General features: G+C 40.7%; 5 protein-coding genes across 5 annotated transcripts in view; 4 read left to right on the top strand and 1 right to left on the bottom strand.

The window, feature by feature from the left end:
• Positions 1-36593, bottom strand: part of kdm6a (lysine (K)-specific demethylase 6A) — a 46087-nt gene extending 9494 nt beyond the window's left edge. Inside the window, exons 1-16 of the mRNA XM_063498728.1 lie at positions 35938-36593; positions 35727-35790; positions 31047-31155; positions 30710-30759; positions 26416-26474; positions 18950-19070; positions 13427-13481; positions 12920-12954; positions 11307-11400; positions 8671-8797; positions 5028-5126; positions 4535-4754; positions 3375-3515; positions 1570-1662; positions 1435-1488; positions 170-274 (exon numbers count right to left, since the gene is read on the bottom strand). Coding sequence (XP_063354798.1) covers positions 170-274; positions 1435-1488; positions 1570-1662; positions 3375-3515; positions 4535-4754; positions 5028-5126; positions 8671-8797; positions 11307-11400; positions 12920-12954; positions 13427-13481; positions 18950-19070; positions 26416-26474; positions 30710-30759; positions 31047-31155; positions 35727-35790; positions 35938-36107 — 1596 coding nt within the window. The 5' untranslated portion in view covers positions 36108-36593. The remainder of the gene's footprint in view (positions 1-169; positions 275-1434; positions 1489-1569; positions 1663-3374; positions 3516-4534; positions 4755-5027; positions 5127-8670; positions 8798-11306; positions 11401-12919; positions 12955-13426; positions 13482-18949; positions 19071-26415; positions 26475-30709; positions 30760-31046; positions 31156-35726; positions 35791-35937) is intronic.
• A 916-nt stretch (positions 36594-37509) lies between these two features.
• Positions 37510-40899, top strand: fundc1 (FUN14 domain containing 1). The gene is made up of 5 exons (XM_063498741.1): positions 37510-37635; positions 38106-38256; positions 39758-39833; positions 39920-40048; positions 40153-40899. The coding sequence occupies exons 1-5, from the start codon at positions 37566-37568 to the stop codon at positions 40228-40230; spliced, it is 504 nt and encodes a 167-aa protein (XP_063354811.1). The 5' UTR covers positions 37510-37565; the 3' UTR covers positions 40231-40899.
• Positions 40900-41678: 779 nt separating this feature from the next.
• On the top strand, positions 41679-52204 carry efhc2 (EF-hand domain (C-terminal) containing 2). Its single transcript, XM_063498731.1, has 15 exons — positions 41679-41720; positions 41978-42166; positions 42396-42546; positions 43591-43814; positions 43955-44206; positions 44875-44982; positions 46503-46641; positions 47342-47507; positions 47629-47771; positions 47907-48103; positions 48221-48354; positions 49127-49321; positions 50174-50266; positions 51363-51462; positions 52012-52204. Exons 1-15 carry the CDS (start codon positions 41679-41681, stop codon positions 52138-52140), a joined length of 2262 nt encoding a protein of 753 aa, XP_063354801.1. The 3' UTR covers positions 52141-52204.
• An 11091-nt stretch (positions 52205-63295) lies between these two features.
• On the top strand, positions 63296-85673 carry ndp (norrin cystine knot growth factor NDP). Its single transcript, XM_063498743.1, has 3 exons — positions 63296-63468; positions 74504-74949; positions 84927-85673. Exons 2-3 carry the CDS (start codon positions 74740-74742, stop codon positions 85149-85151), a joined length of 435 nt encoding a protein of 144 aa, XP_063354813.1. The 5' UTR covers positions 63296-63468; positions 74504-74739; the 3' UTR covers positions 85152-85673.
• A 6957-nt stretch (positions 85674-92630) lies between these two features.
• On the top strand, positions 92631-138554 carry LOC134645332 (amine oxidase [flavin-containing]-like). The gene is made up of 15 exons (XM_063498732.1): positions 92631-92753; positions 111753-111847; positions 112117-112254; positions 121003-121107; positions 121228-121319; positions 122340-122481; positions 123593-123742; positions 125434-125593; positions 131100-131196; positions 131643-131696; positions 131782-131839; positions 131928-132025; positions 133919-134030; positions 134793-134855; positions 135292-138554. Exons 1-15 carry the CDS (start codon positions 92699-92701, stop codon positions 135445-135447), a joined length of 1575 nt encoding a protein of 524 aa, XP_063354802.1. The 5' UTR covers positions 92631-92698; the 3' UTR covers positions 135448-138554.
• Positions 138555-144179: the final 5625 nt, after the last annotated feature.

Below are 144179 nucleotides of genomic sequence, written 5' to 3'. Positions count from 1 at the left end.
TTATGCCAAAACTTATTCATGAAGACCAAACCAAGAGGTTGAGAAATCACTGAAAGCCCAACAATGCCTTGACATTCATGTCCATCATAACTGTATGTAAAATATAAACCTCCTATACATTAGCCAGTAGAAACTCACGTCACTAATAACCAAGGTAGCATGTGTGTACCTGCTGATGATGCTGCATGAGAGAGAACTGCTTCTCCAGCTGCTCCAGCATCTGCAACTGGTGGGGGTTGAGGTTTGCTCGGTTGGTCCGCAAGTGTTCCAGGTGCTGTACATTTCACAACAGTGTTGCATTAAAATTAGCAGATCACTTATTAAAGCTTACTACCAAATGCACAGGTAGCATTCCTCACACATATCTATTACTTGAGCAAGACACACATGTAGTTTTAATTAACACCCAAATATATTTGGTTTATTAACTTTAGCATTTTTTGTGTATTATTTTCATCTATTTTGTCATCAATTTTCCTTTTCTTATTTCTAAACTTCAGTCACGATGACAAGCTAGCCCTATCCCTTTCTGTGTTTTTGTGGTGGCAGTCTCTGACACCATTCGACCTTGTCTCATTGTACAATCTTTAATCCCACCACCTCGGACAACAGGTAGCAACGCCCTCAGCAATGACGCTGAGCAGAATTAACACTACATCTGCAGCTGTAGTTCAAGACAATGGACTCAAAAGTCTATCCAATCAGAGATCCAGCTGATTACATTATGCCAATATAAATTTGTCACTGAGTTTTGGCAATTAAAGTACCTGCAGAGAAACACAACCTAATGGTATTTTTGTCATTTTTACCCATACTATATGGGGATTCCGAGATTATTATTCTTAACGACAACTAACCTAAAAAGTAAAACAAAAAACATATGTTAAAATTTTAAATGACTGCTTCAGTTATTTTCATATAAAAGTGTTAGAATCTTAAAGAGTTTCTAGGTTTACACTTGAGTTCCATGTAAATAAATAAATAAATGAGTAATTGGAATTTATAAATGAAACTGATGTCCAAGTACAATCCATGATCAGCTTTATGAATGTGATACAGATGGGAAGCATGGAGAATATAAAGAAAAATGACAAGACAGGATAAAAATGTTAAACATACAATATCATGAGCTGATATAAATGGTTCTGTGAAATGCATATAAACCCCCAAAGCAAACTATTTCAGTATGTCTCATTTTAGCTAATAAAAGTCAGATGTCAGATCAGACTTTACATTTTCTTCTAAATCAGAATCATGTGTAACAGTAATAAAGTTTGATTTGGCAATTTTTTTTGTTTTGTTTTGTCTGTCTTGCATCCCCTATTGGGCTCCAACCTTGGTTCTTTTGCATATTATGCAAATGTAAACCACTAAAATGTGAAGCCTCTGTGAAAAATAGTAATAATTACAAAATTAAGAAATGCATGTTCCTACCTGAAGCTTGATTTGCTGTTGATTGGTGGTGTTTCCCCACGAGTCTGCAGCACCCTGTAAAAGAGACACAAATATGTACCATGCCCCATATTTTTAACTCTCCACCATCACACACAGTAGCATCCCTGGCTGTACCTTGGCTGGGCTGGCAGTGCGTTTCTTCTTAGCAGGACTGGCCTGTGGATCTGCATGATTGCTGGCAGACTGGCCTCCCTCCCCTTTACAGGCCTAAAAATGCATCACAGACAGTTTGTGACTACACACTGGACTATCAATAACAGTAAAGCTGCCGTGGCCCCCCCCCCCCCCCAAAGTGAGCTAAAATTTAAAAAATGAGCCCTTAAACAAAAATATCCAAACTTTCCCCACACTGAGATCAAAGGACAGGGTCCATACTACACAATTACATGCAAAAACATTGAGCATTTAAACAATGCTTGTATGGCAATACTCTGATATTAAATATGGTTTACCTTAATCTAAATAACTGAGATGGATTAAGGTGGTAATCAGAGTATTCATACTGTGATTATTATGTGAAACAATGTGCTATTTGTTGCATTTAGGGCTGTAACTGGATATTTGATAATGAAACAGTTTTTGTTGGGTAGGTATTCAGGATTCAGATATGAGGAAATAAAAAGCCTTATTTTCTGTGCCTGACTTCCCACTCTCTCTCAGCAGTGATGATCATGTTTCACTTAACCCCAATGTTGCCAACACAGCGACTGCCACTAGAGTTCTGTGACTTTCAGATCTCTTTAGCCTTTTCCTTCCAAAAAATGCCTGGCAAACAGTCTATAGCCAGCAGCCGAGTGCTTTGCATCGGCCTCTTGTTCACCTGGCACTGACACAGCTCTCTCTCCCTCTCTTTCAGAATCCAAAAAGTAAAGCAAGCTTGAAGTGGCTTAAATCTGTATTCTTTGTAATGGCGACGAGGGGTGATACCTGTGGTTGTGAAATGACTAGTCTATGGATAAACGGCCCTCGATCCTGACGGGTTTAAACGCTTTTCCCACGAGCTTATGGGCTTAGTCACTCATTTCAGGTCACACTGAGTAAAACAATTTTGGTCGTTTGACTAAAATAAGATTGCAGCCACTGTCTTTAATTCATGTGAATCTTTGATTATTCACAGTCTGTTACTAAAATCGTATTGAGAGCAACCCTAGTTGCTTTACAGGAAAGTAGTTTGAACATCTCATATTCTGTTTGTTAACTCGATAACACGCTGTAAAGTCACTAATGCAGACAGGATATCACTTGGTTCACTCTGATCAATACTTAGAATCACTAAAAATGACCTCATTATTGTTGTGGCACAGATGAAGCATGATGCAAATATGGTGATTTGAAGCCAAAATGAGGACTTAAGGATTTTACTAACAGACAAACAGAAAAAACAAGAAAGGTTAAAACTGATGTGACAGTGGTGGAGTTGAGCCTCAGTCTTTTTTTCTAAGTCAGTTGTGGCAATCAAAACTCGCGTATGCCATTCATGACAAACACAGGTCAAATCCATGCATTCGTACTACTCGATATGCTACGCTCATTAGACATGCATTTTCAGCATTTTCTGTTGCAATGTCTGCATAAGATTTGTGCATTTTTGTAAAAAAGATAAAAGTAGTGTGGCATGATGAGTTCTTTGTAGAAATCCTTAGTAATTCTAACACGTGCCTTTTGATGAGAGAGAGGCTATGAAGGGAAACTGCACTTTAGCAATTAAGATTATTGCAAAATGGGCCTCACTCCAGTTCTTTCATGCTGTTTATCTTTGGATCCATATTGAACACTGATGCAAGCCAGAATTTTGGAAAATGACTATGATGTAGTTAAATCCTCTAAAAGTATGAGGGCAAGGCTTAAACAATCCTCTTCAATTTACAGTTTAACTAGTTTATAAGAGACTGGAGTTTCCTTTATAAGCTGGATCTCACCTGCTGTGTCTGTGCAGTGTTCAGGGTCCCCTGCCTGGACGTGAGCTCAGCAGGAATGGGTAGGCTCCATGCCTCCTCAATACTAGGAAGCATTTTACTCTTATTCTGCAGACTACCTGGTTGTAGGTTACACAACTGAGCCTAGGAGAAATTGTGTAAGACACAAACTTTAGTGCTGAACTTGGGTTGGACAAAAAAAAAAAGGCACTAGAAAAGTTACTGCTCATGTACGTGCTGTGATCAAAAAATCTTCAAAGGAGCCCATTTAAAAAAATATAAGAAGATAAAAACACTTTGGCTGGTTTTAATTTGGCTGATCTCTGCTCCAAAGTCACCTTTTGGTGGATGTCTGAAAAGCTTGTAGCTATTTGTAGGTAAGTGGAAGTCCCATTTTGACCACTTGCACTTGCTAGTAGGGTAGATTGTGACACAAGACTGTTTTCTGTAGCCAAAAAAAGTATTTTAATTTGTATCTGCACACAGCCAGATACATTTTTCTGGTGTTATAGTAGAACTCCACACCGAGAGTCTGACTCTGGTGGCCAAACTCAGGGGAACTTACTCAATATTAAAAAAAACTCACACGCCCGCTCTGGTTTTACCTCTCCTGAGCTTTTGACATGTTGTGAATTTTCAAGTGAAAACTGAATATGACCCAGCACTCAAAACCACAGTTAGATCAGTTTAAAACTTGATTGGTTGATGTTTGCCGTCTTTGCTTGAAGATCGCAGACGTGCAAGTGTAAGATGGGACTTCCAGAGAGCAATATTACAAATGCAGCCATGCTGAAAACATTCTGAACTCCAGAAAAAGATGACCTTAAAGGAAAAATTACAAATTTGGTAAAGTTAAATTTTCTTGGGGCAATTCTCAGATGTTTTTGATCACACCTTATATAGGTGATATACTAAAATGTTCAATGCCATGAAGGAATGCTTTACAATAAAGTGAGGGGAAAACACCAAAACAAAATACCAATATGAATTATTATTCATATCTCTGTTACCAGAAATCAAAAGGACAAACACGCAGCCTGCAATTCAAAAAGCTGATTGCTTTGGCAATGTTTGGCACTTAACACATCACTTTAATACACGCACACACCAAAATACACAACACGTAACAAAGTGCGTTGGGTTTATGTAAAGGCCAGCTCTACCTGCAGCAGCTTGATACGTTGTGTGAGTGCAGCAGTGTTGAGGCAGGCCTTGCTGCGAGTAGCGTTGATGTAGCACTTGATAGCGTCGTGCGGCTGGCCGCAGGATTCGTAGAGAGTGCCCAGATCCATCCAGGCGGCAGCGTGGCTGTGGTCCAGTTGAACAGCACAGATGTAAGCCTGCAGTGCATCCATAGGCTGGTTCTGCTGCTGGTAAAGCACCCTGGACGCAGAGGCAAAGATAGGAAATTATTCTCTTGCCATCTTCCAGGATTTAGGTCATTATCCTCTTACAAACTCACAGTTCTCAGGAGACATAATCTGTTCTTCATAATTCTAACAATAGATCCTTTCACACTTCTTCCATGTCCTCTATGCAGCTGCTGCTGCTTCTCCACCAGCCATTTTGAGTCAGACCTAAAGATCTTCACCTTCTTCGTTGTGACCTTAATCATACTTCTCAGCATAGCCAACACATGACAAATTTTGCTCTTACCCTATAGAGCACCAGGTGTCAGCACTGGCCTCCGATTTATCAATGGACTGCCGGTAAGAGATGAAGGCATCCTGCACCTTCCCAATACTGGAGTAGCACCTTGAGGAGAGGAGACAAAGAAAGAAATAAGGACCAAAGAACAGTTGAACTATAAAAATATGACTGGTACCATTCTGGTGACCAATTTCTACCCTAAAGCAGACAATTCAGGGTTTAGTCTGATGTCTGTTTTTAGGAACAAATTGACTGATGTGAAAACATTCAGAAGACAGTTGGGCATCTACTGGTTATGTGTCAGTTTATGCTTACACAGCCTACATACAACAGTTTATGTTGTAGTTTAAAATACAACACTACACTACAAAACTTCAATACTGCACTAATACAGTGGTTTGCAATGCTACCTTACTTTCCATCTCATCCATCTGCAACATTGTATAATGGAGAGGAGGGTTGCTAGACGGGACATGTAAATGCCTTTGTGCATTAAATTTAGTTTAACCAACTAGTTTTTCTGTTGCCAACTAGCAAAGGGAGCAACATTTAGCTATCTAGTAGATGTTGCTGAGGAAAAATCTGCACTGAACTTTGTTCCAAACCATTTTCGCTTTCTATCTTTCTTCATGCATCTTAGCCCGCTTTTAAGACACCTTTATACACCAAGCCCCTTGATGTGCAATCGACCGAGTCAAGTTACTTAAATCAACCAAAAACTGTCCTGTAGAATTTCCTGGGCTGTGAAAACCACACAAAACAGTTTTAATCATTCCTGTTTGCCCATGCATAAATGTAAGAACTGAAGCTATTTGCTACTCATGACAGAGACAGATACATTTTCCATGCTTTTAGGTACTTTTTAACTAACATGCACACGTCTGTGAAGGTTCTCAGTCATCCAGGTCATCGTAGTCTAAGGTGCTAAGAAAGAAAAGTGTCTGGAATTCTTTACGTTTCCTTGAAGACGTTTCACCTCTCATCTCTGAAAAGTTTTGAGATCCCTTCCCATACACCTTAAAGCCCACTCACATCCTGGGCCATTTGACCTTAATAAATCACATGATAGGGTGGAGGTAGGTTTATGGGCTCAAAATGTGGTCATAAATATTTTGTACTTGTAAATCAGTTTTGTACTTGTAAATCAGGATTTGTATGTGTAAAAAAGATTTGTGTGTGTGTAAAAAAGATTTGTGTGTGGACTTAGCCAAAAAAAACCCTACAAGTTACAAGTACGAATTTTGACCCTATTTTTCTTCCTTTCATCTGATTGGTCAATGTCATGTCAATCACAAATGTAATAATCCAATCAGAGAACAGATGGGTTTGGCTGTCGGAGGGGCACTTTTTTGAACTGCAGGTCCTTGAAGGGTAATACAGTTTGAAGCTGGAGGATCTCTATATAAATATCCGATAGCAGCTAGGTCCCCTAACTTTCAGCAGCTGTTGAAAGGATAAAGTTGTGGTATTTCAGTGGTTAGAAATACCATTATTACTTTAGGATTAGTTTAACACAAAGTCAGGGCTGACCCGGGACCATTGCTGTGAGTCACAGTGCGCAGCATAAAAGTCCTTTCACATCGGACGCAGGATGTGCTGCTAATGCTAACTAAAATCAAAGGATCCAGAATTTGTTGCGCTGGCTGCTGGGCTCTGTGGGTTTTTGCAGCAGCTCTACCTGTACTAGATGCACCTGCTCCTTGTCGTTTCTATCTCTGACTTTATGTCCTCTACAAGAGTTTCAGTTTTTTTTGCTAGTTCTTCAAATGTTCAATAAAAACATGTATCGCTAATTCATAACGAACAAAGCTTTGTAATGAAGACTGTCATTTCCAAAACACTGCCCCGCCCCCCGCGGTCCGCAGCGCTGTTGAAAAGGCTGTGGAAGTCCCTGTATTAAGCACGTAAACCTGTGACACAAAAATCACCAAACTCGGACAACCACAGACTGTTTTCCTTCGTGGTGATGAAGGGAAACGCTGGGTTGGCATGTAAAAGGGCATTTATTCCCTTCAAAGACCTGCAGTTCAAAAAAGCGCCCCTCCGACAGCCAAACCCATCTGTTCTCTGATTGGATTGTTACATTTGTGATTGACATGACATTGACCAATCAGATGAAAGGAAGAAAAATAGGGTCAAAATTCGTACTTGTAACTTGCAGGGTTTTTTTTGGCTAAGTCCACACACAAATCTTTTTTACGCACACACAAATTCTTTTTACACATACAAATCCTGATTTACAAGTACAAAACTAATTTACAAGTACAAAATATTTATGACCACATTTTGAGCCCATATAGGTTTCATAATGGGTTCACCCGAAACCGTGGCTGATTGTGACCCACACACACACGTTTTCACACCTTGGCTCGTGTGATTAGGCAGAGGATCAATAGGGGGTCCATGACCATCTTGGGGACACTCCCAATAGGGCTTAAATCTGGGACTCTCCACCAATTGCACTTAGAACTGAAAAAGCTTCTTGGATGAGAGGTGAAACGTCTTCAAGGAAACTCCAGGCGCTTTTCTTTCCAAGCTCCTTAGACTACCATGCACATGGTCTCACTCAGATGGCTATATCAAGAGCAAGAGCAGCTTTCAGCTTCCAAGCAGTAGAAAACCTTTTCTACCTCCACAGCTACTTGCCCTAATGAAAGACCAATAATTGGTCACGTAGGCTTGTAAGGCTTTGAATAATTGGCAAAATATTAAGAATACCTGCTGTTTGCCCAGATCTGGTGAGTGAAATTCTGGTATTTATTAGTCTGCTGGTTAGCACTAATTACCAGACATGTGTGTTGCTAATCTATACAGTTTACACATGCAGCCTGCTAAGCAAGCTGGTAACGCTACACACTGTCCACATATGATCAACTGTTTTAAAGTTGAGGCTTCAAAACACAGAGTCAAAAAACCAATGCAGATGGTGTTTTATGGTGAAGTGATTTTACAGTGTTGAATGCTGACTATTTTGCAGCAAGTTTCAACTTATTTTCCTGAATAACTAGAAACTCTTTCAGCCGGTGAACTGAACAGCACCCTGATCCAGAGGAAGGTCCATTTATGTGGGTCATCGGGCAAGGCCGATTCTAGTGCACCAACATAGTGACTCAAGTAAAGACTGCTTAGTCTAAAACGAATATTATGCAAAGACCAATAACCCAGTTAAGGGATGCCTTTTTTTGTTTTTTCACTGCTTAGGCTGTAACCTCAAGGACAGCATTGGCCCCATGGTCAAGACTGGGCATCTACTACATTCAACCGAAACAGCAGCACAGGAGCATGCATTTTAACATCCTGAAGCTTTAGCTAGATTTTAAGGTTGCTAAAAAAAACAAACAAATTATCTTGTGATGCCTTCTAACAGTGTTATGTCATGTTTTTGGCAACAAGTGTTTTTTTTTTGTGATGAAAAGAAGATGACAACTAAATAAAAACTAATGAATTTGAAGAGATGAGATCCAATTAAGTTGTGCAGAAAGGTGAGACGAGTTTGGAAGTGATCCAATCAGAAGTAATCTTCATATACAGTAAGGTCAGCCAAAAGACTACGACTAAAACTAAATCATAATTTGCTGTCAAATGCCGTCTAAATTTCACAACACAAGACAAGATAATACGCAAACAGCCGCGTCCTTTGCTTTCGTACCTGCCAAGAAAGTACCAAGACTGGCCAGAGTTTGGGTCTGCCTCTAAAGACTTTTGCAGACACTGGATGGCATAGCTGTCCTTGGTGCCTTTATCCCCCAACTGTTCCACTGTGTGATGCATCCAGCCTGAGAAGAGCAAAACAAAACATCAGCCTTCACGATTCAACTGTAACAAACCTCCTGGCTTTGTTTTTTTATTTAGTGGTGATTACATGCCAAAGGAGAATACGAGTGTTATAAATCAAAATCCACTTTTTTTTTTTTAAAAAAAAAAGTGTAATGAAAAAGGCAAGATTTTTGATAAGATTAAGTTCTGTCTGCCAAAGGAGAAAAAAAAACAGAGATCGAATAAATAAAAACTTGTTACTTCCTGAAACTTTAACAAGAGTAACAGTGGAAAAAGTCAAAGAAGCAGTTATATTCAAAACGCTTAAACACCTGATATGAACCAGCCTTTACAAACAGCTCCTCCCTGTTTTCAAGCACACACACGCACAAGTACATGTGCGCGCACACACATAAATTGGGCAATTTCAAGCAAACACAGAGGTTCAGGAAGACTGTAATGAGCAATGACAAACCTCCCACAGCCCTTCTCCTATACACCTGCGGCAAGCTTCACAGGTCACCATGACAACCCCAGGAGGCTAGGTTAGTAATGGGGCCTGTCTCAATATGCGTACTTATGTGTACTTGCGTTCCCGTGTACTCGTGATACGTCATCAGTCGGAGACCAAGTACTGTTCCAATTCAAAGTACGCATCAAGCCGAGAACGCGAAAAATTCCCGGATGTGTTCTCGCTCCGCCTGTTTTATCAAGCATGCATCGGTGGTGACTTGGTACAGCTAAATATCCCAGAATGCATTTCGTCAAAAACTCAAACGCGGCAATGTGATCCAACTGAGGTGGATCGAGCATCTGATGAGGCAAAGTGGTCCAAGAGCTATGCTAATGACAGCACAGCGCGCTGGAACAGAATGAAACTAAGTCAGGATAGCCATGGCTGTCTAAGATCTCAGAGTTCGTGTGGACTGCTGTGTCTGAAGCTTTTCAGTGGAACCAGGTTTCAGTTATCATCAAGACCAAGGAGTCACAGGCATAGTGGTTTCCAGCAATTAGTAATTCTGTGAAATTTTCTGGTCAGTCCAGCATCCCTGCTTCTGCTCTTGCTCTCTATGACATCTGTCAGACTTGACAGCAATCTATGGCAATTCCTAGTGGTCTCACTAGGTTGGCAGGGCTATTGCAAGCATCATAAATCATCTGTAATGGGAAGTTTTAGCCAAAAACCAATTTCCAGCAAGTCCTGATAGGTACAACAGTGGTTACCACAACTATATACAAACATACTAAGCCAAACACACCAAACAAACTAATCTGTGCGCCTCACTACCTTGGTTATCTTGGTATTTTGGTGAGCCTGCGCAAAGTATACTGTCAGTTTCTGCTGTGGTCTTCTGCTGCTGTAGCCCATCTGCTTCAAGGTTCAACATGTTGTGCATTCCTGCCTTGGTTGTAACCGGTGCTTATCCCGAGTTACTGCTGTCTTTCTATTAATTCAAAACATTCTGGCCATTCTTCTCTGACTTCTGGCATGAACATAGATAACTGTTGCTCACTGGATAGTTCCTACCAGACCAGTCCTCCTGGCACCAACAACCATGCCATGTTCAAAATCACTAAAATCATCTTCCTTCCCCATTCTGATGCTCAGTTTGGACTACAATAAGTCATCTTGTTCTTGTCTATATACCCAAATACAACGAGTTGCTATCCTGTGACTCACTGATCAGACATCTGCATTAACAAGCAGTTAAATAGGTATAGGTAATACAGCAAGTGTATATAAAAAACACAATTTACCAACATCATCACAGCGTGTGTGGTCCTTTCAATTTTTTTTTTAATATAAATGTATGAATTTTTTGATTAATACTGACACACACACAAACACACACACACAGAGAAAGAGAGAAACCAATGCCTGAGTAAATAAAGCCAGAATTATTCAAACTAGATAAAAATCCACTTATTACAACATTTGATGTAAAAATACAACGATTATAGCATTCGCTGGTTGCAGATGTTTTTTTTCCCCATTCTTTGCAGGATGGTAAATGGGCATGCAGACTAGGGGAAGCCAGGAATCGAACCACCAACCTTCCGATCAGTAGATGACCTGCTATACCTGAGCCTGAGCTATAGCCAGGAACACTAAAAACACTAATATCTAAAAAAAAAAAAAATCATTAGTCAAAAAAGTAATTAACTGAATATCCAATTACAGGCAGATGACCAGAACAAGACTGACTCTAGGATTTAATATCTAAAAAAAGGAGTATTAGCCCACAAGATAATGCAAGTCATCACTTAATCAATGTTGATTTGTAGGGGGGAAAGTGTGCAGCAAGAACCAATCCCACACAGCGCAATATTTACCAATCTAAGCTCATTTGCAATACATGTCTCTAGCTCTGTCTGAATATGTTATGGGCCTATCTGAAAACCACTTCACTGCATGCAAAGCAGTTTGTGATCTGAGTGCCAAAACCTGAAGATACTTTCAGCCAGTTTAATCCGGTACGTTTCACATGTGGACATGAGCATCGGCCTACATCAGCAAAGGTCACTCACCAAGTTGTTGCAGTGTGGTCGCCTTCACTTGTGCAGGAAGATTTTCCGTCTGCAACAGACTTTCATACGCTTCCTTCGCTGCTCTGTATTTCTTCTGCGGGGAGAACAGGAAGAGGAGGACAAGCAAGAGAAGTAGACATGGGGGTTGTTTAAGCCAGACAGGAAAGCCAGTGTTTTATGGTTCTATCTAGACAGACAAAGACTTTAAAGACCTCCTCACACTCATATTGTCCTTCCATACACAGACACACACACGGGGGAGGGTCAGTGTGAAAGAGCACAAGCCTGCCAGACTCAACAAGTCTGGCAGGTGTGTGTGTCTGCACTAAAATGTTTGTGTGCTTTAACAAAAAGGAACGCTTTGTATTTTTGGGAAATCTGAGCTGCCTGCTGGTGAACCAAGGGTTTGTTTTAACTTAGTGAGCTTACTGACCTTTTGTCTAGATCATCAGGTAATGTCAGTGCATGCACAGAATCTTCTCTTATCAGGTCTAAAATAGCCTTTTAAAAACCAACCCACCAGACTGTGTATGTGCAGACCTTGCACATACACAGTCTGGCTCTAGACTCCTCCTGTCTGCACACAATAAAAACACCTCTGGGAAAACACTGACACTTGGGCACACAAGCGAGAGAGATTCTTTAATGTTCCTTCCTGTGTCTACTAATGATTGTCATTGAACCTGAAGGCAAATACAACCAAATGAACAGCTGCATTTGGAACTACTACAACTGAAGAATTGCAATCGGGGGGGGGGGGGGGATTGTTGGTAATGAAGCCCTGCCATTACCTACAAGATCTGACATTTAGAGTCATTTAGTTTTAGATAATACTTGAACAAAACACTGTTCTGTAGTTAAATGACACATTTTCCAACAGGTCCTGATCATGTTACATGATAGTAACAGTAATGGTTCTTATATAGCGCTTTTCTACTCTACCTGAGCACCCAAAGCGCTTTGTACAACATGCCTCATTTACCCATTCAAAAAAGCACTTTTTTTCTATGCCTAAGTGCTTTCTACCTAACATACACACTCTGATGGATGCATCAACTTGGGATCTGTGACTGGAGCAGCCAGGGATCGATCCAACAACTTTCCACTTAGTAAATAACCTGCTCTACCCCCAGTGCAGCATATTTTCATAATGGCATACTGAGGAGTGCATTAACATATTCAAACTTGGTCTAAACAAGGCAAAGGGACAGATACATGTAAATAAAAACAGTACCTAGATATAGTAACTCATCTACACCAGTGGTCTAGTACAAAGTAGGGGTGTAATGTACCTATATATGCCCTGAATCATTCCCAGCAGCCTTTGAGCCAAACAATAATAGTTAGAAGTTAAAGCTTTATATTACTGGTGTTGTTCATCATAATGGGCTTTTTTTTTTTTTAAATAATTGAATTATTTTATACTTATGAATAAACAGTACAGTTGTTCTTATAAGCCGCAGTATCTGAGTTCTTAAAAAGGCTGGATTACACTGAAGGTCTTCCCTTGTCAGAGAAATTGTTAAATTAATATAAAGTTATAGCAGGTGCATAGTGCTATATTAATTGAGTACAACATGAAATTGTTTGGCCCACATTTATCAATTGCTTACCTGGATCTCATATAAATGAGCAATGTGGAACTGAACTGTGGGGGTAAAAAAGAAGAGAAAATTAGAAATTCAGTTCATTTGTGAAATAAACAAAAAAAAAAAAAACCCAAACAAAGAGAGAAATTAAGATAGATAATGGATCCATGAAGCTCAGTGGGTACAGACTGCTAGCACTATGGAGCACAGATGGGAGGGGGAGTAGGACACTTTCCCCAGAGTGTACATGTAATCTGAAATCACAGTGTGTATCTGCAATGTGCTTGAAAGCACTTCCAGCTCGCTCTCTCTCCTTGTGCTGTCTCCTAGGCAACCCCAGTCTTGGGCAGAGACAGCAGGGAAACAGCAACAGAGAGAGAGAGAGAGAAAAAAATCTGCTCTGTAGAAATATTCCTATGCCCTTTCAATATGTGTGACATACCACTAGCAACACGGCACATCATATGTGATCATACTTTACGTTGTAGCGTGTGACTGGTTGGCTGGAACAATTATAGCACCTATACTTACTTTCAGCTTTGGACAAAGTGCAGAGTTTGGAGTCGATCAAAGCCAGCTGAAAATGCTGCAGAGAGGGAAAAAATTAAATCATTTTAGTGTGAATGCAAATTCACACAAATCAAACATCTCTGTGACAAGATTAAAAATAAACAAACAAACAAAAACTATTTAACCTAGTTTTTTCCGAGAGCACAGAGCACAGAGCACTGGAGTGATACTTTTAAGGAAATCGTGGAGAAATTTCTATTCTTCTCCAACTAATGTGCATTACCCAAATCCCCAGCATTCCTAATAAACCATAAATGAACTCCTGCCACTGCAACAAGAGAGGACACTGATAGCTGGAAAAGCTAAGGCACAAATCTCACCCCTCCTTTCTCCTGTCCAACTTGTCCTCAAAATGAGATGCTGATATCCAGTGGCAGGCTATTAATGGCATCCAATTCCATCATCTGAACTAGGGTTTCTGGGTAAGGCAGATGTCTGCAGAGGCCAAGGCGTGGCACAGTACCAGGAAATGCCTTCTATATGGGGTCACTGAACTGATTAGCCCAAGTCACACAGCTCTTCTGGCCTTCTCGGACTCCCTTTAGTTCTTCCACAAAATGCCCAGATGTTGCTGACACATTGCTGTAATTTTAACTGTATTCAAGTTCATTATACGAGAAAGTGAAATGTAAATTCCAGCAAGATGTCCTGTCTATAAGTGGCTTCAAGGTGACAGTTTTCATTGCAGTTTATTTCGGTAGTTAACTAATCTGCCAATTTTTCTTCAATTAGTCAACGATCATTTCACTTATTCTTATCTCCACTTCCAGTGGGTAAATCTCCTCTTCTAGGCTCCAGTGTTTCACCTAGTCAAGTCTTCCCACCTGTGAATATCACTGTGTTGTCTCGGCCCACAGCAAAATAAAATAATGACCCAGAAACTTGTACTAATTACTATTCGGAATAAACGCTAATAATAATGTGAGAAAAAAACAAAAAACAAACAAACTAGCATACAGGAGTAGCTACAATATCGCATTTCACTCTTTAGCTAACAAAACTGAAATGGTGTTCGCTTAGCAAGCATCATGCATGAGAAGGTTCCGATAGGTAATCTAACATAAACATTACTGGACAAATTTGAACATAAAGTATTAACGCGATGCACTGAAGCATTCAGAGCTGACGTCACAGCTCCAGGGTGCCGGCGTTTAAAAATGCTCGTGCACAGCAGTAGTCCTGTCGTGGAAGTAAAGTGCCAGTTTGCACACTCTGAAATAACTTTTGTTTAAAATCTCAGTTTCCATTTTCTTCCGTCCTCCTGTTTTGCCGTTCGCGCTACGTTCTTCTTCGTTAGTATTGTCTGCAGTCTTGGCAGACGATATAGGCGATACTGCCCTATAGCTTCCTGTAGTGTATTGCAGTTACAAAAATAAATTTACTATATGATGCATCGACAATAAAATTCCCCCATCAATGAATTTTTATAGTTGATGTCATCGATTATTTGGACGAATCACTGGAGCCCTTTTTCAGTCCCTAGGGCTGCTGCACTGTAACCCTATGCAGTCCCAAATGATGCTTTGTGCATTTAAAAAGGCACCACTAGAGTCTGGGTCAGTAAAACCTGTCAGCACCTGAGCACGAGAAAAATCCCAAAACCGGGAACTTCTTTCAATGGCACGCACACTTTTGGAACAAACTGTACTGCTGCTGTTGCTGAACTGGTCAAATCGAAGAGGATTTCTTGCTTTAACCTTAAAGGCAAGCACCGGTATCAGCGGTCCATGCTGGGGAAAAAGACAGCTATAAGCACAGGCACACACATAAAAAGGAGGCGCCCGCTGTCTTGGAGCGACAGCAGCCGCACAGACGGTCAATGTCAGCCAGATAAAAATCAAGAGCCGTCCAGCTGGATCTTTCTTTGCATGCTTCACCCTGGGCCAGTGGAGCTTCACACACACTTACACATGCATGCGCACGCACGCAGACACACACAGAGGACCCTGCTTAGGACAAACTCCCTTTTAAACAGCGCTACGAGCCACTAAACACCAGACACTCTTACTGCATCCACATGCTTTAATGTCAAAGTCAAGCAACAGAGGCAAAGACAAATGCTTTTACCTAGATCGCTTTCACATCACACTCCTCATGGAACCCCACAGCATCCTCCAGTAGATCTCCGCCTCAGCCTCTTCTATCCTTTCCCTCCTTCCCTTTCACACTTGCTCTACCATCAGGCAGATAATGCAGCAGGATTGTCAGCTTGGCATTCCACCTCCCTCCCCATGTCTTGCTTTCCTCACTCTCTCTCTGTCTCTTCGCAATCTTTCTTTTTGTCTCTCTCCCTCCCTCTCTCACGCCACCTCCTTCCCCCTCTTCTATCCTGGTGTCACTGATTACTATTCAGCAGACGGCTGCGGTGGAGAGTGCCGAGAGATGACACACAATACCTCAAAGCTGGAACAGGCAGGGAAACACCACCTCTACATCCCCCCTCCCTCACCCAACCCAAATCTCACCTCTCTTTCTCAGCTCAAAGCTCTTCTCTATGGCTACGCAAGCTCTACAGACGCAGCCAACTCATATAACCTCAATTTAAAGCACACTGGGGCCAAATCATTTCCTCTTCTCTCATTAACCACATTAGCAGACACTAATGGGATGAAACTGTCTGCGCTTTATGTGAAATCCAAGTTTGGTGCAGTTACATGCAGTGATTCACATTGCAATGTGTTCTTAGAAACTCAAGGCATCTCAGTCACTTGATGCTCTGCGCCTTGAAACATGCATCCTTCATGAAAGTCCATTTCTACATTCCCTCCCTCTCCCTCCCGCATGCATCTACTACAGAAAACAGTTTCTGATTCCTTTCTCATTTCTCTTTCTTACATTTATTCAATCTCAGCTCCTCTGCGTGAGAGACCACCCCTCCCTTTAGATAAGTGGAGCAGTTGTGTGTGTATATGTGTTGGCAGCGAGCCAGAACAAACAGGGAGGGGTGGCCTCCAACACCGAGTGAAGACGTGCAACGCGTGCAGCCTAGTTAGCTCCACAGAGCACCATGTGTATAAACTCTTAAAACCTTTGGTAATAAACTGTAAACTGAAAATGTCAAGCTTTAGGAAATACTTCTTTCACCATTAACCAAAACAGAATATTTGCTTGATATAGTTAAGACACGTGTCATGCATCTTAAATTCCGAGTGTTGCACACTTCGTTTCTTGCACATATACAGGACTGTCGGTATTGTTCTGGAAATGTAATTCACCCTGCTGAGTACATGCACATATTTACATCACTTCCTCTTGTGTCATCTTATCTGTTAATCTGATGTCAGTGTGTTTTCTTTGGAGAGAGAATTGTTTAAATGTGTATGCTGCAGCTTTTTCTATCAATGACAAATTTATTTGAATTCATAGACCTCTGAACCATACAGCTTAAACGTGTTTCGGCAGGATTTCTACTCAAATTCAAACTAGGTTACTTAGTCTGACTGAAAAAAAGAAAGTCAGGCAGATCAGGCAACACTAACTCACAACTTACTTCTAAGACTTTGTTTTTAAGAAAAAGTGACCACCTCGACCTTTTTCCTTCTAGATCCTCCATGGGCATCAGAGGAGAGGAGCAGCTCCTGTGCTGCTGACTGAGATCACAGCGATATGTTTCTGAGTTTGTGTGTCTGGCACTTATTATACCTTCCCCAAAAGATTTAGTAATGTATGAACTTCATATTCTGTAAGTCTGGAAGAATATTACTGCAGTGTTTCCTCTGCTATTTTCTGACTGTGGTCATTCAGAGTGTTAAATACTGATTATACACTGATGCACCTATTGCTGCAATATTGACACTTACTGTAACTTATTGGAATTTAATCTTTTCTTAGTTAGTTTTCTATTCTTAGTTCTGGTTATTTTAACTTTATTTCATAAATAATCACCATGAATAAAATCCTCTGCGATGGCAGTGTAATAAATATTACTTTTGTATAACTAGTAATATCCAGTTTGCTTGTCTCAACTTTTGTAGTGCACTGACATAAGTATGCTAGTGCATACTACTGCTTATTACAAACTCCTGTGACAGAGCGTCTGAAACAGGACAAAGCCTAGGATCAGATAGCAATCAATCCCCAAAGGGATCCCCGACAACAGATCGGCAGCTTAAAGTCAGAATGCCTTTTTCCTTTTGTTACTGTCTCGACAACTCACAAGTGTCTGAGGATTACAGACACACGGGACAGATGATCCTGCAGCCTGTGTTGATCCAAAGGACTAGGGAGGTCAGAATTATCTAAAAAGTTAAAAGGCTCTTATCTGTGACTGTACATCGGAATTCATGAAACTTAAGTGGCATGAATGCAAAATGATTCAATTGTTCCAGCACTCTCATCAGGCAAGGACACTCTGCTGATGACTCGAGTCAAAATGTATATATTTGTTCTAGCTGCACTTCTATCAGCTGTGGGTGCAGAACCTTTAGATGTGCAAGGAACAAAGTAAGACTGTATAATACACTTCATAACCACCCACAATAGCAAATGCTTCCAGTATCCCTCCAATATTAGCTGATATGACAACCATGCAAAGGTTGTTATGACAACATTACAAGATAAGATAGCTCGCCTGCTTCCCTATGGCTTTACTTCTGACTACATTTATAAAATCACGTCAGACCACAGCCAGAGTTGTCGCCCCAAGTCCTTTGTGATGGATAGTTCAATATATTTAGAATATTCCAACTGAAATCAGTAACTTCATTATTAAAATGTGTGAGACAACATCTGTTCAGTAGTCCTCTACAGTGCATCCTATTAAGTTGGACATTGTTCTGCAGCCTCAGTATAGCAACCTCAGATCACCCATTTTATCTGTGCATGCATGCTTCAGTTCAGTCCAACATATTTTACCATCTCAGTGAAAATACATAAAACAAGACAAGGTGGAAGATATGACACCACTGAAATAAAATCCTTAAAAAACAGACTGGATTCTGTCTCAAACTTCATATCTATTTAGATTTACAGACACTATCTCTACTTTTAAGATTAGGCTTCAAACATTCCTTTTTGCTAAAGCATATAGTTAGGGCTGGACCAGGTGACCCTGAATCCTCCCTTAGTTATGCTGCAATAGGCATAGGCTGCTGGGGAACTCCCATGATGCACTGAGTTTTTCCTTTTCAGTCACCTTTCTCACTCACTATGTGTTAATAGACCTCTCTGCATTGAATCGTACTTGTTATTAATCTCTGTCTCTCTTCCACAGCATGTCTTCTATCCTGTCTTCCTTCTCTCACCCCAACCGGTCGCATCAGTTGGGTGCTCCTCCTTGAGCCTGGTTCTGCTGGAGGTTTCTTCCTGTTAAAAGGGAGTTTTTCCTTCCCACTGTCGCCAAAGAGCTTGCTCATTTGATTGTTGGGTTTTTCTCTGTATCTATTATTGTACGGTGTACCTTACAATATAAAGCACCTTGAGGCGACTGTTGTTGTGATTTGGCGCTATATAAATAAAACTGAATTGAAATTGAATTGAATTTACCTTTAAGCTTGACTCGTAGTCTGTGTTGACTTTAAACATGAATCCCAGTCTCAGATGAATCTCTTTAGCTCTTGAGAAACTGGGATCGATGTAAAGCACCTCCTGGAATGCCTTGATTGCCCTGGAAAAAGACCACGAAAATAGGAGGATTAATAAGAACAGAAATGAATACAAACAGTTAACCTAATAAAATATGCCAATATAGCCCATGTGGACACTTTACTACACTACCGATCAATAATAATAATAATAATAATAATAATAATAATAATAATGATAATAATAATAAGGTAATAATATGGAGTATAAAAATCTCCAAGGTAACCAGATAAGTGTAAATGCTACTTTGAAAAGAAAAAAGAAAAAAAACTTGGAAAATTAGTGAAATCCCATTTGTAAAACCATCTCGGAAATTAGGTTGAGATAAGGGATGAGGACCTAATATTAGCCATTTAAGGCAGCAAGATGCAACTGTGCAACTTAACCCATACATAACATAACAGCTGCTAAGCTGTAATCTATTCTAGTGTTGCGAAACATTATCCAGGTTGAGGTAGCCCGGATAAGGCTTGATGCTACTTTTACAAAAATAAAAAAAAATCTTAATCATTTCACTGTACAAACAGCTGCAGGCAATTTGTTTACTTCAATTAAATAAAATGGCTTCAGCAATGTATCAGTATATTGTACTGTAGCCTTTATGGTCAGTGGACAGTGTCTTCCCTAGTATCTTCCCATTATTCTTCCAGGTGCTGCAGACACTACTGTATATTGGTATCTACCAGCCCAAATATATGATACACATGGTTCCATGTGGGCTTCACGCATGTGTCTTTTCCCAAAAGTATATTTTTTTCCTCTTTGCTTGCTTGCAAAGTTCACAACAGGGTCAACTATGTGGAGGCACTCATCACTACAGTAAAGATGTAGTTATGTGCACTTTGTTAGCTTAGTATATTCATAAGATGATTTTTCATGGCAAGTGGTCTAGTGGGAGCCAGAGACATCTCACTTGAGCTGTTACATGTTTGCATACGTATAGAAGCATAACTTGTAGGTAAAGAAACCATTTCAGGGCTACAACATTTCATTGAGTAATTCCAAGAACTCGATTATTAAAAAAATTTCTCAACACGAACTTTGCTTCGATGCTTCGGTTAACGCATGGCTCTGTATTGCGCCGATGTGTTAAATGATGTAAACATGAGGGTTTCACGCGCATGTGCGACTAAAAATGGACCTTCAGTATAAATGTGTTTAGGAGCAGCGTGTGAATAAAAAGTCTGACAACATTAAGCCCACACAGGCCCCAGTTTTAAACAAAAACACTGATAACATAACAGCAGCAGTAGTGATAATGCTGGCACAGTTTAACGTGGACCCAGAGTCTGTTTACACACCACAAAGAGCAAAGAGGCGGAGCCATTACCGAGCTGGTGAGCTCGGGCAGAGTGAAAGAAAAACGTGTTTCTAGTGTCGTAAACAGCAGTGCTGTTCCTGTGATCACCATTAATGCCTTTAGTGGAAAAAGGCAAGTCCTTCATCAAAACACCTGATCAACAAACTCTGATGTAAAGAAAAGCAAAACTTTGTAGCTGCTCCATCCACCGCTGTTTGTTTTTACACAGATAAAAATCTGCAGTAAATCTCAAGAAATTGTATAAAAATGTGCAGATGAACAGTTAACGTAGTCTGGCACCATGTTTAAATTGTACATTGTGGCTTCAAAGTCAGGGACCAGGGTCTGAGACCACTTGTAGTCAACTTGCCCGTCTTCAAATCAACACTGGTGTGTCAATATGACGGTAGAATGGGGATAAAACAGCAATAAGACCGAGTCGGTCGGCTACCACTGTTTTTTGGGGGTGGTTTTTCTCTGAATCAGTTCAGGAACAAGTTGGCACTTATGACATGTGGTTTAACACATTTGTTAAGCACTCTACATGCAACCTGTTTGTGATAATACTGCAATCTCAAATCTGTTCCCGCCTACATCCGACCTGCAGAGCTGTACCCTGGGCCAGGGACAGACTTGCCAGCACTGGACCGTGCAGAATCAACTCCCTCAGGCTGGGCCAGATCTAAACAGGGCAAACTTTGAAGTTATTTATTTCTAAACAAGTAAAGATGCAGCAAACTACAAGCATTTCACCAAGAGCAAAAGTCAGGGAGCAGGTAACAAGGCTGAGGAGGAATCGGTAAATATGATACAAGTGTGAACACTTCTGTTTGAAATTGTCGGTAACTGTGTGAAGGCTTGAGGACTGAGACTCGAGTGGAGCGCAGGATTTGACCTTAGAGTTGCTCTATTGCAAACTGTTCCTCCATATGAGCCTGAAATCCATGTGTAACACCTGACATATACGATGTTTAGAAGAACAAAACATTATTTATTGTCAGTTCCAAGCTGTCCGCATGTTAATGAAGATGCTCTTACTGTGCCGGGTGTACAAATATGATTGATCAGGGGTTTTCTACAGTGTGCGAAACCTAACTGATGCTATGCACCGGGGCTGCAGTCTCACATCCTACAGTTAGAAAGCCTTGCTGTGAGAGGATCTCTGAAAAAATGTCATGCAAAGTTTATTGGCTTTGCAAATGATGATGCAACTGTTGTGACGGGCCAAGAAGAGCAGCTGAGTGAAAAAAACTCAACCCTAACCCAACCATCATTCACTGCACACTTAGAACTTGCAGTCCATGGTGATGGTGTGAAACATGCTACAGATGCAGAGTAATTATACATATTTATTAACTCTCAAGGTAACTGCAGACTTACAAAATAAAATAAATAAATCCTCCATCAAAGTAGAGTGCTTTCTTAGGAATCTACTGCGGTGTAACATTAACTCTTTCTTTCTTTAAACTAACAACATCTTGCCATTACTTCATATTAAACATCGAAGTTGAGTGGCACAGCTGGCTAAGTGGAGAGGGCGTTTAACTCTTACAGATTATACTTTTGTATCGTTGCGTCTGACTTCGAGTGTCTGAAGAGGAAAGCACACGACTTGGAATATTCTGCATATTAATTTAACTAACACTGACCCTTTTGTAAAATTCAGACACACTGGAACCTGCTCTGCTCACTATTAAAAAAAAAAGAGAGAAAGTAAGCTGAATCCTTGTATGTGTCTTGCATTAGAATTCTCCTCCTTCCATTAAGTTGAGTTTACTTCTACTGTTTCAGTAAAATACCAGCATCATTGTGGAGCAGGAACATGTGGGACTCGGCTATAAACACTGAAGAAAGAGCGACAGAAGAGAGCTAAAGCTTTAAGCCATCCAGCCGTGCCAATTACACACTTGTTCTGGTAACATCTTTCCCTCTCATTCCAAATAAACAGTCCAAGAGGCAACTATAACACACATTGGCACAAAATAAGACATGCTTTTCAGTGCCCAAACAGTAACTCAGGTTTGTGCTATTCCATATGTGATGGAGCAAACCACTGATTAAAATTTGTTGGCAACTTGTCTGCATTTATAGATTAGACGGCAATTAACAGCAAACCTTCATCAATCTATTGAAGAGGGACTGGAGTCTGCCCGCCTTGGACTTCCCACCCAGAGGCTGAGCAGTTGCCTTGCGACCAAAGTTGGGTGCCCAGAGCAGAGGGCACTCAGCCTCTGGCCTCCCAGAGGGTAACTGCATTGACTTGCAACTGTTCCCAGACAGAAAAAACAAACAAACAAACAAACACACCCAAAAGCCAAGCTTATTTACCAGTGGTTTTTCCTGGTTGCACAGTTTGCCATCCTACTTTTTTTTTTACTCTAGTCTGAAACAGGTTTCAGTTCACATAAACTTGACGTGACAATGGTATAATGTTCCATTAAAGCTAACAAGAGGACTTCATATCTTGGTCCCTAGTTGCCAGCAAAATGCTGAACTAATTTCTCAGTTCAGCCCAGAAAAATGCAAACAGACTTTCCGCTGTACCATTTTTTGTTTTTTTTATCTGTAAAATAAAAGCAAAGTGCACATGCAATCCCTCCCTCCTTTTTTTAAACAAATCCGTCCTTGTAATGTCAAATATAGCACAGCCAGCAGAAAATGGAGAGCGATTATTTAAGGATGACAGTATGCTCAGCAGTTTAAAAAATTCAAGTCCCCAAATTTCTCTTCAACACTTGTCATTTTGCTGCAAGCTAAAAATCTGTCATTCAGTAACAGTATCTGCAAAGTGGATCTGGTCTATATCGGCGGGTCTGGCTTCACAAGTGTAGTGTATGTCAGAGCAATCGTAAATTTGCTAGCATGACAGCAGCCTTTCAACATTTCAGCACCGATCTCTCAGCAATATTGAAATAAACTAACCTACAGAGACGAGAGCACATTAAAACACAGACAAATACTAGTTTCCAGTTGAAGCCACTCACTGTGTAGCTATGACAACAATAGCAACTGCATATCAGCACGAAGCCCTTCTCCTGTATGGCAGGGCACTCAGCTCACTGCTGACTGTGTGCAACACACAGATACACGCACACACAAACGGCAGCCTGACTGAACTCATTGCCCTCATTCCCTCCTCCCTGTTTATCTGGGCCCTCCCTCTCTCCCTCCCCTCTGTGTTCACCCTCCCCTCCCTAAATGGCACAATCCAAAGTGAAGCTGCTCTACCAAATAGGTTGTGACACACAGCATAAGGCAGACTCGAGCCAAAGGATGAACAGAGGGCGACCCAGGCCTTTAGAAAAGACCATTCAACAACAAAAAGGTGCACATCTGGAATATGGCTACTAGTTGGTGACCATTTGAAATTGAATGTCCAACATTATTTCAACATCAAAATTAGCAAGGCATTTATGACCTAATATCTTATCCTTCCATTGTGGCTTTCTTTTTCTTTCTTTCTTTCTTTTTTTTAATAAGCACTAAGAATCACAGGATTGTGATTCATAGTGCTTTCTCTTAAACATTGGGTGTTTAGGAGAAGGCTAAACACCCAGGCTAGCATCCCTCTCTGGATATGCAAAACTACAGCGTTGTGAAGTAACATTCACTGTTTGACAGCTCAGCATTCCTTTGGGCCTCCCGCTCAAGTTGACGTAATCTGACCTTGAGGGCCCAACATGACATGCTCCCCTCCCCCATTAACATCCCCCAACACTCACAGCTGTTTTGCGCAAACAGATTCAAAAACCTGTCAAAACCATGGTTTCATCTTAGTGTGAATGAAACATGACTGTACAGCTCTACATGACTGTACACCACTGTTTGCACCGAGAGACTCAGAAAGCACTTAGGAAAGGAATTACAAAGGATGAATATGCAGGCTCTGCAGACAAAGATTTCTCTGCAATTCAGCAAACTCAGACATAGTTTATCACTTGAAACATGCAAGCAATCTTAGATTAACCATTTAGAACTTCACGTAAAAATCTTTTTCCTCTTTATTGTACACAGACTTTTTCTGCGTGGTTCTCTCGGCTACACTAATAGCCCTTTCCAATAGTACCTTACAAGCTCGGCCCAATCCCCTTTTTGGTCGTTTTTCCATTAAAATTGAGTACCACCTAATGCAGGTGAAGCCCTTTCCCTAGTTGCCCGGTGTTAAAAATTAGAGTTTTGAATTTTGTGAAAGAGATGTGCTCATGTGACTCATCGAGTGATGCCACAGACTAGCCAAACAGTGGAATGCAGTCTGTTGACGTCACATTTTCAGATCGCTTGGAATCCCAGTACTAAAAAATGGAGTACTGGGTACCAGATACTAGCACCTAATGGAATACCCTCGAGTCGAGCCGAGCTGACCCAAGTTTGTATTAGTAGGAAAATACTGTAATAGCCACCCAATCATATTTTTCTATTCCTTTGCATTTTTTCACACATCCAAAGACAACTACTGATTTGCTGTTGAGCCATTCCCTCAGCTTTGAGAGTTAGGGACTACTAAGCAGCCCACTTATGTTTCCCAACAGGAAGGCTTGTCATGCTGCTGAGTCTCACTCCCCACCAGTAGACTCCAACTATACCGGTGTGGACTGCAGTTATTGACAATAGTATTTTTTGTGCTCTGGAGATACACTAAGTAAGAGGGCTAATCCAACCTGAACCTGAAACTGATGGAGCACAGACAAGTAGTAATTTCTGATCCTGAAGCCTGACAGGTGCATATGTAGCCGGTGTACTGTAATGTATAACGTAATTTTAAATTTGATAGGAAATATCTGCCTTTGTCTAATGACCAACCAATGATAATACACTGGTTGGTCATTAGACAAAAATGCTGGACATTACTTAAAAGTATTTGATCTTAAATCAAAGTAAAAGTTCTACAATAGGGATTCAGTGAAATAGACCCAGGAACAAGGTGGTCCCTTACAGGGCAAAAAGCACTAATGTAGTAAAAGACTTACTAAAGAAGGTTTTCAAGCTTTAAAAGCTTGTCTTAGGCTAAGGGAAAAAAATAAGATGTTCTGCTGGTGTAGCTTATGAAAGCAATAAAATCAACAGGCCCACAGGTAACAGGCACAGACACAGCAGCAGGTCAGCCTCTACAGCCTGGTATATAAGAAAGCTACACCCCTGGTTTCCATAAGTCTGGTTACAAGATTTGTTTGATGGGACTTCAGTCGGTGCAGCAAAATGACTACACTCACATCACAGACTTATCTACTACATTCTAATGCAATAAGTGTCAACGCTCATCGCGTCTTTGCACATCAACACCAGCACAGGCGGCAGCAGAACAAAACAATCTGAATACAGTCTTAGCCTCCAAGATTTTATACAATCCTGATACACAAGTGGAAAGTCTGTTGTGCCATCAAACATATAGGTTAAAAGGATTTAAGAAAGCAAAAAAAGAGTCAAGAATATTTTTACCAGCATGTGTAATTTTTAAAAAATTAAATGGCAGAGGTGGTGATAACTTTCACCAATTCCACAACCTTGAGGGTCTGCCAGTGCCTCTTGGCTTACTGGGAATACTTAATGGAATACAAAGACATCACTACACACAAAGTTTCTCTAGTGCAACAGATGTAAACATTTAATGACAAAAAGTGCCTGTTAACAGCATATAAATCACATAAACACAGAAAAGTGTACTTCCAATAGCTGGGAAAGCAATACTTCAACAAACACACACACACTACTAATGCCTGACAATAATATGTCAAGTGCCTATTGAGCACTGGGAATTCAAAAAAGGATTTCTCTTACTCTTATCTGCATATTAGCTTGATACACGAAGGCAGCCTTCAGTCCAGAGGGGAACCTTGCCTTACAACTGTTCTGTCTTTCCCTGAAACCGTTCTGGTTTTATCAAGTTTCTTGGTCTTCACACAAAGTTGGGGTGACATAGCGTGCGTTTATTTACCACAAGGTCAGACCGTTACACAGCAAAGGAAAAGGATTTTTTTTAATCCCCACTTGGTTCATGGAGAAACCAATTATAAAACTGGCAGAGATCACACATGCAATGAGAAACATTTTTTTTTCCAAAAGTACTTACCACTGAAATGCATTATAATGGAAGTAAACCATGCCAAGGCCATATAAAAAGGCAGCATTCTGTGGAGAAAACCAAAGGTTGGAAAATTGTTGTTAAGAGCAAAACAGACGTTTTTCAGCTCATTGTTTACTGTACAGAATTTAGCATTAAAGTAAGAGCTAGCAAGGATAACCTTGATGGCACAAAAACATGTTTATACACTGTACATTCAATACTAGTTAAATGTATGACTTTTCAAGGCCTTTAATACCACTTTAAATTAATTCTTCCCTGAGGTGAAACAGAGAGCAAGATAGAAGAGAGAAAGTAGCACCACACTAAACAATAGCCAAAAAAAGAAAAAAGGTTTCTGTTTTCAATTTTGGGGCCCTGAATCCTTCTTCTTATTTGTTTTTTAAATGTCAAAATGCGAATCATCTCTGCTGTCTACCTGATTAAAAGCAGTGATCGCCATGCTTCAGTTCACCTCACTGTTGATAATTTTCATACCCTGATAGCTGATTTGATTTATTCATTTTTAATGGCAGAGCCAAAACTCTGTGGACAGTAGTAATGGTGCCTTGCTCTCCTGGCACAATGCTCTGTCACTTGCCATCTCAGTTATGTTTGTGACCAAACAGTGAAGCTTTAAGAAGTGGAAGACAGCAGCTGTGTAGAGCAGGACAAAGAACTAAACAACAGTATGAATGGTAGATATAACAACTGTGATGTTGTCCGTTGTTTTGTGAGGTCCTATTTTGAAGCAATAAGATAAACATTTTCGCAGTCAGGATCTTGGCGTGCCAAATGACTGATATCACTGCAAAACCACACTCTAATTTGCTAACAAGATGTCAATTACAAACTGTTAACCTATAAACATATCCTGGGTAATCCTCCTTTCTGACACTTAGGATGATTAAAATTTGCATTATTATTATTATTGCAACCACAACTATCAGCCCCTGGTGACCATTGAAAGAATGACAACTGAAGGCACTTCTGCCTTGGCTTCACTTCTCAGGTCCACCGTTTTTTGTTTTGTTTTTTACCATCTATAGCAACCCCATGTTGCTTCTAACTTTCTATCTCAGTGATCCTTTTATATGGAAATCTGGTTCAGGTTTTGTGTTTAACTCATGTCCAAAATCAGTCATGAGTCATTGTCTCCCTTCCCCCATATTAGTGCAGTAATCTATACATGGCACACAAACGATGCATTGTTACATAAATAAAACACTGTCTTTCTGTTACAGTATTAATTTTTTATTTTTGCTTTGTTAAAGGGAGGCAGTCTCGTTGGGACTGGCACTGAGTGGGGGAAATCGAGACTACGAGCTTACATTATCACTTCACTGTGGTGAGCTGTAAGCAGGGAGCTGTCAGGTCTGATCACAATCGAACTCTCAACACCTCTGTTTAACCGGCCTGCTGAAGCACATGAAGAGCACGGGCTGGAAACCATCATAACATAGATGACTGGACAATTTGACTAAAGTTCAAATAATGCTGTAAGGAAAAAAAACTACTGATCTGGGGTTTAAACTAACAAATTACACAATGGGGGACTATGATTATGGATGAGGTAATTGTGGAGGGGTAGACAGAAACAGAGCACTCCTTCCCCTGAAGTGCTTTTGTGATCCTCTTTCTCACCATATTAAGTTTGCTTTTCCCCTCACAATATTGTCTGTGATCCTCCTGAACCATACAAATAAGTTAATGTGCTAGTTCATGCCAGGCATGATACACTTGTAATTTAGCAGGACAATCTACACATTGTCCTGCTAAATTAGAGGATGTGCGACACTTCACTTAACCTTATTGCTTTTAGTTTAGACAGAATACAGGTGCAAACTCTCAGCACAGCCGCTCCACTTTCCAAAAATCTTGGGATTACTAAAAAACTGCACAAAGACAACAAATCATATGACCACACTGAAGAAAAACAAGCTTAAAACTGTCATGCTATGAACTTGCTTCAAAGCAGTTAGAAACAAAATACTGAAAAAGTTGTGATGATAGGAGAAAACAAAATCATAACAAACATAGTTCATTTGTAGCATAGCAGTGTAAAAAAAATAAAAACAAACGAGCATCCCCAAAAGGGGATTCATTACACAGTGAAAGACTAATGTTCAACTGGGCATGTACTGATCCAGTAGCTGGGCTGGATATCAGTCCAATCCGGACTTCAAAAACTGGCTCTGATACCAATCGATCTCTAAAGTCTATTCATTCAGTTCTACACTGCACATTAGCAACAGAGCAATGGCCGCTAATGGGACCACTAAGATAGCACAGAGGAAGCTTGTTTTGCAGGCATATCTTGATGCATGCTCAGTCATCCAGGTAAGTAAATCCCAAAAGGTTGATTCTGTTCATCTGGACTCCAGGAGGAGGCCTAAGGGTACATCTTTCGCTGTCTTACACTGTGGTGATTGCAGCCATTCCCCAACTCTCTGTGAATGGTACTCATGGCCATTAATCAGTGGTCTTTCATCAATGGTTTGCATATTAATGACCAAGGAACTGACCTTACAGCCCATTGTTCATTCAGTGGGCTGGTTTCAGTTATTGTGCAAATGTACTGTTGGGGAAACCTGCAGTCAGCTGAGACTGAAGAAGTCACTTGGATGAGTGACGAAATGTTTCTCCCACTGAAAATGCTACGTCCAGATGAACAGAATCAACCTTTTGGGCTTTAAAGACATAGTTTTTCTTTAACCAAAAACTGTGATTAAGTGAGTTGATATGACTTAAAGGCTCCAGCGAACATGCTTACACCATCTCTCTCTAGCTTGGTCGCTTTCAGTGCTGAGGTGAAACCAAACACCAGCATCTCTCTCTCTCACTTGTTGTGGTTATAGGAAGTTTGAAACTAGCTAAACGTAAAGTAATCCAGATGATTCCCTGCTAGCCACTGATTCTGCATTACTTTGCTCCGTTAATGAATGGTTTTGTGTAGACTTTGTCAAAATAAACCGACATATGAACCAGAACACTAAATAACCACATTGTGGGCAAGAAGGCTGCTAGTGCTACCTGCAGCATCATGTGTCCAGTGTTAGGCACAGCACAATGAGAAAGACATTACAGCAACATTTAAGACAGAATTTCTTTCCTGAATTATGTGACTAATGGTTTAAGGTGGCAAAACACACATGCTAGATCTGGGACACTGTTTAACCTCGGTTAAATCAGTTATCTTGTTGATTAAATTGTAACTGTTTTCTGACTTATAGACTAGCTGACTAGCCTTATTTCTTTATTTTATTCCATCCAGTAGTAAATTAGTTACTGCTGTAAAGCCATGGTTATTCTTGATGCAAATTGGATGTCACTGGAACTGCAATTTAGGCAGGTTGTCATCCTGCTACAGTCTCTTCCTAAGTAATAAGCGACTACAGTGAAAAATCCCAAGTTAGAGGTGGAATAAAGCCTCCCACCAATGCACGTTTAAACCTTTGACACAGCACAGAATAACAAAATCCCCTGACCTCTTAAAGGCTATGAAAAGCGGAATTGCGATAGTTCAAAACAAACAGTAGAAAGGAGCCTTTAACCTTCATGCCACAGCATTTCCAAAGTGACTCTGGTCTCTGCACAGATATAAAAAACACAAACTAGCTGGCAACATTTGGCAAACTTCAGCTTTCAAAACGGTTACATAATACTGCTGACTAAATGACCTGTAATCAAGCCAGTTTATATGAAATCATGTTTGCTGCTGTCTTTGCAAGACTGTTACATTTAGTTAACTGTATGCTTCCATCCATCCACCCATCTTCCTGGTATTGTATCCAATTCAGAGAATGCACTTCAAGTTTCAGCAGGATAACTAAACGGCAAAAAAGAATATCCACGCTATATTCACACTGACATGACTACCAAGCTCCAAGCTCTATAAACTAATATCAAACTGTCAATCACAGTATCTACTCCAGCAGTGGCTCTGGACTAGGAGTGAATAATCTAAAGCAGGTTGCTGAGGCGCATTTTACAGGCTAACTGTCAACCAGTCAAGCATTGTTTGGTATGTGCACACTGTTTAAGGACAATGACATGCTGAACATTCTTGCATCTGAGCAGTTGTTAGCCTCTACCGCCCCTCAGTACCTGCAGTGCATTTAAGGCACAGTTTCTGATGCTGACCTGTACCTTTCTGCCAGCTCAAAAACAAAAGCAGTAGAAAAATCGGTAATAGGGGATGTTGTGTATCCCAGAAAAAAATCAGTCCTAGCAAATTAAAAAATAAATAAATGAATACAGCTTTTTAATGGCTGTGTTACCTATAAGAGTCATGAAAGCTTACCTTCCAGTAGTCCGACTGTAAACTGAAGTACCTCTGGTATGCAGATAATGCTAAATATAAGAACATAAAACAGAGAGAGGGAAAGACTCAACAGGATGTAAACAATTAGTGACAATGTTAAAAGCTAAAGATATTTACTTCTGTTACACTTCAATGCTTCCCAGCAGGAAAGCACAAATGACCTAATCTGAATATTTTATCATCAGCATTTTTTCAAGCAGAGTAAAGAAACAAGAGTGAAGTCAAATTTTTATTGGGAAAAAAAAAAGATGTCTTAGTGGATCCTAAGAAGCAGATTTGAGAGGAACAGGGAGCCATCTACACTCTGGTCTCTCACCTTTTGAATAGTCCTCCAGCAGAAGGTTGAAGTGTCCGAGCTGGCAGAAAATGTCAGGGTCCACTTTCCCCTCTGCTTTCAGGATGAGGGCATCATAGCAGCTAACAGCCTAAATAAAAGGGTGATAGCAGCGAAGAGTTTAAAAGGGTGCGACTGACAACAGTAAGGTAGATGTTCAGTTTGTCCTGTGCATATTACAGAGACGTTATGAGGCTATAAAGGACCGATATGACCAATGCTTAGGTCACCAGATGAGCTTTATTGGAGGTAACGTTCTGACACAGTTGACTCACATACTATCAAAGGGATATCCTTTTCAAACCTTCTAGACCTGTTTTGCATAGTACCAGCTCTGTGCCCAAATATGGACCTGGAAAGTCAGTATTTAAACAATGGATAAACAAATTATGCGCTATAGCCTGCGCTGCAGTCACTAAGGACAAATGATTGATGAGCATGACTGTGTGCGTACACGAGAGGGTAAAATTAAGGCGGAAAAACAATTGTATCATTTGGAACCGCTGAAATAAATGAAATGTAACTCAACTGACAAAAATAAATGGTAAGTGAACTGAACAGTGTACTGTGAATTTGGGCATACAGAATACAGTCTTGTTGAGCTGGTAACAATCACAGAAAATAAATTGTAAATTGACTGGTGCTTATATAGCGCTTTTCTACTCTGCCTGATTACTCAAAGTGCTTTACAGAACTTGCTTTATACCAGCTACAACTCAGCAATAGGGCTGCCACAAACGATTATTTTGATAGTCAACTAGTCACCGATTATTTTTGCGATTAGTCGACTAATCAGATCATGCATCCATTGGACGTAAAACGTACAGCTTATTGCACCAGCATGCATCTGCTCTTATATAACTATCATTAGCTTACAGCTTTAAGTGTTTAAGGTATGTGCTAACTAAAAATAAAGACAAGATGATAGTTTATTAAATTTTAATGAAATTTGCAGATTGTTTCGTTGGAGTTTAATAAACTCAGCCATCTGCTGCTTGCTATCTAAAATATAACAGGACACCGGAGTATATTCTCGAGCATCTCACACTTCTGATAATCAGTTGTCTGCTTGACGTTTATTCAGCTGTGTAAAAACTATAACTTTAATCTCAGCCAAACCGATTTACTCAGGAACAAATAAAATACTGAAAAAAGCCAAACAATAACATTTTTAAGTTATCTAAGTGACTTATATATCATGTTTAACCTGAGTAGCGAAAGACGGTGGTGGGTTTGTAAACGATTTGTTGGGAGTCCGGTGTTCTCACCGGCTCTAGTGAGCCTTGAACCCCGGCTAGCTATCGAGCTGGTGGGTAACAGACGTCTCCGAAAACGTTGGAACGCTTTTGAAAATATGTGGTGTGTTGATAAACCGAGCAGATATTTGAAGTTTACACAGCTACATTCTCGCCTGAAAATATGTTAAACATTTATTTTGTGACCCAGAAAGAATAATAAGAGTAATATTAAAACTAACTAGCTGCCGCCATTGTTGGAAACTGAGCAGGGCCGCGCTATGAATTCTGGGATAGGTTAGGCCACGAAGTATACACCTGACCCATCCTTCAAATCTGGGGAAATGAAGGGCGCATTTGTCGGCCGCATTTGTTGGAGTCTTCGAATTTGGACAGTTTTCGTCGTGTCGTTGTAACGTAATCAGCCTACAAATGCGGGCACAGGAGGATGCGGTTCCTGAATTTGGACACAGCTACAATACCGGACACTGCTTCTTCTTCTTCGAGGTTTAATGGCAGCTGGCATCCTTGTACATGCAGTGCTGCCATCTTCTGTTTCAGGCCGTTATTGCACTCTTAAATTCTACTACTTATTCCTGCGTCTTTTGGGATCTTACAAAGTTTCAAACGACGCGTCGACTATTAGATTAGTCGTCGACGACTTTAATAGTCGACGTAATCGTGACTAGTCGACTAATCATGGCAGCCCTACTCAGCAAAGAACTAACTTTATCACTGTCAGATTAGGGTCATGTGATGTGACTCAGATTAATATTTGAAACACAGCAAAAATATCAGTAGTATTTATCTATTTACAGTTTAAGGCTTTGTCACGGATGCTCCTTTTAGAACCTGTTCTAAAACACTGGCACTATCATATTGATGGAGCTGAAGCTGAAAGCATTGACCTGAGTGGCTATTGGAGAAGTAACTGCAAGAAATATAGGCAGAGCAAACTGCAGGTATCTTACCACCTTAGTTTTCTTACAATGGTAGATGACCCAATGTCTGCAAGCAGAGCTACCCAATAACTAGTTCTTAAAACGCTCAAATTGAGTCTAGATGTCTAATGGGAACCAAGGCAGAACTGGCTACACACCAGCACTATGTTGGTGGAAAAGAGGTAGTAGTGGATAATGTTAGTGCAAGAACTGGAAATCAGCCTGGTAGCAACAGCCAACACAGAATGGTTCCTTATTTTTGGTTTTGGTTCTTGTTTTGCAGAACTCGTGAGCAGCACTCCATCCTTCTGAATCCCATGCACGTCGGTCTAGCATAGACACTTTTTTTTCCTGACAGGTGTACTTTGCAAAACAATGATATCCATCTCACTGTACGGCTATGTTGCGTGCATAATGTTGCTGCACTGTTTTTAGACAGATATAATTAACTAGCTGCACTGATCTTGAAAACCTGCATAGTGTTTATCTGTGATCAGTTCTACTGCTCTGCAAAAAAGGCAACCTTCCATATATGTATACTGCTTGTTTACAGCAAAGGCATATTTTTCAGAGATTCTGGCAAAGTACTTTTTCAGATAATTGACTCAGTAACTCTTCGTTATTACAAGACCTCATGAAAAAAAAAAATCTGAAAACATTTTTCTTGTGCACCATGCACCTTATCTAGCGGTCTAGAAGAAAAACATTCCCGCATGATTCGTCACTGCACATACAACTACGCTAACATAAAAAGGGCTGTGATGTATCAGAAACTGGTTAAAAATCCATGCACATTGAAACTACTGTTGTTCTGCTCACGAATTCTGCTTTTGGTGCAGCAGTGAAGTCTGTAGAGACGGTGTCAATCAGCAAGGACCACTTTTGGAACCATTTAAGCAAATTATATACTCTACGATGACAAATCTACTTGTTTTTAATATTCACCATTCATTGAACAGAGCATCGTGCAAAGAATTAGTCACACCAAATTTTAAAATGGTAGGATGCGGGATGAATATAAGAAGAATTAGGTAAAGCGCAGACTCATTTTGGAAGACAACTGTATTTAATGGGATACAATCTAAAACACCATCACCAAGAAAGACTCAACAACCAGACGTTGTAAGTTTAACGTTATGATGTTGAACGGTCAGGTTGTCCAGCTATCCAGCAGAGTATGAAGGACAGCAACACCACAAATGTGCAAAGAATGAGTGTAATGGCTCGGCCCTAACCTGAAAGTAGACCCTGACAAAACAACGTCCCAAGAAACCGCTTCAACAAGAAACCCAGAAGCCACATGTTGAAGACACATCCAGCACAGGCAGTTCAACTGTAGTAACATTGACTGCATGAGCAGGGTTGATGTGTTTGCAACAGACACCGTGCAATCAACTGTAAATCCTGCTTTGCACTTTAATCGTGCACCTTTGTTCTAAAACACTGAACGCCACCGTCGTTGTATCTTTTATGCGAATGGTGGTTAGCCTAGCCACCGCTGCTAGTTAGCCAGTCAGCTAGCAAACCTTTGCTAGGTATTTTCTCCCTATCCCCGCCATCTTGCGCCAAGTTGAGCAGCCATTATTTTTGCAAGCTTAAATTAATACCTAACATTGTTTTTTTCATTCTTAGTGTTCTCCAGGTTATGCCGTAATAGCTAAAAGTGAGAGCAGGAAGAGGAGTAGGGGGTGGGTAACTACTGGACAGTTAGCTGCTACATGCTAACAGAGTGAGCTGACGCACAAACCAAACTCTACCTGCCGTTACTGAGGAGGGGACGGACGACATAGTGCGACACTGATATTTCTGTTAACGCCTCTCGGTAAAAGTCAAGAAAGTCGGCGTTTACCGTATTATCAGGCTCGCTGTAATGCTTTTAGATACGAAATACCAAGTTAGCTTGGTAGCAAAGTATTAAATTTGTTAGTCCTACAGTTTACAACGTGTGCTTGACTATCTAGCAAGACTTAACTAGTAATAACCACTGTAATACGTTTTTTCGTTTTTTACACGTGCCTTCCACTTATTGTGAGTTTTGTTAAAAGCAATATTTTTGCTACGCAAAGTATGTTTTCAACACTCCATAAAACGCTATGTACACGGTACCTACTCTCAACTACCGATGACACCACCGATTTGAGCAGGGTGGAGATTCCCATCTCCCTGCAATCGTACTGTAGCCCTGTCGGCTAGTTTGGGCTGGTTTAATACTAAACATAGCAGAAATACACTGGAGTTGGCTCGCTGTGTACCTGGCACTGTACGTGTTGTCTTGCGAATGCAATGATGTAAAACTGAGGGCTGGTTTGTACATTCAGCCCGCTGGTTCAGCTTCAAAGTTGGGGAAATTATGGTTTGTGTATGTCGCTGCTAGCCTTATACCAAGAGTGGCGTTGGGAGGTCTGTACCACTTATTTCATATGGGATATGCACTCGTCTGTGGAGATAACGGAGAGCGGCGACTGTGATCCTATTCTGTGGCATACCTTTAACAGCAAGGCCTTCGTTCTGGCGCCATCTTCTTGAAGCCTATGAAATCCAAACAGTGAACTGCAAGTAGAGGACAGACAACACAGGCGGTTCCGTATTACTTGGAGGGGAGGGGGGGGCAATTGTTGTTTCCAACTGCGCGAAGAAAATTTATTAATTGCAAAAAAACTAAGCGAATTAAACTATTCACACAATAGAGCGTCTAACCTGTCAATTCCGACCAAGCTCTCTTTCTCTTGCGTTGTTAGCTTCGGAAAGTCCTCTTCGATTTCAGTCGCTTTTCCCGACGCCATTTTCTCCTCGTCATTACCAGCAACGCCGAGACTCCGGGCAGCAGCAGAGGCAGCGGCGGTGAGCGACACTCCGCACGATTTCATGGAAAAGAACTGGGAAAATCAACGGCACCGAGCAACTCCGCCAAAATGCAGTCACAACGAAAGTGTTGCACACCTATCCAGGATTAAAACGGGGCGTAGTGTAATTCTTGCCAAATCCTCAAGGAAATGATCCCTTCAAGTTATCTTCCACACTCCTCATTGTACATCAAACTCAACGTGTATTCCAGTGCCAATTTATGCATGAAGTTGATGTAATGTTGGGTTTTAGGACTGAGTGTTATTTTATAATATCGCAAACTTCCCCAACCATCGGCTCAAAGTTGTTGTAATTGTGTCACACAGGCAAACGCATGCCGCCACCTTCGACACGCCCTCTGCTCATTGTGTCCAATCAGCACGCGGCATCTGCGGTCACGTGGTGGTCTCCTGTTGACGTGTTGCGAACACGCGAACGGACACGCGCACGTACACATCAAATCTGTTTCCAAGTCCCGCCTCGTGTCCTGCGATTGGTTCTTCAGGCTGTATTATGATTACGTAACTGTTTTTGTAGGTAATGTATTGGTTAAAATAACTGTCATATGTGCCAAGGGTATTTGTTGCAACGTCGCACATGTACCTTTTGACTGATAGATAGATAGATAGATAGATAGATAGATAGATAGATAGATAGATATTAGCTCAAGAAACTGGGAACTCATTTTCCTCCAAATAACACAAATAAACATGAATTTAAAAAATGAACGACTGAAGAAACTGTGAAATGAACCATAGAAAGTAAACTAAAGTGACGAAACAGTCCAGAAAACTATAACTATTCACTTTTTGAAGTTTTGTGCCGTGTTATTTATAATATCTGTTTTTTAAGCTTCAGGAGGACGTCAGTTAGCGAATGAACACAATGCCTTGGTGTTCCAATAAAAGATATAAACAAATCCCCATAAAAAATAAAAAGCTATATAAAACTTAGTAATAATATTTTAATATATTTACTATTGATTCTTTCTTTTGTTTGTCTGTTTTGTCTTTCTCTACCACTAGGCACACCGGGTTATTACGAAACTCATTCATTGATTTGGTGCATAAGCCACGGCAGGATTTCTTCTGCTAACTTAATAGTGCAAAAATAACCTAAATAAATGAAACCTGTTATTGTCAGGAATTAGTCAGGAATTGTTTTCCTAATATCAGTTAGGAAAATAGGGGGCTAACCATCTCCACTTGGAATGCACTCATTTGGAGTTATTCTTAAAAAACAAAATAGTCACGACCAACACACCTTTAGCTGCCCATACCTGTGTCCTAACAACCTTCAGTGCACTGAGTGTATTGGAGGTCACGCGAAACCTGGATGGAGTTGCGAGACTGGCAAAATCTCCAAATGTTTCATAAGAAACAAAAACATGTATTATTATTATTATTATTATTACATAACGTATAACATTACAGTATATGTAGGCCTGCCCATGTCTCGGTTTCTTTTTCACCGTCAAATTTATGCAAATGACGCCGGACGTGAAAGCAGCTGAGGACAGACCAGTGCACTCCAAAATGGCGAATAGCAAGGGTAAGGAGGCCTGTAAAGTTATTGCATGTTATTCGGATCCAGGACGGTCTCGACACCGTGGGTGCATTTAGTAACGTTCGCGTTGCTGCTAAGAAGCCTTGAAGCCGTTTTCCCGTTTCCTCTGTAGCGCTGACTCTGTCCTGGGCCGCACCATTTACAGCTAACATTAACTTTTCACCTGTTAGCTTTAGTTATGTAGTCATGCTAAGTTATTGTTAGGCCCAGGAATTTTAGTAAGTTATAATGGAGCCCGTAATGAAACTATTGGTATCTGCCTCTGTCATGATAAATCTTGTTAAGTAAAAAAGCAGGAAACTACTACAGTTGATCGTTGAGTAATGGATAATAGCGTCCAGAATCGTGTGTTGATTTTGTAGCATTAATATAACTGTGCTTGTAAGGCTTCTCGCTGCTGCATTCATTGTTATTTCATGCTAGCTGTCTTTTATTTTTCCTTGTATGTACACAAGTGGAAGATGAGATTTACGACAAGGTCGTGGATCTGACAGAATACGCTAAACGTCAGCGATGGTGGAACCGCCTTTTCGGAAAGAATTCCGGCCCCATAGCTGAAAAATACTCTGTGGCCACACAGATTGCAATAGGTGGAGTGAGTGGATGGTAAATATTCTCATTAAAATTATGCTGCCTTTAGCGTAGTAAATGTGAATGGCTGAGAAACACCCCAACGCAAAATGAGAAAATCTCAAGATTTAGATGGTTATAAATTGCTCTGTCTCATCTTGTTTACAGTATATCTTCTGTTGGCTGATTGGACACGGATGTCTTTATTTCTGTACTGTGCAAAAATTTCTAGCCACCCCACATTCCCTTTGCCAGGAAAATATGAAATGTGTGCAGACATTATTTGAAACATGCAAACATATATGCCATACAGTATATAAAGCAAAACAGAGTTTATACAATACTCATGACCTTTTAAGTGATCAAGGTCATGAGTATTCTTCAACAGCCTGAAGTCTCCTCAGAAAGCTTTCATCTAATTCCTTTAAGCACTCTTCAAAGATAGTTCTTCAAAGTTCTCCTTTGAATGCTGTTTGTTCCATTCTTTGTCATGATGATCTCACACTGCTTCAGTAACGTTGAGGTCCAGGCTTTGCACAATCGGTGGCTGACAGCGTTCCACTGTGTTTTTTGTTTGGGGTTTTTTTGGGTGGGTGGTTTATCCAGGTATGCCTTTAGCAGCGTGTATGGCAGCAGTTTCATTCTTTAGTTTCAGTTTCCAAATCAGACACTTTAGAGATGACATTGGGTGGTGGATCAAAGAACATTTTCTGTGTTCATGAATTTATTACTTTTGACAAGCGATTTACAATCCAGTTCTTGTGTCATTTGGCATACCTCAGAACTTGGAAAGGAAAGTCCAAAGAAAAACATTAAAAGAGCATCAGAAGGGCTGGAGAGCTACTGCTCAAGGCCGCTTTAAAAAATGACCAGGAGGCCTGACTCCTTGGAAGCAAAATATAAAGAAATGAGGAGTAGCTCAAAATGTTTTGTACAGCAGCGGTCCCAAACCTTTTTTGCGCCACGGACCGGTTTATGCCCGACAATATTTTCACGGACCGGCCTTTAAGGTGTCGCGGATAAATACAACAAAATAAAACTAGTACCGATACCGAAAAAAATAAGATTTATTCATAACACACGTGAAAAGACCCAGGAAAACCGAGTTAACAATAAAAACGATAACAAAATAACGCTGAAAACCGATAAAAACCCTGAAAACCATACATTTCACACCTGAGCCTCAACTCTCGCGGCTCGGTACCGGTCCGAGGCCCGGGGGTTGGGGACCGCTGTTGTACAGTATTGTATTACATATAGTGCATGCTTATCTTGCTGTTCACGTGTTACTGTAGCAGAGAGACAAAATTGTATTTTGCCATCACTTAAGAAAACAAATTTCACACTCCCAACTTTATAACTCTGCAGTTAAGGTATCTTGCAAACAGTGTCTTAGTTACACTTTATCAGTGGAATCTTTCACATCATGCAAACCTTATGACAGTGAATGGCCACCTTACAATGGTCATTGTTAGGCTAACTTGTGTCATTATTATTGTTAGATCAGCTACTATGCTCTCTTTTCAATTTGCCTTAGGTGTGCAGGTTACCTCTTCCAGAAGGTTGGAAAAGTTGCTGCTACCGCAGTGGGGGGAGGTCTTCTGCTTTTACAGGTATTATTGCATCACCCTGCATAAATATGTGCAGGTTAAGCTTTTCAACACATTGACATTGTTTTCATGAATCTGTCTTTCTTCAGGTAGCTAACAACAGTGGCTATATCCAAGTGGACTGGAAGCGAGTAGAGAAGGATGTCAACAAAGCTAAGAAGCAGTTAAAGAAGGGAACAGATCAGGCAGTCCCTGAGCTCAACACATTTGTTGAGAAGGTAATTTTTTTGTGAGTTGTCTGGTTGACTGTGAGATCATTTTCACCCTCCCATTACAATGAAAAAGCGACTGTGTCATATGAAATATGGTTTGTGTCTTTCAGTCCAGAGAGTTTGTGAAGAAAAACATTGTCGTCACAAGTGGCTTCATCGGAGGATTCCTGCTCGGCCTGGCATCTTAGGACCTACCGAATGAGAAGAGTGTATTATTGGGGTTTTTCGTGTTATGTTTCTGATGTTATAAAAAGCTATAGAGGATAATTATAAGTCTTTGCTGAAAAGTTCTCAAGTGTTTTAACAGCAAGTGACCAACAGATACCAGTTTAGCTTGGAGCTCTGTGTTTTTACTTAAGCTGCATTGCAAACCCTTCTGTTTATAACACCATACTTGCAAGTATTGTTGATATAGACGTGGGACTTATTTATTAGCCCAGAATGGCCGTCTTGAAACACTCCAGTTTTAACGCCAAATAATAATACATATCATGTAAATTAAATTAAAAAAGGAAACACAGCAGAATGTTTCTGTTATTATGTATTTATTAAAAAAAGGGGGACAATGTTCCAGAAGGAAAGATTTCCCACTGTGGTTGTGCACAGTTGGGGCAAATAGATTTCAGTTCACCTACACCTGTCTTTAGGGTATTCCATCAGTGCCACTGTTAATTTTTATATTTTGGTTCAACACATTATAATCAATCATCTTCAAAGTAAATACTGGGTTACACCAGTCTTTGCGGTCTCTGTTTTTTATGATCTATTATGTTTAGCATCGCTTTGGGTACTGAAGGCTGTGGTCTGACTATTATGTAAGTAAATAAAAATAAAGAAATATGTTGAATTGTGTCTAATTCAATTTACAGTGCAGTTTATTTAACTGTACGGATGAAGAAACCTAGTCTGCCTTTGAAGTCTGTTAGTATACATTCATCCATGCTTTGGTTTACTGTCACTTGGATTTTGTAAAATGTTTTAGTTTGCACATATAATTAGAAACAAAAATGAGCTGTTACTCTGGCCATTTATTTTTGTATGCCCTACAAGCATAATCATTTACAGTTTATAAAGAAACAGGATGTGTTATAATGTATTCTTAAGTCCAAGTTTAATTTTTGCAGGATGTGTGTGGCATACATTAAATTATATTTTTTTAGGTAGACTCAGAGGGCTTATAGATAGCGTAAAAGTTCAAGCAAGAGTTATTTCCAAATCATCAGAATGTACAGTAAACTCTAAACAGCAAGGTATTATTTACAGGGATAATTACTTAATTACCTTAGTAGTGGTGGTTATAATATGCCAACTCTGATACTATTTGTAAACTTTAATATATAAATAGTACATAAGTACACAGTTTACTCTCTGTTGCACTTTTTAACTTGTAGGAAAAATAATGTGTTTATAAATTCTTTTTTATTTAATTGGCTATGTTAGCATCAAAATATACGATGAACAGCAATAATTTGAATATTGTTATGAAAATAAAAATATTTTATTGGTTCTTTTTGTTGCTAAGAGACGTGTCCCCAATAGACGTTTCCATGGTAACAGACCAATAACAGACTGTTGGAACTTCAGGGCCGCTGAGTTTTATGGAGAAAGTAATCCAACAGTTATAAGTATTACCACTATGGCTTTACCGTTTCTGCCAGGGAACTCTCCCAATGAAAGAGTAAGTTTACGACACTTCGTATGTTTCTCGCAAATTACTGAGTTTCGTTAGCAGGCGACTTCCTTAGCTAGAAACTAACCCCAGATCGCCTGTTAGCTAGAGAGCACTTAAGCTCCGATAAAAGTGGTTGTACGAGTGGGTGAGTGAGGTATGCTGTTTAGAAAGCGCTTTGAGTACTCAGGCATATAAGAACCAGTCTATTTAGCATGTTTTTAATAGAAAGTGCTCAGATATACTTTCTCCTTTTTGTACCACAGCTGGGGAAGAAGAGATTTCACAAATCCCAACATTTTGACTATTCCAGTGGAGTCCCTATGCTGGTTGGGTCTGAGAAGCCAGGCATTGGAGGAGAACATTTAGTTGGTCAGGAGATTAAACCAAAGTACTCCGTCTATCCCATAGGAAGTGGTACCGGTTTACCACCATGGGTAACCTTTGACAAACAGGTGAATAATAGAAACTGATTTTAATTCTCCACTCAGACAGACATGGTATAGCTTTGTGTTATTTTTTTTATGTCTGTTATTAAGGTTTAAAGCTTCCAATAGCTTGTGTTACTCATTCAAGTAAAAAAAAATTAAAGCCTATTATTTTTTAAAGCCCGTCATCATTTCGCTAACTAAACATTTGTCATTTGAGTAATTTTAGCCACAAAATATCACTTTGTCCTTCTAGGTTCTGTGTTTTGATGCATACTTCCAGGAGACTGTACCTGAGGCTCAGTCTGAGACGTACAGAATCAGAAAGTGTAAGATCTACTTCTTCCTGGAAGACGATACCATACAGGTTGTGGAGCCGGAGTACAAGAACAGTGGCATTCCCCAAGGTGTCTGTGATATAACAGGAAATATCTTGAGAATATTGCTTAAATTCAATTACAGCCTCAATAAATAAATAAACAATGAGACACTATACAAAATGTAAATGGAAACAGAATAAAATGAGCTGCAAATCTGATAAACTCACATTTTACTCATAATAAAAACTTGTAACATTTTTAAGAAAAAAATACGGTCACTTTTGAATTTGATGGGAGGGAGATGAAGAAGAAGAGAAGACAGAAGAAAAGCTCTTATAGAATTCTACCTGTGAAAGTTGTTATAGAGGCAGTATGTGGTTTAGCAGTGTTTTGCAAGTATACAAGGCCTTCCCTGAAGACATCATCTGGATGGGCGCATATTTGCTCTAAAACCTGTATATGCATTTCAGCACTGATTGCACCTTTCCAGATGTGCACACTGCCAATTCCATAGTCACTAATGCACCCTCATACCATCAGAGACGCAGGTTTCTGAAGTGAGGCTGATCAACCTGTATGGTTCCTCTCATCTTTAGTCTCAAGGACACTGTGAAGAAATAAAAAATCAAATATTGCATTTTAATTTGTCTGACTACAGATGCAGTCTACTTTGCCTCTCTAAATTTTAAATGAGTGTTGGCTCAGAGAAGATGGTGGCGTTGTTCACATACAGCTTCTCTGCATGATTGAGCTTTAACCGTTTCTGCCAACCATTTGTGGACAGTGAACAGTGATTTCTGGAAGTGTTCCTGAGCCGATGCAGTGAATTCCATGATAAAACCATGCCGGTATTAGAGGCCTTCGGGGGTGGCAATGATCATGGGCATCCAGCATTGATTTTCAGCTTTGTCTCTTGCAAAAAGACATTTCTCCAGACAAATATGGGTTTATGAGTTTGTCAGTGATTGCATTCTGTTTTAATTTACATTCTATACAGCGTCCCAACTCTTTTGGGATTGGGTTTGGATTTTTGTTCGTCTGCTTTTTCCCAAGTGGCCCAAAAATCTGCAATATGATGAGAGTTTCCAGACCCATTTGTTACCAATTCTGTGTTGGTGATCCCTGTCATAGGAACACTCATTCGTCGCCACCGTATTCCACTGCCTCCTCCAAATGAAGGCCAGTTCTACAACCTGTTCCATTTCAACATCAACCAACAGATGAAGCTGTACTCTCGCACATTCACTGTGACTGACTGTGACTCTTTCACAAGGAACTTTCTGACAAAACTTGGGGTGCACATAAATAACCCTACAATTGTACCTGAGGACCCCTACAGCAACCTCCGGGAACAGGTGAGCATCAGAAATACATTTTTTGTTGTTTTTATTTTATTTCAACTCATATAACTCTGTCGAAATATATTTTAATCCTCCTTTATTTATTTTTTTTAAAGAAAGTTATAGCGAATAATCTATTTGTTTCACGCTCTCAGCTCAAAAAGAGTATGCAGCCACTTCGGCCATATGAGAGACATGATACGCTGAAGCAGTTCTTGGACCATGACCGCAAAGTCCTGCGCTTCTACTGCTTCTGGGATGACTCACAGAGCATTTATGTTGACTTGCGGGAGCTCATACTGCACTACTTCCTGGTTGATGACACCATAGAGATCCGGGAGGTGATCCCCCCAAATTCTGGCAGAGACAAAGTGAACAAATTTCTTCGTCGCTGCAGACTACCTAAGGTAGGTAAGGCAGCGTGATAAGAGCGCGATAACAGCTGTCGAGAAATGAGAGAGTAAGGAAAAAAAGCACAGGCAGGGTTATACAAAAGGGTAAATAAGGGCTTTTTTGAGCTTGAAGTTTTGCTATTTCTTTGTTTTTGTTAACATTTAAAGATGGTTACTCCTAACCTAAAGGCTTGCAGTGTCCCTCTTTCTGGTTGTGTTGCTTCTTTTCGTCTTCCTGCTTTCATGGAGACCTCATTCACTCTGACAGGACTGCTTTAGCACCCAGTTTCCCTCAAGCATGTAGGCTTTCTCCTCCAGTTACTGACTGACCAAGCCTAATTCATCCTGAAGGACATCCAGGCATCAATCATGTCAGTGTATAACTATGTGTTTTCAGTCCAGTAACGTTGTTTGCTCCGATGCCTTTTTATTAAATGTCAGCCTTAAAGGTTGAGCAGACTTTGCCATCCAGTGGGAAGTCACTGTGTCCTTAACGACAGATCTCGTTTCCTTCTTCAGTCTTATTTTGTTGATCTGCTTCTCCCTCTCTCTTTCAGTCTTTTATCCATCTTTTTATTTCTCTTACTAGTTGTGTGCATGCAGAATGGTATTTACTTATAAAGAGTAATTTTTGTTTAACAGTTTCTGTATTTTTCCTGTCCGCACTTGTTTCCCTTTTGCAGCATGTTCCAGCCAAAGTCAAGCAGCCTGGAGAGATAACAGACCGCACGGTGCTCAACGTGCTCACCTCCAGTACTATGGGAAACCGCTACATACTGGACAGCCTCAAAGTATGTCCTGACTCAGCCACGCTCACACTACAAACATGCTAACGGGATGTTATTTGAGAGGTCACCGAGAGGCTAGGCAGTTAGCGAGATTTTCGTGAATCTCAGAGGTTAAACCTAAAATGAGCTATTAAGACACTCGATTAGAGTTAGTGGATAAAATATGCGTCAAATTACAATCCAGTAATCCAGTCTAGGGGAAGGCCGCTTCCTTTTTCAGTAAATACAATACTGTGCAAACCTTTTGTGTCACTCCTCATTTCCTCCATATTTTGCTAGGAAATTGGGAAATAGGGGCAATTTATTGAAACATGTATGTACATATGTGGAAATACAATATATAAGGCAAAACAGAGGTTGTACAAGACCTTGAAAGTCAAAGTATGACCACCTTTATACTTCACAGTCTGAACTCTCTTAGGTGGGTTTTCTTCTAATTTCTTTAACTCTCCTTTAGGAATAGCTCTCAAAGACTTTCAAAGTTCTTCTTTGGATGTTGGCTGCTTTTTGTTCTGTTCTCTGTGAAGATGATGCCACACTGCTAGAATGATTCTGCTGAGGCCAGTCCATGACTGATAATGTTCCATTGTGTGTTTCTCTATTCAGATATGCTTTTACTGCATTGGCAGTGTCATGCTGAAAAAGAAGCTGTTACTAATCAAACACAGATTATGTTTGACCACACTTTTCTGTATTAAATAATAATTCCATCAATTTTCAGTTTTCAGGTCTTTGCAAATCACCATGTTGGTACAAAAATATTTTCTATGTCTGTCAAACTTTGTTATCTTTTGCATTTTTTACACATTCGGCTAAAAGTAATAGGAACAAACATGTTTATGTGTCAGTCCCATAGTAACAAAGTGCCTAAAGATATTTAAATTTGGTTCTTTGCTGAGTTGTGTGCTGTGTGTAGACACAATACTGATTCATCCCTTGAGTTAGGTGCATTAGGACAAAACACTGCATTTCTGACCGTTTAAAAATATACAATAAAACTTGGCTCTTTGAAAGCAAAACATGAAAAAAATGGGTTTCCGCCATGCATAAAAAATTTTTTTAATTCATAAAGGAAAGTCCTTCTAGCAAGTCCAGCTAATCAGCAGTCATCACGATAAAGCCTCCAGGTGCTTATTTTGAAGCTTAAATTAAAAACAAAAAGCTTTAATTTCATTTTTTACAGGAACATAAAACTGCCTGTATGCAACCATCAGTCTAATCAGAAATAAAAGGTTTCCTGAGTTTAACCCAAAATAAGGTTTTGAAATGCTTCCACAGAGCGTTAATCTTATTCCACCATCTTTGCTGATATAATTTCTGCTGTGGATTTTAATTCAGGATTCTTCGATCACCATGTCCCACTCTTACAATGTCCCTGTATCCACTCAGCACCAGGCTCTTAATAGATATAACCATCCAATTCATGTGTGTTTAAGTAATTCAATTCAACAAGTAAGATTCTATATAAGTTTTTTTTTGTTTACTCATGTCATTATTTCCATTATTTCCACTCTCACCTGCAGACCGGAGCTGTCCACGAGGAATTCTACAAGGACTGTGATTTGATCATAGGTGGGGAAGTGAATGTGTGGGGCAGGAGAGTAATCCTCGCTGACTGTGATGACTTCACCAAACACTACTACCGCGCCAAATATGGCATAGGTACGGTTAACACTACTGCAGTGCTGTTGATTTCTTTATTTCAGTATTAGTAAAAATGTTTGCATTGTTTCTTTGGACAGGATTGTCAACTGAAAAAAAAATTAATTGCATTAAGTATACGCCTGTGGAATAAATGATGTAAGAAAATGCTTACAGTGACATATTTTTTCCTGGGGATTTTCACTTGTGTCTTGCATTGCATTAATCTGAACACTTGGGGGCAGTAAGAGCAAGCATCTGCCAAAGCCGTCTTTCTTGTGGAGGTGATTCCTGAATCCAATGGTACAGGATAGATTTGCTTGGATAATGAAGTCTTTCTGTCTATAGAGAGCGCTCATTGCTTGACACTTATTAGAAAAAAGAAAGTGTTCAACACCACTGATGAACTGACAAAAGACACCTGGGCCTCCAGTTAAAGTTAAAGGCACTTACTCCCCAGCAGGGAAAAACCTTATAGTGTATCCTTGCTCACTGCCACCCTGGGCAGGTTTTGGGGGCTTGCTGCATTAGTCACAGCAGGAAACAAGACAGAGGCCCCGCTGACAGGCCACTGTGATGGAAGTGTCCCTTCTTGCTCTGAGTAGTCAGGGGTCAGCTCAGGGATAGATTACCTGTTTCCTTGTGATCATTTAAGCTCTCCTCCTGGGTTTCTTTTCTTCTTTTAAGTGTTTTGTCTCTTCTTTCTCCCGCTTCCTCTTAGAGGACTTCACCCCGTTGCAGTACAAGGCTCCGCCAGCCCCTAAGCCCCCAAGACCTGTGCCCCCCTACAACGGCTTTGGCTCAGAGGAGGATTCACTGAGCTTCTGCCAGCGCCTCCTGCCCAAGCCGCCACGGAAAGACTTCCAGAAATTTATGGAGAAAGACAGGTTCGATGAGTTTAAGTCACGATCACAATCAAATTAGTGAAAGGTTTTCATCTCTACTCTATCTCTCACTCTATGTGTGTTAGTGGTAGCCCCGAACTCTACTGTGAGCCTGTCTCCACAGGTATGGCTTGGACAGTAAAGTGCTGAATTTCCAAGCTAAGATGATTACAGCTGATCCAGTTGACAGAGAGCGGGTCTTCATCATCTCCTTCTACCTCTCCAATGACACCATCAGTGTGTTTGAACGCCCACAGAAGAACTCAGGTAAAAACTTTCTGTCCTCATTTGCACCAGAGACACTCGTAGGATCTGAGATACAAATCGATGACCCTCATGGTTCGGATACATGTAGTTAAGTATTACCGATGCTTTCTTTCTACACTCTGTCCCATGTTGTAGGTGTTCTTGGTGGTAAGTTTCTGGAGCGCGGTCGTGTAAAGAAGCCAGGCCAGGAGCTCTTTAAGAGTCAGCTGTCTCAGTACTTTACAGCTCAGGATCTGTATGTGGGAGCTAACCTCTGCTTTAACAGCATCAACTTCCAGCTTCTGGATGCTGATGAATACACATTCAAGTACATGGAGCAGCATGCTGAGGAGGTTAGGAGGAAAAATAACAAATCAGCACAAGCTGGTTTTAGTTTTTTGTCTCGGGGACATGAAGCAGTCCGCTTTTCCTTAAGTGCTATTAAGCATGTTTTCTGTGTTACCCTTTAGTTTCCCAGAGCCAACATGGGCATCATCATTAGCAAACTAAGGTCCCTTCCGGAGGAGAAACAGTGTGAGATCAGGAAGTTTCTGACTCTCAGTGACCCCAGCAACACTGGCTTCATCCCTTTTGAGTCGATAAGGTACAGTAATGAAGCAAAAACACTTGCAGTTTAATCTCTAGCCCACAAGTGTTGAAGTACGTGATCAATGTATTCAGTTCTCCAAGGTGAAATTACTGCCAGCACCTCCTGTTAGCAGAGTGTGGTAACTTGGACGAGACCGAGAGAAGGGTTCTAGTTCCCAACCATAAAGTGATGAAAAGGACAGTTAATCACTACATATGTGGACAGTCAGGTGGCAGGGAGTTTAAATAGTGATTTACTGGAAACTAATTTGTTCCTGTCCAATTCTAGGGATGTAAATATAATAAGTGACACATGAAAGCAAAGAGAAATTCTGTGCACAGTATATTAAGGGTGTTTTCATATCTGCAGGGTTTAGTCAGTTTAAATCAAATTCTAAGTCGAACTCTCTTCGTTTTATGGAAAATGGAGAATAAAACAGTTAGTATGGGCCAGCTATAAATTGAATGTAAGTTCTCCATGTTATCCACTCAGCGAGAACACAACCTCAACCTCTTTCCTCTATTTACTTTTGTTGCTCCAGACACATCTGACCAATAAGCATACTACACGTTCTCACTTATTTTGTAGCGACACATTTTGGTTCACTTGGAGTTCCCCTTCGAGTTTTATCTGGTAACCAGAAACCAAATCTTCATGTTTACAGACTCATGAGCTGATTTGGACCAGAGTAAGTGAACTGTAGGTGTGAAAACAACCTTAAAGGATTGTGAGATGTGGGTTAGTTCATTTGTCATCAGTTTTTGTGTATTATTTTCTCCCCACATAGGAGCCTGCTGCTGGGACTGGACTGCAATCTGTCTGAGCACGAGGTGCTGGTGCTGGGCCGGTGTTTCTCAGAGTGCGAGCAGACCCAGGTGGACGTGGGCTTGATGCTGGCTGTGGCCCAGGACTTCCTCAAGAAGAAGGCCTTTGAAGAATTCCCTAAAATGGCCAGAGCATTCGCGGATCACGATCGACACAAGTAAGGCAAAATACTATTGCAACATAAACGCAAACACACACAGAAAAACACACAGGCAGATAGCGTCACAACAAGGCATCAATCGTGCAGCCTGTGGCCCCCATACCTCAGAGCAACGATTAGTTCCAGCAATGCGATAGCGGAGCATGGGAACCAGATGGATCCTTAAGACCTGTTTAGGCCAGTGCGCACGCACACACACACACACACACACACACACGCACACACACACACACACACACACAGTCTCCTGAGTCTATTATGTGTGGTTCTCATTGTCTGTCACCTTCATTTTGTTTTTGTGCATAAAATCACATATTTAATGCGCAGACACTGCTCATCCATTTGATAGGACCTTTAACCCACTTTTGCTGATTTGTTTATGTGACACAAGTGTACACACCCTTGATAGGCATCAACTTGTTCATCAGCGTCCCTGTAATAAGGAAGGCATGACAAGAACGGCGCCTCTGGACTCGCGGTCATTACTGTGGAGAATAAGTGTTCTTGCAGGACAGACATCCTCTGTTTTACACGAATTGTCCAAATACGATATCACTTTAAAACGTTTTCCACTAGCACTGAATTTATGTCAGTCCTTATGGGAATTACATGTACTTTATGTTAAACTATCAACAAAGGCCAGCTCATGTTGCTGCTGATGGCACATTGTCTCTGATGTAATGTACTGGCCTCTAACCAACATGTTTTGTTTTGTTTTTTTCTTTGAGCCTTTCTCAAATGTCTATACAAACAGCAGGCTCACAGCCAATGCGAGTCTGAACTGTAGCTGCAGCTTTTGGCTCTACCATATGTTGGATATGTTGTGCGCTTGTTTTTTTTTTTCTTTAGGACACAGCGTCTCTCCACAAAAGCGATAAGGACCATTTGTAAAGCTTTCCACCTTCCCGTGCCCAACAGCCTGCTCGAAGGTCTTCTCAGCAAGTAAGAGCCCACAAATCAGTTTAGAGTAGAGCAGTTCAAGGTCCCCTCAAAAATGTCAGAACATTTTCAGAAGGCTTTTCAGAAAGATTTCTTTTCACCGAGGTGAAGTGCAGTCCGCAGTCTGTGCCCAGGATTGTTCTTGTCATAAAAAAAAATCTCTACCGAACTGAAAACCACAAAAATTAAGAAATGGTGCCTTGTTACAATCTTTTCAGGGACATATCTTATAAATATTTAAAGGTGTGTTCTGACCAGAGTTGTTTTTTTTTAATTGAAATTGAAATTTTGGTTTCTATTTTCAGTTGGTTTCCAGTGTGCGTTTGATTTTTTTGTTTCAGCCTGATTTTTTTAGTTTCAGTGTTTAGACTCAGTTTAGTTTTTATTTGTTTCATTTGTTATTATTTGTGTTGGGGGTATTTGACTGGGTAAGAAATATAAGACATCAAGTAGACATCCCAATCACGATCTGCACTAACATCTCCTAATGGTTGAGAAAACTACATTTTAAAAATCTTAAAGACAATTTCTGCATATTTTTGCTACTTTTGTCAGCCCAGAATATTGTTTGGTAGTTTCTGTTTTCTCTGAAGTCTATATTGTTTATTTTTATTCCACATTAAAAAAAATCATACTTGGCTTTACAGTTGTGGTTACAAGTTGTGAAGAAAAGTTTTGAAGTAGTGCAGATACAGTGCAGAAATATGGGTTAAACTTGGCCCAGGTGGTGTGAATACAGTCCAATATGCATCCATGCAAACTGAAAATATTTCACCTTTCAACAAAAAATGTATGAAAGCCACAGAGATTCTGACTCAGACTGGATTTTCCAGAAGCCACAGACAAACAGAAAGTACATGATTATTGTAGCACCTTTGGGGCAGCTGGAACTGAATAATTCAGCCTCACAGATCTTTGGGAAGAATAAGCAAAAATTGCAGGGGTCTGATAATTAATGTGTAATTCCATCTGTGAGTTATTTTTGGAAAGGAAGCAATTCTTTAATTTTAGTTTGCAAAATGGTTCAATAAGCTCCAGCGACTGTGACCATGAAGCACAAAAAAACCTGTTTCTCAAGTGGATGGCATCTTTTATTCAGGTTTGCAGATGGAGATGAGATTGACTACTGTGCCTTCCTTGCTGGTATTAACTGGTTAGAGCACCCTGCTCCACCCGTGATGCCTGAAGACACCTTAAAGGTGAGAAAAAGCAGTAACTATAAAGCAAATAAAGCAAGAAGAAAGAGTCAATTCAGCGAGAGACAGTAAGTGATTTCACAGCATGTGCACAGATTTTTTAAATAGGGGTAACTGAAAATGAGTTTACGTTCTCCTCTAACCTGCAATCACTCAGTGGATGAGTGAGCCAAAGGCAGAATCAAGTGAGCGGAAAGGAACAGTCATCGGATAAGAAGACAATCTGTGTGTGTGTGTGTGTGTGTGTGTGTGTGTGTAAGGCAAATGTCTTGAGAGAGACATACATACAGAGGTGGTCAAAAAGAAGTAGCTCTTCTCTTCTTCTCTCTTTTACTTGTATCTTTCCTGTGTAATACAAATTCGGCATGCTACGCTACAGCCAAATCTAAGCAGAAACAGGTGAGCAGGAGAGATATTCACCAGACTTGCGTGAATAGAACGAGAGTGAAGGAATCTGTGTATGTGCTCACGGTGTGTGTGTGTGTGTGTGTGTATGTGTATACTGACACTGTGCTTAATTTGTTCTCCATTTTCCTCTGCCATGGTTTCCAGCTGCTTTTTTCCTCGCCGGCTTCTAAGCCCAAACTCATTGCTCAGTCTCTGCTCAACTACTCTGCCGTCCTAAAAAAGCTCCAAGGTAAACCCTCGAAGAGACCGAAAATGGCCACTGCACCTTTTTAACATTTTTTAAGGTGTCAAGAACAACAGGAATGTCACGTTGGCAAGTCCAGACAAACTAACTTCTCCTTGGGTGCCTTTTTGGTATTTGCTGCATTCCAACTTGCTGTTTAGCATTGCTGATTTCTTATTGCCTCTGCTGTTATCATTCTTTTGTTCTGTTCATTTTACTTTATCTTGGAAACAATTCAAAAAAAAAGTGGAAAGTGCTAAATGGCACTTTTGTAAGCAGGATTTTCCTTTGTTTCCTAGGGTTTAATCAGTATAATGGAGGTAAAAGACAGCCCTCAGTTTTCTTAACGTTTGAAAAAGCAGTGCTATTTTAAATAGCCCTTTTGCTACACTCTGAAATGTTTCATTTGTGCAAAAGTGCATAGTCAAGTCATAGTGCAGAGTCAAGCAAATAAAAGAACAATAAAGGAGAGCTTTATCACAGAGAAGCACAAACAGTCACAGAGGAGAGAAAGAAATAGTAAAATAAAGCTGGACACCAGAATTATCAATTATTTACAACACTAAGTATTTGAATCTGCTCAAAGTGACGTGTGTGTTCCTGTTCCTGTTTCCAGTTTGAAGTCGATGTGGAGTTTGATGGTGGCGGAGCAGCCGTGAAAAACATCAACTACTCTGCCTTCCTGCAGGATGCATTCAGCTTGCCCTCAAACAGCAGTGACACCTCAGCATAGACACATACCCTTACCTCATGGACACAAACACACACGCACACTGCTCATTCCTCAATTAAAGGACATGGTACATCACATAACCAGCCTCTTGTGTTTTCATCATGGGTCACAGTGGAGATGCGTAAAACCACAGGAGAGGTGGTATGCGCGCGCGCGTGTGTGTGTACAGTTTGGCAGCAGTGGTTAAAGCGCAAAGCTAAAACAATTGAGTTAACTGGAAAATTGGTGCTTTAGGGGAGAGAAGTTGTGAGAACACAGATGTTTTTTTATGTACTTGCATGTGTTAGTGTGTGTTTGCGATTTGGTTTGAACTTAGCCAAGATATGGTTGAAAAACACATGCTGGCCAGAGCTCTGCTCACAAATATATTGATTAAACACTATTACCTTTACAAGAAAAAGCTGACATTTGGCAGTCATTTTGTTAATGATACCAGGTAGTTATGTTGTGTCCGCCTTGCCAAATGATTAAACTAAAGGACAAGGACATAAATATTTTAGGTACTAAACTTTATGTTTTAGCAACTAAATAAGGTTGTAAAGGTATACATGCTACACATTGTTCAAAGTCATCCATGATACTCCTAAACCTAACCCTGGGAATTCAGAACATGTAGTTAATGTTTTTGTGAAATTCCTTTCCCAAATCTTTGCAATGATGGAATTTAGAAAACAGTCTGACACATATCAGAAACTATTCACATTTTCCAGGGTTATGGTAGGGTTAGGCTGATGACTAAGCCCTCAGAGGTTTAAGCTGCTTTAACCCTTTGAGGGCTAAGGTTAAGCCTAATTACAGCTGCCGCAGCCTCTGCAAGCTGCTTCGCAACCCTACCTCTACTCCAGCTCTTCCATTTCATACTATTTATGCTGTTTCTGACTTAATCAGTGTCATGCTTGTTGTCACTGATGCCTGCCAAAGATAAATTACTGCAGACACGGTGGTTAACACATTTGCCTTGCAGCAAGAAAGTCCTGTATTTGAATCCACCAGCTGGCTGACGCCTTTCTGTGTGGAGGTTGCACATTCTCCCTGCATGGGTTCTCTCCAAATACTCTGGCTTCACCGCCCAGTGCTCCACCCAAGTCAGATTAACTGGTGTTCAAAACTGGCCATAGGTAGGAAAGCGAGTGTGAATGGTTGTCTTTCCGTTGGTTTTGTTGACAGACTGGCAACCTGTCCATGGTGTACCTTGGACTTACCTTGTGACAACTGGGATAGCCTCGAGCCCACTGGGACCCTGGCCCGGCTTTATGCAGTTACCATAAATTCATAAGAAGTGAACTGAAGTGAATGACCTCAACCATACAGCTCTTTACTCAGTATGAACCTTCTAGTCACTGGACAACTTTTCTACCTCCTCTAGAGCTGTAGAAATAATGTACAGATGAGATCAGAATTATTAGACCCCTATGAAAATGTCATTTTTTGAAAAATGTATTTCCCAAGTATTGTTAAAGAGGGTTTTTAACACAGCATTTTCCAAACATCCTGGTTTTATTTTGAATGCTTACATTATTTTGCTTTGCAGACAGAAACATGATTATTTAACAAAAAAGCTAAACTAGCAGCTTGCAGTCATTTGTTGTAGTTTTCAATAAGTCCTACACATGTCTCCTGACCAATCCCAGCTCACTGTTCTTTGGCAGATCTCAAGCTCCTCCAGATTTGATGGTCTTGTGGCTTGGACCTTGGCCTTCCGTTCAGTTCAGTTCAGGCCACAGACTTTTTGATGGGATTCAAGTCAGGGCTTTGGGGAGTCCAATCAGTAACATGTTGTTGGAAGATAAAGCGACAACCCAGGCCAAGTTTTGCTGCTGACTGCAGTTTTCTTTCAAAATCTACAAATATCCTTCTTTCTTCATTATTCCTTGCACCTTGACGAGATTCTCAGTTCCAGACATACTGAAGCACCCTCGCAGCATAATACTCCCACCACCATGCTTTACTGTTCTATTGGTTGTACGCCTCAATCTTCTTTCTCTAAATATAAGCAGTGTCTTTGTTGTCGCTCTAGTTTCATCTCATCTGACTAAAGGATGAACTTCCAGTAAATGTAATCTTTCTCCAGGTTGTATTTAGCATAGCTCAGTGTGGCTTGAAGGTCTCTCTTTTGTAGAAATGGAGCTTTTCTTGGTCTGCAGCCTCACAGTCCATTCCTTTGGGGTTCTAGTAATTATCGTCTTTGACACTAAAATTCCCAACTTGGCTAAGTCATTCACTCGTGTCTTGGCAGTTGTTCTGGGTACTGGACACAAAATTATCAGCCCTCCTGTTAAATCAAAAGTTTTCACAGGGGGGCTGATAATTTTGTCCTAATCCATAGATGGGTTGTAATGATCCAAAATCCAGAAAATATATCCAGGCCTTATATGTTTATGATCAAGGCAAAATCTCTCAAATTTTCAAAGTAGAAATGTAAATAGAGAAAACAAAATGGATGTTGTTGTTTTTTGTTGTCTCTCTTTGGCTTCAGTTATAAATTCCCTGAGGCTCATTCCGGCATCAGTGACTTATTGTCAGTGATAGTTGTGGGATTTCTTTTCTCATACTAAATGGATGAAAACATCGCAAAGGATATTGGCAACACATAGAAGTGAGGAGTGAGTTCTTCATAGGTCAGAATTACATGGAACTACACTCTCATGTTTGCCTGTCTGTATGTGGCACTGTTGGAATATGAAAAAGCACAGGTTGTTCAGGTTGAGGCGCCATTGTAATGGGAGCCGGCGTTGCAAATTATAGTAAGGGGATAAGTCAAACATTGGGTAATCAAACACCCAATCCCCTTTGTGTAACCACACACACACACACACACACACACATGCAAACACACACCATATGTACCGCCTCACCCCTTTCACACTGAGCACAGAAACAGTGCATTACATCACTCAGGGCATTATCAGGTCCTGTCCGCCTGCTTTCACACGTACTAAAATATTAACCTCCACAGTCACCCGCCACCAAAACACAACGAGTGGCGGTGATGCGGTCAGCGGTGGCGGGGAGCTTCCTGGGCACATGCTTGGCTTTTTTTTGCTTTCTGAAACATGAGGTGAGAGAGAGAGGATAATGAGGGAGGAATTTCAACGCCTCCACCACCCACACATCGTCCAACACTCCTCTTCCTCCTGTCAGTTGCTATGCACCCACACATCCCATTTTCTGCCCTGTCACGGTCTGTGGCACAGCAACAGCAGATTGAATGGGTTGCGTCATCATCATTGGGCTTAGAAATATGGATGTGACGTATGAGGTGCACAACGTCCTTCAGGAGTAGGCTGGGTTTTTAAAAATATAGAATATTATAGTTTCAGCTGAAGTATACAAAGTACTTGCTGATCAATGATTTTTGATTGTCTTTGGATGTATTCAGAAAATAAATCACGCTTTGCGACAAACAATAAGTTTGTTAGTAGGATGCCTCCGTTATTTAAAGTGGGGAGGAAGTACTCAGAGACTTACTGACATATGGGGAAGGTCATGCAGTGAAAATATCAAAGGAAGTTATTATATTCAGGACAATGTATTACTACTTTAAAAAAGTGCCCCAGGCAGAGTAATGGTCACTGTGACTGTTATGTGTACTGTAAATTAGATTATAAATATGCATTCAGTTAAAAACAAGCAACTAATGATTGTGTTCTTTACAGATTAATCACTAATCATTTCCCAAATGAATCCATTAAATGTAGAGTAGAAAGTAGTGGAAGACACTCATCTGGTTGTGAACCAAATTTCCACTTACTCACTGCTGCTTTTTTTGCAGATAATGAGAGCATCCTGAGCTTTAATATATATATATATATATATATATATATATATATATATATATATATATGTGAAAGAACATATATAAATGTGCTGATTTATATACATCCAGACCAGTTACAGAAGAGAATCAAAAACTATGAAGAGGAGAGAACAGCTTATTGATCTCAGATCTTTTGCTTCCGTGTCTGACACAAAAGAAAGATGTCTGTCAGGTTTCAAAAGCAGTTAGGTTAATCCTTCAGAAAAGTAGTGGATCTTTTTCAGGAGTCCTTCCATTTGTGTAGGATGGGCCTTCTTGGCACAAGTCGACAAAAGGCAGTAATGTCAGCTTGGATTCTGTTCAGGTTCACATTTGGAGGGTTTACCCCAAATATTGCTGTAATAGTAGACAGTGCAGTTATCCCCAAATTGTAGAAAACTTTCAAAATCTTGACATCAGAAATTTTTTAAATTTGGGTACAAGCAAAGACAGTTTACAACGATCACATGTAGTCTTAAGGTCACAGTAAATTTCTGTTAATTAAATAATTTGACTTTGGCCCAGTGAAGCCTGTGTATGGTCTTAAATTCGATTATTTAATGTTGAAGGCAGACAGAGGATGGTCATATTAGCTGAACAACTTTGTGCCACTCCCATCTTTGTTTTGAAGAGTGTAAAGTTACAAGGCAATGAGCATTTAGTAATTTATTCCATTGTTTCAAATGCGTGCTACACTTGAGGACAGCATCTAAGAGAGAACTGAGGGAAGGGGGGACACAGGTAAAAGAAAATTTGACCTAAAAAAATTTCTTTCTCCTTCATCTGTTCTCATCTGTACTGAACTCAAATCTATGTGAGAATTGTGCAAAAGAAAAAGATTTTTTTAAAAAGGTGCAAAGCCCTCCTTTTACGCTGCTTTTAACAGATTTCAAGGTGGCTGTACATTTTTATGGCATTTTTAAGCAAAAGCGGTTACACAGACCTCACCCTGAATTTATTTTAGATTCTTCTAGGCTATGTCTTTGGACACATTTTAATGTTTAAACCAACAAAATCACAGCAGTGAAAACAAAACACAACTACTGATATAAGTTTGCTGTCTTTGTCCTGAAATATGGCAGCTGAATATTGTGCCATGTGTCTCTCTTGCATTAGGGAGTAGGCAGTCCTGAATAAGTAAATGATAAGATTCATCAGCTGTTAAAAAAAAGGAAGTTTCTCAAGAAAAGAAAATTACAAATTAAAAGGAAAAAACTTTTGTTTAGCTGCAGTTGTCCACACAGAAAACAAAAGCTAACAGGCATTAGCTTCCATAATTGTAATGGACCCTACCTTGGAGTATGGTTAACTCCATAAAATTCTAATCGTTGTGATGAGCTTTCATAAATGTATTTATTTATTAACGTCACAATTTTAAAAAGGACTTTTATGTGAATTGATATTTGTCTGCATGCTGTATAGAAGGTTAATGTTGCTGTTAATGTTTAAGAAAGCGTTTTATCAAACAGAACAACGATGAACATATGACTCAAACTTTGCAGCAAACACGGGGGCAGCGCTATCATGAATCACCCTCTGCGATGCACTGTTTAGTTCATGTGGTTTGTGTTCTGTTGCCTCTACTCAGCACAAACAGGACACGGAGGCTTGTTTTAAAGAGTCTGCTCCCTTTTTTCTTTTCTTTTTTTTGTCCTCATTCTACTTTACTGCTGTTCTGCTCAGGACCATTGTACTGTAAAAACCGATATGCAGGAAATCCATAAATGTCTCCTGGGTGAAGAGGATCTGAGTGTGCGGCGCACGTTCAAGTATGCAGGTATGTTTGCGTGCACGCACTGTATGTGCGTGATTGGCCTAATGCAAGTCTGATGGAGTCATGGCTAATCTATGAAGTCTAAACAGATATCTGAGAACAAGAGGGGGGAGTTTCTGTTTACTGGCTGGGTGCCTTTCTTTTCTCATGACAACAAATCTTAAACCTGGAACAACACACTCACACACACACATCACAAAGCACCTGTGTTCAGATGTTGTTTTCTCAGAACTCTTCCCCCAAAGCAGCAGTTTTTGGCCCTGCACTTAACTCGGAACAATCTGCCAGTAATTGGTATAATCTTTTAATCCGCCCTGCTAATGATTTTCTATACAGCTTAAGACTGTAGTTGTGGAAAATTATCAAGTTTGTTTAGCTAAAGTCATTACCTACACAACATTAAAAAAAAGATACAGGCAGGCATCAGACTTACGCCATCTCACGCTATCCCCAGCACTGCCCTGCTCTGTCACACCAACCCTCTGCATGTCGTCCTTCAGTGCGTCCATAAATCTTCTCTGTGGTCTTCCTCTTGCCTTTTTCTTGGCAGCTCCAAATTCAACATCCTTTGTTCAAAATATCCACTATTCCTCCTGCATCCAAACCAGCTTTTTGTCCAAACTGCTCAACCTCAACTGTCCCTCTGATATACTCATTTTACTTCAATTTCAAAATATGTGTATATTTAATTTATTTGTATTTTTTATTTTTTTTAATGGTCCGTTGGCCCACTTTCAGGCCTTTTTGTCACATATTGTAATCTGAGGCAAAGGATAAACATGCATATCTGAAGGACTGTTAAAGATAAAAGCCTGAATTTTTCATTGCCCTGATATACATCAAAGTATGTGTAAGTACTGGCTAGGTAAAATATGGAAAAAAAAATTCAAGCCATCCTGTAAAGTCTCACGTTGTGAAAGACAGTTCACAAAACTGTGAAATAAAGCATGCAGAAAAGCTTTTAACATGAAATACTTAATCACGAAAGATTGAGCAAATATGACAAAAACAAAAGTATCAGTAGATTGTCACGTCTAAATAAATCAAAAGTATGACATTTACAGGTGGGACTTTAATTACAACTCAGAAAATAATTTTGTTAAATATGTATATATATTTTTTCCATTTTCTTCTTAAATCATCACATTTTAAAAAACATTTTCTGCATTTAAAAAAATGCCTAGAAAGTTTATGTTTCAAAGGTTGAACATATGTTCTGATTGCTGTGAAATTGTAGCTTTATGTATCAAATACTTTCAAGCTATATTTTGGGAGAAATGGTCCATTTATCCATTTTCAGGCCTTTTTTTTTTGCACATTGAAATCTCAGACCATGTTTGAACACGATTATCTCAAAAGTGATTAAAGATAAAAGCCTAAAATTTTCATTTGTATTCAAATATCTGAGTATTTACTAGTTAAAATATATTTATTTAGAATTATGGGACTATAAATAAGTCCTATAATTAATAATTAATACGAATAAAAAAAAAACTTTACATTGCAAAAGACAATTAGTGACAATGTCTGAATAGTTATATTTTCCAAAAATGCAAAAGAAAACGTAGAATATTTTTGAACATGAAATTGTTATTAACAAAAATAAAGAAAATGCTGTTTTTGTTCAACTTTCATGCTGGATTGGGGAAATATAACAAGTTTTACCACAAAAACAAAATATAAGCAGATAGTTTAATCCAAATAGAACAAATTTCTGTTTTGAGTTCTTGATCATCTGATTTGAGATGGAATGACGATGATGGAAGTTGTGATGAAAACTTTGCAAAACCTTTGGAAATGAGAGCTAGATGGTATCTTGGTTGTTGGCTGGTTTTTGTTTTTGCCTTTTGAACACAGGTAGAGTGTTTTTGTAGCACAGTTCAAACTACCTTCACTAAACGTGATGGGATGGGAAACATGGGAAAGCACTTATTTGCTCTTTTTTTGTTCCATATCTCAGAATCTTTGACTTTCTCTCTTATATCCCTTTATCCACAAACCCTCCACCCAGTGGGGTTGTTCTGATTTCCCATGCAATGTCATGCACACAGCTATGTGTTTTGGGTTTAAATGAGTGTTAAGATCATTAGCTACGGTGTGGTCTGCACTCACTGCGCCCTCATCGCCATTTGAGCCATGCAGTTTCTCTTTGATACCAGAGTTTTATTGCTGTACTAGACAATATCCCTTGATTCTGAGCTAACTGTGTTTCTCCCTGAGCTCCATAGGCAGACCTGGTACGCTCATCAAACACCAAGTTGTCTTTGGCAGCTGCTGTGACATTACTCTACCTGGTCAAGAACAGAGAAAGTTATTCTACACCAGCTTTAAATTACAACTATGGGACTATTTTTGTCAGGCATTTGGCTCCCAGTGGAGACCACTTTTGAGGCAAACACGCCTGTTTTTATGTTGCACACTGGTCTGCATAAATCTCCAAAAATAATAGCCCACTTCTATTTTTTTTCATCCAGCTTCAAATAATACTGAAAGTCAAGCTTCCAAATGAAGACTGAATACGTGTGCGTTCACCATCAGTCAGTCTGCTGTTTTATGTGTCTCGCAGACGATATGAAGTGGCTCGAAATAAGCTGCTCTGAAGGAAACGAGTTAAAAACTGACAGATATCAATGTTTACATCTTTGGACAGGGCATCAGAGCTTTATCACCACCATAAATTCTTGGCTGGTGTTAGGATACCATGCCCAAAGGCCAACAAATGTGTGACTCAGGTGATACGATGACCCTGTCCTGCTAATCCTGTTGAAGACCAGCTCGAGTGCCGGTGCTCACAGAGACAGCAGGATCAGAGTGCCTACAGCCAAGGTGGGACTTAATAAAGACATGGGCCGCTGTCACATGCAACTGAAGCGAAAAAAAATCTTAAGGCGGAGACACATCACTAAAATGGAGCCGAACAAAGAGAGAAACGAGGTGTAATTTTAAAAAGTAAGTTACCTGCCAGCAGCTGTCACATTATTCTTGCTTTTTATTACCGCCCGTTTACCAGCTAAAACTGCAGAGAGTGAGAGGGTTTGTCCAAGTTGTCAGGAGGCTGCTTTTGCAGTGGTATGTCAGCTCAGTGCATCCCTCTTCAGCTCAATATGTCTTCTGGCCTTTCTCCTCCGCTCTCTGCCTCCCACCCCACCCTCTTCTCCCCGCATATGGGATTCACATTTGGCTCCACTGACCGTTTTCTTAATGTGATATTATGATACATTATCTGAAGCCATTTACTCCCTGTCACCACCTCTCATGTGGACACAAGCCGAGTTAAGCCAAGGAGAGGCGGTCAGACTCCAGTCCAGGTGAGTTATGACCATTTAATTTGACACCATTCACAGCCGGCCCGATTTTTTACAATGCCTGAAAGTGCAATCAAAACACAAACACAAGACACTTACGTGTGCTTCTCGCTCTCACTCTCTAGGAGCCCATTGGTGGCATATAAGTTTTCACCCCCACCTCCTGCTGCTGGTTGTAAATCACCTCTGTCGAAGGTGTATTTGTGCGAGAGAGAGAGAGGGAACAGAAGGCGAGAAATTTGGGGGTCAGCCGAGGCCTTCCAGGTAATTGTGCTTCTTAAACTTTTGACCCTGTAAGCCCTGCTTAGTGTGGTGCAGCTCGCTCCCCTTATTTCCCCTGAGAATTTTTACTCCCTGTACCAAGGACATGTTCGTGTGTGATACAATGACAATCTGAGCATATGCTGTCACCAAACACGTGTTATTCTTTTACACCTTTTTTGGGGGGCCATGAACTCATTACTTATTTCATGAGGCGATGAAAAATGGCACGAGCTTGTCCTTTAATAGGCTCTGCCTCCCTGTGCCTGTGTAAAAACTGTGAAATACCCTTTTCCCTCTGTATCCCAGTACCACAAACACATCAGTTAGTTGTCGTATTTTTGATATTTCTCTATCCAGAAATGCTGAAAAGGAAGCGAGGTCACTGACGTAATCGACTGCAATAATCAGGCGACTGTCGTGCGCGCAGCCTCAGAGAATATATAACTTTCAGGGCAAGCCTCATTATTTGCCTTCTCTTCACAGCAGTGTGCCCCTTTAATATTTCCAGGGTCTGTCTGTCTTCATATTGAGCCGCTTGAGAATGATGGATGAGGTTATTACAGTTGGATCCACTCGGGGCTCTCCTATATTGCAGTTTGTTTTCATCATTTCTAAACATACAACTGGCTTTAGGTTTGTGCTCATATTTCCCCTCCCCTCCGGGTTGTGTGTCTGTGTTTTAAACACAGAGTGATTTTTGGCAAATAAGTCCTTCATTCGGTTATAATTTGGCGCTTTTCATAATGTCTCCTTTTTCAATATATTCAGCGTATGTGTAGCTTTGCTTTTCTAATGGAAGTAAATGGTATCTCAGAGTTGCAATCCCAAATATGCTTCTCTCCTTCCCCTTCCTTCCTCCCCTCCAAACCACCACCACACCTGCAAACCCCTTCGCCCCTACCCCCTGTGTCATGGGGGGGAGACGACGCCGCCTGAAGAGGAAGGGCCGCAGGGGCCAGTTGTTTTTAAATAAACTAAATCTGCTAACAGTTTTATAACCCTGACCTCGTAAAAAACTGGCTGCAGCTTTTGGTCAGCTCTCTCCTGATGGGGCAAGCAGAGTCGTTCCAAGCCTGGAATTCCCATTTGCCGCTGCGGAGCATGTCGGTGCGTCAGCTGGTGTGCCTGCGAGAGAGAGGGAAGAGGGAAAAGGGCGTATGATATACGATTGCTGTGTCACGATCCACATGTGATGAGCGTCCTCATAGGCGGGGAGCATCCAGGCTGCTCCCTCTGTCTGGTGATTTCCCTGTTAAAGAAAAGTAAGGGAGAGGGGGGCAAGGGAGGGAGAAAGAGAGAGAAAGCAGAGGTGAGAGAGAGAGAGGGAGGAGAGAGGCGCGCTCAGACAATCAGTGTGTGTCTGTGTGTGTGTAAGTGAGAGAGAGAGAGAGGTAGAAACAAGAGGAGAGAGGAGCTGGCTGGGAAACAACAGTTGAACAACAAATCCAGTGTTGCATGCAGCCTCTCCGGATACCTCTGCTGTCTTTCTGCTGCCGGTCACTGAAGGTAAGACCATCAGGCTGGGTGTCACACCTCTGAATCTGCACTCCTGCAGATTTGGGTGCATCCTGTTGTCTTTTTTTATAACTCTGTGTGCTGCAAATGTAGTTAATCAAACTCTGTATCAGGCATGCCATCAAGGATCCAAGTATTCACTGCTATACCCTGGATGTGTTTCACGTGTGTGCATTTTTACGTAGCTGTACGTGCATCACACATGGGCTCGCTCAAAGAGAGTTTGAGTGACACTCCTGCTCACTTTTTTTTTCTCTCCCCCTCCTCCTCCCTTCCTCTGTTGCACATCACTAAGCTCAGGTGTGCATTCCTTTTTTACTGCAGGTCGGTTCTACACCGTGTGAGTCCATAAACTGCAAGTGGTTGTGATTAGGACGCAGTGTGACATGATTTGTAATAAGAGGAAACATGTTTGTGTTGGCGCCGGTGGATTTGCTAATCAGGCACTGACAGCGAGGCTGGAAGGATAGTGGGAACCCGCGTGGCTTGCGGGACGTTAATAGTGCGTTAATAGTGAACATCTCCAGAGATGCATGAATATGTGTTTTACAGGTGTGTGCGTTCATGGCTGTAAGTGTATGATTGACTTGGCCTGTTATGTTGGACCCCGAGGCTGCTGGCTTATGCTAGAAGTACATGATGACAGATACAATAGACTCTGTGGTAGGTAGGAGGAGGAGGAGGAGGCGAGCTACCACTTTGATTTGACTGAGGAGGAGAGGCGTGTGTGTGAGAATGATAAAGGGAGAAGGTGTTTAAATGAAAAATGAAGTGGCTACAAAAGAGTGTGGGATAATGTGAGTGGGGTAGGAGAAGAAGCCCAAGTAGGAGGAAAGGGAAAAAAAACATCCGAGAAAGAAAGAGACGGGCAGAGCCAGGAGGAAGACACAATAAATAGGAGAAACAGAATGAAACTGAGATGTGTGAGAGAGGCTGAGAAAAGAAGGGCTGGAGGAGGTGAGAGTGAGAGAGCATGACACAAGACGGGGCGGAAAAAAAGAAAGAGATTGAGACCGTGTGATGCAAACAGCCCTCCAGACATCTCCGTCCACTTCCGGTGACACCAGATGAGAAACAGTTTGCGCGGTAACGAAAGAAGTGCCGCAGACTCTGAGAATCACCTCTGAACTGTTTGGGGAAGAGAAAAAGGCGAAGACGAGGAGTAGGAGGTGTGTTTGAAACACTGCACATTCAGCCAGGTGCAGATAGACAGCAATACTCTGGCAGAGCAGCACACACTTGGTTTTGTGTCTCATGTTTCATATTCTCTCTCACACACACACACACCCACACACACACACACTGGGACCCATTGTGAGTATATTTATTTGGACAGTGCTGAAGCTCCGATTGGCAGTTCACAATGTCTCACTGCCACAGGAATGTGCTTCTGACAAATGGATGCTCTACACGAACCTGAGGCCATCAAGGGGATCCTTAACACCAACCACCCAGACGAGCATGTGGCAGATATCTGCTGCCCAAAGAAACCCGGTCCAGAGTGATAAAACAAATGCGTCCAAGACTCCTTTCGCTCCCTCTTTTTCAAACACGCCTTAGGCCTGGAGCTGCATTGAGGATCGATCTAGTTACATGCGCAGCTTTTTTAGCCCACAGCTCACCACAGCTTTTCTTTCCCCCCACTTCTTTCTGATACGGATGGAGAGAACAGCAGAGGAGATGGAGTTGGGATTTGAGGTGCATGCGTGTTGACTCAGGAAGATTAGGGGGTTCTGTTTTTATCAAAGCGGTCAACAAACAGCTCCCACACTCTGGTTAAATGAGAAGAAAAAGAAACTGGAGAATATTTACACAAATGCCTTCCCTGTGTATTCTCCAATCTCAGTGCCTCTTATTTCCCACTGTTTCTGAGAAGCCTAAATTGTAAAGCTAACACAAGATTAGCTCCAGCTCACACGGCCGCCTGTCATTGGCTGTACAGTGCTCTCAAATCCACACTGTTTGTCTTATCTTTACTTGGGGGGGGGGATATATTTAGTGAGGAGCTTAGCTTTTAGGAGAGTGGCGCGTGGGGAGGGTAAGAGAGGGTGAATGTGTGTGTGTTTTAGACAGAGAGGAAGAGTAAGTTTGTGTGTGCGTTTTGAGAGCTGGCGTCAGTAGACAGTGGAAGAGCTTGGCACTCTGCATGCCAAACTGTGTGTGTGTGTGTTTGTGTGTGTGTGGTTGGACAGGTCTGTGGTTCTGTACACCCCCACCCCCCCTCACTTCACTGCAGTCAGGAATCTGCCCTTTAGTTTATTAAAAGCTGGTGAAACAATGGAGGGGGTGAGGTTGGGGATGAGGGCAGGTGGTGGTGAATAGAAAATCATGACGTAAACTCTGGGCGTGATACAGAGCAGGGGCAGATCAGCAGCGAGGGTGATGATGTAGCAGTAAATGTAGGAGAGAAGGCAAGATTGAGTTATTCATGACAGATCATAAAACCATCTTTCCCCCCGCTCTACCTGTCACCTCGCCCTCACTCCATCTCCTCCATCGTCCTGTGATGCACCTGTTTTTCTCAGCAGGGCAGCGGGGGCTTAATACCCGAGCTCCCCATTGTGACTGCAGACAGGCCCATCACTGGACAACAACTGTGTACTCAGCTGCCGCCAGGCATAGGTGATAAAGCAGAGGATCCCTCAGAAGATCCGACTCCCCTACCCAGCCCATGTGCCGTCACACACCAACATCCCAGCAATGTTCAGAGCCCCAGAGCAGGAGCATAATAACACCCACGAGAATACCACATGACACAGCCCTTATGTACATATGTGAGGGTTTGTGTGTGTGAGATGAAAACCCATAAGTAAGGTGGGCAGGGGATATTTATACTTGCACCCCACTGCTAAGAAGAAAACATGGTAACAAGTATTGTGCAATTCTGTTCTACACAACATATGGCACGTACACTGGGGCGTCAGCGCAGTGTCACTTTTCATAACAGATTTTTGAGATAACGTAATTGTTTCACTTGTACCTCTTGAACAAAAGTTTTCATTATGACTTGTGTTTGTGCATCTTAGAGCAGTGGAAAACAGGGAAATCAGTTCTTGCTGTCACTGATCTGTCTGTGTGAACTGATCGATTGCTTGGTTTTATAAATGGTAAGAAAATAATGAAAACTGTTCACCACAGATACTCCGAAAGTAGTCAAAAACCTGAAGCTTTTCACAGATCTGGCCTGCCTGTATTTCAGACCCGTCATGATCGGTCTCTGTATCCCAGGTGAGCGTGGGGAGGCATCTTTCCCACAGTAGCCTCTAAGAGAGGCATCACAGTGTCTGCACTTCTTAAGCTTGGAATTATCTTCTCATAACTAGCTGAAGCCAAAACCTTCAGACCACACAAACTGTGGTGTGTAAGGAGGGGCTGTGTTTGTAGTAATGTGGTTTGGATTCCCACATATTATATATTTAACCCAGTTTGGATCTCTTTGCAGGTACAGAGCCCTTTTTTAAATTAGCCGCCCTTTGGCTATGCTGCTAAAGTTATATAAAAATGAAGGAGAGTTTGTTTAATTTGATTTGTTCTATGACAGATGATATGTCTTTTTATAAGTAATAAGCACAGATCTAGAGATAGGCCTGGAGTTACAGTGCAAATAATACATGCTGTGTAATAATTTCGTCTGCCTCTGGGCCTCCAGCTTTGGCACTCTTATTAGTTTCTGAGTACTGGGAATTTCATGTTGGTCAGTTAAAGAGGAAAAGAGATTGCTTTAGATTTGGAGGCCTTTGTGCCAAATTACTGAAGTTCCAATTTGTTTGAGTAAGACCTGAAGCAGTGGACGCACTCTACCGATATGTTCAATTCACTTCCATTTTATTTATATAGTGCCAAATCACAACAACAGGTGCTTTATATTGTAAGGTAGACCCTACAATAATACATACAGAGAAAAACCCAACAATCATATGACCCCCCCCCCCCCCCCCCCCCATGAGCGACAGTGGGAAGGAAAAACTCCCTTTTAACAGGAAGAAACCTCCGGCAGAACCAGGCTCAGGGAGGGGTGACCATCTGCCGTGACCGGTTGGGGTAAGATAGGTAAAGGATAAATAAAGGTAATGGATAAATGCCATTTACCTGGTATAGGCCAAAGAAGCGGGATGTTCACGAAGAATCTAAAGCTAAAACTATTAGCTTTTTGCTAAATGATTTTACAATCATTTCTTAGTAACTCACTGTCATCTCAGGTCTGTCAAGCTCTGAATTTCTCCACATGAATGATGTGAATGAATTTGTAAATAGAATGTTATGTTTCAATAAAAGGGTTTAGAGTGTGCTTCCTTACTTCACAAGCCAAAGCGTACATTCATGACGCTGCATTTTCACCTGACTCTAATACACCCCATGAACTCAGTAGCTCGTAGAACCACCTTTAGCAGCAATAATGTGAAGTAATCCATTTCTACATAGCTTTATCAGACTCTCACATTGAATTCTGGCACACTCTTCTTTTCAATGTTGCTTCAGTTCATTGAGGTTTGTGTGCATTTGTTTATACACAAGTCTCTTAAGGTCCCGCCACAGCATTTCATTTGGGTTGAGGCGTATACACAGGCGTTCATGGTTTACTCAGTGACTGTAAGGTGCCCAGGTCACGTGGCTGTAGAACAAACTCAAACCATCACCCCTCCACCACCATGCTTGGCATTTGGTGTGAGATGTTTGTGCTGATATGCTTCACCAAACGTGGTGCTGTGCATCACGGCCAAACATCTCCACTTTTGTCTCATCTGTCCAAAGAACATTGTTCCAGAAGTCTCGTTTTTCATTCAGGTACAGCTTTGCAAACCTAAGCTGTGGTGCCATGTTCTCTACAGAGAGAAAAGAGGCTTTCTTCAGGCAACCTTTCCAAGTAAGCAATACACATTAAGGCTTTTTATAATCGTAATTTTTGTAATTTAAGACCCCTTTTACGCGCCAGCTGTACACATTAAAGAGTTAGTTCTAAGCAGTGTATTCAACTTACTTGTGTAACCATCTTAATTAAGGTAACATATTAAACATTTTAATATGTTGTAACTGTACTTAGTTGAAAGTTCTGTCTTTATTAGTGGTGGTCTTAACTCAATATCTACATAAAAAAACACCCCACAACTCTATCGTTCTCCTCTTGTAATAATGCTACTCTGGACTACTTGTTTTTGCCTTAGACTTGGCAATATTGTGATAGCTAATTCAGCATATCTCCCCCATGTCCCTGGCTTCTGTAGAACACAACATACTTTCTCCTTCTTTGCTAGAACAGTACAAGTCTAACACTCTGAAGCAGCGGTCCAGCTGCTGCTTCCTGTAGTGTTACCTCATGCAGTGTTCCTATTCCACTAAGCTCTGAACATGGATTCCTGTCACGGATATCGGGACACAGGCTTTCAGTTAACAGAACTAAGAACCTGGATTTGTTAAAGTAAAATCAATTCGAGTGATGTATGTGATACACCAAATGGAAGTTATCCATGTGATGGATGGATGTGAGGGATGAGGTGGTTTTTTTGCTGGAGGTTATGGGATTGGACCTGGTCTTGCAGCAATTTTTCTACAACGATCATCAAAGGAGGTTGTTTACTTTAATTGAGGTGAAATTTCATGGGTAATTCAGAATTAATGACTTGTTGTATTGCTCACATAGCAGCACATTATAATGAAAGCAGTAAGGACCCAAGGTGACATAATGAGGTTGTATCCAGCACTCCTCCCAGAAATAATCATTTCTATCAGACATCAGACGGTACCGGTGCAACTGCTTGGTCTTGGGGATTAAAGAGAAAGATGTGATGGGAAAGGAACGATAGAGGGACTGTTTTTGGAAAAAGGAAAAGGTTCAGGTTTAAGTGGAACACCATGGGGATTTGTTTTTGTAATTATATCAGAAAGACAAGCTTGGTTGGACTTGATGATGGGGTTGATTCCAAACAATAGATCCAGGAAAGATATGGACCGTAACGGTCTCGGGTTTGCTGGTCATTATACTTGGATCAGTTGGGGGAATGGGGTGGACGGGGCAATAGAGCTTGTTTTTCTAAACTCTAAGATCTCTATAAATATGAATTGGATAGGTGAGAGTATAAGGTACCTGGCATTTCACACATTAATAAGTTCTCAGTTTGTACATTCACAGTGCAGTAATGAACTCACTCAGCCAGATACAATCTCCATATATTATCCTGAAAGCCCCCATTATCTGAGTCAGCTGCCATTCGTAGCTCTGTATTGATACGACCAGCTTTCAGAGTTTAAGCATGAGTTGCCAAAAGAGACAGTAATAATGATGTGTGGTCACCTTGCGGTAAGGGCACGTCCCCGCTTGCATAGCAATGATGTTAGAGGGAAGCTGCCTCAGATGGATACATAACAAGCAGACGACAGTCAGTAGAAAGTCATCTCCCTGGTGCACATAAAAAGGTGGAAATGTCTGGCTAGCTCAACTAATTAGTAATCAGAGAGCGCAGAGCTGGCTGGAGACCAAAATTATGAGATTTAGGGTAAAATAAAGTTTGCTTGACTGTCCTGGTATTTACTAGGCGGTTCACTCCTGTCATTATCTTTGATTGTTTTGCTTCATGGTAAGGCCTGTTGTCTAACAAAAACACATGTTCTGAGCGGAAATTTTGATTTATGAGGAAACACTGCGGATGTTTTTCCTGTGAAAACACCTAAATACAGTTACATTGTCATGTTTGATCTGAACTGATTAAACACATTTCCCTTAAAAAGTGGGTTAGGAGATGCTGCAATCACATACATATGTTTTCTGTTCTTTCATCCAAAACCAGACTGTCGTCCAGCTAAGGCAGCATCCAGCTGTCACTGAGCGCCAAAACTACAGGAGCCAGAAAATTCACAGATTGACTGCATGTGTACTTTTAATAGGCAATTTGAAAGGGAAAATCAGTTGAATCGTCAATAATTCGTTGTTTAGTCAGTTGAGAGCAGGGAAACCATATTATCATAATTGAAGTTGATAATGACCATTTTATCCAGACATCTGTGTGTTTGAATACAGTAGATATTAAGCAGTATTCCACTTCATTGTAGATATGTCTCTCAGCCTCTGCTGAATGTAGGTCTGTAGTGTCAAGTCCTCTTAAGTCGTTGTCTCCACTGAATTTTTTGGAAGGTATCTGACTTTTTAACTGCTATATGCACAAATTTGTTTGCCACCTGCTCACTAAGTTGCTATGCTTCTTTGAGCAAACTCTTTCCTGTTGCATTGATCATTTCAAGTGTTTTTGATTATGGAGGCTGGAAGAAAGGTCTAGTTAATTTTTTGAGTCCACATTGCTTAGATTTTGTAGGGTAGTAAGATCACATTCACTGAAAAATAAACCTGTTTACCACATATTCAGCTGACATGCAGAAAACCTAAGAACTGTTTTACCACTTGAGTATTGGTTGTTTTCTGGGTCTCTGGGAATGTAATGAAGCTGTCATGTGTACTCTGTAGTGCGCACTGCACTGAAAGGGAATTTGGAGGCCACAGGGCATGCAAGGTGTGCACAGAGGCATAAGTGAGGGTAGTCTCGGGTCAAAAGGAGCCCGACAGCAAATTTTTGTCTCACTGCCCCTTTGCTGCTTAATCTGGTCTTTAAATGGATCAGTTATCATAGTTTTGTATTTTCAAATTAGCTTTCATTTTGTATTATTTTCAGTTAGTTTCCAAAGTGGATTTTCTTGTTTCAGATTAGTATTTAAAATGTTTACTTTTAGTTTTTAATTAGCATCAGAGTTTAAGTCTATTTTAACTGTTACTGTATAAAAGGGAATTATCAGAGGCAAGATTTAAGAAAATCTGTACAATTATTACAATAAAAACAGAACTCAGCAGTTGACTCTTGTGGACATTCAGAGTCTCGATAAACATGTCCCTCAGTGTCATCAGGCAAGCTGTAATTAAAGTTTTACCAGACACTAAAGGATATTTCCTCTATATTTCTATTTTATTTTCTTTTTCAAAGTTCACAAAATCATTACAGTTAGTGTTAGTGTAGTGTAATTTATTTATTTTTTTCATAATAGATATTTTTTTCATGTCTAGTTTTATTCTACTTTTGTAAGCTATATTCACATAGGTGCACGTAAATATGTAGATCATGTTGATCTAGTAAAAACAAGCCAACATCTGCTTCAATGTCCACTTTGGCTGATGCCTCTATTTTCCTCGTTTACTCTGTCTTATATGGGAACTGAATTGATTCCACTGTACACACTTTCGATTATCAGTGACTTGACTGTGTAATTTCTAAGACATGCACACTAATGATGCTGATAGCGATACCAGCAGCAGAGACGGGGATAACAGTGTTCGTTGTAACGGTATGGCTGGCAAAGCTGGAAGTGCTGATGGGTGCTGGCTGTCTAAAGCAGCCTGTTGCATGAGCCGACTGCAATGTAAACCCTGCAGCACATGTTCGACAAGCCAACGAAACATCTCGGGGAATATTTATTTTAACAGGCCAAATGATACTTCTATTTCTCTCAAGAGGAATGTTAAGGTTAAATGATTCCCCCTTAGAAAGAAAAACACTGGGGTTGAACTAAAGGGGAGCTGAAGATGGAGAGATGGGGTAAAGGTTTCACCCGAAATAGATGCTTGGTTTTAGTTCAGATGAAGAAGTGAGTGCAAGATGGTGCAGTGTTGAAAAGGGATGTAATAAAAATGATAATAATAACAGAATTTCATGTATTCGTATTTTGTGAAAGTATTGTCTCTGTTCATATTATAACACATTTAGTGCAACTGACCTATTTGGGAAGTTATTTTGAAATGTAGTAGGTCACAAATTGCTAGACATAGCTTTAAAACGCAAGACTATAAGTAATTCAGTCATGTGCCAAATGCATTGCTTGTAAATAATAAAACAGAAAAGTTCTCTACAGGCTGAAGATGTTTCCTTAGGTTTGATAATTTTACTAGCAGTACCAGCCACTTGCTGCAAATTACTGTAAATTGTTTCTGGTGATTAGGGACCCTGGAATGTACTTCATTCCATCCTTGGTCAATAGCGACTTCTTGGCTTTCAATATATTACCTCCCCTGCTGGTACTGCAGCTTCTGCATGCATGTCCTTTTCATGCTTTGGAGAGGCAAAGCGTGAAATGGACACGGTGGATGTCTGTTACACGTTTTTCCATGATATCGGGTGGAACTGTGACTAGGCTAAAGCAACTAAAATAGTGCATATTGCATGAGAAAGGCAACTGGATGCATAGAAGGCTCAGGTGGGTGATTAGCAGATGTTTGAACACACACTCACAATAACACTAATGCATTAAAGTTACATTTTCATTTTCTAATGTAATGTAACTCCACTTCTTGCCTAGTTATGTAACTAAAAGTAACTGACTGAAGAGTTAGTTACAACTTGTCTTGAGTTAAAATTTCAATAATTTCCAAGTATTATCAAAGTACTATTCAAATAGGTTACATTTCACAAACCTTTTAAGTAGACATTATCACTTAATAAATACTTGTACTCATCATATGTCAAGAGGTGTCTACACAGGAAGCAACAACCAGCAACATGGCAACCTCAGACCATAGAGAGCAATTAGGTCATCTTACCATTCACACATTTACTCTGTCACAAGTGACAGTGAGGGAAACAAATGTCAGCAGCATGAAGTGGGCTAGTCATTTATGCTCAAACGTTAAACTTTTCTCAACTTCAAGGATTAAAGCACTTACCGGTGACAATGAATAACATATGATTGACATATGACAGAGTGGAAAATACATCAGTGGGGTTATATAGTTGTCCCTGAAATTAAATACATATTCATTTAGTTGAGGAGTAATAAGGAACAGAATATTCATCTGACCTACCACTTTATATAACCTGGAATTTTTCTAACTATTGTACAAGCAACATCAGACTACTGATCTCCAAGAGTTGATTCTGTTCATCTGGACGTAGCGTTTTCAGTGGGAGAAACGTTTCGTCACTCATCCAAGTGACTTCTTCAGTCTCAGCTGACTACAGGTTTCCTCAATCTTATAAACAGTACATTTGCATAATGACTGAAACCAGCCCCCTGAAGGAACAATGGGCTGTGAGGTCAGTTCCTTCATCATAATTATGCAATTATGCAAGATCAGACTGCTGATATTTTCTTCTCATCCCAAAGCAACTGTGTAAAAGACATATTTTTCCACAGCAACACTAATGAGCACCTACATTTACAAAGCAACGATTTACACTTTAATTGTACGTGTTTAAAAAAAACCCCACTTAAGCATAAATACAGCTCCTGCGACTCCATGTGTAACCACTTCTTCGTAAACCTTTAGCACACAAGTATAAATTGGGTCAAAGTATTTAAAATTATCACAAAGCATGAATTTATGGGTAGCTCGTGAAAATAGATAGATAGATAGTAATAGTTAATAAACTTTAACACGACTATTTTGCTCCTTTCTCCATCTCTCACCCTACCATGCACTTAATTCACAACACATTTCAACATACCTGCCGCAGCCAGAACCAGGCTCACTTTTAACACAAACTCTATTGTCAGAAGGACTATAAAACTATGAAGTCGAAAAAAAGAATTGCCTAAATAAATGTGAAAATATGCAGAGGGCTTGCAGTCATGAGAGAGCTTGTTGGGAAAGTGAATTATTTTAATGAAAAAGTCATTCCTGGGGAGAGGAAAAGGCCCGGCTGCGGGCTGTTTGTGCATGGCTTAAGTTTCTCTTCTGTAATAAAAGCACAAGGACTTATGTGTCTACATGTGTGTGCCGTGTGTGGGTGTACTGGGTTGAGCGTGGAATAAATGAGACAAAGTAGACGGCCAGTTTCTTGAGACGCACACACTCAAATAATTAATCTCAAAAACTGGCAAAAAAAAAAAACCTATGTCTGGAGATAGCTTCATCCACTACACACGAATTGTAGCATTTGGAACGGTTTGACTTGTGGACAAAACATAGAACGGCCACACGCAATATTGCTGCTTTTTCTGGTCTTTATCTCTTCATGTTTCCATTGATGCAGTTATGTTTGTCTTCTGCTTCCAGACCCTGATGGATTAAGGCAGTGGGGGATGGAGCAGCCTGCCCAAGAAACCCTCCTACTACCTAAAGCTTGCTGAATTTGAACCTACAGTGAGCTGACAGGAACAAAGCAGAGTCAAAGATAATCTCCTTTTGTGCAGCCTTGTGACAGAACAGACTCTGTAAGGAGGAGGAAGAAAAGCAACTACGTTACACGTTGGACATCCCGTGAGGATCAAGAGCCTCAGGGTGGCCTGATCATGAAACCTTCCATCTCTGGGGGCTCCCCCTCTGGTCTTCTGCTGGTTCTAATGTGCTGCCCCCTCCTGGGCTTGGTCCATTCTGCCAGCAGCAGCAACAAGGCCAGCGATAACGGACACGCACACCTGGGAGATGCTGACCCAGACCGCTGCATGAGGCATCACTTTGTGGAGACCATCACACACCCAATTTATAAATGCAACTCCAAGGTAAACACACCTACCAACACACTAAAAGCCAACCTTTTATATGAAATCTAGATAGTTGTCAATGTTTGTTATGTGACTTTTACTTTGTTTGATGTATTAAATGTTTATTGTTGCCAGTGTTTAAATGGAGTGCAATATAACTTCAAAAATGAGACCATCCCCGAGTTTCTCAGTTCCCTCTGTCAGCCGGTGGTGTGATTTCTGTGTGAACGATGTGATTGAGCTTTTCCACAAAAACCCAAAGGATGTGACAATTATTCTACACCCCGCGTAGCTCAGTGTCTGCCTTCTAGTGCAAGTGTCAAGAGCAGAAAACAACAGCTTAGAACATAAGTCAACTAATAAGCCCTGTCATACACTGCAGGATGAAACATAAGGTTAGCTAGCTACCTGATGTTGGTATCAAGTTGTCCATGTTAGCTGATGAGCTGAAATTAGCCAGAACACAGTTTTATTTAAGTTGGATGGTCTGGAGATGGAAGTGGAAATTTGACTATCAGGGGAAACTGTGGTGGACTTCAGGATGTTTGGTTTTCAGAGTCACGGACAAACTGCAAACAGCAGGGTCTGCTAATTAATCTAATAACTTAGCTGGACATTTTAAAATGACTTTATCTGCTAAAGTTACCAAAACTGAGTATGGCTAATCACATCTTGCTTGTCAGTGAAAATCATATCTGAATGAAAATGCTAGTTGGTTAGCTTGCCCAGCTAAAGTGATCATTGATTATAAAGTGTCACATGGTACTGATTTTAGTAAATCATGCAATGGCAAAGATATCTATGAGTAATATTTACTTTATACAAAATATGGTTTTCTTTTCAACAAGGAGGTGGTTAGCAAGCTATCTGCAATTTAGCTTTGATGTCTTTATGTTGATACCCAGTATTTATACCAGTCTCCTGGTTTCTGTTCAAGATACAAGAAATACAGCACATACAACAGAACAACATTTTTTTACAGGACAGTGTTGACTGGCGAAAGTACAAGCTGAGCATGAACCTGAGCTATAGCCTACTGGTCACCTGGGTGAAGGTGTCAGTAATAACAGTGGTTTTCTAAGGTTGCACAGAGCTCCTTAAGGTAATGGGCCATTTGCTTCAAACCAAGCCCCTGAGCCTAAGAATAATACCCAGCAATGACTTAAGAGACATTTTTTCTCACAAATTCCTTCCTTTCTACTAGTATTGCTCATTTCCCCTTGAAAGCCTTTCTCCATTTGACCATTCTAGTGTATCATTCTTTCCTTTGCTCTCTTAATCTCCATCTCTCTTTTAGAAGAGTCACATAGGAGTGTGTGTGTGTTGGTGGTTCTGGAGATGGGCCACGCTGCAGACATATTCTGCACCTCAGCTGGGGCTCAGATTTAGCTGAAGCTGTTTCGCTGTTAGCCTGCTCGCTCGTGCACTGCCAGGTGCTAAAGAGAGGGAGAGAGAGAGATGGGGTGAGGAAAGAAGAAGAAAAGTGGAGAGCCAGTGATTAAACAATGGTGTGGTGTGTATCCTGACAACTTAAAGACAGCCACTTGACGTAAAGAGACTGATGATCCCATTGAGTAGCACCAAACATGTGAATGCTATTGTGGGAAGGTGCTGTCGATTTTCCCTCTTTCCTTTTGTTGCGCACCAGTGCAGTTGCTTGTCTAGCGTGAGTGATCTGTTCTTTGGTCTTTTTTTAATATTCTGACTCTGAGTGCATCAAGCAGGTGGCCAAACCGCAACTCGGCTCAGGCGAGGCAGGGCTGAACACACACTCAGCATGAGCTTGGCTTTCTATTACAGCGCACAGAGAGCCGAGTGGAAGCCTAACTGAGCAACTGTTTTACACCTCAGGCCTGATTTAGACTTCTGTGGTGAATCTTTGTAGCGCCTACAATGTAACCTACGTAAGTGGCCGACTTCGTTGCCGGCATTTATGCTTGTGCTGGTGCGTTATGTGCTAGTTAGCATGTGGCCGTGTCCTTTGTTTTATATGCAGTGCCAGCGGATAGAAACCAATAAAATGATGGGATTTTTTCCCTCCTGGGCCCTCACGCTTTGTTGTGTTCTTTTTTGTTGTTTGCTTCTTTTCTGGGGTAAACTATATTGGTTCCTCGAGTCTTTCCACTTTCATATTCCCTCGATCCCTTTAGATCCCTGGATCTAAAGTTTTTGGCTGTGTACAGTACTGTGCAAAAAGTTTGAGCCAGCTGTCATTTCTTTATATTTTGATTCTGAAAGCCAAACTTCCCTGTCCTTTTAAAGTTGTCTTGAGTGATGGGTCCTCAGGTTGTCTGAAGGTGTTTCAAAGCTTTTCTTTGAAAATTTTCATTCCAGTCCTTGTACCTGACCATTTTCAGAGGATTTTCATTTTTAATTCTTGTGTTTTAAATCCCTTAATGCTGACCTATGAATTAGTATCACAAAAGTCATTTAACAAAGGGATGAGCCAGTATTGTGTCTACACAGACAATTTAGCAAAGAAACAATTTTAAAAGTATCTTCTGTCACTTTATTTTGTCTTTTGTCACATAGTTTGATAGACATAAAATAGCAGTAGTAGGCGATTTGGAAAGAGCTGTTAGCTGAAAACTTGTTGGCATATCTCATCATGTTGTGCATTGTGCCCTGAAATATTTAGAGGAAACTGGGGGACAAAAGAAGAAGTGGCAGGCTTAAAAATATACATCAGATGAACAGTATCTGAAAGGCCCGTTCTTAAGGAACAGGAAAAAGTCCAGTAAAAAAAAAAACTGACACAAGACCTGAGTGATGCATCTGGCACTCCAGTTGATCCAACTTCAGTTTGATGACCATCAGAAATGGTCTCAAGAAGGCAAGAAGGAAGGGAAACAGGGAAAATGTACTTATAATCAATGTTCCCTCTAATTTTTCATGTGTCTGAGCGAACACACAAACTCCCTGAGCGGTCCCTTAGACCACTGTGAGCAACAGCAGACGTGTGCACTGTGGTCACGCCAGCATCGAATCCATCCAAGTTACATAGTTTATTAAAATAATCAAATTACAGCATTTACATTTATGTTAGACTACTTTTAATTAAGTGCTTTAGCCCACTTACAATGAAAATTTAAAAAAATCTTGTTCATGACCTGTGTAGTACGTTAACACTATTGGAAGTAAAAATAACTTGAACTCCAATTTTGAAAACACAACTTTATTTTTTTATTTTTTATTTTTTTGCTCTGACTTGTATTATGAGTATGAGTCTGTGGTCTGGGAGAGAGTCCTGTAACTCTCTGTCTGCAAAATACAGTATATAATGACCAATGGTGGGCAATTAATTATATAGTTAATTCTTAAAAAAAGTAACTGAGTTTTGCAAACAACAAAGTTTTTTGCAGCTGTTTACCTAAAAATGCAGCCAAGGCATTTTTTTAAATAAACATTTCAAACTATTTACAGAACAATCAGCTGTTCTGCATCAAATTTGATGCCACACAAATTATTTGTGCCACTCCAAAAAATAATTTCTGTTCACTATGAGATAAAGGAGAACAACAGCCTGATACCTGCAGGCCTGACAACAGGAGATGTATCACTCATGTAACACCTGTAACATTCAGCAGTCGCCTCATTGTTCTGACACACACAACAAAACTATTGACTACACTACACACTAACTACACAAGATTTGCGCTAAACGTCGCAAATCTCTCACATCTCAAAACACCGCCGTCACTCCTAAAACTTCCCCCTTCCTAAACAACTAAATGCCATGTTGCCATATCATTTTTTGATTGGTCCACATGGTACATTTTTCCACCAATAGGAAAGGCTGGGGGAGGGGGTCGGGAGGGTTTTACGTGGCCTATCAACACAATTTAAAAACTGGTATAAAGTCCACACTTTTTCCATCAATTGTTCCGTCTGTCCTGCTCACATCTCCAATGGTTGTACATGTTGTCATTAACGTGGCTTCACTCCACATCAGCCATGCCGGTTTGCTAGCTAAAACACCGGTGTCGGCACATAAGGACGCTGTCATAGCCTGTTAACGACGTTGATTAGCTGCGTATATACGAATGCGAATTGCATCAGTGGCTGGACTATGAGATAAGGTGGCATCGTTCTAATCCCATACGGGAGCAGCCAGTCACTTACTGACTAACACTGCAAAACAGAATTGTTAAAGTTTTAATTTTAATTTCAATTCAGGTTAGATTTTTTTTTTTGTGCACAACGCAGATTTTCTGTGCGCAGAGACCATGCCAGCAGTGCGCAATTGCACACGCGCGCAGCTTAGAGGGAACATTGCTTATAATAACTTTATTTATACAGAACTTTTTAAAACACAGTTACAAAGGGCTTCATAGTTTGGATAAAAATGCATTAAAGTTAAGTGCACATGTTCAACCATGCAAGCACACAGTCGATTACCCAGTCGCTTTCATTCCTGCATACACAGTCCTATACACGCATAGCAGAAGAACAAAAGGCCACAAATAGACAGCAAAAGATTAAGTAGAAGCTAAACTATAAAAATGAGATTGCAGCAGATGTTTAAAACAAACCCCAGATTCAGCCAACCTGAGCTACAACCACAAAATCGTGATTACCACAAGCTTTAAAATAAGAGCAACAGAGACCCCGATCAGATAAGGTTGGCTGCAGTTATGATGTCTCAGTATATGTCTGCTTTATACACAGGAGCCCGGTCATGAAGGGCTTTATATGTTGTTAGTAACACTCTTAAATGGATTCTGAATGCCGGCTAGTTTTTGTTTTGTTGCATTATGTACCAACTGAAGACGGGCTGAGGAGGCTGAGAAATGCATGTGAAAAGTGAGCAGCAATAATCAAGACAGAAGAAAATTGTGTGTGTACAAGAAGTTCCACATTATTTGGAGGCAATTAAGGTTTGATTTTTCAAATGTATCTTAAATGAAAGAAACAAGACTGGATGAGGTATGCCAGATTACACAGTGAACTGGACTAAAAAAGTCAGTGGCACCAGGTCTTATAGAGATGGATCATCAGAGGATTTGTATGAACAAGAGAGGGGGACAACAGTGAATGTCTACAGCCATCTGTAAAACATGTCCTGGCTAGGGGCCAGTAGTGTTGGGGATCTTGTCAACAGTGATGGAATTATGAACGCAGAAAAGTACAGTTAGATTTTGATCCGCCATGCAGTAACATCTGGAAAGACTCTGATAGGCAACAGCTTAATATTTCAGCATGACAATGATCCCAGACACACTGCCAGCACAGTAATAGCATATCTGGATAGAAAAACACACAATGAGACACTATCAGTCATGGACTGGCCTCCCCAGAGCCCAGGCCTCAACATTATTGAAGCAGTGTGGGATCATCTTGACAGAAAACAGAACAAAAGGCAGAAACATCCAAAGAACAGCGTTGACTGACCTTCAAAAAGCTGAAAAACGATTCCTTAAAGAAATAACGAAAGCTATAAAGGTTGTCATAAAAGTGGTCATACAAAACACTGACTTTGTGTGTTTTTGCCTTCTATACTCTGTGTATTGTTACACATTTTTCCTGTTTTCCTAGGAACAAAGAAATATGGGGCAGCTCAAGCTCAAGCAGTACTGTATGACTAGAAAAAGAGCAGCTGCAGACGAATCTCTGCTGTCTGCAGCCCAGGTGTTGAGTAATATTCTGGTAGCAATCTCCTCCATTGTAAATTTGAACTTACACCATCACTACGCTAATTCCACAAATAAAGTTGAGTTTACAGGGTGCGAAGAGCCCAACTCAGCCAGTGGAAGCAGTTGTATAATGTCCTCTGTGGATCTGAGGGGAGAAGAAAAATAAACCTGGGGATTTCATTATGGTTATCTTGGCACTGTGCAGCGTGCAAAGAAATAGGATTGGGTTTGTTTTTGAACGACTTTCCTGCTTAGATGCTAACGCAACTCTTGTCTGAGCATCTGTCTCAACTTATTAGCAAAAAACATGATGAAAACACACGGGTGAGATCCGCAGTGTGTGGTTTTCCTGCCAGTGCTGAACTGCTGCTTTCTCGGGTTAATGTAAGTAACATCAGCAGTTGTGACCTGTTTCACCGGAGCTAAAGAAAATCATCGAAACAGCAAAATTCATAGCAGCCATTTTGGAATAAAACTGTAGATAAACACAGCTGCTGCTAATAACATTAATGAAAGCTGTGCTGTGTCGAGGTACAGAGCTTTGATCAGTGTGATCAGGAACACCTGCACTTACGCTTGAAATGCACTTTGCATTTTTCTTCGCGTCTTAGCTTCACTTAAACTTTAGTCTGCTAAAGATATTTTAATTGTGAAGGAAAAAAACAATAGTTCACACACTGATGTGGTTATTTATTGTACTTTTTTGTGCACAAACATAAAAATTGTACTGTTTTGTTTTTTTGCAGTGCAGTAAAAATGAGTGAAAAATTGTTCAAGATGTTGATTTTTTTTTCTTCCCTCTTTATTCTCTGCTTATTTTCGCCCCTGCTGGGTTTTTGGTGTTGATGTGTGAGTATACTGTACATTGTTATTTATGTGACACTAAACCAACTATAGGGTCCAGTTATTCAAAGAAATGTAGAAAGCCATCTGATAAATGGATTTATCAGAAATCGCCTTTGATTCGTGTTCAAAAACACAAAACACACTTACCAGTTATCACCAGTGTAAAACTAGTTCTTCACCTTGAGTTTTATTTAAGCCTGTAAAGCCTGAAAATTTCCAGAAAATTCCTTTCTTTCAAACTAGTCTTTGTTGACCCTCCTGACGAATTTGCATGTATAAGATTTAATTTGTATCATTTTTGCTACGTCCAGGATTTTTGTGCAAATCTGATATACTTGGCATTACAGGGTTAATTATAATTTTAATTACATTAAAAAAATATTTCCAAGGTTAAAAACAGATTTTTTATAATTAGGGTTCCAACTAACTATTACTTCCACTGCTGATTAATCAATGTGTTGTTCAGTAAATAAAATATCAGAGCACAGGAGAGCCTGAGGTGACCTAAGGCTATAAAATCAAGCAAAAGCTTTCATATGAGAAACTGAACTGAACATGTTATTCCTCTTAAGTATTACTGCCCTCACAACCCAAGCACAATGGGGCAGAAGAGAATGTGGAGACCACACATGATTTTCACCAAGTGTTTCACCAAAACGTTTAACATGGAGTGCGTTCTTCGGTGATGCATGTGTCTTGTGTGAACAAGTGCTGTGCAAGTAAACCAAAAAAATAATGGTGACAACGTTCAGTCAAAACAAATAATCTGGAGGTCAGCGAGCCCGTAGGCCCAAATTGTATATCTGCAGATGAGCAACCCAGGTGTCAGCCATTACTCCCAGGGAGCCATTCCACACATCCAAGCAACGACAAAAAACAGGAAGTGGATCTAGAGACCTTCTAAAGGCCAAGATGACACTTCAGCCTCTAAAACATTAAAAAAAAAACCCTCTATAACATATTAAATGTATGAAAAAAATATTCTTGCTGTAAGAGACTACAGTAAGCAAACAAAATGCCTTAGACCCCCCATCCCCACACACATAGACAAAAAAAGAAAATATTTCACATGTCCCATGCATCTGAATGGATCAGTCACACAAGCTATCCATTTGACGACAGCACAGATTACTGTGTCGACTCTCTGGATTTTGTCTTTAGGACATATGGGACTTCCTCACGGGAATCACAAATATTTCAGTGCAGGGTTGCAGAAAACTCATCCTTCATTTCTGAGTATCTTAGTTCTTAACATAATTACATCTGTCTAAACTTGGACACCAACACTGCTGCGGACATGCTAGTTGATGACAAAGTTTTAATGCTTTTATTTTGAAATATTTGTTATTAATTACTTATTACTTTTAAAAGACAAATGCTTACATTCTTTATGTCACACTGTAATTACATTGTTAACTAACAGATCCACGTGCATTTAGCAACCCCGGCTCAAATAAAGTCCAATGCTGCTCAGTTTTACTCTGAAAATCCAAGCAGTGACTTTTTTAAGTAAAACAGCAGCTGTTGTTGGAAACGCTGAAGTAATTCCAGCCAAAATAAGCACCATTATTCCTAATTACAAAAGTACTTGAGTTTAGAGCATAAAACCTCAAATTCAAATTAAAAACTGCCAATAAAAAAACCAAAGTAGGAAAAAAGGCTAATCAGTTAAAGTTTTAACTATAAAAAGTAACCACAGCGCCTGTCACTAAAACACAACAGACCGATGAATGCAAGGTTCATGTCATATTGGAGTTTTCATGATTAATCACAGCTAACTTTTCATCGTGAGAATCCAAGAATTTAACATAATTCTTTTAAAAATTATTACACAACTAACACGCATCCAGCTTCAGTACTTTTGCACTCCACCTTCAGTTTTTTACTGTCATGTCCTATTTAATTTTATTCAGTTTTATTTTATTTCTTTATATAGCACCAAATTACAGCAACAATACTTGTATATTATATAATATTAAATAATTATATAAATAATAAATACAAAGCTAGTCTTGTATTTAGTAATATTTAATCATTTACAATATAGTTCAAAGGAAATTTACAGTTTGTTGCAAAATTACATACTACTACTACCGCAAATAAAATTAATAACAATAATAATAATAATAATAATAATAATAATAGGGAAAATGATCCTGACATGTTGCATCTAAAATAATAATTTCTTTTTTTCTGTATTAAAAGAACGATCCCTCCGACAGCAATATATTGTCACTAGATTCTGTTATTAGTGATGTTTTATTTTCCACTATAATAAAACATAATCATAAATAAAATTAGAAAAAACTGATAAAGATGCAAATTAATAAAAAATGTATACTGTACATCTTGAAAATGTGCAATATAAATTAACTAACTTTTTAAATAAGTTTCCTTTGGGAAAGTTTTGAGTTATCAGAATCTCCTCCAATAACCTTTTCTTGATATTGAGCCTCTAAATGTTCCTCAAGGAACCTCCAAAGTGAACAAAGTTGCTTGAATGAGCCCATGATGACTGCTTAGTAATGGTTTATATCACTTTATATCACTTTTAACAGGAAGAAACCTCCAAAATAACCAGGCTCAGAGAGGGGTGGCCATCAGCCGTGACCGATGAGAATGGAAATATACAGAAGTACAAACTGAGTCGTTTAAAATGGTGTACGTTCACCCGATAATAGTTCATTATGGCACTTGAACAGTGCTGTGTCAGTACTGAAGCTTGCATAGGTTTGTTTAATGTAGTGGCTCATGAGTAAAAGGAGAAGCAGGAAAGGTGCAGACAGAGAGGAGGCCAAAGTTTGATAGCCTGATCCTCTGCCAGGACAAAGACAAATGGTCTTAAAGTGGCGACAACACTCTTGATGTGTGTGTGTGTGTGTGTGTGTGTGTGTGTGTGTGTGTGTGTGTGTGTGTGTGTGTGTGTGTGTGTGTGTGTGTGTGTCACCCATACATGGCCCCAGACAGGCCTTTATCAAAGTGGGTACACGGGTGGCGACACACAGCAGCTGGCAGAAGGACATGACACAGGAGTCAGTTTAGGGAGGCGACAGGAATGCAGTGACCTACAGAGGAATGCCGGTCGGACGGTCACAACACTAATCAGGCTGGTGCTGTGTATGTGCGTGTGAGTGTGTGTGTGCTGATTGGTTAAACTGGGGAAAGGTTTCATATGCTGGCTTTGTTCCCTCTAAACAGCACAGAAAAAAAGTGGCCAACCTCTTTCAAATGTGTGACCCTGGGCTGCAGCAGGTGTAGGAGTGTGTGACTGCTCTTACGGCTATCTCTCATTTTGCAGGTGCAAGGCCAAGGCTGACAGGATTTTGAGACACACACACACACACACACACACACACACACACACACACACACACACACACACACACACACACACACACACACACACACACACACACAGAGCCCAAACATCCTTTTACTCCCCTTAAAGAGCCTGAAGGTCAACGACTTATCTGTATTTTTCATAACGTCGCCTTTTCGCCTACGTCTTTCTTCCAGATGGTGTTGCTGGCGCGCTGCGAGGGCCACTGCAGCCACACAACCCGCTCCGACCCCCTCATCTCATTCAGCTCAGTGCTCAAACAGCCCTTCAAGAGCACCTGCTCCTGCTGCCGGCCGCACACCTCCAAGCTGAAGGCGGTGAGGCTGCGCTGCACTGGCGGGACTCGCATTACGGCCACTTACAGATACATCCTCGCCTGCAACTGCGAGGAGTGCAGCTGAGCAGACAGCAGCACCCTCCCAGACCCTCAAGACTCTCAAGAGCCGGCATTTTTCTTGGCCACAGACCTTCCTCTCAAGCTGTCCAAAGCATTTTGGTTGATTATTGGATCAGAAAACAGCCCCAGAGATACTGGTTGTTAACTTGTGAGTGATAGTTTGGAGCAGTCAGATCAGCCTCACGTGGGCCTTAAAATTGACCTACAGCCCTTGGGACTCAGACAGAACATACTATACCCTCTCTATTATGTGCATTCAATCAGTACAAACAATGCAAAGCATATTTCTTCAGCTCACAAGGCCAGACACCACAAACTGCAGCTCCCAGGAGCCCGCTGGAGACCCTCCTCGCTGCAGAGACACACTGCACTCATTATAAGCCTCCGTAATTCATAACACACACGCTCAAGAACCACAGAATGAGAGCTCATTGCAAATATCTGTAACAGCCTTCTCCCAGCTCCATAAAAAAAAGAAAAAAAGAAAAGAAGCGTTTGACGACTAAACAAAATGCCTCGTTAAAAAGCAGCATGGGAAAGGACAAGCGGGTCTGCGTGAGCCCTGACATGTGCTGGATCTACAGTGGAGCACCTGCGCCGTGCTTACTCACCCAGTAACATTTTACACACTCCCTGCAGACTTTAATCTAGCTGTGTAAAACATGACTGATGCTGACAGGAGAGCTCATCGAATGAACAGTAGAAAAAAAAAAGAAAAAAAAAAGAGTAGCGTAAGAGGAGCCCGGAGGATGCAAGAAGACCACTGATGAAGGTTTTAGCAGCCTCTGGGTCAGCGGCGTGGACTGTCAATAGACTGACGAGGGTATCAGTGCTCATTTAAAGTATAACCTGTTCTACTTGGATCTTTGTGATGTTCATGTTGACGTTATTGTAACTGCCGCTACTATCACGCCGGATTGATTAAACTTGCCGCTATTGCCTGTAACGTATTGTTAGTAATGACATGTCCTGTGTCCAACATGATGAATACAGAACTTCACACTCACTATTCATACTCTATGTGTGCATTTGTGTATGTGTGTGCGTGCCGCAGGCTCATTTGCAAAACTTTTGGTCACTTTATTTGAATTGGAAAAACTGTGTTCAAATTGAGCTTTTTCCATCATTAAGGCTTCAGTTTTTTTCAAACCACAAAGAATTGAGAGCTCACGTTTAGGATTTGAGCTGAAATAATGGGTGGTTTGGGGGTTTTTTGGAAGCAAAGAAAGGCCATGGTAGCTTGAATTTTAAATTTTTCTTTCTAAATGCACAGCAGTTATCTTCACTGCTTTGGAGTATGCTAATTTACATGTTAATTTAAATCCTGTGTGTCTGGCATATACAGCAGGACGTCCTTCCTTTCTTCTTGTTTTGGCTGCTCCCTTTAGAGGGTCACTTCAGCAGATCATCTGCCTTCATTCTATCCCTGCATCCTCCTCTGTCACACCAACCCTCTGCATGTCCTCCTTCTTTACGACCATCTTCTCCATCTTCAACATCCTTTGTCCAATATAAAGTATCTACCATCCCTTCTCTGCACATGTCCAAACCATTTCAATCTCACCCTTCTAACTCTGCCTCCTGAGTTGTCCCTCCAATGTACTCATTTCTAATCTTGTCTATCTTGATCATTCCTAATAAAAATCATAACATCTTCACCCGCTCCACCTGCAACTGAGGCTATCCAAAATCCAAATCTCCAAATCATACATCATAGCAGGTCTCATTACAATCTTGTAAACCTTCCTTTTCACTCTTGCTGCTATGCTTCTGTCACATATCACCCCTGACACTCGTCTACACCCACTCCACCCTGCCTGCACTCTCTTCTTCACCTCGCAGCTACTTCTTGTAGCTTCACCGTTACTCTCGTCTCCCTCTCATTCACACACATGTATTCTGTCTTGACTTCTTCTCTCTTTGCTGCATACCTCCACCCCTCCAGGCTCTCTTCCACTGGCTCCCTGCTCTCACCACAGATCACAATGCTGTCTGCAAACGTCATAGTCAGAGAAGGCTTCTGTCCGCCTCTCCATCACCACTGCAAATAAGAAGGGTCTCAGAGCCAATCCTTTATGTAATCCTACCCAACCTTGAACTACACCTTAAAGACACACTCTGCAAACATGAGCACTGTCTCACTGTCCTTGTATATATATTTCACTACCCTCACATACATGTCTGCTACTCAGAGACAGTTGGTAGCACTCTCAAAATGTCTTGTCACTAGGGAAAAAGTGATTTCCCGACTGGTTGAGGAGCAGCTGCTGATTGTTGCTGGGTGAAACTGATCGAAGAGGGTGCTGCTCCAAAAACCTCTGTGTGATCACTTTGGTCACTGGCAGACTAGTTTGCAACTAATCTAAGTCACATAAACCCGGACAGAGAGGTGACTGCTGATCCTATGGTCACTGGAATCCCACTTTGTAAGCTAAAACATTTCAGTGCAGTCAGTGGTAGCTTAGCAATGACATGTGCTGCTTGTAATATGAACTTCATCCAGCCCTGAAACAGCTGGAGAAGAGAAGCTGATCTTAAAGGGAAATTAAAAACAGTAACAGTGGATTATATGTGTGCATCATCCTTTGTGCATCCCTAGTGCTCATAGCAGACATTCAAATCCAGAGCAGGAACCATAAAAGTCAGCTGCATGCAGATGAATTTATAGAACTGAAAAAAGAAATGAAATACAAAAAAGCTTTAGGATTGTGACTGCAGGTATTTAACGGTTTGCTTCTATACAGTTTTGCATCATAACGCATAGAGAAAACAAATATGAAGTTACCAACGGGTAGATCCGTTTCTGATTTAGGATTTGATACAATTGCCAACATATACATTTTGATGAAACTCAGATTGCTCCTTCCCAGGTTGTGGCACAACAAAGCTAAAGAAAAAGAAAAAGAAAACACATGGAAACGAAATGCAAAAGAAATGCAAATGATGAAAAACTGAAGGATGGCTCCTTTCTCTCACACACCCAAAGCCCACTGTGTGGATTCACCGAGTATCCTGTAAGATTCTTTTTCAGAGAAGTGTGACAGCCTGGAGCACAGAGCTCTGACACTTACAAAGTGTATGTTTTTTTTCTGCTTGCAGTATCCACTCCCTGCACACATGTGTTCGCTGTTTTCAGACCTGTACCCTGTGAAACAGCACAACATGCTGCTCTCTGAACACTTCAGTGCCAACAACAACTGACAGCACGGCCGGCTGCTTCACACGTGAACCTAATAAAAATGGCTTTACCTTCCACTCTGGAGATTAATCTGCCTTTCTCTGCTGTCTCCTCTCACTGTGGCTCGCCTTTATCAACACACACGCGCAAAAGTGCCGGTGGTGAGGAGGCACGAGTAGGTGTAATTAACAGGAGAACTGGTGTGACAGAATGAGAGAAGGTTCAAGGCAGATGCTAACAGCTCTCTTTTCAGGCTGTCCCAGCAGAACAAAATAGGATCGGGGAGACTGTTGTTGGCCGGGTCCAGGCTTTCTAATTAAAGCAGCAGAAATATCATTCATCAGGTCCACTTTCTTCATTTCCAGGTGTAAGGCAGCCTGGCAGGCAGATGTGGTCATTATATAACTCTTCACATCAGCAGACATCACACATTTATTCAGTCTCGAGCCTAATCATAACCATTCAGGCGTTTGATAAAAATCGTAGAAAAGAAGCATTTCATTTGGACTCGTTTAAAAAAAATCACCTCTGTGTGTTTAGCTTTCCATCATAATGCCAGACGTGAAGCGTGGACAAAAGCCATGTGCTGGAGGGTTCACAATGTGACCATTCACTGCTTGAGGTTTGCGAGCGTGCTGTCAGCACATACTTTACTAAGGAAATATGAATACAATGGCAGTGTAGGGTGTAGGCTCACAGTGTTTCAGGTCTCTCTCTGAAGGTTTCGCTTGCTGTTTCATTTCATTTTATTTTTGTGACCGGGGCTGTGCTCGTTAATCAACAACACAATAAACTGTAAAGACAGAGCCAACCCTCTATAAGCTAATTCTATTGTCTCTGGCAAGCTCTTAAAAAGGCAACCTAAAATTGGCAGCACTCTTTGTGATCATATTTTCTTTAAAAAGTGTTTATGTCCTAAAGTATCCAGCAGAGTTTATCTTAACTTAATGTGAGGCTTTGGCAGTCTGCGCTTTGTGTCTAACCAGAAAGAATTTCGTCCTGAAACTTTGGAAATAGCCACGTGATTTGATTAATTAGGGCTGCTCAGGCATCATTAACTTCAGCTACTCTCTCCTCACTTTGATGTGCCAGTATGGTGTTTGCTTTTAATAATAAACAGATCAACCAAATCAACAGTGCATGAAAAGTTGTTTAAAAGGATTATAATGTAGGAAAACTGGGATGAAAAGTTTATTTCCAGTAAAATGTTCCAAAACATGGGTTTTTGTTTGTTTGTTTGTTTGTAAAACAAAAAACCCCTTTATATTCATATCTAAACTCACTGTGTAACCAAACACTTCACATATGTTAGGCTTTTGTAGTGTTTCATTAAGTTGCAGGGCAAATGACAGTAAGGTATGTTGCTTGGTTTTATATTTACAGGTCATTCTCTATAACGCCTAAAATCACACTTGGTTAAATCGAAACAAAGTACAGGTGAGCTCAGATTGGTTTTAGTTGACTTTCATTTTGTAATAGCCTGATGGATGGATGAAATGATGGATACTGATTTCCAAAGAATGTTACCAGAAAACCTCTGCTAATATAACGCTGCTTACAGTAGGTCAGCAGCAGTCTTTGACATTTTAAGGCTTTGTCACCAAACTCATCTTGGACCTCTGCTGCCCTCTGCTGACAAACCACCACACTGTGCACACCTCTGTTTCCCACTGAAGCGGCACACAGTGAACATTAAAGATTGAGGATATAGCTGGAGCTTACCCTGCATACTAAATATTACAGACACGTTTTGGAGATTAAAACACTTCCTACTATGTCATGGTAGCATTCCCACCGACTCCTTTGGTCTGTAGTGCTTTGTAGTCCCTCACCTGTCCACCACATTCATACAGCCACCACAGCATTCTCCACAAATACACATCATCATTTAATGTAACAGGAATTTTCAGTCACACTTAGGAAAATCATTTAGTGTTGTTTTTTTCCCAAAACATCAAAATGCCAAGGAGCCGCTGATTCACCAAATTGCTTCCTTAGGAGCAGAGAGTTACTGCTGATGCTGTATTGGACTGCATTATATTTAAAGATGCTTCTGATTACAGGAATACAGCACAACCAGACTGTGTGGGATAATGTACAGGAACATCTGTGCTGCGTATGGGAGAAGTCCCCAAGTCCTGATGGGACACACCTTGGAAGGTGGTTGAGAACAACAGGGCTAAGTTCCTGTGGGACTTCCCGTTCCAGACAGACAACCAGCTGCTGGCCAGCCAACCAGACGCTGTGGTGGCTGACACGCAACAGAACACCGCAGTTATGATAGATGTGGCAATCCCAGTGGACAGCAACATCAGGAAGAAGGAGCATGAGAAAATAGAGAAGTACCAGGGGCTGAAAGAACATCTGGAGCAGATGTGGAAGGTAAAGTCCAAAGTGGCCCCAGTGGTAATAGGAACATTAGGAGCTGTAACCAGCAGAGTACAGGCACAACATCAGAAGAGCGCAGTCCCAGGAATAGCTAACATACAGCACGGAACCCAATGAGAGTAACGTATTCTGAATACTTTGGATTACTTAATATATTATCATGCTTTTTACAACTACGTGAATGTACTATTGCTGTGATTTATTACTGTTACTGAAGGTCTGCGGCTCCGAACCGTAGTAAAGGGACCTCTGGCTAATACGTAGGGTTCCGTGTCGGGCTCGTAGCCGAAAAATAGCTTTACTTTGTTGTGTGGGTCAACTTTGCTTGCGAGAGACAAAGAGAGGCGTTGAAAGGCTGCTCCAACGGAACTTATTGTTTCGGAGGAAAACCCGAAAACAGCGTACAGCTGTCTTAATAGCTTACTTACAACTGGGCTCGTCAGGCACTCTTCTTGGCTGCAGTGGTTATTATTATATTTACATGCTTCCAGCTCCCGTTTCTGCTCGATGACAACTCGTACTTTTCCACTCTCCTTTTTCTCCCTCCTCGGGCTCACAGACACATAACGGGTATGGCAGTCCATTCTCCCTGCAGCACGGACTACACTGCCCATGAGGCTACATTCTCTTAGCACAACAACAACAACAAAAAGGCGCTCTCTCACCTAGGAAACACGCAGAGAGATAGCGTCACCCTGTAACCATGGCAACCATAACGTAGCTGTCAAACAAAACCCAAACAGTCCTGACCCACCACAACATGAAACAGGAAAGTACCACCGTGTAATCCATTTATTTCAACAAAGTAACTGTATTCTAAATACCACCTTTTTAAACGGTAACTGTAACGGAATACAGTTACTCATATTTTGTATTTTAAATACGTAACGGCGGTACATGTATTCCGTTACTCCCCAACACTGACCAAGCTATATGGCACACAGCCCAAACAGCACATGATGTGGCTGTGTGCACTCCACACAGCCTGTGCAGAGATGAGTTCTTGGCTAATTGTGACAAACCAACCACAAGAGGGCAACAGAAACTAAAGAATACAACATGACGGTATGATAACGCTGCTGAATCTTTTAAAGACAGAGGAAAACAAAGTCATAAAAATATAAGGCAATAGCAGTACCCTTGAGAAGGAGATAAAATGACTATGCTGAGAGACTCCCGAATTTCCTAGATAATTAGTTTTTTTCATTCAGTAGTGATTTTGGGAATTTTTCAAAGATAGATAGGAGCTGCCATAGCAAGTATAAAGCTGTTCTGTCTCTTTGTGCAACCAGATGCATTCTTTGGATGCACCTCACGTTCTACTTAGCTTTGAGTAAATTAAGATGACGGTTAAACTTGAAAACCCAGTGTACACACCCTGGTATGATATAATACTCTGCAGATAAGAAATATGCTGATAAGCCTTTGGCCAGACAGTTACAGCACCACAGTCAGGGACATCTGTGCTTTTACAACTGCTGCAAATTCATAAAAAGATTAAGAGTAAACTCCCTAAAGACTTCCTAAAATTTGCTAACAATAAGTATAAGCAAGTATAAAGAACAAAAAAAAGACACACAGAGCCACGGAACTGTAATTCCTTGTGAGTAACCCAAATTTGGGGATTCTGCAAAAAATAAAAAATGAATAAATGCGTGGAAATAAAACAAAAGTACAAAGGAGAAAAAGACCATGAATGAATTATATATTTTTACATTGTGTTTTTAAATTTCCTAGTAAAATGTGGGTCTATAGTAAGTAAACTATACTTTAGTATTATTATTCTTTTTTTTTTTTTTCATTCCATAAATTGTTTTCTCTAACCCTCCATACCCACAGGGCAGCGCTTTACTATGGGTAGGCGGAGTCTGCAGGAAGTGGGCCTGCCCGGCGCTTTTTAATCCAGATGCTCTCCGCCGTGCACCCTGCGTTCGGCAACGAGCTGACACAGCCAAGAGGTGAAAGAAGACACACCACCCAGCAACATGACTGCACCCAGCAACACCTACGATGTTATAGTGGTCGGCGCGGGCATATCAGGTAGGCTCCACGTCAGAAAACTTTAGTTTTGTGTTCAGGCTCCGCGGACGAGCTGAGCAAATAAACTGATTAAAGCCAAAGCTCCGAGCAGAGCTGGTAGCGGTCAGATGCGCTTTGTGGAAGGTTAACTACACAACTGTGGCCGTGAGCGAGTGTGTGAGACACCCTGTATCCACAGCTGACTGTGTGCAGAGCTGTCAATGATGGAGAGGTTTTTTTTATTATTATTATTCGTAGTGTTTTTCTTCTTCACGGTGTTCTTCCGTGAGGCTGCCTCCCCTCCCCTCCAGCTAGTCAACCTCTGTATCACCGCAGCAACAGCAGAGCAAGTTGAGTAACAGCTAATCAACCAGCGCATACTTTGTGTTACATAAGAGGACGTGCGCTGGAGGGGTTCTCGTAAATGATTGTTGCTCGCATCCATAAGGCTGACATGTGACTTGGCCTGAGTTGTTGGATTGTACAGATAAAAGCAGCTGGTTTGTGTTCGCTCTATGAGCCAGGTGGAGACTGGCCGTGATGCTGAGGAGGAGTCCAGCAGCCATGTGAAAAATGACGCGATGTGTGGATTACAAACGTTGCATTTGACGCCGCGATAGGTGTAATATTGCACACTTGCATTTTAAGTACAAGTTGGCAATTCCCCCCTCAGTAGTAATAAATAATAATAACAATGATAATAATGCATAGGATGGGGAGGGAAATGCACTGAGCGCCTTCTGGTACTAAATACTCCTTAGAAAACAGGCTGTGTGCTGTTCTTACCTAACAAGGGAAACCTTTACTATGAGGATAGGGAATGTTCTCAATCCCAGAATGCAAATCTTTGTACATAGTGTCATTTGGTAGGGATGTGCTGATATATCAGCTGAATATTGGTGTTGAGTCAAAAAGTGATTTTATGTCCAGTATTTTTGCTTATGTATGTATGATAAATAGTCTGCAGTCAGCAGGATTTACAAAGAGGTTATATATAAAGTAAGGATATCCGTATCTTTATGACTCTGCACGATTGTACCTACTCTGTGTTCTACATTATAACCGATCCAGACCTTACATAACTGTTATGTTATAGATTTTGCAATTTCTGCTGCCTTTTTGGCCAGACCTCTCTTGAAAACAACATTTGTAATGTCAGTGAAACATTTACATTCATAAATAAATGATCTAAAAAAGTCGCTTTGCCCAAAACTGCTTGTAGCTGTCACCTTGTGACAGAAATGTTCTTTCTGGCTCAGGCTGGCTTGATAGCAAATCACTTCTTGCAAACGATCACTTTTTGGCATAGCACTGGTATTGGCAAAAATATCTGCAAATATGATGGTGTATTGTAGCCAGTATTTATCTGGTGTTGCACGTCAGTTTTGCACTGCCTAAATAGTTCAAAGTTGGGCTGGGTGCAGGGCTATTTCCATTGGACAAAAACGTAAAATAAAATCCACAAAAACATTCAAGATTGGGAAAGAAAGAAAGAAAAATAAAGGGAATGGACTGCCACTTTCTAGTACCGCAGGGTTTTTTTGTTTTGTTTTTGTTTTTTGACTGTCTTGCCCAGTCACATTAGGAAAAACTGGTGATTGTTGATTTTTTTTTTGCTTTTGAGTGGTTGAGGTGGCCAGATGATCACCCAGAGTTTGAGCATACTGTACAACACCCTCAACTTCAGCAGGACCACTTTCCATAGCAAGGCGATTGGAAATAGGTTGCCTTTCACCAAGTGAGCTGTTTACAATCGTCCGACTTGGACTGACTGCAGTCCCTCTCAGGTAGACTGGCAAAGGTTCGCAAATAATTACCCTTTATAAATGCAGGCAGATTGCCAACACATTGTGATCCATGTGCAGTGATGAATGCTACAGCGTGTTTCTGTGCAATGGTGGACTCGACTCAGTTGGTTATATTCTGGTCATTTTTGAGATATTACCACAAACAGATTGCATGCAGTTGTCAGCTTGAACCATTCAGTGGGAAACTGGTCGCAGACTTTCTCCCAGTCTTTGATGTTTTCTCGCCATTGTGACGTTCTGAAGATGGCAGTTGACTGCGAGTGGTTTTAAACCAGGTCCTGTCTTAAATTTAAAACATTTGAATTCATTAAGTCTGGTAAGAATAATAAGCTCTGAATCAAAGATGCTGATTGATATACTGTATGTGGTGTAACGTCAAAACTTTGAATCCCTGTTGTTCCTGGCTGTTTTGATGCAGCTACACAACTTTCAGACACACACTCCTGCAAATGGGCAGTCTGGTTTGCAGGTGCAAAACTTCAGGCCAGGATTTTAGCATCTGTGGCGTTGGTGCGGTGACTGAAGTTGTTTTTCCCGATGTGAGTGAACCTCTGTCCTTTCTGTTCCCCATGCCTGACCGCTGCCTCACTCTCTGTTAGTCTGACAGTTCCATCGACTGCCTGCCTGCCTGCATGTCTGCTGTCAGGCACTAAAGAATTTAGGTCAGTGTCAGTTCAAATACCAGTCAAACGGACAAAAACAAATGCTACAGAGAAAATGCTACAACACCAGAAGACCCTGCTGGCTTCCGTCCGCTCTGCCTTTCCTCACTTGTTCCACATTAGGTTCTTGTAATTACACCATTTGTTTGTACTGCTGCCCTTTGCCGGGTTACAATGAGGGCCACATATAACAATCACTGTCCAATCAAAGCACAGATGAAACAGGAGGAAGAGGGAGTGCTCTTTTTGCCCCTTCAGCACCTCTCCACTAAGATGTGTGTCTCTCTAATTTGCTTGCAAATGCAATTGTCTTTTTCCTGCCAGCCAGGGCCACGGACCTGGTGGGTTTGTGGCCCTCAAGGTGCAGCCAACACTTTCTGAGAAAACATTTAATGCTTGTGACAGCCTGTTATCAAACCAGCAGCCGAGAGGATGCCAAGGAAAAGGAGTGGAGGAAAGGAGAAGGGGGAGGAGGAGGGTCAGATAAGCAGAAATAACAGGGAAGGGACGATTTCCTCATGTTTTGCCTGAGCAGCTGTGAAAGTGGGAAATGTAATGAGTTAAACTGGAAAAAAACAGAGAGCGGACAAGAATATGTCAGGATTAGGGAAGCGAGAAAGGGAATAAAGTGTAAACTGGGAACTTGAGTTGGTTGTGAAACAGCAAAGAGGATGGAAGTGGTAAAACAGACAGTTCAAAAGTAAGTGGTTCACAGGGCCTGTATCTCCCAAGCTAACTTAAAGCTGTCATGCAGTGCAGCATAGTTTCCCCCATTAAACTGCACAATAGAGGATTTAGAAACTTTGGCTGCACTTTGTGGCGATGAACTCTACTGGACTTTTACCCGGAGAAGCTGGCTGTAAAGTTAAATGACTGTAAATTCACAAGATAAAATTACACATGTGAGCACATTACGGCAGGCAAGGGTCCAAGTAACATACATGTCATAATCAGACAAAGAACCAACATGCTTCCTGCACGTGTCTATAGCATAGTTTCACAAATAGTCCTTTCTTGCTAACAAACCTCAAAACATAGAAAGCTTTTCAACCAAAGTGCTTGTCTGTGTTTAGAGGGTGTGTTGTGCTTTTATACTTGTTAGAAGTGAATGCACGTCAGACATTGGTTCACTCAGCCGACGTGAATCGTTTTGGTTCACTCGGTGCTAGAGCTGGGCGATATGACCCAAAATTCATATCTCGATATTTTTTAGCTGGATGGCGATATAAGATATATATCTCGATATTTTTTTAAAGCCATAAAGTAAGAACAAAAAGAGAGTTCTTAGTCAAAGCTGTGTCCCAGGTGTCACACAGGCACTTTTATTAACATAGAGCATAGATGTACATGAAAAAAAACTACTCAAAAATAAATTATGAGCATTTATTAAATAATGATGCGCTATAAATAAAAGAAAACTATGTTGTTTTGTGCATAACAAAGAGCTCACAATTGTGCAGTCAAAATGTAAACTAAAAGACGCTGAGCATAATAACACAGACAGATTTCACAGCTGCTCTGTTCCCAACTTCTACTGCGTGACTGACAGCCTGGAGTTTGAAATCCGCTTCGTAACCATGTCTCTGAACAGGTGCCATTTATGGTCCTTATACACACACAATACGGTAATATTACGTTGAAGCACAGTACGTATTACTCCGCGAGGCTCCTCGGTAGCCGTAATGCTCTGACAATCCATCAAGCGGTGCAGCTTCGTAGCTTACCAAAGTCGTACTACAACATTTTTTGACAGATAAAATCAGTTCGCGGTCATCAAGCACAACCAGAATTCATACAAAAGGCGCGCAGTCAACTTTTGAGAAAATGAAAGGATTTCAGGCTGTGCAGTTAGGCGTTAGCGTGGCTAGCTCGTTAACACGTTGACGCCGTCCAGCCCCACGCACGGGGCGATGCGCAGTAACTTGTTAACGGAGATTTGCCGTGTCCATGTTGTCGCTGCCTGCAGGTGAAGCGATGGGGGAGGAGGGGGAGTTGTGTTCAGGGAAGGAGAGGTGAGGTCGAGTAACGTTGCGTAAAGACAAAAGTGGACGAAAGAGAGGCAAATTTGCGGCTCTGCAACTATGATTATAACGTAACATAGACTATATCGATATAAAGGATATTGTCACATCTTATATCTCGTATAAAAATATATCGATATTTTTAAAAAACTCGATATATCGCCCAGCACTACTCGGTGCACCTTTTGTCATCGAGTGACAATGTTGTATTTGTGCCAATAGAGGGGATGCATGCTCTATTACCTCTACTGAGGCACATCCTTACTTTCTTAAATGATGTGTGAAATGCTACATAGAATTTGTGATGATAAATATAGAGTAAATAATCAGCTGCCTCGCCAGTGAGTCCCTCGTCTTAGGAAGAAGCTAACGTCATCTGTGGTTGGGAAACACGAGATGGCAAGGACCACAGCTCAGGGTTAGCTTAGGGTTCTGTACAATCATCCCCCTGTGAGTTGCCATCAACTAATACTGGAGGAATAGGTTAAGGTGCATCTATTAAGTATTGCCATCCACCCATTGTGATAAGCACTGTGTGGCCCAAATACAAAAAAACAGCAGCAGTGAGAGAAGTTATATCCCTCTTGGTGAGTAGGTTAGCAGGAGAGCCAGGTTCACATCTAACAATGAATGATATAGCCCACTGTGATGAATAATGAATAAAGCAGATTCATCCAAGTGGACATACAGTATATCAGCTGAACAGTATTAAGCTATCATATTATTATCAATAAATTTATTAGTGATTTACTGTCACAAATTGAATAGATCAGATAAGGAGCCTCATAATTAATGATGCAAGCTTTATTTGAATGATAGTTTGACTGTAGCATTGTGATTGTATAATAACAACAGTTCCCTCTCTAATACACATAGAAATGGTTCAGCTGAAATGTATGTCTGTGTTTATGGGTGTGTTGTTTTCGTTTAGCCTTTGTGAGACACACTCTAGTTCTCACAGGTTTGTTGTTCTGTACAAGTTTATCATAGTTAACTAACACTAAACTGAAAACAAGGTTTAAGTTAAATTAAAAAATAACTGAGAAACAATTTTGTAATCTTTGAAAACTAGCTAAAATTAAAATATAGAGGAAATATCCTTAGTTTTGGTGTCTGTTAGTTTGGTGAAGGTTTTATTGTAACTTACCTGGTGAGGCATTGATGGATGGTTTACTGAGACTCTGAATGTCTGCATGACTCTGGGTCAACCACTTTCATAAAGTTCTGTTTTTATTGTAATATCTGTGCTGATTTTTTCAAAATGTGGCCTCTGACATATGACCTCCATACAATAATGATTCAAAATATGATTGTTCTGGTTTACTCAGCACAGTACTTCCTATAGAATTATATTCCATTGGTGACAGTGGAGTTGCATGCTGATGTGTATACATATCTGTGAGCTTAAATTGAGAAACACCCCCACTTTCTTAAATTATTTATTTTATGCTAAATTTTGTGATAATAAGTAAATATCAGTGGGCCATAGCAGCACATGAACCAGTTCTCCTTCTCCTCATAGGGCCTGGTTAGAATGGCCTTCTTGATTGCAGTGATCTTCCAGACAGTCCAATGACTGCATTTGGTATCTTGCATGATATTGTACTTGGAGTCTGTCTGAGCACAAGACAAGACACTTTCAAGTAAGAATGCTGAATGATGTGGTCATCCTGCCAGCAGGTAACACGAGATGGAAAGTTTCCATTGCACTGCGCTGCACTAAAGGCATTACTAGATACAATTTAGTTAAAGGATTTTAGAAAGTGCAATCCTGGTGATGGCAGAGGATGGCATCTTTCCGGAGGACGTAAGTGATAACTTATGTCCTCTGGAAAGATAACTGTGACATGAGTGAGAGCTGAGCTTTAAATTCACCAAAAGTCTCTAAATTCTACGTCCTACGTCCACCAATGACATAGCAGTGATATAAAAAAGATAAAACTCTTGTATATAAATTCCTAATTGCAGATGGTGAACTTTTAGCAAGAAGACCTGAAATACCAAATGTAAAATCACTCGAAGATAACCAAAATTCACCTGTTTCATGATGTTACAGTGTTGCAGCAAGTTACATTTAAATGAAAACAGTTGGGTTAGAGACAGTAAATTGTGAAGTAGAAGAAAAAAAAAAAAAAACCCAAATGAAGTATCTCAAAACTGTGATAGACTTTCACTTTTCACATTTTTACTGACCCTGATATCCTAAGTATTCAGTTAAATTAAATTAAATGTTATTTATATAGCACCAATCATAACATCAGTCGCCTCAAGGCGCTTAGTATTAAAGACCCTACAATAATTCAGAGAAACCCCATCAATCAAACGACCCCCTATGACCAAACACTAAGTTGAGAGTGGGAAGGAAAAACTCCTTTTCCACAGGAAGAAACCTCCAGCAGAACCAGGCTCAGGGAGGAGCACCCATCTGCTGCAACCAGTTAGAGGTCATCCAGATCTTTATGTCTTTAAGACATTCCTGCAGTTTAACTAATTGGTGCGTATCATTTGGCTTCATGGAAATATAAAGCTGGATATCATCTGCATAGCAGTGAAAATCATGCTGTGCCTTCTAATGATACCCCGGACCCTGTTTTCTTCCCACTGTTGCTAAGTGCTTGCTCATAGGGTGCTGTGTGATTGCTGGGGTTTTCCCTCTAATAATGTAGGGTCTTTATTCTACAATTTAAAGCCCCTTGAGGCAACTGCTGTTGTCAATCGGTGCTCTAGAAATAAAACTAAATTGAATTTAAGTGGTGCGTTCAATCTCATAAATACATTTCTAGGACTCAGTGCACCTGTTGTGCTCTAAATATATCTGTCAACGTATGTGAACGCTCCATATGTGAATGAATCCTCACCTTCTCTGGCAATTTAGCATCATTATGGCTTCAATCCTAGATAACCACTTTCTCTGTCCAGCTGTGCAAACAACAGAGCCTGTTGTGTGTGCGGTCTGATTCAATCATTCGATGGACAGCATGTAATAAGTGCCTTTCTGCATGCCTGCGCCTCTGTGTTTGCCTTGTGTGTGGCAGCTAAAGTCATGAGAAATGTCAGGTGTGTTAATGTTACAAATGCTGACGTTGGCTGTGTGAAAAGTGCATTCAGCTGATTGATGTTTGCACACCTGGAAAGCCCTCTTCTCTGTCTGTGATATATTTTAATTGAAGGATTTAGGGTAGACTTATCAGGTCCTCTGTTTTTTTGTTCACTGCTTGACTGACAAAATTATCTGTCTGCCTGATAGTGTATTTAACGATTGCATGAAAGGAAATTTACAACTTTAAAATGATTTGCTATCCTTTTGAGGGCACTGCCCTTTTAAGAAAGTTGCTATAGATAGAATCACATGGGAAACTGATACAACTCCCATGTCTGCACAGCTACAACACTGCCTTCCAGCCAGTCCTAACTCAGCGTAGAATGAAGACAGCAGCTGTAAAGCTCAGTTGTTTACATATTGTATCTCTGGTGCTTAGTCCATATAAAGCAGAAGAATTAAAATGTTCATTGCTGATTTATGGTTTGACTGTTTCTTGGCAGGGAGCAGCCATTTCCTGGAATTGGTCAAGTAGAGGGCTGATTACTGATCCTAGAGTGGAAACTAAACATGAAGAAGGCCATTTTAATTATTGCACACCAAACTTTCAAAGCATATTAAACCTGCTCTGACCTTTGTAGCAATGAAACATCAAATTAAGACCACCTGCTTTATGAACCAGGTAATGGGTACCAGCAATGTTCCCTCTAATTTTTCATGTGTCTGAGCGAACACACAAACTCCCTGAGCAGTCCCTTGGACCACTGTGAGCAACAGCAGACGTGTGCACTGTGGTCACGCCAGCATCGAATCCATCCAAGTTACATGGTTTATTAAAATAATCAAATTACAGCATTTACATTTATGTTAGACTCCTTTTAATTAACTGCTTTAGCCCACTTACAATGAAAATTAAAAAAGAAATCTTGTTCATGACCTGTGTAGTATGTTAACACAGTAAAAATAACTTGAACTCCAATTTTGAAAACACAACTTTCTTTTTTTTTTCATTTTTTCTGACTTGTATTATGAGTATGAGTCTGTGGTCTGGGAGAGAGTCCTGTAACTCTCTGTCTGCAAAATACAGTATATAATGACCAATGTTGGGCAATTAATTATATAGTTACTTCTTCAAAAAAGTAACTGAGTTATGCAAACAACAAAGTTTTTTGCAGCTGTTTACCTAAAAATGCAGCCAAGGCATTTTTTTAAAATAAACATTTCAAACTATTTACAGAACAATCAGCTGTTCTGCATCAAATTTGATGCCACACAAATTATTTGTGCCACTCCAAAAAATAATTTCTGTCCACTATGAGATAAAGGAGAACAACAGCCTGATACCTGCAGGCCTGACAACAGGAGATGTATCACTCCTGTAACACCTGTAACATTCAGTAGTCGCCTCATTGTTCTGACACACACAACAAAACTATTGACTACACTACACACTAACTACACAAGATTTGCGCTAAACGTGGCAAATCTCTCACATCTCAAAGCACCGCCGTCACTCCTAAAACTTCCCCCTTCCTAAACAACTAAATACCATGTTGCCATATCATTTTTTTGATTGGTTGACATGGTACATTTTTCCACCAATAGGAAAGGGTGAGGTTTTTTGGGGGGGTTTTTTTGGTTTTGTTTTTGCTCACAGGCTTTCAAGCGTTTTCCTTATAAAACGCCGTTTTTACCGTTTCTTCCCGCAGTAAATATAAACAACGATAGTATTCAGGAAGAAAACCAAACATTGCATATATTTTTATCATAACTCTGGTTTTACGTGGCCTATCAACACAATTTAAAAACTGGTATAAAGTCCACACTTTTTCCGTCAATTGTTCCGTCTGTCCTGCTCACATCTCCAATGGTTGTACACGTTGTCATTAACGTGGCTTCACTCCACATCAGCCACGCCGCTTTGCTAGCTAAAACACCGGTGTCGGCACATAAGGACGCTGTCATAGCCTGTCAACGACATTGATTAGCTGCGTATATACGAGTGTGAATCGCATTATTGGCTGGACTATGGGATAAGGTGGCATCGTTCTAATCCCATACGGGAGCAGCCAGTCACTGACTAACACTGCAAAACAGAATTGTTAAAGTATTAATTTTAATTTCAATTCAGGTTAGATTTTTTTTTCTGTGCGCAACGCAGATTTTCTGTGCGCAGAGACCGTGCCAGCAGTGCGCAATTGCGCACGCGCGCAGCTTAGAGGGAACATTGGGTACCAGACCTCTACGGTTCTCTTGGTATCTGACACTTGCAGTGGATCTTTTAGGGCCTGTGGGTGGGGCCTCTGTGAATCTGATCAGTGATATGAATTATGCTTAATTAGCTCAAGATATGGGTGGACTGCACACTTTAGACTCTTTACGTTCAGGAAGCTGTTTCTGAGGCGCTTCATCAAAATTGTAATTAAAAAAAAGATTTGAAGTCGTTCACTTAATGCATAATAAAAATATAATATATAGAATTTGGGAGTTTTGAGTGGAAAAGCAACTTTTTTACAACAGTTCTCATTTTTTGAGATACACTAGTACACACATTTTTTGGGTGGTTGCAAATGTAAATTTCCAATCATGTTAGTAACAGTCAGTTAAATGGTAAATGGACTGACATGTATTAAGCACCTTTCTACTCAATCTGAGCACTCAAAGCTCTAATTTTCATCATTATAAAAATCAGGACCTAGGTAACCCTAGGTCCAGTTATCCTCATCACCTGTTTCCTGACAACACACACAAAAGAGAATATTCTCGTGTGTAAATTTCAAGCTATTCTGTAATTGCTTGTCAGTATTGCTCCTCAGTTTGTTGCTCGTAAAAACCAAATTAGTGTCTGCATGTTGAGAACATGAGATTGGGAAAATGTAATTGCAGCACATCTTGTAATTGTCTCCCCCTGCGGATCAATATGTAGCCTCATTGGGCTCTGATTCAAGTGTCTCACTTGTCACTCAGACACTATTGGATTTTTTGTTTGTGTTCCTGTGAAAAGAACATTGTCTGGGCACAGACACACTGAGACACATGGAGAAAATCAAATGTCACACACTGACGGTGTGATTTGTCTCTCTGAAGAACATGTTCTTCAATATTCTTAGAAAGCAGGTTCTAATTTTCAATTTAGGGCATAACATTTTTTTTAAAGAAAAATATTTTACTCAACATTAAATAGTCTCAGATTTATCCCTTTAAAAATAACTACACCCCTCATGTGTAAAAGATGACATAATTTTGTTAACACCAGGAGTGAGAAGATAAATACTTTTATCTGTTTATGGCATTGTAAGATACAAACTAACTGCTAGTCATCGTTGTTTAGCAATTAGATTGGACAATTAGATAGACCATTAATAAAAGCTGGATGTAGCCACCATAATGTCACCAACATGTTTATGAACTTCTGATTTATGATTCCAGTTTGGCCTTTTTTTCTCATTGCTATATTGTTTTTTTCCAGCCTGTATGATCATATTTTGCTAACTGTAATTATTGCTAGCATATAAAAAAGTAATAATAGAAATTCATTCATCACAAAAACTCACAAACTAGAGCACTGACTCTCTAAATAGTTGGTAGAAGAGTTGGTACAGTTAACGACACAGTAAGTTTGGATCGTTTCTACTTGTATCGCATTTTGAATCACCCTGATTGTGCATATTGATTTGTCATATTGTTTTAAACCCTCATTTGTGTTTTACCCGTGCATTCTTTGCTAGTGTTTCTCAGGCTCTTCTTTTTTCGGACGGCATGCTGTATTTTTTGTTCACCCTCTGCAAGTGCATCAAAATAACTTTTGTTTTTCTCTATCTGTCATTTGGGTTCTCTTTTTGCTAAAAATATCAGAGCAGGTCATGTTATGTGCAAAATAATTGCATTACAAATGCTCCAAAAAGCACCAACAACACAAACATGGTTGACTGGTCTAGTTACGTGAATACAGTGAACTGTGGTGAAGCCTAGCAGGCAAACAGCGGCCTATTTGTCCGTACTCGTTTTTGGAGTGGGCATTTGAGCGACTGCAAATGAGACGTGCAGTTGCAGCTAGAATGAAACAGCTAGTGTGTCTCTTGATTTTTATAGCTAAAAGCTAATCTGCTTAAATTGCTATGATTAGGGATGTTACAATACCAGAAATTTAGCAGACGATACTAACGCACATAGAATCACATACTTACTTCTCTATACCCAATTTAATACCATGGTTTAAAAAAATACAAACAAACAACAAAAACAGAGTGATTATCCCATCTCTGACACTGTGATGGCAGACCAGTTATTTAAAATTTTACCATTATAGTTTGTTGACAGGACACAGACTAAAATGTTAGGATGGTTGCAGACTAGCCTTGTAACGTTACTATGAGGTATGACGATCATTACATAATGTTAGCCTAAGCTTTTGTATAACAATAGCCATTGTGAAACATAGTTGATTTTGCAGCTCTCCCAAAGAAGAACAAAGTATGATAAATTGCACAGTATTTCCATACCTGACTCTTACACCTTTTTTTAATCAAGGAGTCAGGGTGGCGCTATCACAATAGCTGCATTTCTTCTTTTTTTTTAATTTCCACATGTAGGTTCTGCTGTGCCATTTGTACTTTTTCCTGTCCTTCTGCAAGTCCTTCTTCTTCTCCAGCGAGTAAGAGTTGACACAAACTACAGTTGTCTTGGCCAATTCCAATTTCTGACTTATTTATCTATGTATGTCTGAATGAATTTTTGCAGATTATAATTTTTATTCTAAGAACTATAACTGAGAGCATATACATACAAGTAAAAATAAACTGTTCTTCAATGCCTATTAGTATTATCATGATAAAAAAGTTACTAAACTTTACAATTTCTCACAAACTGCAGCATGTTATAGGCTACACAGATAATTAACTGAAATGAGATTTTACCTTACTAAAAAAGCAGAGCTTGTGGTCACCTCTGAGCTCTGAATAGCGTATATTCAGCCAATTTGTCTTTGTTAGCTTCTTTAAAATGTCCACATTCAGCTGGGTCAAGGTGATTTAATGGGGTTCCCAGTCAAAATATCTTTGTGGAATGCCCCACCAAACTTGGATTTCACACTTGGAAAGTCAGAGCAGATTAACATACCCCAAGTTAGCGATCCAAGATGGTGGCACTGGATGTAAAAAGTAGTAAAACTGTAAACTTTTAACCTGTACTGCAACTGTTGTGGGGGTTTTTTTTTTTGACTTACTAAATAAGCCATCTCAGAGCACTGAGTACTTTCTATCAGTCTGTCCATGAATGTGTTTTTTAGCCGCTTTGCTAAGAACCGAAACAAATCCTGTTTTCCCCAGCTTCTTCTGGATCGCACTAACTTAGGAGTGACATCACTCCAGAGTTCTGACATGTGAGTTCCAAGATATCTGGAACACAACATAAGTGTCTGAATAGGTTTGTTGTTCTGTACGATCTGTACGGTTTATTGTACGATCTACTGTACAATATAAAGCGCCTTGAGGCGACTGCTGTTGTGATTTGGCGCTATATAAATAACATTGAATTGAATTGAATTGAATTGAACGTTTTCAAGGTGGCCACCTTACAGTTTACTTTGGCAAACTTTGTGTCTTCACTCACTTTAAAGACCATCCACACTAATGATGCATCTCTAACACGAACACGAGGTATAGTTCTGAAAAAACAAAACTAGGTGCTGTCACATTTTTAGAATTTTGGTATCCTAAGTATCAGTTCTAGTGACATCTCTAGTGTGAATCTTCTTATCTAACTGTCAGCTAGACAAGAAGACAGGTGATAGACTGAAAAGACAAAAAAAACAGTGCCATTTAGGAGTTGCTAGTTGATTCTGAGCTGAATGTCTGTCAGCTCTCATCTGGTGTAGTTGAGGGCTGTTAATGTGATTGGGACTATTAAAACTATGAAACACTGGGGGGGGAAACATGGCAAGAGCAATTAGAAGTCAAAAGACAAATGGCAGGTGGTAAGCCAGAGGTGGAATGAGGGAAAGTCAGATGATAGAAAACAGTGAGCAGCAGAAAAGAGATAAAGGCAGGAACAGGAAATGTCCAAAGGAGTGCAGTTTTGAAACATTCACTAGAGTCACAATCGCACGCTAGATGGACAAATATCCATTACTGCCACCCATTACTGATAAAAAGGATGTTATGTGTTGAAGATTACAGGTTTAGTGTAGGTAGAGCAGCTATTATGGCACAGGAATCGTATTAGTTCTCAGCCAGATTATTTCATTCTTGGAATGAATTAAATAATCAGACACAAGAAGCAGAAGCTGAAGCTGCCTGGTTTACATGGCCACACCTATTCCTGGTCATAACCCATATCCTGATTTTGTCATTGACAGGGGATTTCTTTAAATCACCCTGCCGTTCTTCAGCTGAGACGTCTGAGTCAGAAAAACACAAACACTGCAGTTGCCTTTTTACTCGCGAGGGCAGCCATGGACGCACGACCTGCGCCTCATCACTGTCTGCGTTCTTTATTTATACAGTTCTGTGCGTGTGTGTGTGTGTGTGTGTGTGTGTGTGTGTGTGTGTGTGTGTGTGTGTGTGTGTGTGTGTGTGTGGTGCTGTACAAAGGTCACAGAGTTATTCTAAGAACTAAGAGCTGAGGTTCCCCTTTTCTAAATCTGAATGTTCTAGAACAGAAAGAGGAAGCTGCAAGTTGTTTATCACAGAAAAGGTACATGTCAAAAGTCACGTAAACATGTGCTTCACTGATAAATATAAAGAATACATTTCATGTAACTGATCAAAACATAATTATCTTCTGACAGTCATGTTTTGTCATGTCATGGAAAAATGATGTTAAATTAAACAGAGAGAAGCTCATGTCCACACTTAATAAACAGGGCATGACTGTGGCAAATCATAGGCAACCAGGCAGACCTTGTCTTTTATAGGGTAGACCTGGGTTACAAATGGGCTTGCAGGTGAGCAATAGCTGGGCCCCATATGAGAAAGCAGATTGGATATGTAGAATGGTGTCACCTGACATTGAGATGAGCTGCTCTGCAGGGATTGTGGCTGAGCTTAGTTGTGGCAGCTTTCTGCAGTACCTGGATTTTTGTTTTGAATGAGTGTGAATTGTACTGGGAACGTTTAGTTTTAGAAACCGTGGGAGACAGGCTGATATCTTTATACACACACACACACACACACACACACACACACACACACACACAGTATACAAATACGGTTTGCTCCTGCCAAGTGACCAAATCTTAACAATTACTGTTGTCAGGGAAACTGTGTCTGCCACTGTCTCTTTTTCCAGCACAGAGGGCAGAGGGATGAAAAGAAACGTGTGTGCTCCTCATAGCTGTGCAAAAAGCTTCGGAAACTTACTCCACTCTATCAAATAAGGTCCAACCCATAAACAAGTGGTCTCAAAACTTACGTTAGACTCTGTGTGCAATAAAAACATAATGTGAACAGTTAGTTTCTTTTTTCCCCCCCCTTTCAAATGTCTCAGAGACACCAAGCAATTAGGTCAACCAGAATCCTAAGGTGCTGTGGTGGAGAGGAGAAAGGCAGTGGTGGGAAATCAGGGGAGAAAAACATATACAGGAATTTTCTGGGAGACAAAAACAGGAGTACAGAGATGGGAAAAGGAATCCAACTGCACTGGAGCGCACAGCAGAGGAACCAATTCACACTGCATTATAGCTCTAAATTGCGCTGCCTTATGTTTGTCCATATGCTCTGTATATATATATATCTATATATCTATATATATATATATATATATATATATATATATATATATATATATATATATATATGTATATATGTTATACATAGCAGTCTCAGGTACACGCTGCTGTTTCACAGTAAGGAGCTCACACCAGAGAAGGAATAGTTGTGCTTCTCTTTTTGCTTTCTTGCACTCCTTAACTTTATATCGGTCACTGAGATTTCTATTTACAGTAAATTATACTTGGTACGTACGGCAAACTTTCACTACTTTTATGATATAGATTCTTTTTTATTAGAGAATGGTAAATGGACTGGTTCTTGTTTCGTGCTTTTCCAGTCTGAGCATTCGAAACGCTTTACACAACTTGCCTCATTCACACAAGCACTTTTTTTCTATGTAAGCGCTTTCTATCTAGCACTCACAGTCAGAGCAACTTGGTGAAGGATATTTGGTATGCAGACTGGAGCAGACTTGGATCGAATTGGAAATTAAGACCCCCCCCCCCCCCCCCCCCTTCCACCGTAGGTGACCTGCTCTACCTCCTGAGCTACAGTCACCCCAAAGCTGAAGTGTTCTTGCACCCTCTTTCCAGTGTCCTCAAAATCTCATTACCCTTCCCAATCACAAAGGATGTTCCAGCTCCTAAAAACACCTCAAAGAGGCAAGGACAGGTGAGATAAGTGTGTCTGGAAGAGCTAAGAGCGAGGGAAGCATCCCTCAAAAGGACAGAATCTCTTAAGACTATTACTATAGAAGCAAGGATTTCTCGTTTTCTCTCCTGTGTTCTTCAGTCTTGTTCATGGATGTCTCCTGCACATTTTCACTAAGACAGAAAGAAGAGATGTGATGGCAGGAAGCGAGGAGGCAAGTTAACGTAATTAAATGCACCCAGGTGTCCCAGGGAGCGATCCATAATATAATACTTATACTTATACTACTCCTCCTCTCTTGTCTGGTCCCTCGTTAAATACATCTGCACAAAGGATGAGAAGCACCGCTGAACTGACACCAGCTGTTCCTCAGATGTCAGGAAGATTGCACTTCAAGGCAGCTACATCTGTTTGATAAATATCAAGCTCGTCTTCTATTGCTCATTACCAGCTATATGTGGCCATAAGTGAAGGTGGTAATGTCCATTGACCTGTAAATCCGCAGTTTCAGCCTTCACTTTCAGCTTTACACCGGAACAGCTGCATCACCGGAACAGATTCATCCTCTGCATCTAGAAATTCAGAACCAGAGACCAAGTTTTATTCAGAAACATTGTTAGCTTATCTCCATAAAAATGCCATCGTACATTGATTTAAGGTCAAAATTCGTCTTTCTTTAAAATGTAGAAAGCAGTTCAGATTTTAGCTTAATTTTTTGTGAGCTGCTAATATTTTTATTGTATTATTATTTGCCACCACCAACATAATTTCCAGACCTGACTTCTGACCTTTTGAATGTAAAACATAACTTTTTTTATCCCACTGACATTTGTGTGGAATGCATTTATAATCAGCTCATAAATTCTTGAGTAACGGACAGAAAACTTCAGTGACGTTGACCTTTTACCTTTGCACTCCAAACTGCTGCAGTAAGTATTGCAAAAAGACAGAAATTCAGAAACATTTTCTATCTGTATAAACAGACAGAAAGAGCAAATGCATGAAGCAGTAGTGAAGAAAAAAAGAAAGTAATTGTATGATTGGTTTTGATTTCTGACTGAGATTCTTGGATGGTTTCTATTTTATTTTCTTTTTTTTTCTTGCCTCCCTGGCTTTTTGGTCCATGAAGTAGCTCGGCCTGAGTGTGTTCATTTTCTTTATTGTTGTTGGGGGAATGGAAGTAAACATAAGGGGAAAGCTCAGCCGGCATCCTTTTGAAGTGATGATCACTTTTTGATCTATTAGTTGCATTTGTACCGTGTTTTTTTTAATTGAAGAAAAGGGGGGATAAAAAGTGAAGCCTTGATTTGGATAAATAAGCTTTCTGATCAAAGGACTAGTCCAACGGGAAGCTACTTTTGCAGCGATTGCTGTAGGCATAAACAAGAGATGCAGACAGATGCTCTTTGTTTTCCAAGACAGAGAGTGACCTTTTGAGCCGAGTGTAGGTTAATAGCATCAATTTAATGGAGATTTGTGAGCCTCCTCCTGGTCAAGTCTAATGCTTTCTGCAAAGCCTGACAGGCTGAGCGCTTTTGTACATGGAGAGGAGGCTGACGCTGGGTAATGCAAAATAAACTCTGTTTAAACTAATGTAAACCTTTCCAGAGCCAACAGGGCTTAGTCGGATTTGGCAGGAAAGAATATAGGGGTGAAGATGGCGAGGCCAGAAGGGAATTTAGGGCGAAAGCCAGGAAAACATTTGCACAGATGTGGGTACCTGCTGACAGTAGAGACTTTTTGCTCTGTGCTGTTTTCTATTACAAGTTACCCCCTGCTTCTCTGCTCCTCATTTATCAGTGTCTGCTGATGCACATGCAATGAATATAACATGCAGTATGCAGGCTTTTGTGTGATTTTTGGCATGCGCATTTTTGTTTCATTAAAGAGTGCCTGTTTTTCTCTTTAACATTTATTTCTGTTTGACTCCAGTAGCTTTGCACAGTTCAACAAAGTTCTCAGCTCATCCTCAAGAATAAAACACGCTATTACCTTTAAGGCTTACTTTGTTCCAAATTGGCTGCCCCTCACAATCAAAAGCCGGTCATCCGCCATGTGTTCACTGCCACTTCCTTTAGTCTCTTCCAGTTAAAAGGGAGTTCTTCCCTCACACTGTCACCAACTACTTGCTCATAGGCGATTCTTCATCTTTTTATTCACAGTGCCATGGTGGATTGACATCTGAAAGTACTTTTCCACACTGCCAGTAATGCATCCCCAAACCATGGCAGAGCCTCCACCACCTCCCTCCAGACTCTGATGTACACATTGACAATGATTTGAAGCAAAGTTTTCAAATTTGGATTGACTCTCAGTCTAGCTGTTTAATTTGGTGTACCTTTTCTCCCAGTTTCCCCTTCTGAAGAACAGCTTCTTAACAATATTCTGTGTGTTTAGCAGTCCTGTAGATCAGCGCTTCAGAGCCACATGCTGCCCTCTAATTCTCTGCATGTGTGTGTTCATGCCTAGATTCATTTATGTTGTGTCTTATTGAATTAAAGTATAACTAGGAGTGCCAGAGGTCAGTGTATGAAAAGCTGTTTTTCTTCAGTATACTCTGCAGTTGCTGAGCCAATGAGTACTCAGTGCTTTTTTTGTTAGCTCTTCCTCCCCACATGATCAGCAGATTGGCTGGTTTGTGATTCCCCAACACCCCCCACCCATCCTTCCCCCTCCATTTTTCTCAGAGCTCTCTCAGTTCATTTGAAAAGCAAATGTTATGTAATTTTATTTAAGAGTTGCATGCCTACCAAAAAACTAATCACTTTAAAATGCACAACGTAAAACAATTAAAGTGGGAATACCTGTTGATGGTATAACAGTTTCCTTACTAGCGTAAGAGAAACCAGATTTACTTTAAAAATAAACAAAGAAGTTCCAATCTTTATGTTTCTTATAAGATTTTCCAAACGATCCTCTTGATCTGGTTTTGAGCAATCTAATAGAGCACAAAAACAATGTTTTTCTTTTAAGAAGGGGATTTTTGGAAGCCTTTTTTGTCATTAATTTTAAAAGACCTTTAAAATCCCTGTGTGCCTTTTGCTATTGCTGTTTTTACAAGTACAGAAAGCACATATATTGCTTGAATCCTTATGTGTAAGTCCTGTTGGTGTCTCTGTCCTTCTGCAGGTTTGAGTGCTGCAAAGCTGTTGAAAGCCAGTGGGCTCGATCCTGTAGTGTTGGAAGCCAGAGACCGGGTTGGTGGTCGTACCTTCACTGTGCAGGTAAGGCAAAGAGTGCCAATACTACTGTAGGAGTGGCTCATAAAAGAGACAATCAGTAACAGTAATATAAATACTTTCCAGCCTTTTTAATTTTACAACCAAGATGGTGTATCTATTGCTTTTAATGGGCATACAGAAAAAAATGACATTTACATTCAAGTCATTTATGAGCGTAGAAGTACAAGCATAGATCAGTTAGCCTTTTCAGAAATATCTGTGACATTTCTTTCTTTTTTGTCATGATCTAATTGCGAGTATGTGTCTTTTAGAATAAGGAGGCAAAGTGGGTTGATCTAGGCGGTGCATACATTGGACCGACACAGAACCGCATCCTCCGTCTGGCCAAAGAGTACGGCATAAAGACCTACAAAGTCAACGAGCAGGAGAACTTGGTACATTATGTTAATGTGAGTATCTTTTTTTTATTGTAGATAATTTTCTACTCCAAGCTCTCTTGGTTTATGTCATGTCTGTATACTCAATGACAGATGTGTACTCATGACATGTTCCAGATGTATTCTTCACTTTAAGTGATGGAGTAAATGATGACAGTTTTCAGAAGGTGATGCAACATATCTTGAGTCTGACCCATTATCCAATAGAAAGGAAATCCAAGTCTCTGCTACTTTTCTGGCATCACTCTGTACGCATGGCAACAAGGATCTTTATCAACATTTTTCAATTGCCACTTGCTGCCACTGGCACTTTTCCTGTCAGTTTGACTTTTTTATATTTACTGATCAAGGTTGCAACGTTAATACATTGCATGAGCTAACAGAGCTAGCCTCTTTGCCATCAGCAGTAGCAGTTTGAAGCATTTTTTGGGAATCTTTTTGTTTGCACTAACAACAAAGTAATAACTTGTTATGTTATCATCATTGTTAACTTTAGTTCACTTGACTGTAATCAGATAAATTAGCCACTCCCCACACACACGGTCGTGCAGAACATATAGCAGTGGAGGAGCTTGTTAATGATCTCAAGACTGGGACCAGTTACCAAGAACACCAATGGTAAAACACTGGTTATAACACCAGACCTCAGTCCTGTAGAAAATGTGCTGTAGGCGGCTTTAAAACCTAAAGCATTTAGAGATTTTCTGTAAAGAGGGCCAAAACCCTCCTGAGATGTGTGCAAACCTAATGACCAACTACAAGAAATATCTTTTTTTTACTCTTAGTTTTAGTTTTTTTGGACAGTGGTTTGGGGGGAAAAAATGAAATATGTGGAGCGGAGCCATCTGGCTAACAGGAAGAGCTACGTGAGGATGCCCTTCATGGACTATAGCTCAACATTCAACTCTATAATCCCAGACATCCTTATCACCAAACCAGACCTCCTTCAGATGCCCCCTTCCCTCCTATTCCTAGGTTAAAGCTCGGTAAACACCCTGGTAAAGAAGGCCCAACAGTGGCTGCACTTCCTCCATGTCCTGAGGAAGAAAAACCTGGACTAGAAGCTACTGCTGGGCTCCTACCGCTCCTCAGTGGAGAGCATGCTCTGTGTACACAGAGCCCACAACTGAGATCAGAAAGGCTGTGCAGAGGGTAATTAATACTGCCAAAAAAAGGCTGTCCTCTACCACACCTGGAGGCCATCGCCAGATTCTCCTGTCTCAGACAAACCAGGGCCATCACAGGTGACCCTGCCCACCTCCTGTTTGACTCGCCAGACTCACTAACAGCTTCTTCCCCTGGGCCATTTGGACTATTAACAAACACTATGCCACAAAAAACCCCACTCCTGCCCACCCAGCCACTAATCTGAGCCATGGTCTGAGTAACCTTCATCACTCAGGCCACTCACACACAGACTTTACAACTTTTACTCTAATGTATGTCTTTCATCTCTTGTTTGTATATATTAGTCTTGATTTTATATATTTCTCATGTTTGTTATTTATTCCTGCTGTCTTACTATTTAAATTTTATTTCTGCACAGTTGGCATGGGGCACCCACAATTTTGTTGTACATGTACAAATACAATACGGGACTTTTCTATTCTATTCTGGCTGCATTTTCAGCCCTAAAGTTTGCCATTTGAATCACTATTGCCCATATATCTCCCCTATATCTCTTTCCAGGTTACTTAAAGAAGACTAAGGTAATATGAAAAAGAAAACCAAATGTTCCTGTGGTTTCCTATATGTCTACAGAACAGCCACCACTCCTCCCTTCTTTAGCATTAGTGACTGGAGATGTTAATCTTTGCCAGAGGGATTTTAGTAATGCAGTTTCTCTTTTCTGAGTGGTTGAAAGGCAAACAAAGAGGAAAGGAAGAAAGAGACACTCAGGCTATATTTCTTTGTTCTTGTTATTCTGTGCTCAATATCTCATTAGTGAGGCTGCACCACTGTCCTTAACAGAGTTGTGTTCTTCTACCTGATTTAATTTTCCATTGCTACTATGTCCCTTGGTGAAACTACCCCTATTGTAAATCACTGGGCTGAGTAACATGGCTGGGAGCTTTCTCTGTGTGTGTGGATGGAGAGTGCCTATCTTGGTTATCTTCAGTCACTGAATTATAACTTCAAAGCCAGTCCTACAGATTATTATTACTTCTGCCCTCTAGGTGTGTGCACAACAAAATGCACATATGAAACACTACAATATATCCCCCCCCCAACACACACACACACACACACACACACACACACACACACACACACACACACACACACACACACACACACACACACACACACACACACTAAAACATATGGTATTAACAGATTATCAGATTAACACATACCGTGACCATGTATAGTACATAACACTCCACATAGATTTCTTTACTTTTCTGCACTCATTCCTGGCCGAAGAATTGTAAAATATTATTATTTCTATTATATTAGCAAAAATATTTAGTGACAGCTGACGGTGACGAGTGTTCGATGGTTCTTTCTGTTTTTTTAAAAGAACCATTACTTTAGCAAAAGAGACAATAAACCACTATGAAAACACCTCATTACACTAAATTAATATTAATTAACTGCATTGATGATTGAAATTGTGGATAAATCATCAAAAGTAAATAAATAAGTAAAGTAAAAGTAATTATTCTACAGAAAAATGTTCCTTCTCAGTGTTTTATGGACCAAAACTAATTGTGGAAATGTTTAAGGCTAAGGTCATTTCAAACTCATTTAAAGCTTTTACTCTGTTTAATCTACAGTAATGCATGACATTCTACAAAACCACAGAAACATGGGCCTACATTTGGTCTTTTAAAAAGAATATTAAAATATATCAATAATAAAAGATCAGTTGCATTTAAGACTTAAATAGTGTGTGACACAGTACATATCCACAGGTGGGATTAAAAATAATGAAAAATAGAGATGTGTGTAGAGAGGTGTGTTGGCAAAACACTTGGTTAAACTTTCTAGTGATTTGTCAGACATGCTAATCTGAAAGTGCTGCTTATTCCTGTTTCCTTGAAACAGAATTGACCACCACCTTTTTTGCTAATGTAAAAGAATTATTGACAACTTTTGGTACTTACAACTTATTGACATCTTTTCACACTGTACACCTTCTTGTCTGTGTAACACCCTTTTGCAATGAAAAATCACAGAAGCTTGTCTTTTGGCTAATGCTAATTTGTTTTCACACAAAGCACAGCTTGAAACTGATCTCAGAGCAGTGAAAGAGGAGCTAGCTATCTTTAGCAGCAGTTTGCCTCGCATGCTGGTCTCCCACTAGTCTCCCACAAAATACCAGACATTTATCTACATTACACACAGGAAACGTGCTACATTTTCCAATGCAAGCAGTTTCCAAGGCAAACAGAGCTTCCAGCGACAGGCTGGAATGACAGAACGCTGTTTGAGATGAAAGGAGAGAGATTGCTTTCACCTTGGCACTTTTTAATTGATGCCAGTTTTTAGATTTGACTTGGAAAGCACTGCTTGCCTTGCTTTTCCAATTCTAGCCTTAAAGTGAATTTTATGGTATGCCAGATATGCCATGCTTCCTTCCTCTAACCGAGAGAGATTGTTGCTACACTATGCAGAGCTCACTGAAGGTGCAGATTTAAACACCATGGAGTAAGTGTTCATTTGCAGGATTAGAGTACACTGGAGTGGCAGCTGATGATATTGCTCTAGTATTTATTTGTCAGAAAGTACTGGTTATTTTTAAAGGAGCACGTTATTTAGCATTATTTAGCCTCTGTAAACCTTTGTTCTTTCAAAGTTGCACAGCTGCTGCTAAAAAATACAGTCTGTGCAGAACAATACTCTAGATCTCACTTGGCTGCTTTAAAAAAAGCCACCCTGTGTTTTCCTTGTTGAATTTAAAACATCCAGGCACAGGAAATGACGAGAGGTCTTCTGTGCTATGATTACTTGGGTAACATATTGATCAAGAACACTGTGTGCTCTCTGTGGTTTTTATTTAGTCCATTTATTTAGCGACTGATCGACAACGAAGCATGGTTTCGTGATCTTCAGTCTGCTGGTCATCTCACCACCCTGTCCCTAGCACTGATGTATTATTGACTTAACCTACTTACAACAGCACTGCGAAATATCACCAGCATAACACAGACAGCAGTTAGAAAACACATTTCTCTATTTCTGCTGTTGTGGCATGTTATGTGAACCCTGAATTAATTCATACTGGTGTATGTGAGCTCCCATGTGACTCTGTCTCCCTAGCTACTATCTCTGTAAGATCCACTCAAAGACTCAGACTCACACACACCACTCGTAGCTTCCTGGCTGGTTTCCATGGCAGCATGCCTCATCAAAAGCAGCTCCCACCTATCACTGTCAGGCAGTGTGTGTGTGCTCTGTGTGTGCACATGTTTGTGCTTTTGTGTATGCATATTCTAGTGTTACTGCTCTCACAGCTTACACTGATATACACAAATTGATACACTGATATACACGTTCACACACCAACAAGTGTTACAGTGGTCCAAGATGGAAGTTAAGAGTCTTGCTCCTTCTCTTCTCTCCATTTTTGCATCTACTCGTAGCTGTAACTAATGCCTTTTTAAAGCGCTAAAAATGGGATGGGATGCTCACATTATTTCCCTTTTACCAGCTGGTGGACTGAGCTTACCATTAAGCTGTGAGGGAAGTGGCTACTATGGCTTTGGCTACCCTGTTATGGGTGTGGCCAAAAGACCCAAATGAAAGGCTCTCAAGCCAGAACTTATTAAACAGAAAAAACAACCTATATTAAGGTGAAGTAAGGGAAGTCTGCCTGAAATCCAGAAAAGAGAATAATCAGAACACTCGAGGCATCAATCATTAGACGAATACAAACAGGAACAGAGACTTGAGACACAGACAGTCTGACAAAGGACAAAGAGAACACTATAACTATATATAAATATATATATATATATATATATATACACACCCACACAAAAGGAAATGAAGGTTTTGAACAGATCTGAGAATGCTATAATAATCACAGTGACAAGCAAACTCAAAACTCTAGTAGCTATTCAAATGGGGCCTTTCAGAGAAAATGTCAGGGTTTTGGAAACCATTAGATAATGTAAAACTGTTTGCATTTTATGTTGGCCAATAATGAATGCCCTGCAAGATAGAAATACAAGAAATCTTTAGACTGACTTCAGAGGTGGTGTTTAGATATCACTTGATATCTGGGAACCAATCCTTGCATCGGCAGTTCACAGCAATCAGTCTTTATTACCTATATTTTTATCGTGTGTGTGTGTTAGTGCTTTACTACACCTTTTTGTTTGTCAGTAGCTTTGAATTACAAAAGAAGAAATTCAAAAGAATAAACTCATAGTTTCATATGGTGATACAAGTCTTTAAGACTTTATATGAACAGTAAGCAGTGATCTAACCCATTTGACACCCCTACATTTCTTCACAGAACAAAAGCTAGAGTAATTGTAAACCAGCATGTGTCCCAAGCCATTGTGTAATTACAGCAAGCCATGTAGCTAATCAGCTTTTCTATGGCAGATTGTAATCCAAAAGGCCAGTACTGCTTTCCCTTATCAGCAAACCACTGCCTAACAGGCAAATGCAGCTCTCAGCACTGGATTCATTAATGAGGGATCACTATCAGAGACGGGGAAACAGACTTTGATTAAATACTGTGCTTGCTTATCAGAGATTGAGAAAGAGTGCGGGATTGTCCCTTGGATCCTGCAGCACTTTGGATGCTGTGCATGTTTGCACGTTCACAGGACCAGTGAGGGAAACGGCCGTACCAGCTGTATCTGTTTAGCTTGCTTTTAGAGAATGCCAAGTGCTGCACATTCACTAAGACGCCACCAGCTTGTGAGAGCTGGCAAAAAGCAGAGGGAACAGCCATCTGATACACCAGTTTATCATTTTTAGACACACTTTGACATATTCAGATATATTATTTGGAGTTGCATTATTTTGCAACCAAATTAAATCTGTTTTTCTGATGTTTTTTGGCAAATATGAGACGAGCCTTTATATTCTTTTTGGTCAACAGTGGGTTTTGCCATGAAACTCTCCCATCGAGACCATTTTTGCCTTATGTAGTTCTTATTGGTAAATCATGAACACCTTAACTGAGGCAGGTGAGGCCTGCAGTTCTTGAGATGTTGTTCTGGGTGCTTTTGTGACCTCCTGGATGAGTCATTGATGCACTCTTGGAGTAATTTTGGTAGGCTGGCCACTCCTAGGAAGTTTTCTCAATTTTTGAATAACAGCTCTCCACTTGGTTTAGTCTTAGAAATGGTTTTCCAGACTGATAGATGTCAGTGGCTTTGTCTTTCAGCTGTTTTTTGAGTTTCTATAGATCAAGGCATGACTTGTTGCTTAGCTTACTTCACTTTGTCAGACAGGTTATATTTAAGTGATTTCTGGATTCAGCAGTTATCGGACCTGAGTGTGGCTAGTTGAAACTGAACTTTTCAAAGTTCAGCTTTCCAAAAAATGTGGTTGATCACAGTAAATTCACAATTTAACAAGGGAGGGCAACTACTTTTTCAAATAGGACATGGTAGGTTTGTATAGCTTTTTTACCTTATTAAATGAAATGATTAGTTAATCTAATCATTTAATAATTTACTAAATTTTAAAACTAAATGTAGTTTAAAAAATAAGAAATCAAGAAGAGCAAACATTTTTCCCAGTACTATATATTACGTTGGGCAATAAAATACTTATTGATTATAGATGTTTGTTTAGAAGTCAGATAAGAGCATACAATGTAATTTGGATAAAAGGCTAAGGGCAGTGATTAGCGATTTCTGAGATTAATTGAAATCTTGATCTTTATATGGTTGTCATAAAATCCTCCTACTCTGCAGTACAGTCACCTTTGTCTTCAAGCAGTCTTCGTTTGGTCCTCTGATTGAGGGCACTTCCCTGCTCGCTGATGTGGAAACAGATGTTGCCATGCTTCGTCTCCCTCTCCTCTTCTCTCCTCCCTCTGTATTCTCTTGGCCGTGGTCACCATGGAGACAGACCTGTTGTTCTGTGCACAGGAGCAGATACAGTATGCTGCTGTGAGACACATCATCATCATCCCTGTCCGTCTATCACAAAATTCTGTGTAGCAGTGAAGAACAGACTGTGAATACTAAAAAACAAAGGTGCTGTCACCTTGCAGTGACACACACACACACACACATCACATTTTAAAAACAAACAAACAGGTGATCATTTTATTTCAGTAAATGGCTGAATCTAGTAATATCACAAATGATTGTGGAGCCTCTTTTACATTTTTTAAGCAGTGAAAGTCACACAACTCTTTGCTGTGCTATTTTTATTCAACAGAAGTCTTCTCTTTCATTGTTTTTGAGGAGTCTGATCTTGTCATTGTTTTTGTTGATTTAAGGAGAAATGTGTGAGCTTATTATTGATCTAGGGTTCTCAAAGAATGTTCAATTGTTTTCTGTGGCTCTCCAGTGAAAATGACAGAATTTGTTGATACCGAATTTGCCATGCCGTGGGACAGTATGAGAACAATTTGCCTTTCTTTTTTTTTTTTCTTAATTTTGTGCATTTTTCCTTTGCAACCGTCCATCAAAATTTCAGAACCCTTGCTATAGATAATATAATTAAAAGTCTTATTTCTTATAATTACCCCTTAGGAAACACTTTATTGTGCTGACCCATGTACTTTTTTATGCTAATCTAACAGATTTATTTTTTCTTAGCATAATCATAGTTTTTGGTGATGCCACTACAGTTGAGTCTTGTAGTTTAAGAGGTTACACATTTCTGTTTCTGTAATATTTATGCATTAATAATGATTTTCTATAATACTGAGAGAGTTTTGCAAGGAGAAAAAAAAGAGATATTGCTACAAATTTGACATTAGACTAGCTCAGTAACTGATTTACCTTTAACCATGACAAGAAGATTTTAGGGCTACATAACAGCTGGACAGTTACAGCTGCATTGCTGGACAATGAAATGAACAACTAAACACTTTTGATATTTGTTTTGTTTTGTTTTTTTCCTTTGGCTCTATTACAGTGGTATCACATTACACAACACAATAAGTTAAGAGAATGTAAATAATAGGAGCCATTATTAGTTCAATACAGCTGCAGACAGCTGCAGTGTCTCTGAGCTAGCAGCTCTGTGAGGCTGAGGGCATTTCAACAAACAGTTTGTGTTTAATGGGGCTTGAAATAAATGTCCTTGTCAAGCTAAATGCCGTATTACGGGAGGGATTATTTGAGGTTACATCAACACGTAGCTAAGAGACCATTGCTAGAAAGCAACAAAAATTCATCTCTAGTTACAATTGTGTTTTAGAAACCAAAACACAATTAAGTGACCTTGATAGTTTTGAAACCACTGCATCTACCCCTGACTGTCACCTCTGTATTTGTATGTCTTTGTATGTGATCGAGAAATGCAGGAATAAACCAGAACAGGCATAAAAACTATGGCTTTGGATTATGGCTACTCTTATCACATTTAATGATTCAGTATCTTTGATTCAGTTGTAAACATTGCACAAGCTATTACTCCACTTTCCCCACCACTCTTCAAACTGCTTTCACAGTCAGTTAGAGGTCAGCTGAAACAAATCTTTAATGGCAAACGCTGAAATGTTGTTCTTTAAATGCTGCCATCATTAACCATTGCTTATAAAAGCTGTGCTTATTTGATGATTGAAGAATATTGTTTTGGTGATGATGGTCGCAATCATGTGTCCAACAGGGAAAGTCTTACCCGTTCAAAGGCTCCTTGCCTCCCATGTGGAACCCCATCGCTTTGATGGACTTCAACAACCTCTTTAGAACAATGGATAAGATGGGCGAGGAGGTAAAGCAGTTCTCACTGTTAATGAGTATTCTTATTAATACACATTATATATTGGTTTACTGGACAGGTTGCACACCTGCTACATGCCTGACTCATGCTGAACATCCTCCTGCATTTCAGATTCCCAGAGAGGCTCCCTGGAGAGCTCCCCATGCTGAGGAGTGGGACAAGATGACCATGCAGGAACTCTTTGAAAAACTCTGCTGGACCAGGTAACATGTTCAAAATGTTTCCCGTTTGTGCAGAGAATAGGTCTAGCTATTCATCCTGTTATCTCTGAACGTTTATATCCAGGGTAAAGTTGTATTGCTAAATCATATGACATTTCAATTCAATTCAGTTTTATTTATATAGCGCCAAATCACAGCAACAGTCTCCTCGAGGCGCTTTATATTATAAGGTAGACCCTACAATAATACACTCAGACTCAAATGTTGAAGGTGGTCTCTTACAAAAGCTTTATTTCTCTTACAAAAGTTATATTTGTTGTTTTGTTTTCTAATACCTGAAATCAGTCAGCGAGGCTAGGTTATAAGCTAATGGTAGCAAGGTCAGTTAGCAAGGTATCTCATAGGGTGCATGGATGCAGCATTCTGCACAATTCCACACTTACTTCCAGAGCTGGAAGTAAAATTAACCAAAGAGCACATCATGCTATTTCCAATAAAATGATCTAAAAGGCTCCAACACCACAGTCACAGTTAAGAGGTCCAGTTCAGTGACTCAAACTTGCAGAGGTGGAAATGGTTACAGCTTCCTGTGTCAGCACTAATGAGAATAATAATCCTCATCCCGGCAAAAACTTTGAAAACTGATGCTGAAGGTTTTTGGTGGAGAAGCTTCAGTATATGATGCACTGTGAGTGAGAATGTTTTTGATAATCTAATTACGGTGTAAATTTAAAATATGCAGCTTATAAAAAGTAAATTACATTTTTGTAACAACATAGAAACAACAGTCCTGCAATAATTAAATGATTGTACTGCTCCAGTGTTTGAATTAACCCTGTAATGAATCCTATATTAAACTAAAATAAAACTTTAGTTCAACTTTGAAACTACTCAAATGTAGATTACATGCAAGTCTCTGCTGGAAAAGCAGGATAAGCAAACAGAAATCCCTGACATGGTGATTTATTTGTGCTTTGTTCACACTCTTACAGAATATAAAGAATGCGACTGGGGTACATGCAGTATTTAAAGACTTCTTACCTTCCATGTAATCCCTCCCAGAACTGCTCGTCGCTTCGCCACACTGTTTGTCAACGTGAACGTGACCTCTGAACCCCACGAGGTGTCGGCTCTCTGGTTCCTCTGGTACGTCAAACAGTGCGGAGGGACAATGAGGATCTTCTCCACCACTAATGGAGGACAGGTATATCTGCACAAAATTATACCTACTGATTCAGAACAACAGACTGAAAGAAGACAAAGGATTTTTTTTATATCTATGTGAGCAAACAGAATACTCTCTCAGCTTTCCATTAATGCACTACAAAAAAGTACAGACAGCGTAATGGGGGCGTGCCAAGAAGTGGACTTGCGTTCTCTGCCTCTCACACAGATTCATTCAGTGATTCAGAGGAGAAGTGTGAACGTCAGAGGGAGATCCCTCACAGCCCAGTCTCCTTAGTCTGGCCTGAATAAGATGCTGTCCACACAAAAGATGTTTTCTTGGAATACTCAGGGTGTCTTTTCTGCTGCCGTTCCTCAAGCTGAGGGGCCTTGTTGCCATAGCCACAAAGGCTTTGGTAAACAAATGACAAATAGTAGTGCAGTCGGCTCTGTGACCCCTTCCTGTTTGCGCCACATTTAAAGCTTACACGCCTTGTGATTGGTGCATACATAGCGGTGTTTGAAGTATTTACACATAGTCATCTTAAACATATGGATATGCAATTGGTATGCATTGCTTCGAGTGCAGGTTTCCTGCAAAACTGCAAAACTTGTCTTTAGTCAAACAAGACAAGAAGAGGCTCATCTCGTTTCACCGCCCAGGACTGATTTAGGTTTAGCTCGTGCTTTCACAGCGACTGCTTGACAAATTCATCCAAATACCACAGAGGAATGCACACAATGTGTTTCTGGTCAGGGATGAGAGAGATGTTGACACTAACCACATGGAAATGGTCAGCACTGATTTAGTTTTGTATATCGGAGCTTTGACAGCCCAAACCTCTCTCCGCCTCCTCACTTCATCATTCAACATTTGCTGGCCTGGCTTTATGAACGTGTTTCTTTTGAATTAAGATGCAGAAATTTGTAGTGAAGGAAATGAAGGTGGACTGAGGATAACCAGTGCGTATCACCAGGATAAATCAGGGGATTTTATCAGCTTCATTCCAAAATGGGAGTTTATTAGCCTTGCTGAGGGGTACCCAGAGGGGGATCAGAGTCACTTCCACCCAATAGAAATAGAAACCAGTGTTGCTGCATCTGCTCTCCCTGTTGGTGCTCACTGAACTCTGCTCTCTTTGTGTCTCAAGGAGAGGAAGTTTGTAGGGGGTTCGAATCAGGTGAGTCAGTGCATGGCGAGGGAGCTGGGAGACCGAGTGAAGCTGCAGTCTCCAGTCTACAGGATCGACCAGACCGGAGACATGGTCGTGGTGGAGACTGTGGATAAGCAGACCTACAAGGTGAGTTGAGTATATCACCAGTATTTCCTTTGAAGTACTATTCTTTAAGGACACTTTTTATGTCTTTCCTTACATATTCTGCTATAGTCAGGAATATAATATTGATCTGAAAGTGAGCATTTGAAGTCGATTAATGTTTATTAACTGTATCTAGCAGCAGATGATCTCAGAGGTTACAACAAGATGGAGAGAAACTTAAGTATTCCACCTTTGAGCGGAACTTGGCCACAGTGAGAATAAAGTAAAGAGAGGAAAATAGAGGAAGGGCGCTCAGGGCATCTCTGACCAAGGAACAGTTTCCACTTTGCCTCAGTCTGTTTAAAATGAGCTTTGGCCCAGAGACGATGTCAGTGTTTCACCATCATGTTCACATGATAGAGCTTTAACCTGTATTTGTGAACAGTACAGTGTTCATAGACAGTGATTTCCAGAAGTGTTCCCGAGGTCTCCCAGTGATTTCATGAGAATCATGCCTGCTTTTAGTGCAGTGATGCAGCAGGGCCCAAAGATCATGGGCATCCATTATTGATTTTCAGCCTTATCCTTTGCACACAGAAATTCCTCCAGACTCTTGGAATGTTTTGATGATATTATTCTTTTCAGTTTTATGTTGAGGAACATTTTTCTGAAATTGCTCCACAATTTGTAGACACAGTTTTGGGGGTTTTTGCAGAGCATCTCTGAGATGCTCTTTTTATAGCTGGTCATGTCACTTTGAGACATGTCACTGCCATCAAATTCAAAGTGAGCTTTTTGTTTCTGTAAATGATAATAGTAGATTTCTGATATTTTTCTGTATATGTGAATAAAAGATGGCTTTCTGAGATCGGCAAGTCACTGCATTCTGTTTTCATTTACAGTTTATACAATGTCACAACTTTTCTGAAACTGGGTTTGTAGACACAATTGATTAGTTCAGTCCAGAGGTTCCCAACCTTCAAATGGCCCACAAAACAAATAGTCAGAATGACTTTGCTTATATGAATACATCACCGTTAACGATCTGATAAGATAATTAATAATGACGCATTGCTAATGTTTCAGTAGATTCTGAATGCAGGACTTTCCTTTTACTGTTTTCCTGTTACTGCAGCCATGTTTCAAATAACTGTTATAGTGTTTGTTTCATTTTTTATGTATTAGGAAATGAAACAAATGCTATATTTATACATATTTATACACTACATAATGTGAGATAATGCAGTCTTAATATGAAACATCCATGTATCTGTAAAACAGTAACTGCTTCACAGTGTTACTCACAAACTTCACTGCCACTGCTGCTCTTTGGCTGCCATCTACTGGCTGCTTGGAAACCTGCTGCCACATGTTCTTCATGCAAAGCAGCAACTCAACAACAAGCAGTTTATATTATCGGGTTTTGGCATGAAGTGGAAAAAAGCAGTTAAAATGTACATGATCTGTGTTACTTTGTTGATTAGGTTGATTGTTTTCATTTATGGTCAGATGGTCCATCGCAATGAATTATGGGACAGCATTTTCTCCTCTCTTTTCATAAAGGATAGTCCAGTGTATCCTATATTAAAGGAAGCATTGAAGCCCCTTTCCTTAGTATTTGGAGAACTGGAACAGCTCTTACTATGGCTGATGACTAATACTTCTGGGTCACATCTTTCAGTTATAAACGGACTATTGGAACGCACTCTGTACTTTCTCTGTCTCTGTGTTAGGCCAAGTATGTGATCGTGGCCACACCACCTGCTTTGAATCTGAAGATGCACTTCAACCCTGAGCTGCCCCCGCTGAGGAACCAGCTGATCAGCCGTGTTCCCATGGGCTCTGTCATAAAGTGCATGGTCTACTACAGAGAGAACTTCTGGAGGAAAAAGGGTACGCAGGAAGTGAAAACACAGAGAGCGTGAATGCTGTTCAAGATGATGCCATTTCTTTTTTTTCTTTTTCTTTTTTTTTTTTTTTTTTTTTTTTAAACCTGTCCCGTTTGGTTCTTTTGCCATCAGAATTATTGTCTAAAGGCGAAGAAAGATGCCCAACGGATTTACTTTACCAAATGGACCATCCCAGCCTTGCCGTAATGGTCCATTTGATTTACCTTTTATTGTTTATTTTATTTTATTTTATTTTATTTTTTTTACTTGCTAGATACGGGACAGGGGAAAAGAAAAGGGAGAAAGAAAGAGGGGGGAAAAAACAAAACAAAACAAAACAAAAAAACAGCGGAGAAGAGGGACGGGGATAAAGGGCAAAAAACAAAAACCAACAAAATAAGCAGACAAAAAAATACATATATCGATCACTTGGATCACCTGTTGAGAAAGAAAAAAAGAAAACAAGCAGAAGAAAACAAGAGTAATAGAATAAACAACATCACAATGATATATGGGAATATAACACTAAATACTTAATATTAAACATTATTGTGCAGCACGTAAGATCGACAGCGCACAGTGTGCTTTGAGGTAGGAGCCAAAAAGGATGTAGTTTGTGTGTGTGATCACCTGTGTGTACACCTGTGAGCATGAGCGCGCTTGTATTTAAAAGGTTCCTTAATGTAATGATCTGCTAGAGGGTGTGGGGGGCCACAGTCCCATCCTCCAGGGCATGAAGCAGGTATGGAGGAGATCAAAACTCCAGACATCCAGAGGCCCCCAGAACACAAGAGACCAAGGAAGACCAACAGAGGGGCAGCCGCGCCACTGTCCCAGAAAGAGCTGAGGAGAGTCCCAGATGAGGGATCACTCAGCAGCCGCGGAGCAGAAGCCAGGGGGGGTTGCGGTGACGTGCCCGTGAGCTCCGCCGGCAGCCAGCTGTGCCTGAGTGACCGAGCCCCAGGCCGAGAGGCCGAGGGCACCCCACCCCCGAAGTGGCCCGAGCGAGCCCCAGGTTCCAGGCCACGATAAGCAGCCACCAAGGAGTGAGCCGGTGTGTACCCGGACGCCCACCCCCGGACACAAAGAACCACCAACGCATCGATGTCTGAGGGCGTCTGCCACCGGCAGGGGAAGTGGTGGGGGGAGATAGGCCTCCAAACCTTGGAGGGCCTGAGATGTCCCCAGAGAGGTGGCGTCTGATACCCAACCTGACATATAGACACAGACATACAGGCACACTCAAATACAAACATCCATTCCCACCCTCATGCTCTCATAGGCAATTACTCCACACTCAACCAACGTGGAGACAGACATAAAGAGACGCTGTACACACAATCACACTCCCCAAGCGTACTCTAAGAACCGGGTCTAGGTACCCTTGCCCCTGGAGGGGGAAACTGCACCCAGACCCAGGTGGTGTTACCCTTTTCCCTGCAGTGGGGAGAAGCAGACTGCCCCGACTCCGCAGCAGCAGGGAGGCCCCACACACCAGACCCCAGTCGGACGGCCAACTCCTCCTCCTAGCCCCCCCGCTCCAGCAGGCCGCAGAGACCAGGGGTGTGAGAAGACTCCAAACCTCCCTCTACCCGCTCATATGTAGTGTTGATGTATATGTGTTCTAAGGTGCAATTAAAACCATGGAGGGCATGGAGCTACCTGCCAGAGAGCAGCAGGTAAGCGCATAGCCCCTCCTGATAGCCCTCAATGTCTACGTGTATTTAAAATTGAGAGGTGGGCAACAACGCCAGGGGTGAGGTGTACACCCTGATGGTAATTTGGAGTCCGTGTTGTGAGCCCACCCCCAAGATCCTATATGTATGTGTTATGAGAGTGTGAGTAATGTGAATGTCTAAGTTGTGAGATAAAATTGAGGCAGAGGCAGCCAGAAGGGGACAGAGGGGGGGGATGCCTCCTCTGCACCCTGGTGACACACCCCTACCCCAAGGCCCTGCATGTGTGGGTGATTGTGGTGGAGCGGGAAGAGGGAGGCAGCTGGAGATGGGGAGGGAAGAAAGGGAGGGGCAAGTGACCCCTCCCTGGGGCCAGCTCCCCCGCTGACCCCAGTAGGCACCCCCATGCTCTGCAACCCGCCAGGGAAAGGGGGCCCAGGCCCATCCGGACCAGGGCCCAGTGCAGCAGCGCCGCCCGGCCCCACAGAGCCTGGGACAGCCCACCCGACCCCACTACAGAGAAAACTGCACCCACCCCATCATCCACTCATCTTCCAGACTACACAAGACAATAGACGCCCAGGCTGAGATCTTCCTCCACCTCTCCTATATCTCCCCCTCCTGCAGAGAGAATTCCTGAGGAGAGGAAAGCTCCTGCAAGATGTGACAACCTCCCCCACCAGTTGAAGAGTCCCCCAGGTGGCTCGATGCACTGGCGGCGCCCTGCGCCAGGACTGGGCCCCCATATACCCACCCGCCCACAACCCCAGCAACACACCAACCAGGACCCGAGCCCCTGAGGCCCGGCCAGGGCCCCAGCCCAGAGACGGAGCGCCCCCAGAACCTCACGCCCGTCCCGGACCCACCCAGGGGCAGCCAGGCTACCAGGTCAGTAACCCACGTCCGTCAGCACAGACCCTCCCCTAGCCCCGCTGCACGCAGCCACAAGGAAACCGTCACCTAAGAGCCAACAGAGCCCCTAATTGGCCATGACCGCTACCCCGGGTTGAGCCCCCCAAGGAAGATGCTCCTGGGGAGCCCCCCGACGCCCTAAGCCTGTCCCTACCCCCACACCAATCACAACAGTGAAGGTGGGACCAAACTATGACCCCCCACCCCCACTAGGTGATGGAGCTGATCAAAGGAGCCCAGAGCAATTGATCTGATGTGGTGGCAGAGGCTGTATCAAGACTAATGTAATCTAATAGATAATTTCTATACTGGTTAGAATTAAGATTATTTTTATTTTTCCAGTTCATGAGGACTGTTTTCTTGGCTATGCATAGGGCAGTGAAAACCATTTGGGCTATATTCTTTTCTGAAGTGACATTATCTAAGCTGCCCAACAAACACACTAAAGGAGAAGTTGGAATGTCACATTTCAGACACTTCGATAAGTCTTCACATATCTCACGCCAAAACTTCTGAACTGGTGGACAGAACCAAAGAGCATGGATATAATTGTCCGGTGAATTGGTTTGGCAGTGTGAGCAGTTGTTGGTAGACGTAAAGCCCATCTTGAACATCCGATGACCTGTATAGTGCACTCTATGTAGTATTTTGTATTGAATTAATTGAAGACTGGGATTTCTAATTAGATGAAAGGTTTTTAAGCAAATCTGAGACCAGAAGTTTTGGTCTAAGTTAACTGATAAATCCGCTTCCCATTTTGCAATAGGAAGTGATATTGATTCATCTATTTTAGAAAGCATTCTGTATATTTTGGATAGTAATTTGGGGGTTTTAAGAGTAAGAAATTGAACCACACTTAGTGGTGTTTGTAGTTCAACTTGACCCGGTTTAAATTTCTTTTTTACTATGGATTTAATTTGTTGATATTCTAAAAATCTTTTCTTGTTGATCCCATATTGTGTAACTAGTCTGTCAAATGAAATAAATTCTGTTCCTTCTAGTATATGTTCTAAATATTTGATTCCTTTACCACTCCAATCTGAAAAGTTTATCATATTATTGTTTTGTAATATGTCAGGGTTGTTCCAGATAGGTGTACGTTTGCATGGGATTAATGAAGACTCTGTCAACTTCAGAAACTCCCACCATGCTGTCAGAGAGGAGCTAATGTTGACGCTTTTGAAGCATTCATGTCGTTGAATGTTTGAGCTGATAAATGGTAGATCTGAAATCTCTAGATTATTGCAAAGTGCTTGTTCTACATCTAGCCAAGGTTCATCTAAGAGGGTATGTTTTAGCCATCCTGAGATAAATTGGAGCCTGTTGGCTAAGAAGTAGTGCTGAAATTTAGGTAGTTCTAATCCTCCTTTATCCTTGGTCTTTTGTAGTGTTTTTAAGCTTATACGTGGGGGCTTATTTTTCCAAAGGAATTTGGACATATATGAATCTAGAGATCTGAACCAATCTTGTGGCGGTTTAGTTGGGATCATTGAGAATAAATAATTTATTTTTGGTAAGACCATCATTTTTATAGCGGCAACCCTTCCCATGAGTGATATGGGTAGACATTTCCACCTAGCCAGATCGCCTTCTACTTTCTTTAAAAGTGGGATATAGTTTAATTTAGTTAGATCTGCAAGCTTGGGAGAAACATTAATACCTAAATATTTTATATTTCCCGATTGCAGTGGAGTAGAAGAGGAATTATGGAAGGAGCAATTAATCGGAAGGACTGTAGATTTTGACCAGTTAATTGAGTAATCTGATATTCTTGCAAAAGAGTTTATCAATTCAATCACCCCAGAGATATTGGTTTGTGAATTTTGGGGAAAGAGTAGCACATCATCCGCATAAAGGCTGATTTTATGTTCCACGTTCTTGCATTTTATGCCCTTAATTACTGAATTCTGTCTAATTGCTGCTGCTAGTGGTTCAATAAAAATTGCAAACAGTGAAGGGGAGAGTGGGCATCCCTGCCTGGTGCCCCTCAGGAGACAGAAGCTGGAGGATGTCTGGTCATTTGTTCTGACACAAGCTGTTGGGGAATTATATAATATTTTTAACCAGCTGATGAAAGAAGATCCAAAACCAAATTTGTGTAAAGTTGCAAATAGAAATTTCCAGTTAACTCTGTCAAACGCTTTTTCTGCATCTAAAGAAAATATTGTAGTTTCAAGGTTTTTACTGTATGAGTAGTCTATCAAATTAAGTAATCTACGTGTATTTGTTGATGAGTGCCTACCTTTTATGAAACCAGTTTGCTCAGGATGAATTAAGAGGGGGGTTATTTTCTCTAGTCTCTTCGAGAGAGCTTTGCAGATTATTTTAAGGTCTACATTTATAAGGGATATTGGACGATAGCTTGAGGGATATACAGGGTCTTTGCCTGGTTTTAGCAGGAGATTAATGTTTGCAGAATTCATATTTGATGGGAGTCTGCCATTTTCTTTGATTTCCAACAGCGTTCTGTAAAAAATTGGGGCTAAAATCGTCCAGAATTCTTTGTAGAATTCTGCAGGAAAGCCGTCTGGACCTGGAGCCTTATTATTGGGCATACTTATCAGGGCTTCCTGGAGTTCACCTGGTGTCAGTGGCGAATCCAATGCCATTGCTTGAGAGTCTAATAATTTTGGGAGAGTTATGTTGTCTAAAAACTGATCAATTTCCTTTTTAGATGGGTTTATTTGTGGTGAATACAACGTTTTATAGAAATCCCTGAAGATGTTGTTTATTTGTTTCGGGTCATATACTGTATTCCCAGATGAGTCTTGAACAGCACATAGAGTTGTTTTTTCTTTATTTATTTTTAGCTGGTTTGCTAGAAATTGACCGGATTTATTACCATGTTCATAATTTTGTAAGCGTAGTCTTTGTACTAAGAATTTTGATGATGCCATTTCTAACGTTTTATTGTGTCACCAGGTTACTGCGGCAGCATGGTGATTGAGGAGGAGGGCGCTCCCATCGGCCTCACCCTGGATGACACAAAGCCTGATGGGACTGTACCTTGTATTATGGGGTTGGTACAGAGCTTCAAACAGTTCTCTGTAATTGTGTATATTTTGTATTATGATTTCATATTGTACACTACATCGCCAAAAATATTTACCTGCCGCAGGACAGCTTTCAGACCTGAGTTATAAGATTGGTTGGCAAGTGGTTACTGGAGGTTGCCAAATAGCGCTAAGTGATATCAGCAGTCCCAAAGAAGTATACAGTGCTGCACCATGATGCATGCTTTAGTCACTAGCGACCTGTGATTATCAGAGGGTTACTGACTGGCCTGTAGGCTTGTGTCTCAGCTTTACCATCTGACTCTGACCTAGTATTCTAGCATGAGATCCTACACTTATTTCCATACTGTGTAGGACTTGTGCTTGAATGGAGCTAAACACAAGTGATAAAGTCATCCAACCAGCCACACACATGCTCATGTAGTGTTTTCTCTTTTCATTCTCCCCCCAGATTCATCCTTGCCCGAAAGTGCAGAAAGCTCTCAAGCCTGTCCAAGGAAGAAAGGTAGACACCAGTGGACAGAGATGGAAAAAAACTCTCACGAGCTGTGAGATCAGTTTAATCCCAACTCCTGTGTTGTTGTGTTTAGGTTGAGGAGGATCTGTGAGATCTACTCCAAAGTGCTGGGCACAGATGAGGCTTTGCATGTGAGTTTGGGTGCAGAGTGGTACACAGTCATGCGGATACTGTAGAATCCCTTGACTGACTGCTCATGTGTCTGCTTGTTTCCTGCAGCCGGTGCACTATGAGGAGAAGAACTGGTGTGAAGAGGAGTACTCTGGAGGCTGCTACACAGCCTATTTCCCCCCAGGAATCCTTACTCAGTTTGGCAGGTGAGTCTCTCTCTCTCACACGTGTACACTAGGGCTGCCACGATTAGTCGACTAGTCACGATTACGTCGACTATCAAAATCGTCGACGACTGATTTAATAGTCGGCGCGTCGTTTGAAGCTTTGTAAGATCACAAAAGACGCAGAAATAAGTAGTAGGATTTAAGAGTGTAATAACAGACTGAAACAGAAGATGGCAGCACTGCATGTACAAGGATGCCAGCTGCCGTTAAACCCCGAAGAAGAAGTAGCTCTGTCCCAGAATTCATAGCGCAGCCCAGCTCAGTTTCCAACAATTGCGGCAGCTAGTTAGTTTTAATATTACTTTCTTATTCTTTCTGGGTCACAAAATAAACGTTTAACATATTTTCAGGCGAGAATGTAACTGTGTAAACATCAAACATCTGCTCAGTTTATCAACACACCACATATTTTCAAAAGCGCTCCGACGTTTTCGGAGACGTCTGTTACCCACTAGCTCGATAGCTAGCCGGGGGCAAGGCTCACTAGAGCCCGTGAGAACACCGGACTCCCGGCAAATCGTTTTCAAACCCACCGCCGCCTTTCGCTACTCAGGTTAAACATGATATATAAATCACTTAGATAACTTAAAATGTTACTGTTTGGCTTTTTTTTAGTATTTTATTTGTTCCTGAGTAAATCGGTTTGGCTGAGATTAAAGTTATAGTTTTTACACAGCTGAATAAACGTCAAGCAGGCAACTGATTATCAGAAGTGTGAGATGCTCGAGAATATACTCCGGTGTCCTGTTATATTTTAGATAGCAAGGAGTTTATTAAACTTCACCGAAACAATCTGCAAATTTCATTAAAATTTAATAAACTATCATCTTGTCTTTATTTTTAGTTAGCACATACCCTAAACACTTAAAGCTGTAAGCTAATGATAGTTATATAAGAGCAGATGCATGCTGGTGCAATAAGCTGTACGTTTTACGTCCAATGGATGCATGATCTGATTAGTCGACTAATCACAAAAATAATCGGTGACTAGTCGACTATCAAAATAATCGTTTGTGGCAGCCCTAGTGTACACACACAAAAAATAAACATAAATATGAAAGTGTGATCTTTTCATTTCAATTGACCTAATTTATTTGAATGTGTCAGCTGCTGGATATTAATGGCTGATATATGTTTCAGCAGGATTTGTGCTTATTTCTGCAAATTAGCGCCACTTCTCCTCCATGAAATGAACCTGCCTTCCTGTGCAGGGCTTCAGAGGGGACTCACTGAGATCACAACACTTTGTGTTGGATAATTATGTTTACCACACAAGCAATACTGTGATCTCATATTTCATCTGAATGATGTTATTGCAATGTTTTTTGCTGCATTTCATGGGTTTTATTGGAGTGTGCTTGTTGTACAGATCCTGGTGCATATGTTCACTATTAGAGTTTTGTTAACCTCCATATGAAAAACTGAAACTCCTTGTTAATCGTCATGGGGACCATATTTCACTGAGATGTGTAAATGTCCTCACCAGATGTGCAAATGTGTTGTCACTCACAATGAAAAGTAAGCTGGAGTTGGAAACCTAACATTGTGCTTTTTTATACAGAGTAACTTGTTTCACATACCGGGTGGCCCTGCAATAAATAGAGTCAAAGCAAAAGTCCTTTCTTTGGTTCTTTAACGTTGAGCACAGTGGGGGTGGGAAGATTAATCCAAAGGAAATGCACTTTGTGTTATATAATCCCATATTGCACTTATTCAGGTGAGATGATTTTTTTAAATGAAGTGAATGCATGCTAAAGCTCAGAGGTCAGTACAATGCTGGTGCATACATTAAAAAAATAAAACAGTGTTTAAAACCCGTAAATCAGTTTAACCTCTGAAGCCTCTCCTGTTTCTCTCTTTTTTGCTCTTCAGAGTGCTGAGAGAGCCGGTGGGCAAGTTGTACTTTGCGGGCACAGAGACGGCCACCGAATGGAGTGGCTACATGGAGGGGGCCGTACAAGCTGGAGAGAGAGCAGCCAGAGAGGTCAGAGAGCATTAAAGTACCTGCTTTTCACTGCTACGTGTTAGCAAATACCAGTTCTTACCAGTTTAAACACCCTTAGAGGCAGGTTACTTATATATACCAGGTGGAAACCACTTAAATCATGCAGCTGGCACACCTATTAGTCACACCTCAGCCTGCTCCTGGTGTTGCTCAGCCAGCAGTGCTGGGGGGTCAGCTGATATCAAATCATGACATCCTCGCCTTTTCTCCCCTCTCATTTATGTCTGAGCACAGCTGACTGAAACAAACCATAGAATCAAAATGGTCCTCCTCACTCAGTCTTCTTACTTAGAAGCTAAATCTCTCTTTAAGACACTCGCCTGCTGCTTGCAGTTTATGTCCTTCTTCCAAGGCATTAACATTAGGTTTGGTTTCCTAAGATACTCCCCCATGTGTTCATGTTCCTCCATGTTTCTTAGCTCTGGCTCTGCTGCAGAGTAGGTCAGTTACAGTAAAGGCCAGTCAAGTCTGAGTAGATTATCTGAGTGCATTAAACATAAACATACACTTATTCTTCTTTTTATTACCTAAGTTAAGTTGCTGTGTCGTGTTGTGTTGTATGTAGTGCCAACGTGGGACAGTTCCCCAATTTCATTGTGCTATTGTACTATGTACGACTGTGCAATAATAATAAAGAGATATCTTATTAACATCACCCAAACTCAAATGTGTATCATGTTTAAAATTTAGACTGTAAATTTTGATAAGTCTTTGACTGACACCACCAATGTCTTTTCGCAGGTCATGTGTGCGATGGGTAAACTCCAACCTAATCAGATCTGGCAACCTGAGCCCGAGAACGATGTAAGAGAAGTCCTTATGCACCAAATTACAAGTTGGCTTTTGATAAAAAATGAACAGTCAGTGGAGAAACACTCTGAAATCTTTCGTCATGAATCCAAAACACTTTTTACCATAAATGATACTGTGAAAAAGATCATCCTGTAATAAATTAGAAAAAAACTACCAGGTGAGACCATAATGTTTCTTGGGGTTGTAAACCAAGAGAGGTCATTTTCTCCCTAGCTTTCTATACAATCATTTGCAAGCAGAGGAGTTGCCCCCTGCTGGTCATGTAAAAAAAAAAAATGCAGGTTTAAGACACCTATGCATTGTTTACACATTTTGGACCCAAGATTACATAAGTTGTATATTGCCAAATCATCTATCAAGTGTCTAGTTAATATCATGCACATGAAAAAGGCAGATATCTGATATCATCATTCCCTCCGTCCTGCAGGAAATCCGGGCACTCCCGTTTGTCACCACCTTCTGGGAGAGAAACCTGCCTTCGGTTGATGGTTTCCTCAAGTTCTTAGGAGTCTCCACATTCCTGTCTGCTGCCGCCGCAGCTGGCCTGGTGGCCTACAAGAAGGGCATCATCCCCCGGAGTTAAACCACCCTGTCGTCTCACTCCTCCACATCTCAAGGGAACACGTCTCAATAGACACTTGTGTACTTCTAGTGCACTACTTTATGGGCCCAAACTACAGAGTAGTGACCTACATAGGGTATACGTTGTTTTTTGAGAAACACCGTGATGTAAGAAGGACTGCTCAGCTCATGCAAAACACTAACACACTGTTACTCTGTCCACAAATGAAAGAGAGAACGAAGCAGGTGAGAAGGGCCGACTGAAAGGTGTTTGAGAGGAGTGACGAAAGCCTAACTTCAGTTTAAAAAATCCAGACTCAGATTGTGAAACCAATGAAGGAAAAAAGATCAGAATCAGTTCGTAAGGGGAAACCTACTCTGTCATTATTATTATCCCATACACTGCCAATGAAATCCACTGTGTCGATTATATGTGAGTTTTTAAAAGTCGCCATGCTTACTGTGTGTATGAGCCTCGTCTGTGATGCATGCTTCGGTGAGCATGCATTCGTGAGCGTGTGGTCATCAAAGTTTCCGTACAAAGTGTGCGAGCGCGTGTGCATGAGTTTCCACTGTGTGTCTAATTACCTCTGCTGATTTTAGGTGCTGATTTATTCTGGCCAAGCAGCTGTAGCTGTTTGATGAAATCCAGTGACTTCAGAAGAGAAAAGAGTCAGTATAGTGACACTGTCCACATAGAAAATCACAGAGGAGGTTCAAGGACAAGTGGGGGGAGGGGCTTTTTCTGTCAGCAAATCCCATGAAAACACAAATGAATAGTGAATTTTAGCATTGTCTTTGTAGCTAAAGCCAGATGTGAGTCGCAACCCTAAAGTGAATTGGTACTGCGTGAAATGGGTTTCGCTGTTTCTCTTGAATTTAAATTTTATTTACATCCCAAAGCTCAAATTATGTGCCCTAATATGAATCCTAATATGTAGCCTAATAATGTCATATTAGGGCACCAAAAGTGTATTATTCCCAATGAGCGATCTGTGCAGTTGAAGGCTGGCTCCAAAACCGGGTTAGTCCTCACAGACTCCTGTGTTAAGATGTCTAGGTTTCCACCTGAAAAGCCTGGTGCAGTCTTTGTAGCTAATTGTCTCCTTCATGGTAACTCCTTTCATATAAATCCTCTGTTTAAACTATAGTAAGTCTTAGGTATCAGCAAACACAGGCTACCAAATATGCCCACCAAAAATTAAGACGGTGCCAGTCTAAGTACTGAACCCATAAATTTAATTGGTAATCCATAAACTAATGGTGACACTTCTCAGTTATAGTTCCTTGTTGTTTTTGTATAAATCGACCAGGAGTGACCTTGAATGCTTCAGGCTTATAGAAAAAAAACGACTGGTGTGCATCAGAAGTTAGTGCGGGTGGTCTCTCCCTGTGCAACTAAACTTATAAAAACCCAGAAACTGTTCTGATTGCCTTCAAACCACAACTTTATTGATATATGCTGAGGTGTCAAAACTCATCATCAAGGCTACAAAGGGGATGTCGTCAGTGTCTCTTTATGGAGTAAAGAGTTAAAGTTTATCCAGACTGAACACAGAGCAGGTACAGATGTTCAACGAATAGTTATGTTTTCTATATTTTTAATCTTCAAGTATACCAAATTTTTCATAGCCATAGATAAAAGTGTGCACGTTTTATTAATAAGAGCTCAGAAGTGAGGCTAGAAGGTGAATGCAGCTTAGCTTTTTGTGACTTCTCAAACAATCTAGTTTTTTCCTGTAGTTTCCCTCCTATGTGTATGCAAACTCTTACAGCACCATGTTTAGTAGTTTCTCTTCAACAGGAACTCTAGGCTCATGTACATAAGCCAGGAAGTGGTAAGACAGACCAGTTCACTGTTAGTATTTGTGGGATTTGTTGACAGACAAAAAGAAAAACTCATCCTAAGAATGAGAAGAGTCAGCCTTATTCTTTTAATGGAAATGTAGTGGTGTCCAGCTGCTAGTGTGGTAATCTGTCGGTCAGTATGACGGAAGTATTTGAATGTATTTTCCTCACACTAGATAATACATGCATGGTGGTTTTGCTAAGGTAATCACATTTTTCACTTGTGTATTTTTACCTTTTCACATTCACACTTCAGATAAACACAATCCCACCGGCTCTAAGGCGTCCTTGTAACAAGTGTTTTGATCTGTTTAGGAAAAATGAAACTGTGTCTTTTAGACTGTGAAGGTTCTCAGTCATCCAGGTCATCGTAGTCAAACGATGACGTTTTAGAGAAAACTTTAAAGAAATGACATTCGCGCTGTAAAACTGACTCGCTGCAGCAAAGGTTTAACTACTGGCCGCTCAGCAAGCAGTGGCACAGCAATCATGTGTCCGGGTAAAATCATGTGTCGGGGGTGTAGATGTGAAAGCCAACCTGCTGCACAGTCCTCTGTGTGCAGCTCTTTATGCCCATCACAAGAATCATGCTGTTCTTGTCCCAAAGATGTTTGTGAGTGTAGTTTATCTGTTGTGCCTTAATGGAAATCATAACGTTTTTGTCATTTTATCGCAAGTGCCTGTGACTCTGACACTCTCAGCCCTCATCCCTCTTTCCCTTCCCCGCCTGCTCCTGAGGTGAGAGGTCAGATGGACCAGGTCATCGCTTCAAGGCATCATCTGCTCTCATTAACAGGGGTCAGCAATTTGTTCAAGTGCATCCAAAACCTTTCATTTTTAAAGTTCCCCTTACCTGAGTTATGTCCTCACTGCAAACTTGACTCAGGTAAAGCCGGGTGTAAAAACACAGCATCAGAGCTCAGACTGTTGAGGTGATCCCTCTGCTTATCTCTGTGTCCGTGTGTGCTTTGTGTTGTGCCTGCAGCGCTTCTTCCCTCGTTGTGGTGTCCCTCTCCCGTCTGACCCTCAGTCCCAGTGCAGGTTTTGTGCAGTTCTAGAAGTAATGATTGAATAATAATGTCACTTTTTGAACCATCACTAAAAGTGTTTGAGTTTATGGTTGGCTGAACAAACAAAGCCAGCAAATTCCATCCACCCTGTAAAAAAAAAAACAACAACAAAAAACTACAGCACTCACAACAAACCATCAGCAGACGTGATGCAGCAGCGTTATTCATTATGGGGGTTTTCTGGAGACCCACCACCCCCTCCCTTTGTCCCTCTGTGCCTTCTTAACTATTCCTGTGACCTGCTCTTTGATGTCTTTGATTCCTCATACAAAGCTGGTGATATTTAACAAAATGTGAAATAAATCTTTTACTCGTCTTAACCTGATTTATTCTGGTGTCGTGTGTGTATTATAAGCAATGTTCCCTCTAAGCTGCGCGCGTGCACAATTGCGCACTGCTGGCACGGTCTCTGCGCACAGAAAATCTGCGTTGCGCACAGAAAAAAAAATCTAACCTGAATTGAAATTAAAATTAATACTTTAACAATTCTGTTTTGCAGTGTTAGTCAGTGACTGGCTGCTCCCGCATGGGATTAGAACGATGTCACCTTATCCCATAGTCCAGCCAATAATGCGATTCACATTCGTATATACGCAGCTAATCAATGTCGTTGACAGGCTATGACAGCGTCCTTATGTGCCGACACCGGTGTTTTAGCTAGCAAAGCGGCGTGGCTGATGTGGAGTGAAGCCACGTTAATGACAAAGTGTACAACCATTGGAGATGTGAGCAGGACAGACGGAACAATTGACGGGAAAAGTGTGGACTTTATACCAGTTTTTAAATTGTGTTGATAGGCCACGTAAAACCAGAGTTATGATAAAAATATATGCAATGTTTTGTTTTCTTACTGAATACTATCGTTTTTTATATTTATTGCGGGAAGAAACGGTAAAAACGGCGTTTTATGAGGAAAACGCTCGAGGCACTCTCTGCCTGTGAGCAAAACCAACACCAAAAAACCCCACCCTTTCCTATTGGCCGAATAATGTACTATGTCGACCAATCAAAAAATGACATGGCAACATGGCATCAGAAGAATAAAATCCCAGTTCCAAAAAAGGACACTGTGTGATTTGTAAATAAAACCCGAATTCAATGATTTGCAAACAAGAGAACATAGATGACATATCAAATGTTTTAGCTGAGTCAGTGTGCCATTTTAAGAAAAATAAAAGCTCATTTTGAACTTGATGGCAGTACCTGGTTTAAAAATAGTTGAGACGGGGCAACAAAAGGCAGGAAAATTAAGTAGTGCTAAAAAGAAGGTTAGGTTAAATAGCATCAGATCAGTAACATGACTGGAGTGTAAAAAGAGCGTTTCAGAGCGGCACAGCTTCTCAGAAGCAAAGGTGGATGGAGGTTTACCAATCTGCAAAAACCTGCCTGTACAAATTATGGAACAATTCAGAATAATATTCCTCAACATAAAATTGAATGTGGAGAAATCTGTGTGTGCAGGGGACAAGTCTGACAATCAGTATTGGATGTCTGTGAACTGAAGTGAAAACAGATGTGATTCTGTCATGAAATTCACTGCATGGGCTCAGGAACACGTCCAGAAATCACCAGCTGTGAACACATTTCACTGTGCCAAATACAGGAACAAATCCACTTACTACCGGCTATGCGGACCAAGTTCTTGCAACAGTTGTATGAGGATCTAATGGCCCATTGCAATGGGCCAAACACAACATACTCCCAAAGCACCCTCCACAGGACACTCCAAGGGACACAGTTGAATGCCTTCTCCAAGTCCAAAACACACATCTCCCTCAGAATGCTGTTGAAGCTCTGCCCGAGGTGTGCGCTGAAGACCTCAAGGACTGGGATCTCTGCTGGGCTTTCCCAGCACACCCTCACTGTATGTTTAGGCTTGAGTGTCCAGAACATTTCGCCGCAGGTCTATTGATATGATTACAAAATTGATCATCGACCTGCGGCCTAGAGCGTCCTGGTGCCATGTGCATTTATGGACATTCTTATGTTCAAACATTGTGTTGGTTATGGCCAAACTGTGGTTTGCAGAGAAGTCCAACAACAAAACACCACTTGGGTTCAGATCCGGGAAACCGTTCCTCACTATCAAACCCCTGCAGGTCTCACTGTTGTTGCCCAAATGAGCATTAAAGTCTCCCAGTAGGACAACAGAGTCACCAGGTAGAGCAACCTCCAGCACCCCACCCAGGGACTCTAAGATGGCCGGCTATTCTGAACCGCCACTCGGCGCATAAGCGCAGACAACAGTCAGGAACCATTCCGCTACCAGAAGGCGCAGGGAACAAACCCTCTCGTCCACTGGGAGAAACCCCAACGTACAGGTAGCAAGCCGAGGGGATATTAGGATACCCACACCAGAGAGGTGACATTGCATGTTCCAATTGCCAGTCTTGGTAGCCGAGGCTCAATCAGCCAGGGCCTCCACTCCTGGCCGCGCTCTGCACCTACGGTGCCTCCTGTGGGTGGCGGGCCCGCAGGAAGATGGGCCCATGTCCCTTTTTCAGGCTGTGCCTGGTCAGGCCCCATGGACTAAGGCATGGTCACCAGATGCTCGCCCTCAGGCACCTTCCCTGGGCCTGCCTCCAGGGCGGAGCCCCAGTAACCCTATCCCGGGCAGGGTGAACTGTTCCCTTGGTGGTCTTCTCATAGGGGTCTTCTGAATCGTTCCTTGTCTGGTCCCTTTGTCAGCATTCTTTGACATTTTAAGGCTTTGTTACCAAACTCATGTTGGGCCTCTGCTGCTCTGCTGACAAAACACCACACTGTGCACACCTCTGTTTCCCACTGAAGCAGTGCATAGTGAACACTAAAGATTGAGGATATAGCTGGAGCTTATCCTGCATATCAAATATTACAGACACGTTTGGAGATTAAAACACTTCCTGCTATGTCATGGTCACTTTCCCACCGACTCCTTTGGTCTGTAGTGCTTTGTAGTCCCTCACCTGTCCACCACATTCATACAGCCACCAGCACAGCATTCTCCACAAATACACATCATCATTTAATGTAACAGGAATTTTCAGGAAAATAATTTAGTGTTGGATTTTTTCCAAAACATCAAAATGCCAAGGACTGATTAAATTGCTTCCCTAGGAGCTGTTATAATATATAATAATACTACCTAACCCAGTCTTCAGATGCTTTAAGAATACAGGCACTGTTTTCATCGAGTATAGTGCCACACAATGAGGAATTTTAATAATTTTAAAAGACAGAATACAGCATCACTGATACATTACAAGAACACAATTCACACTGTGTGATCAGAGAGTTACTGCTGATGCTGTATTGGACTGCATTTGTTACAGTCCTGGGCCTGTGGCCCAGTGTTTTGATTTTGTATTATTGTTTATTTGTCTGTTTTCTTCTTGGTTCATGGTTACTAGTGTTTTGGTTTCTGTTCTGTATTTCTTAGCTTGTGGATTTGAACACCCCTGACAATAATAACGGTGACAGGACAGTAATAACTTATTTTATCCGATAAATAAACACTTTAAAGTTGAAGTTTTTTGTATATATTGTTGGGATTAAATTATTTGAAGTGCCTCAATTCTATGCTTTAAATTAACTAAAATGCCATATAACCATGTAGTGTAGTATTAAGTGGACACTGCCCTGAAAATAAAGGCATTAGACTATGTGTCCTTGGGGGGTAGAATGCTGTAGACTCTCGCTCACGCTTACCTGGGAGAAAGTAGATAACAGGGGACCATCTTCTAGTGGAAAGCTACTGAAACACTGTTGTTTAGACTAGAGAGGGACCAGCAGGCACCTAGATTGTTGATTTCTGTGTGTCATTGTGTGCTGCTGGAACTGCCCCAGTGGATTTTGATCTTGGCTGCTGAGCTATGAAAATCCCCAAGTACATGTAATAAAATTAATTCATTGTTTATTCTGAGAAAAAACAGGAATGGGATATTACACTGTTTTATGATGCATTATACTGCTGATTTATAAGAAATACTGTTTGCAGAGAATCATGGCCTTATTTGACTGATTAGAAAGAACAAAACATACTGCACAGGAAGCCAAGGTCCTAACTTAGGCTCATTGAGAGAGAGAAAGAATGTGAATGCTTAGTTTTGAGGGGGGCCGAAGCTATAAGAATGTGAGAAACGGTCAGACACTTCGAGATTTTGCCGGACACTCTCCTGTGCAAATCTCCCGTAATGCTCAAAGTTTTTGTATGGAATAATGAGAATTGTGTTGATTAAAGTGATTGTGATTGAGCATAAATACCGAGTGTTGTTCTTCCTCCAGCCCCTAATTCTGAGGTCTCAAGGTTGGCAAGTATGCATCAGAGGTCTCTGTATCGCTGTGTCTCCATCGGTTCTCTCCATTTTCTCCCCATACTCTGGCATGGGCTCAGCTCAATTGTCGATTTTAAATTAACCCAAGGTTGTCTCTGTGTTTTAGCACTGCAACACCTTGGCATCCTTGGATAAGTTTATTCTCAGTAACATGTCATTGTAAATTCTGAACATTAAACTTCACTTTTTTTCCAGACTACCCTGATGCCTGGAAGGACATGGACATGTTAGTGTGGGACTTTGGTAGTGTATTCTATAAATAAATATTAGGATTAAGGTTTATAGAATGAGCTTGGCGACTGACATCAGAATATGGATTATCTATCAGACCATGGGACTGTCCAGAGGGGGACATGAGGTGATACTAGCCCTACCCAAAATGTAAAATACTTATGTCCCAAAATACAAAGCTAGTCTTGTATTGAGAAGTTTATGCAAAAGAAAGCCTTGAGCAAGTTTAGCTGAAACATAACTAAGTTATATGGCAAATGGCCCCAACACTGGTAACGGCACATGATGTGACTGTGTGCACTCCACATGGTGTGTGCACTCCACATGGTGTGTGCACTCCACATGGTGTGTGCAGACATCAGTTTTTAGCTAGGTGTGACAAACCAACCACAAGAGGTCAACAGAAACTAAAGAATACAACATGAAACCACTCAGTGGTTGCATGCATCATGTATGATAATGCTACTGAATTTTTAAAAGACAGAGGGGACAAAGTCATAAAAAAGAAGCGTCATTTTTGTAGGAGGTTTCCTAATATAGAAGAAGTAAAAGTTTATTTACTTTAATGTTTTACTGTTTACTTAATTTGCTGATTTAATCCATTGTTTTTCATGTGTAATCATCAGTGTTTTTTCTTTTTTATATTTGTGTGAGGCTGGGCACATGAGGCAATACCAGTGCCCTTGAGAATGAGATAAAATAACTATGCTGAGAGATTCCTGGGTATCCTACACAATTAGTCAGGATCTTTTCATTCAGTGAAATGGGAATTTTTTATAGATCGATAGGAGCTATCATAGCAAGTATAAAGCTGTTCTGTCTCTTTGTGCAACCAGATGTATTCTTTGGATGAACCTCATCCTCCCCTTAGCTTTGTGTAAATGAAGATGACTGTTAAACTTGAAAACCCAGCCTGCTATGATATAGTACTCTGCTGATAAGAAAAGGGCCTTTGGTCAGACGGCACCATCATCAGGGACGTCTGTGCTTTTAGAAATAATGCAAATTCATTAAAAAAAAAAGTTAAGAGTAAACTCCCTACAGGCCATGGGACTTCCTAAAATTTGCTAACAATAATTATAAGCAAGTGGAAAGAACAAAAAAACAAGACACACAGAGCCACGGAAATGTAATTCCCTGTGAGTAAGACAAATTCGGGGATTTTGCCAAAAATAAATAAATAAATGGATGGAAATAAAACAAAAGTACAAAGGAGAAAAAGACAATGAATGAATTATGAATGAATTATTATTATACGTGGATGAATGAATTACGTGTTTTTGTGTATTTCA

Source organism: Pelmatolapia mariae, linkage group LG16_19 (genome assembly GCF_036321145.2).
Source record: "Pelmatolapia mariae isolate MD_Pm_ZW linkage group LG16_19, Pm_UMD_F_2, whole genome shotgun sequence".
In the NCBI taxonomy this organism is placed as follows: Eukaryota; Metazoa; Chordata; class Actinopteri; order Cichliformes; family Cichlidae; genus Pelmatolapia; species Pelmatolapia mariae.
Note: the sequence above shows the minus strand (reverse complement) of the source record. Positions and strands in the feature narration are given on the sequence as shown.

What these genes read in the sequence shown, in the direction of transcription:
- fundc1 (XM_063498741.1), top strand. Translation starts at nt 37,566, where the DNA reads ATGCAAATGACGCCGGACGTGAAAGCAGCTGAGGACAGACCAGTGCAC. An exon ending in CAAAATGGCGAATAGCAAGG is followed by an intron (nt 37,636 to 38,105) that starts GTAAGGAGGCCT and finishes TATGTACACAAG; the next exon opens with TGGAAGATGAGATTTACGAC. An exon ending in TCAACACATTTGTTGAGAAG is followed by an intron (nt 40,049 to 40,152) that starts GTAATTTTTTTG and finishes TGTGTCTTTCAG; the next exon opens with TCCAGAGAGTTTGTGAAGAA.
- efhc2 (XM_063498731.1), top strand. Translation starts at nt 41,679, where the DNA reads ATGGCTTTACCGTTTCTGCCAGGGAACTCTCCCAATGAAAGA. An exon ending in GGAACTCTCCCAATGAAAGA is followed by an intron (nt 41,721 to 41,977) that starts GTAAGTTTACGA and finishes TTTGTACCACAG; the next exon opens with CTGGGGAAGAAGAGATTTCA. An exon ending in ACATACTGGACAGCCTCAAA is followed by an intron (nt 44,983 to 46,502) that starts GTATGTCCTGAC and finishes TCTCACCTGCAG; the next exon opens with ACCGGAGCTGTCCACGAGGA.
- ndp (XM_063498743.1), top strand. Translation starts at nt 74,740, where the DNA reads ATGAAACCTTCCATCTCTGGGGGCTCCCCCTCTGGTCTTCTGCTGGTT. An exon ending in TTTATAAATGCAACTCCAAG is followed by an intron (nt 74,950 to 84,926) that starts GTAAACACACCT and finishes TCTTTCTTCCAG; the next exon opens with ATGGTGTTGCTGGCGCGCTG.
- LOC134645332 (XM_063498732.1), top strand. Translation starts at nt 92,699, where the DNA reads ATGACTGCACCCAGCAACACCTACGATGTTATAGTGGTCGGCGCGGGC. An exon ending in TGGATAAGATGGGCGAGGAG is followed by an intron (nt 121,108 to 121,227) that starts GTAAAGCAGTTC and finishes CCTGCATTTCAG; the next exon opens with ATTCCCAGAGAGGCTCCCTG. An exon ending in TGGATAAGCAGACCTACAAG is followed by an intron (nt 123,743 to 125,433) that starts GTGAGTTGAGTA and finishes TCTCTGTGTTAG; the next exon opens with GCCAAGTATGTGATCGTGGC.